Here is a 144,179-nt window from a genome sequence, read left to right as displayed (position 1 = left end):
AGGAAAGGGAAAGAAGTAGAGACAATTGATGTAGAAGGAGAAACTTTGGCGCAGCCTCAAGCAACGCAGGTTTCTCCTGTAGCCAATAGGCGTAAGCCGAAGGGAAATTCTCCTATAGCAACGCCTCTAGTAGAAACCATTCCTGCAACTACTCCAAAAGTATATGCAAGAAGGACTCGGCGGAGTACATAGAAAGTTCGACCAACAGGGGATGCAATGGAGGTCATTTCGGTAGAAACATCAGAAGAAGAACATGGGAGTCCAATAGAGGTTAAATTCCAAGAAGAACATGGCGCTGACAGACTTTCAATTCTGGCATATGTGGTAGAATAATTTAAAGAACCCATTGAAGAAATTTCATGCCCTAAGGTAACAACAAATACACCTCCATCATCTCTCACTAGTTTGTCTATTGCAATAGAGAGGGCTAGGTTACATGGAATTATTGATAAGAAACAAAGGGAAATTGAAAAGAGGGATAATCAGATTGCAGAATTGGAAGCTAAAGTTGACACAATTACCAGTATGGTCCCTGAATTAATACAATGTAGGGCTCCTCCAAGGGTTTATGCTTTGCATCTAAAAGAACGGTATTTAAGTTTTAAGCTAAACCACATTATTGGAGACCTTAGTGCTTCTTTAGACACCCAAAAGAATTTTATGATGCTTATCAGACCTCTCCAACAATTGTTAAACATTTATTGTGTGAATTCTATTTGCATAACTATGTTGTGACTTGTGATAGTGAGTGGAGTCCCTTGTTATACATTGATGATATCCACAAAAGCATTAATGTCATGGGTACAAAATGAAATTAGCATGGGAACTTAGGCCAAAGCATATAGAAATCTTGAATTTGATTGTCCATTGCCACTTAGGACTAAAGCCAAGGACCCACGACTTCTTTATTATGATTGGAAGAAATTATTAGCAAGGCCTGATGTAAGGAATCAAGTGTTACTAATGAGGGAAAAAAATATTCCAAGCATATGAACACTTGATTGAAAATTAAAGTGCAACTACAGTTGACTATCTGATTCAGCATTGGAACATTGCCACTTAGGACTGAAGCCAAGGACCCACGACTTCTTTATTATGATTGGAAGAAATTATTAGCAAGGCCTGATGTAAGGAATCAAGTGTTACTAATGAGGGAAAAAAATACTCCAAGCATATGAACACTTGATTGAAAATTAAAGTGCAACTATAGTTGACTATCTGATTCAGCATTGGAATAATCTACCAGAGGACTTAAAATAGGGTGAACCTCATTCACTATCAAATTTTCATGCAACTATACAGAGAGTCCCTAAATACATCCATTTGGGTAGGATGAAAAGCAATGACTGGTTAACTTTGATCTTCCAACCCCTACCCGCATGTGGCCATTGTTGGGATGTAGGATTATAGACAAACCCTATGAGGCAGCTACAGAAGAAGCCAGATGGGCCAGACTAGAAAAGATGAAGGGATTTTATTAGAATTTGGCTGCAGAAGGGACAGGTTAGGGAACTATTGGTGACTTGCGAATTAGTTCCCGAATCATAAACTTTCCTCTTGTTGGAGGATCAACAAGACACTAAGTTGGGGGGCATGATGAGCTGAGATATTAGCTCCTTTTATTCATAGAACTCATAAGTTTTTGTCACATTTTAATTTGTATAACGGGATGGTAATGATGTATTAAAGTTTGACTATATGCATTTTGAATGTTAACTAAACCCATTAAATCATGTTTTGTCTTTGCTAGTTATTCCTGTTACCATGCCAGTTATTCTTGTAGCCATGTGATTTGTTCCTATTGCCATACAGATTGTGATAGGTGATATCATGTGTGAAACAAATAAGTGTTATGATTAATTAAAATAGATATGTATATTCTTGTATGTTCTCTCTTTTCAATTGCAAGAATAAATGAGATGTTGCGGAGGAGGTTGTCCTGTCACGTCGAGAAGGAAGTTTGAGATATTCAAAGGGCAACTAAAAGTTCAAATCAACGAAGAGGATAATGAGCATGAGGAATGACAAAGGAGTAGAAGGCATGCAAGACTCATTTATGTCTGACTTTAGTGAGAATCAATCTTGTAATATCACCACACTATATTCTTGGTTGTGGTTTGGTGTAGATCGACGTTTTTAGTGGCTTAACTCTGACTATTTTCCTTCGTGAATGTTATCTACCTCTTCTCATCGGCGTGATCTTAATTGTAGGAAGTTGTAATTTTCTTTTAAATAAGTGTCTCTGCCTCTTCTGTGAGGTTAGAAAGAAAGAGAGGGACAAAGAGCAGAAGGTTTAGAAATAAAGTTGCAGAGTGTTTTAGTTTTCTTTCATTTTGAATGATGTATCAACTTCTGAAAAACAATGAATAAAGCTATGTTATTCTGAGCACTTAGAGTTATTTTGGAAGCGTGGATACACTCATCTAAGGGGGGCCACTTGGTGAGTGATCCTATGCCTTTGTTAAGTTTAGTTTTCTTTTTTTGCCGCAGTAGACGTCCTGGCATTGAGTGTTCCTGTAGCCACTAGAAACAGATCCATTGAGTGTTCCTACAGCCAAAGCAAACATAGTAATTCTTGTTTGACAACTTTGGTCTTAGTTAGCATTTCTTTAAGTGAGTTTTATGTTAATGTAGAGTTTTCCTATAGCCTTCAGTTGTTTTAATTCTTGCTTATCCCAAATAGATTTTAGTTGTTGCAGTAATACAGGATAGCTATCATAGGAACTTAGTGCATATATAGTGCAGACCCATTTCAAGTAATACGTCCCTGGGTTGACAATCAAATGAACTTTAGTTATGGAGATAGTAACTTCATAGAGTGAATGTCCAAACTATGGGTTAAGACTTTAACTATAGTTATTATTCCTATTGATGGAGCAAACATAGCCCATCTTAGGTGAACCACGTTAAATCTCTATGTTATTTGTGTTATGTATTTTTCTTCATCTTTTGTGTTTGCAACTACATATAATTGTTAATTCATATTTGCTCTGGATCTGCCTAAACCCTAACACACTTTTTGGAGTTGGACTATATCTATTCTAATCAATATTGGTGCAACTAAAAACTTTATAGCACCTAAACTAGTTAGTAAATTCCCTAGAAGAGTTGGTTATATGGTGAATCAAAGGCCAAGGTAGACTAATGTCTATATGAAGCCCAAGGTAGGCCCAAGGTAGACTATTTCCTATATGAAGCCCAAGTTAATCTACCAATATTTTTGACTAAAGTTAATATCTATGTAGCCCGCTTAGGTTTGTATGATGTGGTCCTAGGATTGAATTGGTTATGGAGGTATAAACGAGGTGGATTGCTTCACTAAAGAAGTTGAATGTCTAGATTATTTAGGAATTTTTTTTTCTTAAAGGCATTCAAAGATAAGTTAGGTTGGGGCAAATCTTTGCCATGCAGCTGAAAAGAGCCAAGCATAGAGGGTGTCAACTCTTTGTAGTTAAAATGGAGAAGGTAGAGGAATTCCATTAGATGCATGTCCTAGATGATTTAGTCTTTAGCAACTCTCCCCTACTCTAGGGAATGGGTGAGGAGCATCTTGAAGAGCAAAAGAAACCAAGATTGGAGGATTACCCCCTTCTTTCAAGAATTCCAAGATGTTTTTCTAGAAGAATTTCTTGGAATACACCAAAGAGGATTTTTTATTTCTCCATAGATCTAGTGCCCGAAATAGAACCAATTTCCAGAACTCCATACAAAATGACTACTACGGAGTTGATGGAATTGAAGGCTCGGTTGCAAGAATTGTTAAGTAAGGGTTTGATTAGGCCTATTGTGTCGCCTTGGGGAGCCCTCACTATCTTTGTTAAGAAAAAATATGAAACTTTGAAATTGTGCATAGATTATTGTATGCTAAACAAGGAAATGATAAAGAACAAGTACCCATTGCCACGTATAGATGATATTTTTGACCAAATATGTGGGACAAATTTATTCTCCAAGATTGATCTTAGGTCAGGGTACCATCAGTTGTGGCTCAAGGATGGGGAAATTCATAAAACAACCTTTAGAACCAGATATTTGGACACTACAAGTTCACAGTCTTACCATTTGGACTGACTAATTCCCCGTAGCATTTATGAACTTAATGAATAGTGTAATTAGAGAGTATCTTAACAAGTTTGTCCTAGTGTTTTTGGACGACATTCTCATTTATTCCAAGAACGAAGAAGAACATGTTTGGCATCTTCGATTCATTCTTCAACATCTTAGAGAGCACAAATTGTATGCCAAGCTCTCTAAATATATCTTCTTACAAAAAGGAGTTCAATATTTGGATCATATAATTTCTGCCGGGGGGATTGCAATGGACCCAACAAATATTACAACAATTGTATCCAAGACTAGAGGGGTTCTATTCAAGGGGGTTGATCTAATCCTCTTCAATTATTTCCTTCAAATGGGACCTCACAAGGCTTAAATCATTATATTTTCTAAAAATATGTGATTTTGGATAAAAATCGTTATATACCAAGATTGTAACCCATTATTGTGGGTTTAAAGATGTCCACCTTCTTATTTCTTGATTTTAGTCTCAAAATGCACTATTTTCCTTTGGCTATAGAAAACCCAAAAATGCTCTAAAATCCCTAAAAACCACATCTCTATAATATATACTTTTATGAATAAGTAGATTTCAAAGTTTATAACCTTTTACATTATCATCCTATTAAAACCATATATATTTTTGTATTTTTTGATCTACTTTAGATCGGGATTAAAACATATGAATGAAATCGTCACAACTAAGTGCCATTCAATGTTAAATAAAAGGTTTGTTACCTATCCACACTTCATAAATAGTTTTTCAACAAGAGTCAAACAAGGATATCAATTAAACAAGTAATAATAAGTATACACAACTTCTTCCACAAAACACCCATCTAATTGTGTATCATTTAGTGTAATTTTGACTCTTTCTATTAGTAGTTGGTTCACTCTTCACAACCTCATTTTGATCTTATATTAAGAGGTCAGTATTCTTTGAATGTATTATGCATGTTTTAAATATCTTTAAATTACCTAGAATAATGTTCACCACCATTGTCAAATTTCAACACCTTTATTTTCTTTTATTTTTTTGCTTCTCTATAGTGTCTTAATTTCTTTAATCCTAGAGAAAAAATCATATTTAGAACAAATCAAATAAATGTAGGTGTGTCGAGAACAATCATCAATAAATGTTACATGTAATGTTGATATTTATAGATAATCCACATCTAGTAGACCAAGCACATTTGAAAAACCAATTAGTAATAATATCTTAGCTTTAAAAGTTTTAGAGGAAAAAGATTTTTTATTTACTTTTTCAATGTAAGGTAATAACTTGCACAAATGAGGAAGGTACTATGGAATATGCTACAAATTCTTTATAAGATTTGAAAGTAACGAGCCAATTTGAGGGGACAAACCTCCAAATATATCCAATAAGAACACATTGAACATAATATGATGATAAAATAACTCGCTGCCTCCTATATACACCCTACTTATGCCTAACGTATCACCCAAGTTGACCTAAATATAGTTATATAGGCCCAAAATTGACCTATCTATCTAAATAGTAATGTAATAATGATAATATAACTTAATTAGGTGTTAAGGTAGCTACAAGCTAATTACTCATAATCATCGAGGAATAGCATGCCCCACTTTGTAGAGAAGCACTATCCACAATGATAACCAATTCAAGATTATTTTGAATTAACTCTTCATCTTCCCATGTGGCATCATCAACAGGTATATTCTTCTAATAAATGGGATATTCGTTGAGGGTTCTAGTCCTCAACTTCCTTGTACATGTTTCCACAATGAAATTTGGTTCCAATATGATTCCCTCTTCTTCATCAAGCTCTAGTAATATTATTTGTGTAGGGATGTTAATCCCTGTTACTTTCTATATTGGTGTAAACTTTGGGTTATGGTTAAATTAAGATAATAAAACCACTAAGTTCCCTAATTTACCAATAACATTAAGGAGGAGAAGAATCTAATAAATCTAGCTTTGATAGACCAAGATTTTGATTAGATTCCAAGCTCCTTTGATAGGGCTCTATCCTCCTTAAATTGAATTGAATTGAATTTTTGAGGATTAGGGCAAGATAATGAATTATTGAAGCAATTTGATAGAAACAATGAGCTATAGATGTCGTACAGAACCACCAACTTGGATCTGAGTAGAAGAAGATGATTTGGATCTATTCCCAGAAGTTCGGCCTAATTTTTCAAGATCAAGTAGTATCAATTTGCCACATACTTCGAATTTCTCAAGGTTGAAAGTTGAGCCTATTTGTCTATGTGAATTATTTTGATCCTCCCGAACACAACTCTGTTGGATAATGTTGGAAATTTCTACTGCTAGGATATGTTGTTGTTATTTATGTCAACATATTCCTATGATTTTCTCTGGTGATTGCAGATTGGGAAGATCTTATGATCTGATTTGCAGTTTTGTTTTTCCTATATAGGTGCTTTGCAGAGTTCGGTATGTCCTCTAGTATATTTTGGTGTGAACAAATCTGGTGCTAAGTTTCTAGGATATTGATTGGGATGGTCTTGTGTATCTTCATTTAAGATGGATCATGATTTGGTGCTCCACAAGTTATCTTTCTTCATGACAGTTGCTTATTGGTTGTGTTCTTGAGTTCTCAGATGTTTATCGATGAAGATTTGATAAGTGGTGTTGGTGCATCTATTACTGATGATTTATAACGTGTTTGCTGGCATTTCCTAATTGTTTCCTATTTTTTTTGATGATCTACATTGATTGTTGTGCGAGTTTCTGGTGGTTTTCATGAACCAGCGATGTTCTTCTTGTTATGCGGTTTCTTTGTTGGTGTAGCGTGTTGCAGTTGATCTTGGCATGATTTCCGGTGGAGTTGAACGTTTGGGAATTTGAATTAGGTCCATGTTATGTCATTTAAATCATTATATTGGTCTGGTGGTCGATCTTTGTATCGTTTGATGTAATTTTATAATTATGAATTGAGGGTTTAGCCGACCTTGTTGTCAAGGTTGATGATTTGTATATATAGGTGATATTGTCATATAATTTAGGTTTTAAGGTTGTGTCTACATTATCAGAGAGTGGTGTATGTGTGATCAAGTGATTCATCTTTCAGTGTTGTGATTGAGGAGAGATTGGTGTTTCCGAGTAGACAATTTTGCTTAAACAAAATTGTAATCGGGCATTTGGAGATGCTATTCCTTCAGTTCATTTCTTCCAGATTATAGTTTGAATCTTGTTGTAAGTTAGTGAGACTTCCCTGAGGGTTTTAGCCTTCCAGGTCATTGTATTTGAGTAGTGAGATCTAGGCAGTCTGCTTGAATGCATGTGCATTCCCCATTGTAACATTTGTACATACTACTGCAGAGTATCATCTTACTGTGGGTAGGTTTCCATTGTGGTTTTTCCCTTAACCGGGTTTTCAACATCAAAAATATTGGTGTTATGTGTTGTGCCTTCAATTTTCTTATATTTACTATTGTTGTAGTTTATTATATCTGTTTTGTGGTTAGGTTAGTGGATTCGGTGAAGACTGATTCACCCCCCCCCCCTCTCAGTCTTCCTTCTTTGTTGTTGCCAACAAACTCTGTACCTATTCCCGCACACAGTAAAAAGGGAAAATATGTTGGGAATAGGGGCTTGTCTTAGGTCAAACCGCGGTTTTGGAATTAACCATGAAATTAAATTGAAAATGTAAATGAAAGACTGTAGTAAAATACTTTCCTTTTTAGGGAAATGATGAAAATGAATGAAACACTAATGATATATACCTTTAATGAAGTTTTGTTTGTGTCCACAAAGGAATTAAGTTTTCATGTATATTGTCTTCATAAAATATATAACATGAATGTCATCTCCAATGCTTGAATCTTGACTTCACTTCTACTCCAATGCTTAATAGAAGATTGATTGCTTGCTCACTTCAATTCAGCTAAAGTGTAATTGAGATGTTTAATTTTTGGATTAGGTTTAAAATGAGAGGATTAGACCTCCTTTTATACTTGCTTGTTGAAAATCCAATTAAATTTCTAGAACAAGCTGACATGGGGCTAGATTTATCCCTCATCAAAGGTGACCATTAAGAGGGGCCAATTTGAGGCTTGATTAGGAGGCCTAGGGTGCATACGCCTTGGTCCTAATTTAGGACCAAGGCATGGTATGTCTTGGTCCTGATTTGGGATCAGCGCATACCACGCCCTGGACTTACAAATCAAGACTCCAAACAAGGGGTTAAGCTAGAAAATTGGTGAGAATGTGAGGTGAATGGGTGGTGTGAGCAGAATCAGTGCTACAATCAGCCCTTGGAGGATAGAACACCAAATTGAGGCCTAAGTGAGGACAAAATTGTAGGTGACTATAATTTAGGATGATACACTTTCTTCAAATAGGAAAAATTTAGGATGCTACACTTTCTTCAAATAGGAAACATGAAAATTGGATGTATCTTGGTTGTTTGTGGCAACTCCATCTTGTTGGTAACACTACCTATCTTAAACATGATCTAGTATGGGCCATAATATTTTGGTGACAACTTATTACTCTTTATTTGTTGCTTCAATGATATTTACTTATAAGGTTATAATCTCAAGAACGTCCAATCCCCCACTTCAAATCTTCTTTCACTATGATGTTGATCTTCTTGCTACTTCATTCAATTTTGTGTCATGGCCAAATTTTTCTCGAGTCTTAAAAGTACTAATTGTTGATGAATCATGTGGTCCTCCACATCTCAAACCCTTCGTGACACCCTTAATGATGATGTGATGGAAGAAGCCTGATATCCATATAGTGCCATAAAAAGGAGAATTTTTTTATGAACTATGGAAGGGAGTGTTATACCGCTATTTTGTGAGTGGTAACTAGTCTATCCATTGTGATTGCTTATTTGAAGTGAAGCAATGTAGATATACCCTTCCAAAAACTTATTAAAAATATTAATTTACCCATTAGAATGAGGATGGTGTGAATAAATACGAGCCAATTGAGTTCCCAAACATGAGAATAAATATGTCCAAAATTTACTAGTAAAGATAGGATCACAATCACTACTTATAACATTATGTGTACCATGTAGATTTTATATATTCTTAAAAAAGGATTTTTACACTATACTTGTTGTACAAGGATGTGACAATATAATAACATGGGCATATTTAGTGATGTAATCCATCACTACCATGATGACATTCTTACCTTTAAATCTTGGGAGACCTGTGACGAAACCCATGGAAACCTCTTCCCAATGTTGGCTAGGAAGAACCAAGGGCTACAAGAGACTTGATGGCTACTATACTTATTTTAGGAAAGGACCAAAAGGGGTGTTAATACAATCTTGACCATCCATTGCCCTCAGGTCTAGCTATCATCAGATTAGGATATGTAATGTACCTATATCTGGACTCAATGATATGTATTAAATAATCCGGAATAACCACCTGTTAGGGACTCATGAAGTTCGGTGAGAATATTTTGTTTGAGAGTGGAATTCTTGCATAGGTATAATTGCTCTTTATACCACAAAGCTTAACCCTTCCAAAATAATTTATATGAACTAATTGTTGAATGAGCTTACTTGTAAGAACGTCATCTTTCGCTCTTCATTACCATTTTCTACAAAATTTACTTGTAATATTTAAGTGGCACGGAATAGAGCTCCATCATTTTCATCCTTCTTGGATAATGCATTTGCCATAATATTTTCCTTACCTTTCTTATATACAATCTCAAAAGTCATACCCCAACATCTTAATGAGCCTTTTTTTTGTTTCTCTTCAAAAGATAATCTTTGTTCCAAAAAATATTTAGGCTATTATGATGTCTTAACTTTGAAGTGTCTTCAAATTAGATATGGCCTCCATTATTTGACTGCACAAAGAATATCTAATGTATCCTTGTAAATAGGCTTGAGTTGATTCTTACCCTTTAATTAATGACTCTCAAAGGCAATGAGTCAATCCTACTGCACTAGATATCCTCCAATACCATTGCTAGATGTATCACATCACACAATGAAATCCTTAGTAAAGTCAGGAGTAGCAGGAACTAGAGTAGTACACATAGCCTCCTTCAATCTCTCAAATGTTGTATTATCTAACCCATTCCATTGAAAATAATCATTCTCTAATAGAGTTGTGAGTTGTGTTGCAAATGACCATAGTTCTACACAAATATACTATAGTACACAACCATGGACCCAAAAAACCCCTTAATTTCTTAATGGTTTTCACAATAGACCATTTTGCAATAGCCCTAATTTTCTTAGGATCCACCTTTACTTCTTCATGTGAAACCATGTGTCCCAATCACTCCACCTCCTTTAGACCAAAAGCACACTTAGAAGGCTTAGGATATAATGAGTGACCTTGAGGAGCTTGCAGTGCTATATTACCATGACATAAATTTTCCTCCCATGTCTTGTTATAAATTAATATATCATAAAAGAATACTAATTCAAAATTGTTCAAAAAATTCTTAATTACGAAGTTCATCAAACTTTAAAATGTAGATGGTGCATTGGTAAGACCAAAATGCATCTCCAAAAATTCATAATGACCCTCATGAGTCTGAAATGCTATCTTTAAAATATCCTCTTCCTTAATTTAAATTTGGTGCTAACCTGATCTAAGATCTAACTTTGTAAAAAATATGCCTCCTTTCATTCCATCTAATATATCATCATTGATTGGAATAGGAAACTTATATATGATTTCGTACATGTTGAGCACTCTATAGTCTGGGCACATGTAACATTTGTCATCCTTCTTATACACCATTAAAACTAGTGAGGAGTAAGCACTTTGGCTATTCTTGATGATTCCTTCTTCTTACATCTCTTGAATAATCTTTTCAATCTCACTTTTTTCTATATATGGGTACTTATAAGGCCTGATGTTGGGTGGTTAGCTTCTTAGTACTAGTTGCATGGCATGATTATGATCCCTCTTAGAAGGATGTCCTTTAGGCATATTTGAAAAAAAAATTGAGTGACAACCTATAGTTTCTTGTAAATATTGATGGATAATGTCATTTGATTGATAGGTTCCAACAAACATAATTGGGCCACAAATCCATCAACTCTTTTCTTAAGCAACTTTTTCATTTGATGAGAACTTACCATTTGTGGGTATTTTTCACGCAACCCTCTTAGCTTCATTGCCTTTCCTTCTAATTGAAATTTGTAGCATCATAAATTGAATCCTTATACAAGTTTCATCCTCACGTAGGCCTCACTTTGATGTTTTGGACTTCCATGCTTTGACCATGTTTGATTATGCTCAAACTGGCTTCAATTATTGAACTTCACCTAGCATCTAGTTTATGGACCTTTGTTCAATCCTGATAGGCTAGATAAAGGAGCCCCATGTGCCATTGTCTTAGGAGAAGGGCACTCCGAGAACCCTTTCCCTAACAAAAGGGGCCCAATTTTGGTCCTGAAAATGGTCATAAAATGAAGGCGAGAATCCCCTTCTCATGTCATCCTATTTCAAAATTCAAACACATTTCATGTAGTGGGGTATAAAAACAATCCTTCCTCCCTCATTTGAACATCCATATTACAGATATCATCAAAGAAAATTATCTCTGTAATTTGATTCAAGTGAGCAAGAAATCAAGCATTTTCAAGAAATTGAAGGAGAAGTCAAGCATTCAAGATGACATCCATGATCAAAATTTTATGAATAAATCCTACATCCTACATGAGAACATCAATCCTTGCATGAATACTTCAAACCAAGACTCATCAAGGTATAACATTTTAATTATAAAAAATTTAATTTAGATCTAATCTCTACCCTCAAAAGACACACTTTACACTTACATTACATTTCAATTTCAATTTAATTATAGGGTTAATTTCATACTTGAGGTTTGACTTAGGCAAAACCCTATCCATAACACCTTTTCTCTTCTTTATGTGTGCATGTGATAGGTTCGAGAGCTATAAATTTTCAATTAGGTAGAGAAGATAGAGATAATTAGATCCAACTTTTGTAGGTGCAAAAATCAAAGGACAGGGTCACTTTGCACTCCTTTTTTTGATGAAGTTTTGATGAAACTTGGGGGTAGATTCTGAGTAGCATTTTGGTCATCCGCATTTGACATTTTGGGGACAAGGTCATCTGGAGCTCCATTGTACTTCTTTTTTAGGCTTAAATTGTATTCAAAGTTTCCATTCATCTTCCTCATCTCAGATTTGTGTCTACAACTTCATGTCAAATCTGCAACTACCTACTCATGTTCATTTATGTCAATTTATATCTTTATCCCTTGATCTAGCATTTAATTTTCATCTTTACATATCCATTTCCCAAAAAAACAAAAGAGGAGTGACATTTAATCAACATTCAACCCTTTTCACACAAATGAGGTTGAATCTATTGATGTCACTCCTCTCTAATGTAATATTTGAGACATAGGTCTAGTTTACATTCCTAGACTAATAAAACCCCATTCCTCTACATCACATTTTGGTGAACCCAATATAGTGCTTGCATTAGTTATGATTTTCATTTTCAAATCTGATTTGTATGCACCTAATTCAATTACATTTGCAATCATTATTGAATTACATCAACTCTACACTTAAATTACATACATTTTAAGGTCTAATTTAGAAAAACCCTAATTTTTTTTAAAAATAAATTAAATTACGCCCGTTGCATGATTTCTAATTTATATGCTTAGATCTGATTATTATTACATGTTATTTTTATATTAAGAAGCACTTATTTATCACATTTATTATGTCTTTAGTGTATTTCATTGGTTAATCAATAATTCTATTGGGAAATTGCATTGCTAAATCATACATTTTATTTGCATTTTCAATTACATAAGAGGCATTGTGAGTACAAATCCATTCCATTAACTTTGTCCTCTTCGTGTATGAATTTCATTGCCATTTCACCTACATCAAATATCTTGGTGAAAAAAAGTTATGTAATTATGGCTTCCCAAAGTTTAATCACTAAGGGATGTAAGCCTGGGTTGAATAACTTATTCCTTGGGAACTCAGGTGAATCTTCTATCCCTAAACAAATCATAACTAAAATTATGGAGAACCATTCCCCTCACACTTCTCATGATAAAGATGACTCCTTAACTTGAGTAGCTATTGAACAATTGGGGATTCTTGACCATGAGTTGGATAGGCTTCAACAATGGATGGGTCGAGAACACTTGAATAGTGAGGAAATCCCCTTGATTGAAGGCTTGAGGAGAATGTTTCGAAATGATGAAATTGGTGTGGAAGTGGTGTGTGGCATTACTCATATTTTTTACTCTAATTTTATATTCAAATATTTTTCATTAATAATTTAAAAAAGGATATGTAAGGTGAAAATTGGATTTGGCAATTTGCAATGTAGAAGGGAGAAATCACCAAATCAATTTTACTTGAAATCCCTTTACATTCAAAATAGGGAAGGGAATTCACTAGATTCAATCACAAATCAGATAAGGACTAAATACTAAGTGGATTGATTGATTATCATGTGGTTGATGCAGGAGCATCCCCTATTCATAGCAATCTTGCATCAACCAAAAATATTTTCCTTTCTGTTTTGTTTTCTATTTGCAGTTTCAATTTTCCTTTTTGTGTGTCCCAATTTTGGCTCATCGGATCCTGTGGAGTTGGATTCTACTTGAAGACTTGATCATCTTTCTTGCTTCCAGACCGCATCGCATTTGGATCATTTTCTGACAAGATATCGCTACCGGTTTCCATGACAATTTCTTGTTACCGATTGCTTGGACCTATTCTGGTGATCTACTAGAACCCCTTTCGAAGCTTGTGAAGCCTTGGGCATTGATTCTGATGTTCCTTGGCATGTGGCCGACCTTTTTCCCACGATCTACATTTCATCCTTTGGATTTTTGAGAGGAATCTCTTGGCAAAGGCCGACCTTGTTATTTCACATGTTAGGTCTTGTTCTTCAGGTTTTTATCCCTTTTGGATCGACTGGATCCTTTGGATATATATATATTTGTAATTATGCATTAGAATGTAACCAATCAGAGAATCAACTAGCTAGACTGTGCGTAGAAGATAGATCTTAAGATTCAAGGTCCCGATTGTGACCTATTCTACCAAGCCTATGAGCTGGTATGTTGTAACCCGGTTGTTACCGGTTGGATGTAATCAAGTTTCATGCAATAAAACAATATGTTTTGCATTGCCTCAATCACATCTTTGTGTTTCCATTGTCTTTACTCTTGTTGATCGGTCCAGATCGATCTCTTTGAGGTCCCTCCACACTGATGATTGCTTCAAGTGGTATCAGAGCAAAGTTTTGTTCCAAAGGTTGTGTGTCTTGAAGTTTTGTTGTAGGGGGGTAGATTGTGGATCCGACCTGCAGCTGTAGAGGACTAGTGTGAACGATGGTGTGAAGAGGAGCTAGGAATGGTGGAGCACATGGGAATGCAGACCCTACTATGATGGAGATGTTGCAAGGTATAACAACCTAGTTAGAAGTCATGGAAACATCCTAAAGAAGAGGCCGACATATTGAAGATGTAAGTGAAGATGAAGGAGAAGACGTCCCGATAGAACAAGCAAACCTATCAGCAGTTGATCCAGATGAGGAAAGGTTTTTAAGGGTTTTGAGTAGGGAAAATACTAAACCTCATTTTACCCCACCAAAATATGATGGGAAGTTAAATTCTGATGAATTGATGGATGGGATCTCGGAGATGTAGAAGTATTTTGTCTTGAAAACATAGCAGAAGAGAGGAAGGTGAAATATGCCTATACCCGGTTGAAAGGTCATGCATCTCTTTGGTGGGAACATTTGCAAGTGGACAAAAAAAGGAGAGGTAAAGAGAAGATTAAGACATGGGATCAGATGATTGCTAAGTTGAAATCAAAGTTTGTGCCGACAAATTATCAAGTAGATCTGTTTCGAAAGTTGCAGAATTTGAGACAGGAGGAATCTAGTGTGAAGGAGTATACCGAAGCATTTTACAAGTTGAACATCGGATCCAGACATGTTGATGATGAAGTTGAACAAGTTTCAAGATATTTGAATGGATTGCAGATATCTATACAAGATGAACTCAATATGATCAAATTGGAGAGGGTTGAAGAGGCTTACTAGTATGCCCTAAAGGCAGAAGACAAGTTGAACAAAAGACATGAGTAGAGGCAGAGAGACAGAGGTGGAAGGTTTACCAAAGGAAGATTTCAAGGAGGAAGAGGAACAATTATAGATCAGAAAAAGGACAAGGAAGTGAGCAAAGAAGGTAATTCATACCAAAAGGATGATATAAATTTCTATTGGAGGAGAGAACCAGATGGTTACCAGAATGAGAATTTTGGAAGAAAAAATAAGAGGACATTCAAAGGAACCTGCTTTAAGTGTAGAGGAGAAGGACATCACACATTCTAATGTAAGAAGACAAAAACTACCGGAAGACCAGCAATGGTGGAAGAGAACCCCACCACATCAGACAATAAACTGAAAGATGGAGAATCGTTGATGATGAGGAGACCTTTGTGTCATGCCAGAGGAGATGAAGAGCCCTTGCAAAGGAAGAATTTGTTCAAGACCAGATGTAAGGTATCCGGTAAGTGTTGTAAAGTTGTTATTGGTAGTAGTAGTTTAGATAATCTCATTTTAGAAGAGATGGTAAACAAGTTGAAATTGGAGAGATTGAAACACCCTAAGCCTTATTAGATAGCATGGATTCAGGATGAACATAAGTTGTTAGCAAGTGAACAATGTTTGGTGAAATTGAAAATTAGGAATTATTATGATGAAGTCTTGTGTGATATTATGCCTATGGATATTTGTCGTCTTTTGTTGGGTAGACCTTGGAAGTTTGATAAACAGATAGTACATGATGGGAGGAAGAATACATACACTATTGTGGCCAATGGGATGAAGAAAACCTTGTTACCTTTGGAGCAACCTTTGAAGAATGAAGTCTGTATAGATTCTATAATTTTTTTAGTAGATGGAAGGAAATTTATGGATGGACTAAGACATGAGAATGTGTGTTTTTCCTTAATTCCTAAGAAGACTGAGAGACCAGAACTAGAAGGATAACACCCAGAAGAGATAAGAGATTTGCTAACAGAATATGAGGACATCATTTCAGATAATGTACATGATGGATTTCCACCTGTGAGAAGTATTAGTCATTGTATGGACTTGGTTCCGGGAGCTAGTTTGCCTAACAAAGTTGCACACTGGTTGAAACCGACAGAGAATGAAGAACTGAGTAGACAAGTTGAAGAGCTGTTGAAGAAAGATTTGATTAGGGAGAGTCTAATCCCTTGTGCAGTACCAACAGTATTAGCACCTAAGAAGAATGGAGAGTGGAGAATGTGTACCAATTCAAGAGCAATAAACAAGATCATAGTGAAATGTTGATTTCCTTTGCCTAGGATGGATGACATAATGGACTGTTTGAGTGGAGCCAAGTACTTTGCAAAGATAGATTTGAAGAGTGTATATCATCATATTAGGATCAGAGAAGGTGATGAGTGGAAGACAACATTTAAGACAAATGAAGGACTGTATGAATGGTTGGTGATGCCTTTTGGATTGACTAATACACCAAGTACTTTCATGAGGCTGATGAATGAGGTATTGAAGAAATTCTTGGGTAAGTTTGTTGTTGTGTATTTGGATGACATTCTAATTTCAGTAGGACAAAAGAGGAGCCTTTGTTGCAGTTAAGACACGTTTTGCAGAGGTTGAGAGAAGAGAAGTTGTTGATAAATATCAAGAAGTGTACTTTCATGAAGGATGAATTAGTCTATTTGGGATTTGTGATATCTGAGGATGGTTTGAAGATGGACCCCGAGAAAGTGAAATCATTGTTGAATGACCTACACTAGAAAGCATTGAAGAGGTAAGATCATTTCATGGATTGGCTAGGTTTTACCAGAAGTTTGTTAGAAATTTCAGTTCAGTTTGTAACCCTATGACTGAGACCATGAGAGGAGATTGAAAGGAATTCAAGTGGACCACCAAAGCAAAGAAAAGTTTTGAACTATTGAAGCAAAAAGTGACTGATTAGCTTGTGTTAGCTTTACAAGATTTCAATAAAATATTTCAAGTAGATTGTGATGCAAGTGGAACAACAATAGGAGCAATATTGAGTCAAGAAGGAAGAGCAGTAGCCTATTCCAGTGAGAAATTGAATGATGCCCGAAGGAGATATTCAATGTATGATCAGGAGTATTATGCCATAGTTCAAGCCTTGAAGAAGTGGAGACATTACTTGTTGCCTAAGGAGTTTGTATTGTATACAAATGATCAAGCTTTTCAGTATTTGAACAGTCAGAGTAAGTTGAATCAAAGACATATGAGAAGGGTAGAATTATTGTAGAGTTAAACCTTTTGTGTTGAAGCATAGAGGTGGGAAATCTAACAAAGTTGCTCATGAATTGAGTAGGAGAAGAAATTTGCTAACAGAGATGAGAGTGACAGTATTAGGATTTGAAGATTTGAAGACCTTGTATGATGATGACCCGGATTTTGCAGAACCTTGGAAATCATGTAGAGAACCGGTTATGGTAGACAAAAGAAAATGGTTGGATTATTTCATTCAAGAAGGGATGTTATTTAGAGGAGTTCAGTTGTGCATACCTAAGAGTTATATGAGGGAGAATCTGATAAAGGAGAAACATATTGGAGGATTAGCTGGACATTTTATCATTAACAAGATAGTAGCATTGGTGAGTGAGAAATACTTTTGGCCCCATATTCATAAGGATGTTAAGAGATATGTGCAGAGTTGTAGAGTTTGTCAAGTTGTAAAAGGTAGTAGTAAGAATGTGGGATTGTATAAATCATTGACAATACTGATAAGACCTTGGGAGGATATAAGCATGGATTTTGTACTTTGATTGCCTAAGACACCAAGAGGGAATGATTCTATATTTGTGGTAGTGGATATATTCTTGAAGATGGCTCATTTCATACCTTGTAAGAAGACATAAGATGCATTGCATGTAGCAGACCTATTTTTCAAGGAAGTGGGGAGATTGCATGGATTACCTAAGAGCATAGTTTCAAACACAAACACTAAGTTTGTTGGCTATTTTTGGAGAACACTTTGGAAGAAGATGAAGACAAATTTGAAGTTCAGTTCTAATTTTCATCCACAGACTAATGGATAGACAGAAGTTGTTAACCTGAGTTTGGAAAATTTGTTGATATGTTTAGTGGGAGATAAAACCAGAAGTTGGGATTTGATCCTTGCACAAGCAGATTTTGCCTACAATAATTTAGTGAATAGAAGTACCTAAAAAACACCTTTTGAGATTGTTACCAAAGTGCATCCTAGAGGTATATCAGAGTTGAGAGACATTAGCAGTGAAGACCAGAGAAGTTAAGAAAAAGAAGACTTTGTAGATCGCATGGCAGCATTGCATATTCAGGTTAAGAAACATTTGGAAGACATGAACAAAAAGTATAAGGAGAAGGCATACAAGAAGAGGAGACATAAGGAATTTGAAGTTGGTGATGAAGTGATGGTATATCTGAGAAAAGAGAGATTCTCGGTTGGAACTTATAACAAGTTGTAGATGAAGAAATTTGGACCTTGCAAGATTTTGAGGAAGTTCAGTTCTGGAAATGCATATGAAGTGGAGTTACTGGGTAGTATGAGTATTTCACCTATATTCAACATTGTATATCTTCATGAGTATCATAAAATAGAATTTAGTAAGGACAATGTTGCAAACTTGGAGAAATAGTTACCCCAGAAGGAACCATACTAGATTGAAGAGATTTTGGATAGTAGGATTGGGCGTAGTACCCAGAACAGTGAGTATAAGGAATATCTTGTGAAATAGAAGGACATACCAGTTGAAGATTCATCTTAGATTTCTCAGAAAAAGGTAGGTTGCCTTGGTTTCCCTCTGACACCAGTAAAGTGAGAGGCTCACTTTTTCATTAACCCTAGATGTCTGATGCAGGAGCATCCTCGGTTCATAGCAATCTTGCATCAACCAAAAACATTTTCCTTTCTGTTTTGTTTTATGTTTGTAGTTTCAGTTTTCCTTTTTGTGTGTCTCAGTTTTGGCTCACCAGATCCTGTGGAGTTGGATTATACTTGAAGACTTGATCATCTTTCTTTCTTCCAGATTGCATCGCATTTGGATCATTTTTTTGACAAGATATCGCTATTGTTTTCCATGATAGTTTCTTGTTACCGGTTGTTCCTTTGTTACTGGTTGCCTGGACCTATTTTGGTGATCTACCGGAACCCCTTTCGGAGCTTGCATAGCCTTGGGCATTGATTCTAATGTTCCTTGGTGTGTGGTAGACCTTTTTCCCTCGATCTACGTTTCATCCTTTGGATTTTTCGGAGGAATATCTTGGCGGAGGCCGACCTTCTTATTTCACATGTTAGGTATTGTTCTTCGGGTTTAATCCCTTTTGGACTGACTGGATCCTTTGGATCGATATATATTTGTAATTACACATTATAATATAATTAATCAGAGAATCATGTAGCTAGATTGTGTGTAGAAGATAGATCTTAATATTCAAGGTCCCAGTTGTGACCTATTCTACCAGGCCTATGAGTTGGTATGTTGTAACCCAATTGTCACCGGTTGGATGTAATCAAATTTCATGCAATAAAACAATCTATTATACATTGCCTCCATCATATCTTTGTGTTTTCATTATGTTTACTCTTGTTGATCACTCCAAATCGATCTCTTTGAGGTCCCTCCTCATCGATGACTTCTTCAATGACTTTCCTCTCTTTTGTAAGTTGAAATTCTGATTTAGGGTAAAGTGTCAAAAAATGAAGGTAAATCTAAGAAAAAAGTGAGCTACAGATGTGGGATCTAGCCGGGGACCTGGAATTGAGCAATAAGTTGAGTTGGATCCAACCCTCGAAAAAGATCCTAAAAGGTTAGGACCAGGACACAAAACCATAGTCCTCTGAACTTTTCGCATGTCAAAAAGGGTTGATTTGTCTCTATGAATGAAGCTTGTTTTGAAGAGTACAACTCTATACCTATTTCTTGCACACATAAAGAAAGGGAAATAGGTTGAATAGGGGCATGCCTTAGGTCAAACCCCGGTTTCAGAATTAACCATTAAATTGAAATAAAGATAATTGAAATGAGTCTAAGGAAAGGATCTCCTTTTGAGGGAGATGTTGAATTATGACTGAAAATTGAATGATTATACGTCACTGTGAAGTTTTGCTTGCCTTCACATGGAATTAGGGTTTCATGAAATAGGATGTAGATCTCCACTTCAATGCTTGATCATTGACTTTATTGTTGCTCCAAGGCTTGAAGGAAGATTGAAAATGCTCGATTTCTCTTGAATGCTTGATTGCTTGATCTCATGTGTGTGTTCGATACTTCTTGATTTTGTGGATGCTTGTTATGATCAAATGAGAGGGGAAATCCTTTTTTATATACTTGCTCATTGAGAAAATTCATTAATTTTCTGACATGAGCCGACACAGAGAGGAAATTCCCACTCAAATTTGAAATGTGAAAATGGGTTGAAATGGGCCTAAAAATGAGGGGGACCATGGCGTGGTGCCATGGTCCTATTAAGGATCAGGGCGCCATGCCCTAGTCTTGCCCTATTCGGGGGCAAGGATCAAATGACAAATGTATAAGAAATGTCAAAAAATGATGCAATATAGAAGGGGAATGAGTATAATTAGGTCCCAAGTAGGCCAAGGGGCACAAATGCTAAGGTACGGACCCAATGTGGTCAAAATTACAAAGGGGTGCATTTTTAGGACGCTACATTTAGCCCCCACTTTAGCGGGAGTATGAAGTCAATCATACTCTTGGTAAAGTACAAAGGGTTCACCTTGAAAAAATTTCACCAAGTCATCAAGGAGGCAAGATACACCAAGCCCCCAGTGGTCCTTAGGATCTTACAACTTCAATGATAAGGTAAAAGGGAAGAACACGAGAGATAGAGAGAGAACCATGACTACCAACTAGTAAGGTTCTCTTACTATGAGTCATGAAAAGAAAAAATATGAAAAATTACATATCAAAAAACAAAGTTCACTAATTAACTTTAAGTATCAAAATATGAAAGAGAGAGAAGCATTGAGTAGAGTGTGTTCCCCCACATTAAAGCGATTGTGTATGCATCATCGAGAGCAATTGCTTTAAGGTAGGATGCACTCAAAAAGACAAGCATGTTATCACAATAATTTAGCCCCCAAGAGAGGAAAAATCAAAGGATAGTGATCACAAAACACAAAACATGAGGTGGTTTCACCTAACTCTAGAGTCAGTATGATTTTTTATGATAACCAATGTATATCATGTGTATATATGTATGTATAGAATTGTCCTCATCCTCCAAAGAAAGGTAACCACCATGGAAGAAGAGAACACATGTCTTTTGAGTTAACATGGGAGAGACCAAAAGAGATCTCAACGCTTTGCATCATCCTCAAGTAGACAATATTGTTAGAGTGTTAAAATAACCAGAAGACAATTGAGAGGGGGGGGGGGTGAATCAGTTGTCACAGATTACCAGAACCATTATCGATTTAAACTTTAATATCGGAACCCAAAACATTAATACTGGAATGCTTAAACTAAATACTAGAATAGCAGTTAAACCAATTAAGCATAAACAGTAATCACATACTAAATACCATCCACATAACACCAAGATTTGTGCATGGAAAACCCGGTAAAGGGAAAAACTACGGTGGGAAGCCTACCCATAGTCAGATAATACTTTTGTAGTAAGTATGTGAATTAAAATTGAGGGGCCTACACTTGCAGGAAGGTCAACAACCTAGAGCGCACTGCTCATCACAAAAGGAGCCTAACTAAATACATAGAAATCCAAACTACAATCCCGAGAAGTGTTGAACTGCAAAAGATAGCAGCCTGTGCCTGAGTACAGTTCCAGTTAAGCTCAATACCGGAGGACTAAATCCCCTTACATAAACCCAATTCGATCTCCACTGATCAACCAACTCCTCTTCCTGAATGATATTACATTATTCGCACATTACATTCCTTGACCATGACCTCTAACCATAACCATGATGATCTACAATGAGATCTTACATCTATATATACAAACCATCAACCATAAATAATTAGGTCAACCACCAAATAATAAATCAATTACATAATTACAAACCATGTCGGCCTAAGACCAAACAAATAATATCCAACACATAAGACATTCTGGAAATATATCGAGAGGCCCAATCCACACGTTACATTAAAGTCAGCCCATAACCTAGATCAACCAAGACCCAATATAGGTCCATATGCTACAACAATGATCTCCATCCACCAAGTCTCGAACATGATCACCAACAACATCCAGAAAAATCCACTAGAGGCTGCACCAACACCACTTATGCAATTCCTCAAAGATCTTCATCAAAAGCTCTGTCGGTGAAACCCTTGTCGGAACCAAAAACTAAGCTTCTAAGCAAACAGGATAGCATCTGATCACCAGACCAAAACCAACTAAACAAATATGAGCATGAGTATCGTGAACAAGCCAATTCCATCACCAAACTATACCGGAGCCTACTGGATCATGCTAGATCCAAATCAACCTACCAGGACCAGAAGGGTGTCGGTAAAGCATCCAAACAATTAGTGTTGGCATCAATGACAAAACATCAATGCAACACATAATAAATTCCACAAAATGACCAACAAATACCAGGGACAACAAATAGAAGAATGGGGAGACAAATAGAAGAAGCTCACAAACAAGCAAGAGAGTAGAGAGGGAGAGAATCTATGCTACTAATGAGGCTAATCAAGCACATCATCTGCCCTTGATCTTGCTCATCATTGTTTCAGGAAGGTGGAAAACACACAAGAGGAGTGACGTTGAGCATAGTAGATGGAGCTATCAAAAGTTCTAAACAAGGACCATACTCTAATGATGAGTCACTTTGTCTGTTACAAGGACATAAGATTAATGCTTTTGAAAATTATTTAAATAAATCATAGTCAACATCAACGTATTCATATTCATTATCATAAATATTAGGATCAACATTTTCATCATTAACAACATTCTCACCTATTTCTTTATCAAGAATAACAACAATAGGAGCTCTAATGGGAAAATAAATTGAACCATTATTTGTCTTAAACATTTTGTGTCTTGGATATTTAGGTTGAACCTCTTCATTATGATAAGGTTGAACAAATGAAATTATGTCAACACGTGGTGTCTTGGGAGAAGAATTAGTTTGAGAGGCGAGTTCATGAGCTCTCACATGACGTCTTTGTTGGCGTTCTCTCACAAAATGGTTTCATTTAGTATTGGCTGAAGGTTGTGAAGGTTTAGGTTCATCAGGTATAGGCTTCTTTTCATTTTTTAAGGAAGGATGCATAGGAGAAGGTCTTTTAGGTTGAACAATAGGAGAGGCCGGTCACTTCCCTTTGTAAGATGTAGGAGGTGGAAGCACGCCATATAGAGGAGGAATGGAAGGTGTAGGAAGAAGAATAGGTCCATCATGAGGAGGAGGAATAGGTTTATCCTTAGGAGGAATGATATGTTTATTCTTAGGTTGATGCTTAGGAGGAAGAGCTTTTCTACCTTTGGGAGGAAGAATAGACTCACCCTTAGGAGAAGGAATAGATTCTTCCTTAGGAAAAAGAATATCACTTTCCTTAGGAGGAAGGATGGTCTTATCTTTAGGAGAAGAAATAGATTTCTCTTTAGGAAGAAGATTATTTCATTCCTTAGGAGGAAGAATAATATTGTCCTAAAGAAGAGGTATATGATCATCAAGAGGAAGGTTAAGTGTTGGATTTCTAGGTTTACTCAAGGATAAAATAATCTCGTTTTTCCATTTTTGATATGATTTAAAGAGAGAATCACTTATAGGTTGAAGAGGTTGGAATTGTTCAGACCAAAAATGATCGAGACAAACATCTCCATGCCTCACCATAGGTTGATATATGCTATGATTAATAATTATGAATATACCATCATGAGGAAATATCAAACACTTACTAACAATAGAAGCAATCGCTTTCATGAAAGAGAGCCAATGATATCCCAACTTCACATGAAATTGAACAAATGTAGGAATGGTAGAAAAGACAACATATAAGCACTCAGTGCCAACATCAATAGGAAGTGTGATAGAAGAAATAGTAGGACAAGAGAAACCATCAAAAACTCTAACTATCACATAAATCTCATCATATGTCACTTGATGCAATCATAAAGTATAAATAAATTCATCAGTTATTACATTAATCATGCAAGATGGATCAATGAGTGCCCCTTGAGAAGGTATGCCTTTGATTTTCGCAGTGATGTATAATGGGCCATCAAGTGCTTCAAAAGTCTCACTAGGATAAAATGTAATGCATAAGTCCTTAGGAGGTTCATTTTTATCTACAAGGGTCACCACACTATTAGATTCAAGGCCAACATCATCGAGAAAGAAGGACAGATGATCAATCTCAATCACATTAGTGGAATGGTAAGGTAAAGGATCAATGCAAATTTGAAGGTTTTGATTAGGAGGAGCTACTAATTTGTTTCCTTTATCATTCACACTAGCCACATATATGGTATTGTTATCAATCAAGTCTTGAATCTTACTCCTTAAGGAATAACACTTTTTAGTGTCATGAATAGGTTGACGATGGTATTGGCAAAAGGCTTTGGAATCAAAGGCAAGTGGTAAAGACAGATGTATAAATTGGTTTAATAGGGGGAAGTTTCAACACATTTTTTTTGTAACAATTGAGATATAATACTATGCAAAGATTCATTAATAGGAATGAATTCTTTTCTAAAGTATTTGGACAAAGGAGGCATACCCGTTGTTGTGGCTGCTAATTGAGTGTTGTTATTGTCATTGAATTTGATGAATCCATTATTCGATTTGAACTTCACAAAAGGTTGTTGAGCACTTTCACTTTTATCACTTGGAGCCATTGAAGAGGATTGTTCCAATTGACTCATTGTAAGCTAATAATTGTGAAGTATTGAGCACAACTACGTAAAGGAAGTAAATTCTGAAAAAAAAGAAGTTTATCCCTAATGTCTTTTTGTAAATTAGAAATGAAAATTATTCGGATATCTTTATCGGGCACAAGAAAAGAAATTTGAGAATACAAATGCTTATATCTACCAATAAAATCAGTCACTTTTTCTTTAACACCTTGTTTGCAATGCATCAAATCAATCAAAGCAATCTTAGAACTAATATTATTGTGAAATTGTTGAATAAAAGCATTAGCCAATTGTTGAAAAAAAGTAATAGAATAAGGAGAGGCAAAGAAAAATACCATTGCAAATCTTTATCCCTTAGTGTTCTAGTAAATAATTTAGCCAACAATATTTGATCATGAACAAAGTCGCTATACAAAGTTTGAAACATTTTAATACAAGTCAAGGGATCACCCTTTCCATTATAAAGTTCCAATTGAGGGACTTCCACATGTTTAAGAGGGACATCTTGGACAATTTCATTGGATAATGAGCCCGCTACATCAAATGTGGGTACATTATACTTCGATTGATTCATGGAAGCTATTTGTTGTTGCAAGGAAGGCACTTTTGGGCTAGACTATTGATGGTAGCTTATGTAGAAGGATTAAAATTGGAAATGTTGGATTGAGGAGGAGGAGTAACATTGTTGAATGAAGGAGGGGGTTGAGAATAAGAAGGGATGTTGTTATAGGAAGGCAGGGGAACACTATGATAGGTGGGTATGGGAGATGATTGGGTAACAAATGGAATACTCACTTGAGGAGGAACGAAGGAATTATGATTAGAGGAGTTGCTCCCTTGACTAACACTTGTAGGTATGATATTTTTAATGGAAGTAGCCATGATGTTTTATGTAAATTTAGGAACACTAGCCATAGGGGTAGTTAAGGGAATGGGGTGATTAACTTGACTAGGAGGTTGTGTGTAACCAAGGACTTTAGCACAACTCTTCATAGGCATAATATTAGAATCAACAATATGAGCAATACCACGCAACATATCAACACCAAGTTTATCACTTTGAACTATTCTAGTTAATCCTTCAATCAATGGGAGAGCTTCACTTTCTGGGTGTTATTGACTCATCCATTTTTGAAGATTTTCAAATTGATTTTCAATCTTCTCTAATTGGTCAGTGGAAACCCTAGTTAGTAATTCGTTCACATCATGAGAATTATCTAAAGAATGAGGATAAATGGGGACATTTGTAGGATTTCTAGAACCACCAACAACCTCATGGAATAAGTTATCTAAATTAGGCTCCATCTCCTATGTAATTAAACCTTGGGAAGCCTTAATTATACAACTTCTTCTCACGGGGATATTATAGTTGGACTAATAGTAGTAAAACTCATGCACTAAGGGAGGGAAATTGGAAATTTGAAGTTTGAAATTTGCAAAGTAATTGAATAATGCAAAATTTTAGAAAAATGATTATTCAATGAAAAGGAAAATTGATTGAAATGATAGAGAATAATTGGGAAAAATTATGCAATCCCCTAGGAAATTGAAATTTAAAATTAGGGCTTTGCTAAAACAACCTCTTAATTTAAAATTTAAATTACCCATTAGGAGATAGAAATTCAAATTTAAAATTAGGGCTTAAAATAACCTCTTAATATTAAAAATTTAAATTGAAAATGATCTAAAGGAAATTTAAATTTAAAGTTAGGCCATTGTAAAAAGAACCTCTTAATTTTGAAATTTAAATTTATAAAGTGATGCTGGAATTTGGAAATCAATTTAAATCTAAAAATTAGGGCTCTTTTAATTAACCACTAAATTAAAATTAAAATTTGAAATTGAATACAAGATTGCAAATTTGAATTTGAAGCCACTCTAAAATGATAAATTCAAAATTTGAACGACCCACGAGCTCAATTTTAATTTTTTTGAAAAATTAAGGTTTTTGCAATTAACCACTTAATTTAAATGTGAAATTTTACTCGCAAGTGAAAATTTGAATTTTGAAATTGAATAACACTAAGATTTGAAACAATTAACCCAAATTATGCAATTCACAAGCTCAATTTTGAAAATAAAAATCAGGGTTTTAATGAAGTTCTCTAAATTATAAAAAATTGCAAGGAAATCAAACTTGTAAATGAAAATTTGAATTTTAAATTGTGTACAGACTTAGATCTGAAAACAAAAAAATGAGAAGTAAGAATAGGACATGTCGGGTTCACCAAAATGTAAAGGTGAAAATTGGATTTGGCAATTTGCAACGTAGAAGGGAGAAATCACCAGATCAATTTTGCTTGAAAGCCCTTTACATTCAAAAAAGGGAAGGGAATCCACTAGATTCGGTCACAAATCATATAAGGACTGAATACTAAGTGGATTGGGTGGTTTTCTTCTCTTTTGTAAGTTGAAATGTTGATTTAGGGTAGAGTGTTGAAAAAAAAAGGTAAAATTGAGAAAATAGTGAGCTACAAATGCAAGATCGAGCTAGGCACTTGGAATGGAGTAGTATAAGCTGAGTTGGATCTAACCCTCGAAAAAAGCTCTGAAAAAGATGGGGCCAAGACACCGCACCATGGAACTTCAAATTTTCTGCATGTTGAAAAGGGTTGATTCATCTCTATGAATGAAGCTTATTCTAAAGAGTACAACTCTATACCTGTTTCCTGCACACAAAAAGAAAGGGAAATACATTGGGAATAAGAGCTTGCCTTAGGTCAAACCCCAGTTTTGGAATTAACCATGAAATTGAAATAAAGATAATTGAAATGACTGTAAGGAAATGATCTTATTTTGAGGGAGATGCTGAATTATGATTGAAAATTGAATGATTATACCTCCTCGTGAAGTTTTGCAAGTGCCTCCACATGGAATTAGGGTTTCATGAAATAGGATATAGATATCCACTTTAATGCTTGATCCTTGACTTTATTTCTACTCCAAGGCTTGAAGGAAGACTAAAAATGCTCAATTTCTCTTGAATGCTTGATTGCTTGATCTCATGTGCATGTTCAATATTTCTTGATTCGTGTGGATGCTTGTGATAATCAAACGAGAGGGGAAATCCTCTTTATATACTTGCCTATTGAGAAAATTGATTAATTTTTTGACATGAGCCGACACGAAGAGGTAATTCCCACTCAAATTTCAAATGTGAAAATGGGTTGAAAGGGGCCCAAAAATGAGGGGGGCCATGGCATGGCGCCATGGTCCTATTAAGGACCAAGGCACCACACCTTGGTCCTGGCCTATTTTGGGGCAAGGATCAAATGCCAAATGCATAGGAAATGTCAAAAAATGATGCAATATGGAAGGGGCATGAGCATAATTAGGTCCCAAGTAGGCCAAGGGGTACAAACGCTAAGGTAACGACCCAATGCAGTTGAAACTGCAAAGAGGTGAAATTTTAAGACGCTATAGGATATTAGAGATAAGCTTCTATTTTTTATTTCAATATTTCACACACTTATGCATAGTGCTTCATAATTATTAGCTTCAAGTGAGTCAATTTGAATCCTCTCCATTAATGGCTCTAGTTGATAAGGATGAGGGTACTTAGCATCAACCATTTCAAAAATTTCAAAAACAAACCAAGAACTTCATCAAGATCAACAACAATTCTTCCAACCACATTGATACACAAGAGGCAACCACAACTTTAGGTGTGACCCCTTTATCATCAATCTTTAGACATTGTAATTATACTCCTCTTTCTGAATCATTACATAGTATCATGCTTATATTAATTAATGCTAATGTGATGAAGCTTCCTCCCATCAAACCTATATAAACCTCTAAGCCTTTTCCAACATCCTTTGATCCTAAAGCTTTTTACCAATACCATCATCAACCTGGCCACAATATTGAGAAGTTTTATAGGTTGAAGAATGTGATTCAAGACCTTATTTATTCCTATGATAATTGTGGAAGGTGTGAATGATAAAGGAAATAAATTATGGGCACCTCCTAATCAAAATTTACAAATCTTCACTAATCCTTTGCCTTCTCATTCTACCAATCTCGTAGAGCCTAAACCTCCTACTAATATAGCTCCTGATGAGATGTTTATAGAGGCTACTAATGTTGTGAACCTTATTAAGAAATTCAAATCTAAACCTGAATCTGACATTATATTTGACTCAAGAGAAACTATTGATGCACTTGATGGACCATTATACATTATTGTGAAAATTAAAAGAAAGCTCTCATGAGGAGTGCTCGTTGATCTAGTATGTATGGTGAATTTTATTACTGAAGGACATAATTATACTCAACAATTTTATCAAGACACTTTCAACAAATCTGATATTATTATTTAGGTGCATGATGGCTTTATTTTTCCCGCCATAGGTTCCATCACTCTTCTCGTTGAGGTTGGCACTAAGTGTTCAAATGTTACCTTTGTTATTATCCCTTCCTCTAAGCAATTTCATGTGAAATTGGGGCATCCTTGGATCCATTCCATGAATGCTATCCCTTCTACCATCCATAAGTGTTTGAAGTTCCCTCATGAAGGGTATATTATGATGATTAATCATAGTCTTTATAATCCCTTAGCAAGATGTGGAAACTTCACCCTAGATTGCTTTTAGTCTCATAAAACTGAATCTTTAAAACCTCGACAAGATCTCTATCTTATAAAAAATTGAAACATGAAAGTATATCAGACTTGAGTAATGTGTCGGTGAAAAGTTAGGGCTTCCACCACTAGAAGGATGAAAACGACTAATTTTTACTTGGGGACCAATACATTAGGGAAAGATAGGACTTAGATAGATCTAAACCTAAGAGGTTTGAATGTTGATCTAATTCCAAGGGGTTTGGAATGTGCCTCTTCTTTCCCTTGAGTTGAATTGAATTGTTGAATTTTCTAAAATTAGGGTAAATATGTTGGAATTGATGTAAAAATGCATAAATAGTAAGCTATGATCATTGGATCGAGACGTGAACCTAGATCTAAGGATTGTAAGAGGATTTAGACATATTCCCAAAAGAATCTCTTGATTTATTGGGACCGGTGTGACAACCACTCTAGTCCTCTGCACTTCACACTCCAATGGGGGATCAATTCGTCTCTATAAATAAAGCTTATCTTGAAGATCGCAACTTCGTACTTGCTTCCTACACACAAAAAGAATGGAAAATAGGTTGGGAATATGGGTTTTCCTAAGTCAAACCCCAATTTAGGAATTAACCTTGAATGAAATATAGCAAATATTAAAATAAATAACAGAAAGGTATACCTTAGATCTGCAATGATTGATAATGATGTTTTACTTCTTGAATGTAATCACATATGTTGTATGAAATGGCATGATCATGACAAAAACCTAATCACACACACATGCTTGCATATGACTGTTGTAACTTGATCCATAATGATTGAATGAAGAATATGCATCCTTGAATATTTCTGGAAATGCTTGATGATGAACACTTCGATACTTGAATGTTGGAGTGCTTGATAATGCTTGTCATTGGGATTAAAATGAATTGATTAATGTATTTATATATGAGGATCTAGGTCAATTTTCAGATTGGGCCGACCTCCGACAGTCATATTGAGCTACCAATTTATTTTCCTACTGAACAAGTAGGTCTCACCCCCTCGAAAATTGGGCCCTAAAGAGAGGGACTAGGGTGCTTTGGTGCAAGACTAGGGTGCTAGCACCTTGGTCCTCCTCGATTGGGGACCAGATTCTGGGCCAAGGGAGGAGGATACCTCTCTGGGGAATCACTTGGTAGGTAAATTAAGCATAATAACTAGATTCAAGGCACTGGACAAACCAAGATAGGAGATGAGGGGGAGACACGCTAAAGTAGAGGCACAAACATGAGCTGTAAATTGGTCGGGTGACAATTTATGCTACATTTAGCCCCCACTTTAACAGGAGTATGAGCCTATGCAAATATTCATGGTAAAGTAGATGAAAGAAAGATGAAAGAGAGGGGCAAAGGAGCACAATCACAAGTAATATAAGACATCACTAATTTTGAGGAATTAAGCCCCCAATGTTAGGATCTTAACTCACTCAAACACATGCAAAGGCACACAAAAAAAGACAAAACAAAAAGGCAACTGTAGACTTCTAAAATTAATTAAATTAATATTTGATTAATTTAAGCCTTTCTACATAATTAATTCATTTAATTGTGTCTATCTCATTCTTCTTAAAATTAATTAAATTATATTTGATTAATTTTATCACCACAGTCCCTATAATTAATTTATCAAAAAATAATTACTTCACATTCTTCTAAAGTCGCCTCATCATTTATTTCTTCTAAGCTTCTATTAGTTAATTAATTTTAATTAACTAAGTTAACTATGTGATTCCTACAAATCACTTTCTCTAATCCTCATCCAACCTAATTAATCATTCCCTAACCATTCTTATCATTTCCCCCAATTTTATATTCCCCCACTCATTCTCTCTCCTCATGTTACATCCTTCTAACTTTTCCACTTGCACTCTAACCCCTCGTTAACCACATAATCACTCTTCATAATCATTTGCACATCCCTAATCACCTTGATTAGGTATGGGTCAACTCTTTGTCATAAATGGATTTCCCATCTCATCCTCCAAACCTTAAATGCCCAAAATTTGGTCATGTCAAAGGATTTCAAATCCCTTGCATATCCCCATGCCTCCTCTTCTCAAGGAATTTTTGATTCCTTTACCCCTTTATTCTTCCCACAAAATCTCTTATTTAGGAATTTTTTAATTCCTTTGTCCTCCCCAAAGAATTTTTTTTTTTTATTCTCCCAATGTACTTGGGAAACTCTTCCCCATGTACTTGAGGAGTTTTGAGACAAGAAATGCCTTTATGGAAAATCTCTTGAATCTCACACCTTGTCCTCTCAATCCTCTCCCACTTTCTTTCGATCTCAACCCTTCATTCCAAATCAATCTTGGCCCTCTATTTTGGCCTCCTGCAATCTATAAATTGGAGTCTCCTCCCTTCAAAATTCATCCACCATTCAAGTAAGTTTATGCTATTAGTGTGAGAGCCTAAAATCATCCATTGCACCCTTATAATGCCCAAATCCTACCACACATAGCCAAATTCATCCATCCCTATCATCCCTTTAATCAATCCCTTGTTGTGTAGTGGAGAGAAATCCACAATCCACCATTCAAAGGATAAAATCAAGTGGAGAAAGGGCACATCCACTTCATCACTTAGCTCAATCGGAGGAGGAAGGAAAAGGTATAAAAGGTTGTTTGTGTGTTTTACATGATTTATTTGTGTCTTATGATTATTGTATTCAATTGACCCTTTGTCCATTTTCTTGTCTTCAACAACAAAGACAAAAAAAAAGGCAAACAAATACAAACAAAGGCAAAAGACACACAACAACTAAAGACCAAAGATAGGACCTCAAGTCAACTAGCCAAAGATACCTTGATTTCAAAATGTCTCAACCAGTAATATCATTATGGAAAAATGCCATCTCAAGAAAGCAAGAGATCACATAAAAGAGCAAAGGACACATCATCCATGAAATACCAATGGTAAACATATGAGCTCATGAGAAGAAGGAGAGAAAGGGCACAAATACACGCTATATGTGTTTTTCTATGTGATCCATGAGAAGAATGAAAGAGGACATGGATACACACTCTAGATGTGTTTTTCTAGGTGATCCATGTTGGGGAGGAGAGTAGGAATAGTCTAACTATGTTTTGCTAGTTCCATTCATCTTCATGCATGTGTGCAAGTGATGTCTAGTTTCAAGTATATAACACCCCATATAAGAGTTATTTTCCTTGAGTTTCAAGCGTGCATCAACCTATTTAAGACATATAATGCAAATGCAAATGCCAAGGGGTGAATGTCAAGTTTCAAGAAAATCTTGTATAAGAGTTTGTTTGCTCGGGTTTTGAAAATGTGTAACCCCTTTTAAGACAGATACATGCTTGGTTTTGAGGACATCCCATGCAAGAGTTTGTTTCCTCTGGTTTCGGTAGTGTGTACCCTCGTATAAGACATATCAAATGCCACATGTGGTTTCAGGCATGAACCATCTCGTATAAGAGTTTGTTTTCTCTAGTTCCGAGTTTGAACACCCCATTTAAGTTGATGTCTTAAGGAAGTTGGAAACAAGGATACCTAACCTTCAACACCAAGGAGATATAATTTAGGGAACAATGTCATAAATCCAAGCTAAAGAGGGAATACTCTTCAAGCAAGGATAAGATAGTTGAAAAAGAGATATATTGCAACAAGTGTAAAGGGGTTCCTTGGAGGAGAAGATATATTTTCTCAAAAGACATCTACCTCCAAGAGGAGTTATTTGAACAAATATAGCATCTTCTACCAAAATAAGGGAATAAAAAAAGAATGCATACCTTCCCCCTATTGCTAGGCAAAAGAGATTCTTGATGAAGTATGACACACTTTTGACCAAATGTGACAGGTAAGTTTATAATGGATACACATTACCAAGTGAAAAAGAAGTAGTAGCCAAGGACATACACCTCTTGCATAAGAGAGAATCCTTGAGCAAGCAATAACTTCACACAAGGAATTACATCAAATCATAAACACACATCAATCAACGAAGTGAAAGTGGATCCTTAGAAAGGAAAAGAGAAAGAAAGAGAGATCATTTCCCCCCGAGCGTAGGGACAATGAGAAGAATTACACAACCTCTAAGGAGAGATTATACATAAGGAAATACACATTGTACTCACAAGAAAGAATATTCCGTGCAAGAAAAGATATTAATATGTGTTAATGCAAGTCTAAAGAAGAGGTAATCTTCAAAGAGAGAGAGAGAGAGAGAGAGAGAGAGAGAGAGAGAGAGAGAGAGAGAGAGAGAAGGGTCACATATTCTGCTAAAGGGAAAGATTAACCATAAAAGACATACCACAAGAAAAGATATGAAAATATAAAAAATGCAATCCTTAAAGGGAATAGTGACACTTTAGATAAAGATAAGATATAGGATGAGAGGTAGGAATGAACCATGTTGCTAACCCAAGATGTTTGATATTGAAAAATAATCACCTATTATAACAATAGACTTTAGTGGATCCTTACAAAAGATAAGAGACAAAGAAAGAGAAGGAAATCATTACTCCCCAAGAGTAAGGACAATGAAAATAATTACACAACCTTTAAGGAGAGATTAGACATAAGAAAATGCACAATATACTCACATGAAGGAATATTCCATGCAAGAAAAGACATTAATATATGTAAAATGCAACTCTATAGAAGAGGTAATCTTCAAAGAGAGAGATAAAGAGAGATAGGAAGAAGGGTCACATACTTCAATAAAGAGAAAGATTAATCATAGAAGACATACCACATGAAAGGATATGAAAACCTGAAAAATGCAACCCCTAAAAGGAATAGTGACACATTGGAGAGAAAATAAATAAGATGGAGGTAAGACCGAATTGTGTTTCTGCCCCAAAGTGTTTGAAATTAAAAAAAATTCATCACCTCTCATGACAAGAGCCCAAAATTAAGTAACTACATGTGTCATAGGGTGAGGAGCAACATGGAGGGTGAGAAGAGTGCGAAGGCACTACTTTCTCACTGAGAAAGAGAGAAATATTAGTTGAAAGATTTATTTGAGCCTTATCAATTTGTTCTTGAACAAATTCCTTAAATTCTTTACACTTTCCAAGAGAATGAAAATAGATACAATGAAAAAGACAATGCTCATCACCTTCTTTATGCTTTTTGCTAAACTTTACAAAAGGAAAAACAACATTCTTATCATACTTTAACTTCCAAAAGTTTCTAGTTGCTAACCTTTATTGATCATTAATAGGATTAGGCTTTGTCTCTTGTGATGTAGGACAATTATAAGAAGAAGGTTTGACATCTAATATTTTAAGTATGCCTCCATCAATGAGTCCTTGCATCCCATTTTGAAACCATGACAATCATTGGTAGTGTGATCATTAGTTTGGTGATATGAGCAAAAATTATCTTTTGAAGAAGATGCACTTTTAGCTTAATGATAGGTTTGTTGTCTTGCAAGATGATATTTGAAGTCTTGAATCTTAAGGAGATCATCCATATGAGAATTATGATAATGTCATAGGTCTTGTATACTAGCTTGTGTAGGAGGGTTTATAGGGACTCTATTTCCTTGTTAAAATTTTTCAAGTCCTCATCCTCTAAAACCTTGTTTTGATATTATGTTAAAGTCAATCCTATAATAATATTTTAATTGACAAGGAAGAGGAACATTATAATTAATTTCTTTAAAATTTGTAGTGTAAGTGTGTTTAGAAGGAACAAAGGGACAAGTAGATGAAGAAGGAATATCTTGTGGAGGAGGATTTTCCTTTCTATCATCATGCATATACTCTTTGGTAGATTGGGAAGTAAGATCCTTATCATATAAGGCCTCGTCTTTACTTAATGTTATTTTGGGATAGATCATGAATAAAATGCATAACATCATCTTCTCTACAAATTCTTTGATTACTAAGATAAGCTCTAGGAGAATAAGGAGGATTTAGAGAAATAGAAACACCAATATTTTGATCTTGCCCCCCTTGCGCTAGGGTATGTGCATGAGAAGAAGATGGTACCATGTAGCTCTTCAATGATTTATCTCCATTAGAGAGATCATTGATAAAAGTATTATCTTGTTCTTCATTCACATTAAATACCCTAGGAGAGGTACATGTATTAGGTTTTTCATTAGGATCTCTAGGATTGTGATCTACAAAATCTTTAATGTGATCTATATTGTAATGCATTTTCCTAAAGATATCACAAAAAAAAACATGCACTATAAATGAAAGTTTTGAGATCTAGTTGATTGAAAGAAAGAAATTTGAAAATTCTAAAAATGCAATATGCGAAAGTGCTATGAATGAAAAAAAGCAATGTGAAGTGAAAGAAGCCATTGTCCAACACATGATTATGATAAATATAAGTGAAAGGGAAAGTAATCATATGTGAAATAGAAAATAAATCAGATATATTAAGCGCCATTATTAATTTTTAAAATCAGATCTGAAAAATCGAAGTGATGAATTATGCAACCTGCAAATATAGTTAACCAAAATAAATTAGGTTTTTAATAAATTATACCTCTAAATTTATGTAACTATATTAAAATGAGATCTATGAATTTGAATTTGAATTTTGAAATGTTTCTAAATCAGATTGAAAACAATTAATCCAAATTAAACAATCCACAAGGTGAATTTTAGAATTAAAAATTAGGGTTTTTGTGAAATTAACCTCTAAATTTTTTATATTCAATTGGAAATTAAACTTGTAAATATAAATTTTAATTTTAAATTGCATAAACACTCAAATCTAAGAACATAAATCAGATTTAAAGGTGTAAGGAGTTGGGTTCACCAAAATGTGTTGGCGAAAAATTAGGGCTTCCACCACTAGAAGGATGAAAATCGCTAATTTTTACTTGGGGACTAATACATTAGGGAAATATAGGAATTAGATAGATATAAACCGAAGGGGTCTAAATGTTGATCTAATTCCAGGGGTTTTGGAATGTGCCTCTTCTTTCCCTTGAGTTGAATTGAATTGTTGAATTTGCTGAAATTAGGGTAAATATGCTAGAATTGATGTAAAAACGCATAAACAATAAGCTACAGTTGTTGGATCAAGCCACAAACCTGGATTTGAGGATTGTAAGAGGATTTAGACCTATTCCCAAAAGGAGTTCTTGATTTGTTGGGACTGGTGTGACAGTCACTCTAGTCCTCCGCACTTTTCGCACTCCAATGGAGGATTGATTCATCTCCATAAATAAAGCTTATCTCGAAGATCACAACTTTGTACTTGTTTCCTACACATAGAAAGAAGGGAAAATAGGTCAAGAATAGGGGTTTGCCTAAGTAAAACCCTGGTTTAGGAATTAACCTTGAATGACATATTGCAAATACTGAAATAAATAATGGAAAGGTATACCTCAAATCTAAAATGACTGATAATGATGCTTTGCTTCTTGAATGTAATAATATATGTTGTATGAAATGGCATGATCATGACAAAACCCCAATTACACACACATTCTTGCATATTAATGTTGCAACTTGCTCCACAATGATTGAATGAAGTATATGCAGCCTTGAAGAAATCTGAAAATGCTTGATGATGAACACTTCAATGTTTGAATGTTGAATCACTTGATAATGCTTGTCATTAGGATTGAAATGAATTGATTAATGTCTTTATATATGAGTATCTAGGTCAATTTATCGATTAGGCTAACCTCCAATGGTCATATTGAGCCACCAATTTATTTTCCTGTCGAAGAAGTAGGTCTCACCCCCTCCTTGAAAATTGGGCCCCAAAGAGGTTGACCGGGGCACTAGCACCCTGGTCCTCCTCAATTAGGTACTAGATTTTGGGCCAAGGGAGGAGGACACCTCCCCATGAAATCACTAGATAGGTGTATTGAGCATAAAAACTAGATTCAATACACTGAACAGATCTAGATAGGAGGTGAGTGGGAGACACGCTAAAGTAGGGGCACAAACACGATGTGTAAATTGGCCTGGTGACAATTTACGATGATACGAGTAAATATAAGAATACTTCACCCATGGATATATTGGCAATATGCTGGATTTGGTTAAGTGTTGTCATTTATGTCAACACTGTATCATGGTTGGATATGGTTCTGCTACCCCAGTTAGACTTGGTGTTTGTCTTGTTTTTTGCTGTGATTCAGATCCGGTATGATCAAATCCTTGAATTCGGTTTTGGATGGTTATTCAGGTTGGCTATGTGCATGTCATATTCTATTGGTTCATGATTTGGTGCTCTAGAAGTTATCACTTATGTTCCCGATTGATATTTATTGGTACTGGTTAGCTTTACCGGTTGGCGATATTTGATGATATGGTTCAATGATTTTGGTCCGCCTTGTGGAAATGATTTCTAACATGCTGAAGGTGCTTCTTGATCGTGTCCCAATTGTTTGGTGGCTTTACATTGGCTGGCGTGCTAATTTGGTGGTCCTATTTGGATCCGGTTATATATTTTGTGTTATTATATTAAGGGTTTCTACCAGTTGATGAAACGTGGTGGATATTGGTCTTAGCGTGATTTCCGGTGGATGTAATTGTTTGGGAATTTGAATTAGGTCCATGCTATGTAATGTAAATCATAATATTGGTCTGGTGATATAGCGTGATGTAATTTTTATAATTATAGGTTTATAGGTTGAGGGTTTAGCCGACCTTATCATTAAGGTTGATGAATTGTATTTATATGTGACTTATTCATGTAATTTGGGTATCAATGGTTATGCCTACATTATCAGAGAAAAGTTATGTGTGAACAATGATATATCATTCAACAAAAGGTTGTGAAGGATTTGGTGTTGCAGGGCAGACATCTATGCTTAACCAGAACTGTATCAAGCATTAGGAGATGCTACTTCCACAGTTCATTCTTTCTGGATTGTAGTCCAATGTGTTTGTAAGTCAATGAGACTTCCCTTTTGTGATGAGCAGTGCGCTCTAGGTGGTTGGCATGATTTCAAGTGAAATCCCCATTGTAATTATTTCACATACTGCTACAGAAGTATTATTTGATTGTGGGTAGGGTTTCCCACCGTGGTTTTTCTCTTTACCGGGTTTTCCATGTCAAAAATATTGGTGTTGTGTGTATTGTTCTTTCATGCTTTATCTTTCATTGTGTTGGTTTCTTTGTGCTCCAGTATAAAGTTTATAATCTGCATTAAGTGTTATACTTGTGTGAAAAATGATTCACCCCCCCCCCCCCCTCTCAGTTTTCTCCTGATATTAGAACTGTCTAATAGGATACTCCTCCTCCTCTTTCTAGACATGGACTCCTTCTATTCTTCCCATATATGTTGGCATCCCACCTCCTATATCCTATAAAGGGAATCACCCAACATCCTGTATCTCTCAACCTAGTGAGGCTTATTCTGTCCTCTCCCCACTTCAAGGCAAGAAAAGAAGCTTATGTTGATTGATCACCAAGCTTCGTAAGTTTCAAGTCAAACCAAGAGAAATTGTAATGCAAGAGAAAGCCAATGAATTCGTCATGCCAAGGCTCGTGAGATTGCTTCCCAAACCATTTCTTCGCTTGAGATACCAAATGTTGACTTGATCCCATTTGTCCAACCTTTTCCTAGCCCAAGGGAGGAAGTTCATCTTAATCGACCACTTCAAACGTTAAAATTGTCTAAATAAAATGATGATTCATTTCATGTGCGCATTAAAGATCCTATTATGATTAATTTGGATGATGATGATGATATTGATGCTAATACTATTGTTGATGCTAACAACGTGGATACTAATATTTCTAATGATATGTATGATCTTATTGAGATTAATCGTGATCTATCTTTGAGATTTTTGAAAACATTAATCATAGCTCGTAGTGACAAACAAAGTGACTCATCATTGGAGAAAGGTCCATCTAACTTGCCATAGCTCCATCTACCTTGCTTATTGTGGATCCTCTTGAATCTTGTCTACCATCCCTAAATGGTGTTGAGAAAGATTGGGATGCAGATGACTTGCTAGACTAGCCTCACTTGTGTAGTGTATTCTCTTTTATGTGTTTGCCTGCATGTAATGTGCTTCCCTCATGATGTGCTGCTTGATTTTGTCTTTGTGTCATTTTAGAGTCTATTTGGATGACCCTTGTCGCTCTATTGGTGCAAGGCAATAGAGAGGCCGAAAATGTTGTGGCATTCCTCTATTTATATCTAAATTCTTCTATATGTCGTATTCATGTTATGTCGTACATGTTCTATTGCCGTAAATGTGCCCTTGTGTTGTTTACGTGGGGACAATATAAAGTGTTGAGATCTCTCTTTTTGGTCTCTACCATGTTGACCCAAAAAGACTTTTTTTGTTCATCTTATGTCCTCTTCTTCCACTGTGCTCGTAGTTCCACCACTTTTTGGGGATGAGGCCAATTTAATGCAAATTATACTTAATATACATGTTCTTATCAAATTACCATACTAACCTTTATCATGTGCTTTATTTTGCTTGATTTGTCCTTTCTTAGAGGCATATCATTGTGGTAATGTTCTTGTCTTTTGGATGCATGTATGCTACTATAAAGCAATTTCTCCTGGTAAGGTAGACAAAATCGCTTTAATGTGAGGGCATACACTAGGCTCTTTGTTAAACTTTGTGCACATATTGTGAAGTTTGGTTTGTACACTTTGATCACACACCATGACATGCCAACTAAATATTTAGATTACATTGCAAACTAATCCTTTTGTTTTGTAATCTTATGCATTATTTTTTCAATTCAAAAATTTCTCTCAACATGACTCATAGTAAGCATAAGTCTATTAGGCCAAATTAGTCATGCTCTCTCTTTTCTTCAAGTGTTTCTCCTATTGTCTTGATATTAGATTGATAATATCCTAAGTCCTCGGGGGCTTGGTGTGTCTTGACTCTTTAGTATCTTGATGAAAGTTTTTCAATGCTATTTTGTACTTTACCAAGAGTATGAGTTTAGGCTCATGCTCCTGCTAAAGTAGGAGCTAAATGTAGAATTGTAAATAGTATCCCTATACAATTTTAATCCTCATTTAGGCTTTGCCTTGGCATTCTAGCCTTCTGTACTTTGACAATATTTGAATATACTCACACTGACTTTAATTCTCAAATTGCACTTAGCATCTAGTTTGTGGGTCTTTGCTAAACTCTTATTGGCTAGACAAAGGTACCTCAAGTGCCATTATCTTAGAACAAGGGCACTCTAGGCCCCCTTGTATTGACAGAAGGGGCCCAATTTTAGTCTCGAAAATGGTCATAAAATGTGGGTGGGAATTACATTCCCATGTTTTCCTTTTTATTCAAACATGTTTGATGTAGTGGTTTATAAAATCAAGCCTTACCCCCTCATTTGAACATCCATCTAATATATCTAATCAAATCAAATTCACTCTACAATTCAATTCAAGTGAGCAAACAATCAAGCATTTTCAAGACATTGAAGAAGTGGTCAAGCATTTTAGTTTCAAGCATTCAAGATGGCATCCATGATCAAGATTCTATGAATACATCCTACATCCTGCATGACAACATCAATCCTTGCACGAAGAGTTAAAGGCAAGATTCATCAAGGTATAGCATTTCGATTACAAGCATTTCAATTTAGATCTAGCCTCTACCCTCAAAAGGTATGCTTTACACTTTCATTACATTTCAATTATAGGGTTAATTCCAAACCCGAGGTGTGACTTAGGCAAACCCCTATCTACATCATATTTTCTCTTCTTTTTGTTTGTAAGTGATAGTTTCTGGAGTTGTAACTATGGAATTAGGCAAAGTAGATACAGACAATCAGATCCAGCTTTTGCAAGCACAAAAAGTGGAGGAAAAAGTCACTCCACACTCCTTTGTCCCATGAATTTTTGATGAAACTTTTGGGGTAGATTTCGAGTAGCATATTTGTTTCAAAAAGATAAAATTTATCCGCATACAACATTCTAGGAATAGGGTCGTTCAAAGCTCCACTGTCTCGCTTTTTTAGGCTTAGATTCCATTGACAAGTTTCATTCATCTTCTTCATCTTAGATCCATGTTTATAGATTCATATCAAATCTAGAAAGTTACCCGTTCATGTCCATTTATGTCAATTTTCCATCTTTAGCCCTATATCTAACATTCAATTTTCATCTTTTACGGTATGAATTCCACCAAAAACAAAAGAAAAGGAGTTAAAATTAATCAACATTCAACCCTTTTCACACAAAGGAGGTTGAATCTATTGATCTTACTCCTCTCCAATGTAATATTTGAGAAATGGGTCTAATTTGGAGGCCTAAACTTACAAAACCCTATTTCCCTACATCAAAAAACCTTATGAATAATTATTGAAAGTTGATCTCAATTATTCCCAAGGTAGTAAGCTATTATACTCCCAAAACAATGTTTGTTGTGCCCATGGAGATAGCCTACATTGGGTAATTAAGATGATAAATCTCCCATGAATAATTTAATGTTGTGAAATTTTTCAGATAACTAACTGTACCACCATCTACAATACAAATATGAAGTTCTGGAGCTGGATATATAATTTTTTTTAGATGTGTAGCCAAATTTTTGTTGAAGAAGTTATGAGTACCACCCGAGTCTATCAACACTGTTAAGTTCTCTTCTTTAAGAAACCCACTACTTTGAGTGTTTGTGAAGCAATAAAACCAACAAGTGTATGATCGGTTGAGAATCATGTAATTCCTCTTCTTATGCCTTATCACTTTCTAATATTGGTTCTGCATCTTCTTCCTCACACAAACCTTCAAATAGAACAATTTCTTTTCATTGCATTTATGTCCTCAATTATGTTTTCCATAACAATTGAACACAAACCTTTTACTCTCTTGTACTCAATCTATTGTGGTGTCAATCTAGTGGGTTGAGGATGAGAAGGTGTTGAGATTTATTTCCCTTATCCCAGTAACCCCTTGCTTTCTTGAAATTTAATATTTCTCCTCTATCTTGTGTGCTAAGATAAAGACTCATTTGTAGAGTTAGGATTAAACATGTGTACCCCATGTTGAATGTGGTCTTTGAAACCTCCCGAAACAAGTCATTTAATTTATTCTCTATAATTGTATCCACTCTCATAGATAGATTTTGAAATTATTGAATACAATCCTCTACATATCCTATTTTCTAAAGTTTAGCTAGTTGGATGAATAAGTTGTTAGTCACACTATTGCTATATTGTGATTGTATCTCCTCTATAAAATATGACCACGAGATCCCTTTTCTGTAGTTGAGTACATAGCCATTGAGACAAAATTAATTGCTCAAGCTCTAGATAGAAGGATGTAATAATTAACTTTTGTCCACTTGGTATTTGATGAACATAAAAAAAATCCTCTATTTGATTTATCCATATTAGTGGATCATTTCCATCAAACTTTCACATGTCCACTTTTGGTATCCAATTCCTATCCCAAATGAATATTAAAAATTGAATCAAGATTCTCTAACCTGAATGATTCACCTTGGTTGCTTGAGACGTCCTATCTTGATCCATTCATATAAATAGTTAACATGATCCTTATGTCAGATAAACAGACTCCTAGATTTTGTATGTCACCTTGTAGTCGAAATATATATCCCCCTTCTATAATGAGATTTCTTCCTTAACCTTTTGATTTATTCATTGGGAATAATATCCTTAAGTGTTCCATCATCCTTATCAAGGGTTTTTCTTGGTGTGGAAAAATTCCTTTTGCCTCTTATAGAAGGCCCTATCATGATGAAAAATATAATTTTGCAATAAATCACTCAAATGAAATCTAAATAGTGTGAAACTTTTGTTGCAACTTTTTAGGGCCAAAATAACACCTACCTAGAAAAATCTCGACGAAATTGGCAGATTTGCAACCTTGAGAGTGAAATTATTGGAAACTCTAATTTCACAATAAGTCACCTTTTTTGTTCGATTTTCTCTAAAAAATGTACTATAGTCTCTTGAATTATTACCTCAAAATCCCTTTAAAATTTATGAATAAATTCACTTAGATCTGTGAGATACGTGCTTCACAAAATGTTTGGGTAGGAACCCTAATTCCACAATAACTCAATTATATTTCAATTACTCTAAAAATTGGATTGAAGATGCTTCAATATGTTCTTAAAAACCTCTTTAAAAATAAAATAAAAAATCCACTCGTTTGAAAGATATATGATTTCCTAAATGATCTCCAAAATTGAAGAAAATGCCTTTGTTGGCAACAATGCAACAAACTAAGAGGGGGGGGGTGGGGGGCGGGGCGGTGAATCAGTTTGCTCTCAAACTCTACACAACTCAAACTTAAATTCAAATATGATAATAAATAGTAAAAGCATAACTCAACACCACATCAATAACACACATAACACCAAGATTTTTGACGTGGAAAACCCGGTTAAGGGAAAAACCACAATGGGAACCTACCCACAATGAGATAGTACCCTATTAGGAGTAAATACATAAATATTACAATTGGAAATGCACATGCATTTAGGCACACTGCCTAGAGCTCATTGCTCAAATCATAAAACAAGAAGGGCTACAACCCTGAGGAAGGCTCACGACCTTACAAAAAGATTTAGATTACATCCGGAGAATCATGAACTGATGAAATAGCATCCCCTCATGCCTGTTTACACTTCCAGTTAAGCACATATACCCAAACTCTGCTCTTTCACAGTTCTGCACACTCTTTCACACTTCTTCGTTGCTACTTAAAGATTAGATCAATGTTCGCACACATAGATACATCTCTCAAATGAATTTTACATATATTTTTTACAAATCATCAACCTATATTTCAAGATTGGCTAAACCCTCAACACAAGTTACAAAACAATAACCTCACACGCTACAACAATACATGCGGACCAAAACAATGTCGGCTAAGGCATGGTCTGGACCTAAACCAATACCGCAAGTATGCAACACCTCCAACAATTACACCTCAAACATCTGTAACATGTTACAATCATCATGAATATCACATAACACGAAGAATACCACTGGATCAATAAAATGATCAATAAAACACAGAACGATCAATGCAGACCAACAACACATATATAACATGATCTAGAAACATCCACAAGCAATGTGAATCACCACAACAACAACCACAACATCACCACTTACTAGAATCTTCATCATCATTATACTGAACCTCAAGAACATACATTGAATTGACTGTCAAATTGAAAGATTCACTTGCAGACCTCCAAATCACGAACCATTTGAATTGAGGACACATATGAACGTCCCAAACACTCTGCTAAATCTGCAAACCAAGATATAACAATTCTAGAGCAATGCGAAGCACAAACTAGAATACCGAACAACACAAACAACTGAATATCAACCATAATACTGGATCTCAAAACTTAATCAAAATATCATGCAGACCTTTGAAACTCCTGCTGAATCAACTAGAGATAAGTATCTCCAAACCCATTAAATGACAACAAATCATCTGCAACACATTCACCAAACCAACTCATTTAATCTGATTGCAACATTGGAATACACATAAGAATATGTTGACATCAATGACAAAACATCATTCCAATAACCTTCTCAACAATATCCAATAGCCTTGCCTTTACATTTTTAAAATCTCTTGAAATCTATTTACTTATGTTATATAGACTTGATAGTGCTTAGAGATACAATTAGACCTTATTATGCTATGTAGGGAAGACAATTTGCTCTCATCATTTTGCCTCAGTGAAATCCTTGGATTGATTTAATAAGTTTGAATAAAGTGGAAGACACACTAAGCAAAATTGTAGATGCCTATGTTTTCATAATGATCTTAGATGATGTAAACATTCCCTAAATAATGCTCTAATAAAAAATATGAATGCTTTCTACTAGATAATAGATCTATTTGATGGATATAGGATAACGTGTGTGTCCTAAATGAATTGAGTTTTGTCTTTTTATACAACACCCTATCATCACAATTTGAATGTTTGGTAATTGAGTTGAAGGACACAGACTAGTTGGAAGTAGGTTGGCTTTGGGCCTATCATTAAATTTGAAATTAGAATTTTGAGGTTCAAAGTTGTAATTGAACTTCTAAATCTGATTTAATACAATATTGTAGCTTTGATTCAAGACAATAGACAACAAATCCAAATGATGGGTTCATACCACTAGGGAATGCGAACTTAGAATAAGGTAAGATAGAAGTTGTATACCATCTCTTATACATAAGTATCATTTAAATTTCCACATTTGAAACAAACAATCAAAATAAGTTCAAAACAAATGATGAAAGGTAATAAGAATGTACTTTTCAACCTCCCAACTCGTAAATTTTATTCTTGTTTGTCAAAATTTTTAATTTTTTTTATTTAATTGTATTTTTTTTAAACATCACATTTTGAATCACATTCTACAATCTATTACCAAAATGAAGAATTAAACTTTAAATATATAATACCTCGAAATAAAAATGTTGTTCCTCAATATATAAAATTTTGAAATTCAAGAGCGTGGGAAAAGATTTGAAAAGGGCACTTATTGATCCTTGGGCCTATGTTTATTGAATTGCTAAACAAAACCATTCCATCTAGAGTTTTCCACAATTGTCTTTAGAAGCCTTCAAATTGTTTTTAAAATGTCTTAAAATTGTCACCAGAAAGTTTTTTAAAATTTCATTTTGTGAGATTCTTCTGTACTCTTTCTCCGGAGATCACAACACTATTTTCATAAGAAACTCAGTTAAGCTTGCAAATCCAACGAAAACACAACAAAATTACCTTGCAAATCCAACGCAAACACAACAAAATTATCAACTTCAACTATGTCTTGTTCAATCCGTACAGTCATTATGCAGTACTTTTCGAAAATATTTCTACAGCTAGCCGCTCTGAGGAACGTTATGTTAGAGCGACCCGGAAAACGTACAACAGGAGGTACAAGGTCCGACTCTTCGCATGCTACATTTGCAATTGAATTTGCAGCCACTCAGCGGAGTCTCCAGTTGAAGCTGCTCTGAGAATTTCACAATGGAATCTAAGCTTGCATTCACAAAAGACACAATTTTTACCATAGCATTAGTAATATTCTGGTATTCTTCCAACATAGGGGTTTTACTCCTAAATAAATATCTTCTGAGCAACTATGGCTTCAAATACCCTATATTTTTGACTATGTGTCACATGACGGCCTGTGCGTTGCTGAGTTATATTGGAATTGCGTGGTTAAAGATGGCGCCGATGCAGAGAATTCAATCGCGGCATCAGTTTCTGAAAGTTTTTGCGCTGAGTGTGATTTTTTCGGTCTCCGTGGTGGGCGGGAACATTTCGCTCAGGTTTTTGCCGGTTTCGTTTAATCAGGCAGTTGGAGCAACCACACCGTTTTTTACGGCGCTTTTTGCTTATTTTATATCGTTTAAACGAGAGGCGTGGGTTACCTATGCCACGCTTGTGCCTGTTGTGGCTGGAGTCATTATTGCCAGCGGGGTAAGTTTCTTTCTATGGATTTTTAAATTTGAGTGTCTTACTGAATCATAGTTGACGAGTGCTGATTTTTGACTTGGTCCGGGTTCAAAACTCCGGAAAAAATTCGGAATTTATAAAAATATATATCTATGAATTGTATTTTAATAGCATTTTCAACATATTTAGGCTTAACGCAATGAATGCAGATACTTACCCCGATCTATCTGGGCTAATGCAAATCTTTTTCCAGATAAATTTCTTGAAGTAAGACTGTAAGATAAAATTCAAAATAAAGAAAAATCAAAATCTGCTTCAGACCAGTCCATTGATTCAACATGGAAAGCTTCAAATCTATGCGTTTTCATAGTTTCAAATTATTCAATAGTTTTTGGAAAGAAGAGGGTGTTAATTAATGATATCAGATTTTCAGAATTCATAATTGTAATAAATGTTAAGTTTCTAGATTAGATTACGTGTTAATTTTTGTATCAAGGTTTTGAATCACACTCTGTGATCCATCATTCTCATAATAATACAGAAATAAGAAACATAAAGTGACAAGTTGTAGATCAGACCTGAACTAAAAAGAAGAGGGGAGGAGAGGTGACACAAGGTCCAAAGCAGGGATACCAAATAAAAAAAAGAAAGACAAAAAAAATCCGTTGTCTTTCAAAAGAGAAAAAGAAAAGAAATATTAATACTAAAAGAAAATTACTTAATATTAAAAAATACTAATAAATAACATATAATAATGAAACTTGAAAATAATAGATGAGCACAACCAATAAAGAACAAGATAATAAAATAAGCGAAAAAATAGATATTATATAAAAAACTTGAAACGGTATATAAAATAAGAATTAAAAAGTTCTTAAATAAATATGCTACATATCAAACAGATCTAAAAATGTTATATATGAAAATATAAAAAGGAAATATATAAGTAGATATATAGTAAGAAATAAACAAGAAAACAATTAAAATTACATGGTGTTGTCGGCATTCATCAGAATTGCTTGGACACCAGTTACATGGCTTACTTCCAACATACATAAAAAATGTGGTTTAAAGTTTAAACTGTTCTCGATCTACCATAGTTTGGAATATATAACTAATAGAGATGCGTTAATGGTGGCCCATTGAAAAAGCTTTGGATTTTTAATGGCCCTATGATTGGGTGACAATTTTGTAAACCTTTATAATCTGCATACAGAGCACTTCTAAAAACTAAAAGAAAATGCTGATATCATTTGGAATTACAGGGGAACCAAGTTGGGAGAAAGATAATCTCAAACAGTGAGGTTGCTGTTGGAAAATTCATTGCATATTTTTCTTTTATACAAATTTTACGAAGGAACAAACATAATAGCATTTCCTATCATATTCTCCAACCTTCCTAACAAATTATATTTGTCTTTTTTCTACCTACTACCGCTCCTAAGCTTCCTTATTCATTCATTGACACAAAAACCTATGAACACCCCCATATACTTTCTTATCATATCATCTACAGTCATTATTTGGACACTAATAAAGACAAATCAGATTTGGGAACTGTTGTCACATAAAATTGTACCCCGGCTGGAGCCTGGTTCAGCATTCCTATGACACAATGGAAACAACCTCAAAGTGTGGGACCTTTACAAGTGAGGTTGTATTTCTGGAGAAGGTTGGCTTCCTTTCTAATCTAGATGCAGAGTATTAGTCCAACCCAACACTTAGAAACCCTACTCTCATCCTATTCTATGCACTTGCAAGGGAAAAGAGAAAGAGAGAGAATGCAAAAAATGAAAGGGGAGGTGATGCATCAAGATTAGGTGTTTAGCTTCATGCTTAAAACATCACAATGCATCAATGAAACAATCTGAAATCACACGGTCCTCTATTCCACTAACTTCTAGGGGTATATATGGAGGTTAGGGCTTGGTAGGGCTTTGGCAGGAAAGATGATATTCATAGCCAACACTTGCAGATGTAATTAACACAACATATAGACATAGAAAATAGCAAATGTAGAATCAGACACGAAGGTTAGAATAATTTACATAGCATATTTAAAGGAGAGAAGAGGTCAAATGATCATTTTATTTATACAGAGGCACAAGCTTGTTTAGAGTTGCAGAATGTATAAGAATACATTGTCTGCCAGAGAAACTAAGAAGAACCAATCCTTTACAATGAGGCTTAACAGCCTATTTATCATCTACTGGAAGTAGGAAGAGCAAAGGCATGCCGAGAACCAAAAACCTTAGTTCCATGTGCCCTCTGGCAAATCTGGCAGGAGCCCCATTGAATCTAATCTTGGATGATTGAAGAGGCTAGATAGGACATGTCTCTCAAAGGAAAAATGCTTTGGCATTGAAGATATTTGAATTAGAGTGTAGGGCAGAGGAGGATCACCCACAAAATCACGATCTTGGAGGGTTCGAGGCAACAAAGATGTTTGCAAGCTTTGAACGAGCATGGACCTCATCTCTTTTTTCAAATCCACATTAGGGGCATTCAAGATGTCTGCAACTCCAAGGGTTCCGGGAAATGGTGGTTGGAATGGTTGTTAGATCTTAATGGTGATCACTGCGCTTCATAGTCACATTATCAGGCTTATTCCTATGAACAAAGGCTTAGAGGTAGCCATTCTTCAAATTTGAATGTGAAATGTCAATTTGAATTTGGTGTCAAAGATCAATGGTGGGCACAATGTTTATCTAAATTTGAATAACACATTGAAAGCTATTGACCAATTTGTACCTACCACGAAGAAGTAAAACTTTACACTTCATCGGTCAAGGCCCATAGAGCAGACAATCTCCTTTGAGCAAGATGGACATGTGTCGGCCTATTGTGCTATTGTGAAAGTTGTTGGGCTTGGCCTCTTGCCTTCTGCAATCATGCAAAATGGCACCACATGGGCCACACTATCAGAAGCCTCGCTTGAATAAGCTTGGACACGTTGGTGGGCTCACGCCACGTGTTGTGGTTGCGCACCATTGCAGCCCAAAGTGGGCTAGTCATTTAGAGTCTTGTGAACGTGCGATAAGGAGCCATGTGGATAAGTGGGGACCACCTCCTCTGGCCAAAGAAAAAAGGAATGTTGGGGGGGGGGCTCGCCTTTGACAAAGAGACACGCATCACAAAAACGCACCATCATGGTCGCAATCGGGCCAACTCTTTGGAGTGTTGCGAATGTACGATAAGGTGCCATGAGGACAAATGGGGACCACCTCTAGGGTGCCTAATGGGATGACTTAGGAATATTAGGGCATGTGATCAATTGTTGATAGGTGGTTGCGCTAGGAAAAGGGGCTTGCCACTTCGATAGTATAAAAAACTTAAGTGATTGGGAATGAGCATTGACAAGTCAATGATGGATTAGAACTTAAAGCAATTAGAGCCAAAGGGTTTAGAGTTTTGGCCAGGGTAGAAGAATAGATCTCTCCTGATGTGCATGATAAATCCCAGCTCTACGAGAATTTCACTAGGTGACATGAGATGTCAATATGAAACTTGGTCAAAGGTTTGCCTTAAATTTCTATCTACCCTTCTATTCAAATTGACCCTGAAATTAAAAAATTCTCCTTAGGCCCTTTAATTATTTTCTAAATTTATTATCCAAGGTCCTACACCATACCATCATCCTTCTTGGGTTGGAAAAGTTGTGTGTGATTGTTTAGGTTAATAATTTTTTGATATTCATGTACTTGCTTCTTTAGATGTTCTTTTCCAATAAATAAATATTGTTTGAGAAAATGTTTTTTAAGGTGAAACATTTTATGTTGAAGATCTTCACAATTTCCATGGGTGTGCTCTTTTTGCTGCTGCCATTTGATTGCTTCATCTTCTTGTTTGTATACCTTGTCATTTTCATAATAGGAATAAATCACAAATATTAAAGTTTGGTGAAATGTCTAGTCCATCTGGTAATTCAATTTCATATGGATACATTGATTTTTTTTGAAAAATCCCTCAAGGTCCTATCTTTTTATATCTCAGCTTTTATATTACCCTTAGGAAATTGTACTTTCCTTAAATGCACCATAACCCAATCCTCTTCTTTGAAGGTCTTGAACCTCCTTGTAGTTTGTGTATCCAATTTATATTTTGGCTAGTCCTTTTAAATTGTTCTTCAATTGTCCAATGAAGTTGTTGTCTCTGTTCAACAAAGGCCTCCTCATCATCACTCTTTCTTTCTTTAGATAGCAAATAACAAGATCTATAACTCGCTTAGGCTCTTTCTATACACAATATGAAATGGAGCATAATCTGCCCCTTTTGTTCACAAAATTATTGTAGATAGTTCATCTTGAGGCAACTCTAGATTCAACTGTTTTCGTTTATCTCCTACTACGCACCTTAGTAAATTTCCTAATAAGCTGCTCATAATTTCATTTTGCCCATCTGTTTCCAGGATGAGGATGACATGGGCCGAGGGGACATGTTTTTGGTGTAGTTTACCTTAGTAAATTTCCTAACAAGCTGCTCATGATTTCATTTTGCCCATCTGTTTCCAGGATGAGGATGACATGGGACGAGGGGACATGTTTTCGGTGTAGTGTTTTTTTGTTTTGCCATTTTTTAGGGGGTGATTAAAAAATAAGGAAATTTTAAAAGTATAAGGAATTTCAAATATTCATATGATAACATTGATAAAGCATTCATCATAGGCATTATAGAACCTTAATGCTTAACATTAGACTTGAATTGAGATTTCACATTAGAATTGACAAACAAATTAACAAACTTTAATAGTTTTATTGTCAATGTGCATATATATTATATAGAATTACAACAAAATACCTGAAGGTTGCAAGTTTTATCCACAAGTTGACAAAAACATAGAAAATATTTAGCTGTCCCTAATCAACATCTGCCTCTATAGGTTTGCATCAAAATTGAAGTCCCAAGTCTATCATGGTGCAAATTGTAAGAGAGGTTTGTTGGGGTTAAATGGGGCCTTTTACATAGTTTTTAGGAGTTCAGAAGGGCATTCTGTGTTTCCCTGTCCTTCTGTACTAAATAACACAGTTTACTTGGTTTAGCATTTCGTCAAACAATTGGCAGGCTGTCAATGGAGGTCTGATTTTTTTTCCCTTTTACTGCAGATTTCCTGTGGTTTAGTTGTCCTTGTTGCGTTTAAACTGTTCTTTGTGCATCCATTTATTCACAAGCTCATTGGCAATAATTTTACAATCAACAACTAACTGATGAACATTGTTTACATCCCATTTCAATTGATAATAATTCATATCAGAACTAACAGTAAGCAAATGCTATTGTTTCAAATTTCCAGCATTTACCCAAACACTATTACAGTTCTTTCTCCCTAGAGCACAATATTGATCATAAATTCAAAATTCAATAATAGTTATAGTGGCAAGTGTAGTAGCTAGGAACCTGGAATAAAGTAGTTTGCTGAGAATCTCCTTGAGACCTTACGTCCTGTTGTGACCATTTCACACATCACCCCATTGCTAACGGGACCCCCTCTTTTCCTGCTTCCTGCGTTGTTAGGTTAGGGTTTTGGCTAATTAGTGGGCAATTTTGTGTTTCCCGTTCCCGGGTCTCGGAGTTTTGATCATGCCTAGTGCCGTTTAGGGTTTTTGAGATTATAGGATCAAGTGCGTAAATTGAGATTTTAATGATCCTAGTTTTGTCTAAATGTTGACCCTTTTGGAGCGTTAACTTGTTTTTAAATGTCCTCGTTGGTGATTTTAAGTTCTAAGGTGTTTTCAAACCTTTTGGAGCTCTTTTCTTGCTCCTAGAGAATTATTCAAGTTGATTTCGCACCTTGTCCCGATAGATTCCCTTGTGTTACATTCCAATTTCTGATGAATTTGCCTAAGTCCAGTTGAGTCTTATTAAGTTTTGAAGTTTCTGAATGATTTTGAGTGGAAAAATCATCATTTTCCGAAGTAAAATCCATATTCTAAGGGTTAAAAGGTCAAAATTTCATGATAGAGGTGCTTTTCCCCTCATATTCTTGACTACCCATGGTTTTCCCCACTCAAAATCTGGACTGGACATGGATTTCCCCTGAAATCCATACTTGCCTCATTTTTCCACCACTGTGAATCCATACTAAGGTCGTTTTTCCCCTGGAAGCATTAAAATTTGACTAAGTGTCAAGATTTATCCTGACTACCCACGATTTTCCACCAGGGAGGTATGGATAGGTTGTGGATGACGTTTGCATTCATTCCACACCTGGGTCGATTTTCCACCAGGTCTTTGTGACAAGTTTTTGAGGATTTTTGTGTGGATTTTCATCTAGACTCATAGCGATTTTCCACTGAGAATGCATTTCATGATTTTGAGTTTGGATTTTCATCCAGACTGAGGTCGTTTTTCCACTAGTGGGGTATTTCTGGGTGATGACTTAATTTTAAGTGGAGTTTTTCACTCCACACTCATCTCGATTTTCCCCTAGCCCCATTTTGTGCACATTTGATAATTTTTGAGTCCGGAATTTCATCCAGACTGGGATCGATTTTTCCCTAAGGGGATATTTGACGATTTTTAAAGTGATTTTGTGAGGATTTTTTAATCCTTACTAGGATCGATTTTCCCCAATTGGCCCATTTTGGATTTAAATTGAAATATATTAATAAATGAGCCTCATTTTAATTGTCTTTAATAAAAGGCAATGATTATTTAAAAGATCAAAGCAATTAATAAATGATTTGCAATGAGCATTTAATGTTTTCAACCTTCTAGAAGCAAATTAGTTTCACCCAAGCAAGTATAAGAACACGTGTTTTATCCCACATTGCTTGTGTGGTGAAAATTGGTGATGAAAGTAAGTTTAAAGGGAGGAGTCCAGCATTATTTTATTATTAAGTTTGCCAGGTGGATTCCATGCAAGGGCGATTTTCTCCATAGTTGGCGATTTTGGAGCAAGTGTTCAAGTGAAGTGTTAGATTGAAGACTTATTTCTTCCTCCATTCCAGCCAGCTGGACAATCCACTCCATTGCTGCCATTGAAGCTTGTTGACTCCATTGACTTCAGATTTTCGATTTTTTGGGGAGTTAGCGATTTTTTCCATTTGGCAACTTTGATCATTTTAGAGGGCTCCTACCTCTAAGTTGACGATTTTCCTTGGGGCTGCTATTTTTACTGCTGTTATCAGATTGGTTTGATGCCATTGAACTCCCCCCCCACCACCCCCGCCACGATTTTTGTGTTTGGGGTTTCATCCCCAAACAAAGGTGATTTTCCTTGATATCGCTTGGTTGGTTGCTGTTCTCAGACCATTTTCAGATCATTGTTGGCAGATTGGTGTGCATTGAAGATCATTTTCAGATTTGTGGAGGATGGCGCCATAGTTGGGAAAGTTTGATTTTTATTTGGCAAGTGTTTGGAACTTTGGAGCATATTTTGGTGGATTCCATGCATGTTTGATGCCACCATTGTTCCCTACTTGCTTTCATTGCCTCAGATCTGAGTTTTAACACCATTGCTTTAGCTGGTTTGACCTCCATTGTTGGCTGTACATTCATTTTTCAGACTTAACTTTTATTGCCCAGCCAGCTGCAACTTTAGCGATTTGTATTTGGAGACATTTTGGAGGCATTTTGGGATCATTTTCAAACCATTGGAGGGCTGTCTCAGGTCTGCAACTGTGTTATTGGCTGCTTGTCCTCAGATATTTATCTTTTACTAGCCATACGTATGCCCCCAAGATTGGTTATTTTCATCATCAAGACTGATTTTTATCAAGTTGGTGCATAGTTTTGGATGATTGCAACATGTTTTGAGAGGCTAATTCATATAGTTGCAGGTTGTCTTCAGATTTTTGACCTCCATTGTTGACTGCGGAATGTGTTTTCAGACATAAATTTGTGAAAACACAACCTTTCGCACCTTTCCCTAGTCACTCTTAATCCGGTATACTCCTTTGCACTATGATTTGTACAAAATTTCTAAGTATAAGGAGGTGTTGATTTCATGAGGGTTTCATACCCTATTCTTGTCACATTTTGTGTTTAAATTGTTAAGATCTACCTAGAGTGTGGACTATTTTCCTGACTTCATGCTCTAATTAGCCTAAATCATTAGGAAGTCAGGAATTCTATTAAGAATATTATATTTTTCCTAAGTTTTAACTTCAAGCTTCGTACAGGTGCGATGTCGAAGTTCGGATTTAAGGAAAGAAGAGAACAACAAAAGATATTGGAGACTGGAATCTATCCAAAATCCAAGATGTCATCCAGATGGAAGGAGATTATGGATACAAACATGCTTTTTCTGATATTGAACCTGATGCGACAGCGGATGTTCGGAGTTGGAAATCGGATTCCTTCCCCAACGTATGTAAACATTATGAAGAGTGGTATTTTTCAAGCCGTTGGATTTCCATAGTCCATACAATGCAGTGAGCTTATCCTGGAGTGATCCTCGCTCGCGAATGATCAAGGTTCCTAAGGGCGTTGTCATTGCCTACCTTGCTAAGGATGCGATTGCTGAGGTGTTTGGAATTCCACGCGGAGCAGATATGAAGAATGCAACTAAGGATGAATATGAAGAGCGGTAGATGAAGAAGATGGATGCGTGTAAGAGTATAATAAACAAAGAGTGGATGATTGAGCCTCGACTTCATCATTCCAAGGCTCCTAAGACACTCGTGTGCACAGACTTCAAAGAGGAATATAGTGATTTAGTATTCGTGCTCAACAGAGTGATGGGGACGCCACAGGGTGCAATATTCGATGGATGGATGTTCTACTTCATCCAGAATTGTCTTAGAGGGACATTGATAAATTGGTATAGAATCATAAGTGACAATCTGGACTTTCAGCGGAGGAATGTAGAGAAGTCCAAGTCTTTCGCCATGACTTCCTACTTGGTATACTTGCTTGCACGGTTTGTTTCATACAAAGGATTTATATGCAAAGGTGAAGTCGGGAATGGGCAAGGACAATTCAGGAGTCATGCGTGTTATCCCTAGCTGAACATGTATAGAATTGAAGACTATAAGAGAGTGAATGACGCATTCACCATGTACATCACGCGGATGCTACAAGGCGGAATCCACAGAAGATTGTCCAAGGAGGCAACAGAGCTAATAGAGAAATATGGATCGTGGTATATTCAGTTTCCCACTTCCACGTACCTTAGGATTCATGGGTTTCAATCTGAACCCTACAAGCTTCCTATGTATCCGTTCGACAGAATGATCTTGTTGGAAGTGGTGAGACAGCTTCTAGAGTTTGATTCCATTCAAAGAGAGAAGCATAGGACAGGCATGACATTCCCTATTTCAGTTGGGAAGACGTTGGAGGTTTACCAGTCTGTCTTAGCCGCTAGCACTACGAGTGAGGAGCTTGCATTCTATCGATTTGCAACCTTCAAGAAAAGAGAAAGATTTGATCCAGATAAGAAATTCGGAAGGATCAGGGGAGAGAAGTTCATCCACAAGGTAGACATAGAAGATTATTGGGCCAACCTGATGGACAAGCAGGCAGTGAAGAGACGAATGTGGTCCAGAATGTCAGTGGATTTCATGAGGAAGTGTGGATTTTTCCTCATTCTTGATCAGGTGTTAGATGACAGGGATCATACGCATCCACAGTATGAAATGAAATGAAGAAGACAATCTAATTGCCTAATTGGTCAGAATCAGAAGACATTGATGTGAATGTATTGATGAGAGAGGTCTTGAGTTTCTCCTATACGTGGGTAGATATTAAGATGAATAAGTTAGTTGATATGTGTGTTTCCTTCACTTATGAAAAGATCAAGCCAAAAGAATCTACTTTCGAAGATGATCAAAGGACTATCAGTGATGTCAAGATTTAGGCAGATGAAGAGAGTCAAGCTCCCAAGAGAAGGAAAAACACAGCACGAGGAGTCAAGGCAAGAGGGAAGAAGATTGAGGAGGTCAAGAAGAAGAATCAAAAGACTATCATTCCTTCACCACCTCTCAGTGTCTCATCAATTAAGGAAATTGAAATAACAGAACAGGATAAGGAAACCCAGGAATGTTCCAAAATAGTGATACTGCTAGAGAATATTCAGGAGTTACATGCCATAGCGACATCTGCTCCACCAAATGAGAATGATGATCAACCGGGATCCCCTACTGTCCTTTTGGAGGTTAGTTTGGGAAACGAGATATATGATTTGACCAAGAGTAATCCTGATGATGATGACAATGTTATCTCGCCATTGAGAGGACTTGATCGAGATATGTGTCTCGATGATGGTATGGAGATGGCCGCTATTCTTGATTGGCTGATGAGAAGTATGGAAAAGAGTAAGAAAATGATATAGGTATAGCCTATTGATAACATTGATGACTACTTAGCTAGGAGCAATAAGGAGAAAGAACCCAAAAGAGTTGAGATTCTGTCGCACATAGCTAGAGATGAGATAGGAATGCGGATTGCGCAGGTGGCTGTTCCTATTTGAGGTGTGACAACGGACATTACTAGTCCTATGGATTTCCAGATTACTTCAGTTGCCCTTGGTGATAACCTAAAGGGGATCAGCGCAAGGTTAGATAGAGAAATTGAAGAGAAGGAGAAGTACAAAGAAGAGAATATCAGACTTAGAGAGTATATTGCGGGGATAAGGCGTGAGAATCCCACCCTTATTTCCCCTATTGCAGTTGATCATGGACTGCATTCACACTATGAGGCAGCAAGAGATACACTCTCGGAGGTGGAAAAGTGGATTGAGAGTGCAAGAAAACAACAGATGATTTCCTTACTCAGTTTGTTCAGGCATATGATAGGACAACAGGGCTCATGTTTAGAATCCAGTATTTGGAGGGAGTTTGGGAAGAATTCCGGCATATTTAGGAGAAGACTATTCCACGCCTCAGAGCTTTGAAGAAGATTCCTAAGTCCACGTTGATCAGCGAGAACATTGTGCACAGTGGAGACATGTATGATTTTCATGGCTGGTATTGTTCATTGGCTGTGAAGAAATCAACTTATGAGAACGCCCGGTTGAGTTGTACGAAGATGGAAGGATTGATTTAGGACATTCAGACGAAGATCCTTGCCTCAATTGAGGAGTTATTGGGTGTTGATGTTAGTGATGCTAGTGGTTTACATTTAGCCGAATTAAGAGACAAGATGAAACTTATGTATTTTTGTTAGTTGGACTCTTTGAAGAAGAGTCAGATGGATGATTTGGTCTCTTTGTTGATTCATGTTCATAGTTCGCAGAAGTTCATGCCAAATTGGGAGGACACTTTGGACGTTTGCTCGAATTCACTGGACGTGATTGATTTTCAGCAAGATACCTTGCTTAGCATTTCCATGGAGGAGTTAGATTCTATATTGGCTAGATTCTTGGAGTATGCTAGGAGAGAGAGAGATGCAAGGAGGAATCTTCTAGAAGATTCCCTATTTGATAACTAGGTATCTTTTTATTGGGCCATATGTTGGTGGCGCCATTTTGATGTAAACCCTAATTAGGGCAATTCTAGGGTTTTGTTGGCATGATCTTGGCCATTGATCTTGTATCAATCTTGACCATCCATTTTTGTAAGAGACTCTATATATACCTCCTTGTCTCTCATTTGTAAGAGAGTTTTTGTAGAATTGTTGGTATATGCTGCAGCTATTTGAATCTAAATCATTGTTCAATTGTTGGCGATTTTGCTCTTCAAATGTTGTCTTTTCATTCATGGTTCTCAATTCCTCCAAGTTAGATTAGAATTTATTTTCATGTTTGTTAGATTGAATGAAAGATTTGTTGAATATATTTGTGTGGAATCCTTAATCCATACCACTAGCCTCTTGCTGCTGGTAAGTGCGCTTTGTGTGGTCGACTGGAAATTTGAGTAAGCTTAACTTCAACTATTACGCGTCCCTTGACAAACATCAACTTGGATGGTGTCAACGTTTGATGGTAATAGCCTGAAAATCCTTGAGTATACCTTAGACGATTGCACTAAGCCTGTGTCAATACTTGTTAGTGAGACCTTGCCTAGTTTGATTCCACTAAATTTGTTCATCATTTCCTACATTCTTAGGCCTAGAATAGACTCCCTGAACCCTATTCCTTTTGCCCATTTTTTTAAAGTAAGAATTAAGTCCAGAGCTACATTGCTAAATCCTAAGTTGTCAGCACACCTATTTAGCATATTTCATGATCGAAGAAGATAATCCTAACATTTGCGTAAGTCCCCAGGTGAGCACAACAATTCACATCGACCATTGAGTTACCCACTCGTCAAGACCTAACATGTAGAAACCTTGGAATCATTTTAGTTGATCTTACCCTTAGTGTCTGAGGTGATTTTGTTCAAGAGAGGGAAAATTACTTTGGTATTTTATTCTGAAATGTTATGTGCATAAAACACACATCAACACGTCCCAACAACAATCTCCATTCACACCACAACAGCTGTAGGCACTTGAATTCCACGCCACTAATTGAAGAGACTCCAAATAGACCCGCTACCTCCTATTCCCTTCACATGCCTAGCACATATACAATGTATTCGAAGGCCACGCACAAGAGTTTATATTCGACCAGCAGGTAAATGTATTATGGCTGTCTATGTTTGAGAGAACACACCCAATCAAAGGTGTCAATCATGTCAGTCCTGATGCATTATACATGCACAACAAATATTACAGTTCATGCCCAACAAAAGAAGACTATGAGCGCCCAACAACTATGAAATACGCCCAACTCCTAACACCTCTGCCTAGTTCCCACTTCTCACGCCCAACACCTATCAATTCGACCAACTCTAACTAACGACTAGCAATCTTCAGGAATTTTAATCGATATATATAAATCTTAGCACAGACAGTGTTGTGGGAGATGGAAAAAATGCTGTTTCCCTTCTGCTACACCCAGCCAAGTTTCCAGACCTAGTGCCTCTGCATTCCAAGAATTTGTTCCTCCCAACCCTGCGACTTTCTTCTTGCTGAATATAATATGAAATTTGACTGTAAATGCAAACCTTAAGCTGTTAAGAAATAAACTCTTACCAAGATACAATCACTGTGATTCCTTCATGTTTGAGGTGTCCGTCGACCATTGCCATCTCCTTTTTTAAAACAGATCTGCAATTTAAATTGAAAGATTTCCTAGATTTGGTCTTCCACAAATGTGGGAAATGTTTCCAGTGAGGGTGTACGTCCCCAAAAGCCAAGAAGATTTCCAGATTTCTCTAGAAACTCAGTTTCACAAATTGCAAGAACACAATTTTCAAGATGTCTTTTCTAGCATTAAATGCCCTTATTTAAGACTTCATTTGGGCTCCAATCCTAATGCACCAATAATGTGGGATAAATAACTTCCTTTGAAAATATCACTTCTCACTTAAGTGAATAAAATGAACCTTTTAAAAATAAAGTGACTTTATAAATAAATGTACTTTAATTTAATAGTCACTTTATTAATTTAAACTCCCTTTTTTCCTCTGAAAATGCCTCTTTCAATAATATAACAATATTTTGACACTTAAGGTCATTGTTTTATGCGCCCAAGGTTTAAAACCTTTCACCTTGGTTCCAACGAGCTATAACACTAAGGTTGGAATTAAATATTTTAATTAAATTTAAGCAACCTTAGTAAAATAATGAAAATAACTCATTAATGCACCAAATTTGCGAAAACTTGACATAACACATCAAAATCAAGTTCTGATGGCACTAGAGTGATCCTGATGACGAATAATAGCAAACGAGGCCGGTCGGGTGACTTAATAAAAATAGACGGCTTCTCCAAGATTCTTGGAGACCAATCCAGAGGCGAGAAATCACTTCGGAAAGTGGCGTATAACTCCAGTAAACCAACTGAGCTCATTGGAAACATCAAATTACTCATCTGAACAAGCTGACGTGAACCCAGAATGTCAGCTACTAAAGCTTGCTAGAGAAAATGAAAAATTGGGGACATTACACATTCAAATGGATTACTTAAACTTGCGCTACCACTCCCAGTAGAACCCCTAGTGCAGCCATTCTTCTACAAATTCTACTTTTTTAATCCATTTGAACTTCAATCTCTTCATTCTCACTAGTCCCACCATTGCTCATTGTTTCTTTTTCTTAAATATTTAAAACACAACTGTAAGTGCAAATATATACAAAAAATAAACAAAAAAATCCTTTCCAAGTGTTTTGGAATTTAAAAACAAAATGCAAAGGAATTTGAACAATTGAATAATACATGGTTAAATTATCTGAAATGACGTAGATTTGATGCTCAATTGCCTTCTTTTCATTGTTGTTTTCTCTTTCTCACCGTTGCTTCTATTTCTCTTCTTCTTCACAAATTAGAAAATGTCAAAATGAGTTCTCTTTTTGTTTTTAGTTGTTTTGGGGATGTTTTTGTTGATGTTTGTGTTGAAAATGTAGCTAGGTCGTATCCCTTGATTAGGCCGACCTAGCTTGGTAAATTTTGATGTGGCCTTCGGCCTTAAAATTTATTGTGTATGGGCCTATTTGGGATATTATGTAACTTGAATTACGGCAGGCCCTATTTGGGCGAATTACATATGTGTAACTTGTAAACACAAAATAGGTCAAGACCTATTCATGTAACTTGTAATATCATATGAAAGGCATTTGAATTTAATTGTAACTTGGCGCCAAAATTAAATAAGGCCGACCAAGGTTTAGTGTAGACTTGAATTCATATATATGCGAGATGACTTGAGGATCACAAGTCATCAATCTATCAAGCGAATATTTCTATCTCTGCTATGTGCGAACTACGTAACAACGATCGTCATCTGCAAGTTACTTCTGCATTGTTCTAAGGCAGCAAATTAGACCTCTCAGTCAACGAACTGTTCTCCTAACTGGGCGAATATCATTCTAGGTCTTCCGAAGTTGTTCCAAGGCTGCCGAACCTGCTCATGCTGCCAAATCTGCTACAGGGTATCGAATTCTTGTGCTAGGGGCGATTCCATCAAATCTGATCGGAATTGTAAATCAGATAAGTTACTTTGTGTTATGCCCTAGAAGGGTAAAATTGTAATCTGGTTCTGCACCTATTATTAATCGGACATGAGATATTCTTGCTGGTTTTTTCACCTCCAAGAGGGAGGTTTTCACAGGGTACTTCTGTGTTCTTGTGTGTTATGCTGTTATGTGTTTACTTTACCTTGCATTCTTATTTTCTGTTAATTACTGCTAATCTGATTGCCAAAAACTAACAGTTTGTAGCTAGGTCGGATTCCTTCTAGGGCCGAGCTAGCACATGAATGACTAATTGGCCTATCGGCCTTGGTCATAATAAAGATGCAATAATTAAAATGAAACTTGTATATAGGGCCGACCCTACATGTTCGCCACCTTGTGCATTATATTATTATTATAATTATTCCCTTGAAGGTGTTAAGATATAGCCCTCATGAATCTAACTAATGGTAAATCGGTTATTATCTGAAGAGTGATATATTAACAGAGCATACAGTTTGTATTTATTTCGCTTGATAGGGCTAAGAAGAAAAGTGAGTTTTCTCCTTTGACTTCGGCTAGAGTAGCTTGTGTTTTCTTCCTTTCTGGACAATTCCTGTGAGTGTGCCCATATTTGTCGCATTTGTAACACTGAATTTTAGACATATCTCTTTTCTGATGGTTTTTATTTCCTCTCTTCCGTTTGGAGAACTTTTTCTTTTTGTTGAAGGTATTTGTATTAAGTGCTTGGATTTCTCCTTCTTTATTTGTCCCTAATCCTCTTGAGATTAGTCGAGATTCCTCTTGAATGCACTCATTCTTAAGTTGTTCAAATTTGGGTAAGGGGGGTGTTCTGCTAATACATTGAATGTAGGATTCACATGAAATTGGTAATCCTCTTAGGGCTATGAGAGAGATTTCTTGATCATCTACCTCATTTCCAATAGTTTGTAATTGGTCTTTTACTTCAGATATCCTTGAAAAGTATGTAGATATTGTATCATCTTTATTCATCTTTATGTTTAAAAGTTGTTGTTTCAAGGTTAACATTCTGCTCGCATTGTTAACTTCATATGTATTTTTAATGGTTTCAAATACTTCATATGCTTTAGGCAGTCTGGCTATAGATGGAAGAATATGATCTTTGACTGAGTCAATAATTATTTTCTTTGCTTTATTATTACGCCTTTTCCAGGTAGATTTCTCTGGTTCATCATTTGGCATGTCTAGATTTTCTTCTATGTAAGATTCTAATTCTAGTTCTTCAAGAATGGCAATGATTCGTATCTTCCAGGAAACAAAGTTGGAGGCTCCTTCGAGTCTATCTTCCACTCTCATATTACTTGACATTTTGAATATTTTCTTAGTCGGATATATCCTCTGCGTATATAGCCTCTGCATTGATTTGTTATTTACTTCCGATAAATGCTTATGAGTAATATGGCTGTCTAATTTATTCTCTTAATATGCTGGCTCTGATACCATGTTGTGAAATATGGATCGTAGACAGTGGAGCATCAAGGCATATAACTGGATTCAGAAATCAGTTTGAAACACTTAACGGGCACTCAAGTGAAGAGGTTACTATTGGAGATAACTCCATGTATCCTGTGAAAGGAATTGGGACCTGTACTATCAAACTAAGAAATGGAGTATCTCTACAATTAAAGGATGTTTTGTTTGTACCTGGAATAAAAAGAAATCTAGTCTCAATCTCAAGCCTAGCTGATCAAGGATATCGGGTTACCTTCAATGAAGATAAAGTTCTACTCTGGCCTAAAAATACAAATATAAAAAATGCCATAACAGTAGGTTCAAGAGATGGTAGCCTATACAAACTATGTAGTGATCAAAAGGAAGCACTAAATCTTGAAGTTTCAAATAATAATGAATTATGGCACAAAAGATTAGGACACCTAAGATATAGTGCTCTATCCAACATAAAGAAGATTACTTTAGGACTGCCCCAACTAAAATCTGAACACACAGGCATTTGCAAAGGATGTGCCTTGGGAAAGAATGTGAAAGTTTCTTTTCCCTCAAGCGAGCACAAATCAAAAGTTATTTTAGAACTAATTCACTCAGACCTATGCGGTCCCATGTCAACACCATCCCTAACTGGATCCTTATACTACATAATCTTTGTTGACGACTACTCTCGAAAAACATGGATATATTTTCTAAAGTGCAAAGACTCAAATGAAGTACTATCTAAGTTCAAAGAATTCAAGGCACTAGTAGAAAACCAGTCAGGGAAGAAAATTAAGGTGTTAAGATCCGACAATGGGGGAGAATATACATCTGACAACTTCAAAGGCTTTTTTAATTCTGTTGGGATTAAGAGGGAGTATACTGTACCATATAATCCACAACAGAATGGAGTAGCAGAAAGAAAGAACAGAACCATAATTGAAGCAGCAAAAGCCATGATGCATGACCAAAACTTACACACTTCATTCTGGGCAGAAGCTTCAAATACAGCAGTCTACATTCAAAACAGATGTCCGCACTCAGTTCTAGAAAACATAACTCCTGAAGAAGCTTTTACAGGGAACAAACCAGACTTAAGTCATTTAAGGATATTTGGCTGTCCCGTATATATACATGTTCCTAAAGAAAAGAGGACAAAACTAGAACCATCCGGAAAAAGAGGTATCTTCATTGGCTATAGTGAAAATACTAAAGGATATCGCATTTACATTCTAGGAAAAAAATCTGTTGAGATAAGTAGAGATGTAAAGTTTGAAGAAAACACTACACTCAAAGAACCTGAGGATGATAACATTACTAAAGAAGAAGAAGATCACATAACTGAGATTGAGAGGGAGAATATCATAGAAAATTCCAAACCTTCAGACACTGAGAGGGAGGACATCATAAGAGCTTCTGAACCTCTTGTTGATGAAAATATTGAAACACTCAATAACAAGAAAAGACCTCTATGGGCAAGGAAAATTGATTGAAGAGAATAATGTAGAACCAAATGAAATTTCCAAAGAAAATAAGAGAACAAGAACTCTAAAATGTTATGCTGCACTTCTAACCGAACTCACAAATTCTGAACCAACAAATGTCAGAGAAGCCTTATCAAAACAGGCTTGGAAAGATGCTATGGTTGAAGAATATCAATCTATACTAAAGAATGATGTTTGGGATATCGTGCCTAGACCAAAAGACAAATCAGTTGTCTCATCCAAGTGGTTATTCAAGATCAAATATGCATTTGATGGCAGCATTGAAAAACATAAAGCTCGCTTTGTGGCCAGGGGATTCTCTCAGAAAATAGGAATTGATTATGAAGAGACATTTGCCCCAGTTGCCCGGTATACGTCAGTAAGAACAATCATTGCAATTGCAGCATCCAAAGGATGGAAAATTCACCAAATGGACGTAAAGACTGCCTTCCTAAATGGTTCAATTGAAGAAGAAGTATATATAGAACAACCAGAAGGATTCACCATACGTGGTAAAAATTGCTATGTTTGTAAACTAAAGAAAGCTCTCTATGGGTTAAAACAAGCACCTAGGGCCTGGTATGCAAGGATAGACAACTATCTCTCCAAACTAGGGTACTCCAAGAACCTAGCAGATCCCAACATCTACTTCAAGGCTTCAAATGGCAATATGATTATATTGGTCCTTTACATGGATGATCTTTTGATAACAGGAGAGGATAATCTCATTGAGAAATGTAAGCAAGATTTGGCAGCAGAATTCGATATGAAGAATCTAGGGCTTCTACATTATTTTCTGAGATTAGAAGTATGGCAGAAGAAAAACTACATCTTCCTAAATCAAGGAAAGTACACCACAGATATTCTAACTAGATTTGGGATGATGGAGTGTAAGCCATTAGCTACACCAATGGAAACTAATTTGCACAAGCTGAAAATTGAGGCAGAAGATTCAAAACCTACAGATCCCACACTCTACAAACAAATCGTCGGTTCACTCATGTATTTGGTAAATACTCGTCCTGATATCTGCTATGCTACAAATGTATTAAGTCACTTCATGTGTGAACCTAAGAAGATACATCTAATGGCTGCTAAACACATTCTAAGATATTTACGAGGCACAATCGGACTTGGCTTAAAGTATGAAAATGTTGAGATTCAACTTGAAGGATATTCTGATTCTGATTGGGCCGGAAGTACCACTGACCATAAAAGTACTACAAGGTGTTGCTTCAGTCTTGGTTCTGCTATGATATCTTGGTTCAGCAGAAAACAGTCAGTAGTTGCACAAAGCTCCACCGAAGCAGAATATATGGCAGCCTCCATGGGAGCTTGTGAAGCAGTATGGCTAAGAAAGTTATTATTTGGAAAAACTCTGAATTCAACAATAATTCACTGTGATAATCAGAGCTGTATCAAGCTCTCAGTAAATCCAGTTTTTCACAATCGATCCAAACATATTGAGATCCCTTATCACTACATAAGAGATATGGTAATCGAAACGTCATAAAACTAGTGTACATCAGTACTGAAGAACAAAATGCTGATATCTTCACCAAGCCACTTGCAAGATTGAAGAATGAATACTTCAGAAGTAAACTTGGTATGACTAGATTATAATTGAGATTATTAGGATGAAATTCCTACCATGTGTAATTTGTTCATGAATAAATAAATAAAATGCATATTGCAATATTCTAACTGTGTTAAAGAAGATGACGATCTTCTTATGTTTAAGGTTACTATTTCAAGGTGACGATCTTGACAATAGTTGACCAAGTGTCAAGATTGACTACATTAAGTTGTTGTCCCGGATTGTGTTGGATATCTTGATCCTAAAGTATGTGATCATCTCATGATTGACTTCTTAAGTGATTGTCCCGGACTGAGCCGGATATCATGATATTGAGTTTATTGTCATGACAAGACTATATTAAATGTTGTCCCGAATTGTGTCGGAAGTCATGACAGAATATGCTCCCAAGAAAATTACTTAGATCCACTCCTGCTAAGAGGGAGTGTTAAGATATAGCCCTCATGAATCTAACTAATGGTAAATCGGTTATTATCTGGAGAGTGATATATTAACAGAGCATACAGTTTGGAAATTAAACATAAACAAACTAATTGTTATGAACGGTTGCCTCCGTAGGGACATGTCCATACGTGGCAACTGCCACGTATGGACATGTCCCTACGTAGGCAACCTTTCCTCTTGTATTTAAACCGGATTCAATGATGGAGACGATCAATAACTCACGGCAATTAGTCTTCCAGAATCGCTGTCATTATTCTTCGATCCATATTTCACAACAGAAGGCCAACCTATTGTGATTGGGTGCCTTCCTCATATATAAAGGAGATTCAGTTGTCACTTACAATACACATTCAGTGAATTCCATCTATCATCAGCAGAGCAGACATTCACTCAGCAAGCAATCACCTCCAGTAGTGTAGCAACGAATCATATCCCTAGGGCAGCGAATTATATCTCTAAGGCAGCAAACTTATCCTTCAAGAACAGCAAACCAATTCAGGAGCAGCGAATTCATTCATGGACAGTGATCTGACTTCTTGATCAGCAAATGGTCCTATCATCAGCAGTGAATCATCTTCAGTCAAGGATATTGCAGATAAGTCTGTCATACTGCTGTGTATGCCCTAGTTCGGATTTGTTATACTATTGTGTATATGCTTCTATTCACATTGCTTCAAGGGTTGAAGAAAATATTGTAAAGACACATATTGATTATTGCCTAATTTAACTGAATTTAGTTGTTGGGTTTTTCACCTCCAAGAGGGAGGTTTTCCCAGGGTATTCTTGTACTCTCTATGTTCATTGTGTTAATTTTGTTAATTGCTATCAGTGTGATCTAAAATCTAACAGTTTTAGTTTTAGATTTAGTGTAAATGGGTTTTTTCCCCTCCAAATTATGCTTTTTTAATAAAAAAGTTCTCAAAATGTGTGTGGGTTCTAGGGGACAGCTATTATACCCAAGTGTCCCCTAAAATAACTTTGTTTTCTTGGGGATGTGTTGATGTGTCTTTCATGCACATGTGAACACAAAATAAAATACCAAGGTATCTTATCCTCTCTTGAATAAAGTTTCCCCGAATGCTGAAGATTTCGCCGAAGGATCAATCGAGGCAACTCCAAGGTTCTTGTATGTAGGGTCTCTATGTGTGGATAAGCTCTTGCGGTATGATGTGATTTTGCTGGAATCACAAGGGGACTTACATTCGATGACTAGAGCATCTGATTTGATTTGGATATCACTGGAACGTGGGTCTTTACTGATCCTTGATTTTTAAAAAAGGGAAAAGGATAAGGGTTGGAGAAGGATCTAATTCTAACACTAAGAATGTAGGAGCAATGGATGACCTTTGATGAAACTTTAACTAAGTCTTGCTTTGACATGCTAGGATCATCTCCACAAGGTTAGTGCGATCTTCTAAGGAAAACTTTATGATGTTTAGATCACTGCTACAAGCATAGACACCGTCAGGTTGATGCATATCAATGAAGAAGCGATAATTGAAGTTAAGCTTAAGCTGAATGATTCCAGTTGACTACGCAAGACAAGTTTGCAATCAACAAACCGCTAGTAGTATGGATATACAAATTTCACCATTGATCATACAAATTTCTTCCATTCATCTAATAACATGAAATTAAATTTGAGAAGTATAGAGACCATGCAAATTGTAGAATCGACACATAGAATTCACCATTCCTTCAATGAAGTTTACATGTCTTTTGCAACAATGTCTTGGCAACAATCTTTGCCTTCTCTTTCTACTCTACTCTAAAATGTTATCTCTATCTCTTTTTGCTAACTCCTAACTATTCTCTGACTATTAATGTTTACAAATGAAGAGCTAGAGCTTTATATAGAGAGCTCTTTACAATTCAATGGCTCTGATTGACTTAGAATCAATGGCTAGGATTACAAGATATAAACCCTAATTAGGGTTTGTTATAACAAGCTTCCTTAGCCAATGAGAAAATTACATTCAATGAGTGTGGACCAATAGGAAGTAGGGGTAGGTACACTGAAGTTTGTGCCATCCCTGATAAATTAGGTACATTGAATCTGGACATGCTGAGGTGGACCAATCCAATTGGAGGAAAAGTGACTGGGATGCCACTTTGTCTGACGTTTGTATCGTGGTTGATCCTCCTCTGTTCTTGATGCGATGAATGAAGCACTCCTTGATTCTCTATGTGCTTGATGAGGCTTCCTTACTGTCAAGTTCTTCTTCCTTTGGTAGCATGTCTCGCCTTGAAGTGTTGGTAAGGTCATTCTTCTCTGTCATCATGTGGGTCTTTTGTGTGGTAGAATGGAGTCTTTTGAGGATAGCCTGGAACTCCTCGAACACTTGTAGCCTTCCAATGCTTTAGAAGCATCTCGAGTCCCCCTCTATGCATTTGGAATGTCCTTGATGATGATGGGACTGGAATAGGTCGTCCTTGTCCTAGCTTGATCCTCTTCCATTTGCAAAACAAACCAAAAGATCATTAAGTCCACATGATAAATTTATCCAATATAGCATTCCTTACCTCAAATCATTAACAAGAAGGCCTCAAAATGGAATTCGCTTTAGGATCCTTCCCAGGGACATGCCCTATAAGAATTTCGCTTTGGACCCTTTGGAAGGGTCAGGAGCAAAATTTTTGCATTTTAGGCTTAATTCACATTCTTTTAGCCTTGAACTTCTCTTGACCTTTGAATCATTTTCTCCTGAAGACATCATTGATTTGACCCCCAAAAAGACCAAAAAAAAAAGGATTTTGCTTTGGACCTAGGCTAAGGACAGGACCTATAGAGAATTTCACTTTGGACCCTTTGGAAGGGTCAGGAGCGAAATTCATGATTTGCTTGATTTCTCTCACTTAGCTCTATCCTTCTCACTTTCTTTTACCTGAACTCTCATCTTTGGATCTCTCTCTCATGAAAGCAACATTTGTTTGATCCCAAAAGGGCCTAAAAGGAGAAATTCGCTCCGAATCATGGCTAGGGACAGGACCTATTTAGGATTTCGCTTTGGACCCTTTGGAAGGGTCAGGAGCGAAATCCATTTTCTAGCTCAAAATCTTCATCATTGTTGGCCACAAGCCATTCAAAGGCATGCCTAGGGGTATCTCCAAGCTCATTTCACTTTGATCAAGGTTTGTCTTGACACAAAATTGGAAGAAAGAATAGATTTTGGGAATTTCGCTCTGGACCCTTTGGAAGGGTTAGGAGTGAAATCCATTTTCTTGAGCTCATTTCTTCACTTTTTCAACTCCAATCCACCTCAAAAGGCAAGGAAACATCACTACACTCCCATCCACGCCATAAAAACCAAGGATTTGACCTCCTCCAAGGGGAAAATAGGTGTTTTCAAGAATTTCGCTCTGGACCCTTTGGAAGGGTCAGGAGCGAAATTCAAGTTTTAGGACAAAATCCTTCACTCCTTCACATCCGATTACTTGAAAAGGCAAAGACATGTTAATCCACTTCCAAATGTGGCCAAGGATCTAAAATGTTGGTCTAAACAAGGAAGAAAATGAGGTTTATGGAGAATTTCGCTTTGGACCCTTTGGAAGGGTCAGGAGCGAAATTCCCAATCTTGGAGAAAATCCTCACTTTTCAATGCTTTCATTCTCTTCCTAAGGCAAGAACATGTCCATTTACCCCCACTATGCCCAAGGAACAAGGCTTTTAGTCTAAACAAGGAAGAAAATTCCATTCTAGGTTGATTTCTCACTTCTTCCATTCAATTTACCTTCAAATTTGATCAAACTCACCTCTCCTCACCACAATCAAGTCCATTTGCCATCCACTTAGCTCAAAATATTCACTTTTCAATGCCTTAGGCAAAATAGAGGGTCAAATGAGGATTTCGCTCTGGACCCTTTGGAAGGGTCAGGAGCGAAATTCTCATTCTAGGTTGATTTTCACTATTCCATCGCCTCAATTCACCTTTCAAAGGTAAGAACGCATCAAAGTTCTTCCAACCATGGCTTAGAAATCCAAAACTTGGCCATAACAAGGAAGAAAATAAAGGTTATGTGAATTTCACTCTGGACCCTTTGGAAGGGTTAGGAGCGAAATTCACATTTAGGCTCAAATCTTGACTTCATTTCCCACATTTCCTTATCCAAACAAGTGCTTTTCTCTCAAAAATGCATGGGACAAGGATTAGTTCATAGGTTTGGGCAAGGTAGAATGCCTTATGAAGGAATTTGCTCTGGACCCTTTGGAAGGGTCAGGAGCGAAATTTGCAATTATGCTCAAATTCCTTACTTTTCATCACTTCACTTTGTATCACACCTCAATACTCTCTCAACTACGCCATAAGGACAAGGTTTATGAGGCAAATTAAGACCAGGAAGGGAGATATTAGGAAATTCGCTTTGGACCCTTTGGAAAGGTCAAGAGCGAAATTTGTCTTTAGTCTCTCTGTCAGGATCCATATATGGAATATAACATTTAAGTATAACTTATACTTTAAGATATATTCCATATATAATGTCAGGATGTTTGAGAGTGGTTTCGGACCTCTAGGAGTTAATATCTAGTTTTTGGAGGATTCTTCAATTTTCCAGACTTAGTCAAATTTCAGGATCAGGATGACATTCTAGACAGCCAAATTTCAGGACATTTGGGGATCAGGATGACATTCTAGACTCCTTAATGAGAATTCGCTCTGTCCTTGATGTAAGGGATGGGACCTAGGAGGACATTGTGCATTCAACCAAGGTTTGATTTAGCAACTTGAAGTGCGACCAGATAGTACAGAAAAACACCCTAGGAATGATCTAAATAACCCCTAATCATTGAATTGACCTGACCTCTTGAGGAGATCCACCTAACTCAATCCCTTTTACTTAAGCAGAGCCTGCTATCTTAGTGATCCCTCTGGCAATACTCAAAATGCAAAGGCTAATAGACAAGAACCTAAAAGGCCTAGAAAAACAAACCCCAGAAAGCAAAAAGTAGGGGTCCCCATTTACAATGTGGCGATGTGTGAATATGTCACAATAGGATGTTTCCTAAAATTTGCAGAAAAAAGTTGAGCATCCCCAAAATATCCCCTCTAGAGGTTGAGATCATTTTGGGTAAGGGATGCTTCCCTTGGGAGCATAGAAATATAATTCAAAAGTTTAGTATTTTTTTTCTATTAATTCTCAAGGGTAATCCATGCAGCCTCACTATCTTTTTGAAAAATATTTCAACCAACTTACTTGTATTGTTGAATTTTTTACAGGGCATAGAATGGGCCTTCTTAGAAAAGTGATCAACAATGATAAAACTAGGACCTAAAACTCTTTGAATTTGAGGCAGTCTCAATATAAGATTCATTGTTATGTCTTCTCGTGGCTTACTTGTAGTAGGCAAAAGAGTATACAATCTATTATTTAGGCTACAACTCTTAGCCACTTTGAGAAAGCCTACACCTTTTTACAAAGTCACAAACATTCTTCTTTGATAACGTCAATAATACCTTTCATCCACTATGTCTTGAGTTATATCTTGACCAAAATAACTGCCTAAACCGTCTCAATGCATCTAAATAATCAGTTGTCCCTTTGCAATATTTCAGAAATTCAAAGTTGCCTACCTTTGAATAAATAATGATGTTGCAAGAAGTAATCAAGATACATAGTTCTATCATAAATTGGGTGGGGTTAGTGGCAGTGGTTTTCGCAACCTTGAAATGCTGCTGCAAAATCTTTCTTCTTCACAGAACTCTTTGATCCCTTTGAACTCAATCACTTGATTCGGCATAATTTCACCTCCTACTCAAGGCGTCAATTGCTTGATTTGTTTTTCCAAATTTGTGTTTGAGCACAAATGTATATACATGAAGATACTCTCCCCACTTGGCATGCTTTGGATTCAGCTTTGGTTGTGAATTTATGAACTTCAAAGCCTGTTGGTTTGTGTACATTGCAAATTCCTTGGGAAGTAGGTAATGTCTCCAATACTTCAAAGCTTGAGTAATAAGCATAGATTACCTGATCATAAACTGAATACTTCTTCCATCCACTTCAAAGCTTGAGTAATAAGCATAGAGTACCTGATCATAAACTGAATACTTCTTCCATACATCTCTGGGCTCTCTTTGAAATATTATTGGTATACCTTTATGGTCCAAGATGGCTCCATTAGTGATTATACGGGCATCAGACTCCTCTTAAACTTTGCTGAAATCTAGCAACACTAGTACAGGTGCTGTTGTAACTCTTTTCTTTATCTACTCAAAGCTTCTTTAGACTACAGTTGTCCATTTTAACTCATTTTCCTCAAAACAATCTGTCATGCCTGCATTTTCATTAAACTTTTTGATGAATTTTCTGTAGAAATTCACCAATTCATAGTGATAGGAACGTCTTACCTTGGTGACATTCTTTGGCATGGACTATTTAAAGATGGTTCTGATAAGTGTTATGAGGATGAAATAACTTGCATCAAGGATATTAATCATTCAAGGTATGTTTTTTAAAATTTTTTGTAAGTTTTTAAAATTTATTTCCATCCTTAGTTTTTTTCTAAATTTTTATTATTGTTTTCAAAATTGTTATCCATTTTTTAATGTATTGTATGGTTATATTCTATGTCACCAGGTTCGGCCGAATTTCATCCTTGAAGTTCGAAATTCGCTGAACTTCAAAAAAAAAAAAAAAATCGTTGAAATTCGCCGAACTTAAAAATATATATATATATATATATTTTTTTTTTTTAAAATAAATTTTTGGCCTTCTTTTTGTGTTAATATTTTTTAAACACGTCTTCTTTTCTTTGATTAAAACCCATTAACCCGTTCTTTCTTCAGGATATTTATGTCTGTTAAAACCCTCAATTAGGATGAGAAAAAAAATGCTGAAGATGATAATTGATTACCCAATCAGTGAGGTATTCCAGTATTTGGTGATTCTGTTATTCTCATAAGATGAGATAAAGATGTTACTTACAATAAACCTTATTAGCAATTCATATGGAACCATCCCCCATATGAAAGATTGGTTGTTTTATAGAATATATCTGGCATATTTATACATATGGCGAACTTAATTCGAATTTTATACATTTCGAATTTTTCCCTAATCGAACTTCATTCGAATTTCAAAGTTGTCGAACTTCGAATTCGAATTCGAACCTGGTGACTTAGGTTATATTGTTGGTTTTCCATTATTATTATTAATTTATTTTATGTTAATGTAGCCTAGTGTTTACATTTTTATTTTCTTTGATTTTATTGATATTTGTTAATCTTAAAACATATAGGTATTCGTATCAATGCAGTTTATAGTGGTTGTTACTTCTTGTTCAATGGGCATCTAGGCCTTTCAAATTTGACTATCACCTCTTTGATGACATGTTTCAATGATTGAGCAGCTTGTTGGAGGTGGGTTTATCTTTGGCACTATAACTAGTGCCATAATGAGTATAAGGGCTTGTATAGTCGAGCAAAAGCTCACTTGTGTGCAATGGGCAACTAAGAAATAAAAATTTCTAGGGCCTAACAAACATGGGTTGTCAAAGGAGCAAGTTCTCTCTTATATTAAAGAGAAAGAAGCAGGTATTGGAGCCAAGAGATTAAAATCAAGATCCGATCTTTTATCTAAGAAAAGATTATGCAATCCACTCTCAAGGCCATCTTTTTCTTCTCCAATATTGGTTCTGACACACCCTTTCTTTTTGACATCACCTTTCCAAGAAAATTATAGCCCCTATCTTTCTCACAAATGAAGAGCTTAGGATGTGTTGTGACGGTTTCACACATCGCCCCATTGCAAATGGGGACCCCCACTTTTCGCTTTTTAGGGTAGATGTTTTGCCTAGTTTTCTAGTTTTAGCCTTTGCTTATGAGAGGATGTCGTTCAAAATGTTGAAGGGATGTTTAAATTGTTAAAATGATCCTAATTGTCAAGTTGCCTTAGAGTTTTGATTTATTCTTGCTAAGTGTTGAATTTTAATTTTGCCTTGAAATTTGAGTGTGAATATGCCTAAGTGTGTCTAAGTTGGTGATATTTTTGTGCCTAATTATCAAGAGGTCCTTCAAGAGTTGTTTTTCCACTCCTAAGAGGTTAACTAAGTCAAAATTGCACATTATCTTGATGGAATCCCTATTTTATTGCTCAAATTTAGATAAATTTGACTAAGTCCCGATGCATTATGATGAAATTTGACATGTCTAGATTTTTTGAGTGTGAAAATCATCAAATTCTCGATGAAAAACCTTTAATTGAGGTCTAGAGGTCAATTATCTTGATGGAGGACGTTTTTCCCCCAAGTTTTTGAGCAAATTTCCGATGGACCTTGATTTTCCCCATTCAAATTCCTGATGAGGGGCATTTTTCCCTAGGTATCCTGATATTTATCCTAATGGACCATGTTTTTCCACTAGGGGGCCCAAAATTTTGTCTAAGTGTTGGAAATTTTCCTGATGAAGGTCGAATTTCCTCAGGAATGATTTATGAAGTTTTATGCGGATGAAATTGATTATCTTGATGGGGGTCCTTTTTCCTCAAGTCAACTTGTGAGCAAATTTAATGGAAATAAGTGCAGATATTTGTCTTGATGGGGGATCGAATTCCCCCAAAAGGGAATTTAATGACAAAAATGTGTGGATTGGGCATCTAGATGGCCCACGTTTTTCCCCGGGATGGATTTTCAAGATTTGATGAATGAAATGAAGTGAATTTATGCATCTTGATGGGGGTTGATTTTCCCCAAACGGCAATTGTGATGAGTTATTGAGAATTTTAATGTGGATTTTTATCCAGAATGGGATGATTTTCCCCAATTGGCCAAAATTGATGAAGTTGAACGATTTTAAGTGCAAATGTAATTGGAATTCAATTGTTTAATGCTGGGAACAATCATTTAATGATTAAAATTATTTTTCCCAAGGCAAATCAATTTTCCCAGGAAAGTATAAAAGGCAAAATTTTACCCCACATTGCTTGTGTGGTGAAGTTGCAAAGTAAAAACAAGTTTAAAGGAGGCCTGCCAACATTATAATAATATTATAAGTGGTTGATGTGACAGTTAAAGTGGCAGATTGGAGAGTTTCCAGCTAGGCAATTTTGCCTAAGTGTCCGTTGGACACCATTGAAGTGAGCTGAAGTTGCAGATTGGAGGGCAGTTTTGCCCAATTCTACCTTGGTGCCCCATTAAAGGAGGAAGATACAGTGATTTGAGTGGCTGGTTAAGCCACCATTCTTGGCGATTTGAGGGATTTCCATGTTTGCGCCATTATTGGAGACCACGACTTTGTGTGTTGCTGGGACTTTGCATTTGGAAGATCCTCTTGAGACATTTGTGCCACCATTGCTGGAAAATTTGAGTTGGAAACCATGACTGGGTGCCACTGTGGGTGATTCTAATCGCCATTGTTGCCGATCCTTGACCGAAATGTGCATCTTCAGAGCTGATTTTTGCATCTCCAGCCTTAGGCAATTTCATTGGGGGCCCTTTTGGAGTGTTTTCTAAACATTTTTCTGAGTACACCATTGCTGGTGTAAGTCTGAAGCTTCATTTGCAGGTTGTCTTCTAACTGATTTTCATTTCCAGCTATCTCCAAACTTGGGTGATTTCACTTGTGTACCAATTTTTAGTCAGTTTAAAGGGTATTTGGTGAAGCTTCCATTGTTGGTGCGGGTCTGAAACTCCATTTTCAGAGGTGTCTTCAGACTTTTTTATAATTACCAGCCACATAGTTATGCCTAGACGTGGCCATTTTTGAGTTTGGAAAGGTGAAACAAGTCAAGTGCAAGCACGTGACAGGGCTGTGATCATTTCCAGCCATTAATATTCATCATTTTCAGTGTGTCTTCAGACTTTTGGAGGACATTTTCAGACTTTTGGAGGTATGTTTTTAGACTTTGGGGGCCACTTTCGGACCTCAAAGAGGTGTATTCAAACTTTAAGACCAAAAAATCAGACTTCAATACACCATTTTCTGAGTGTTTTCAGATATTGGAGGGCGAATTCAGACTCAGTCCTCAGAAAATCACACTTTATTATAACTTTTATATAAAAAATCAGTCACTTTCTGGGTGTATTCAGACTTCCAAGTGACATTTTCAGACCTGGGTATACGTTTTTGAGCTTTAAATCAGTCATTTTCTGAGCATACCAGGGTGTCTTCAGGCTTGGTACTCAGAAAATCAATTCAGAGACAACTTTGCAGCACCAAAATCAACTATTTCCAGGGGTATCTTCAGACTTTAAACTCAGAAATCAGACCTGAAATTGCATCAAACATGCCATTTTTAGAGTTTACAGGGGTGTCTTCAGACTTATTTATTGCAATTAGACTTATCCTAAGTCTGAAAATCAGATTTTCTTGAGGAGGATTTTCCAGATTTCAATCCAGACCTTCACATTTTCCAGAATTGGTGTTACAATTTTCTAATCGGAATCTAAGTTAAATTGATTGTTTAGATTACCTATCACAAGTTGGGACAAATGTTGGGAACAAAGTCCCTACGAGGTTTGGATTTCCACTCCTTTGAATGGTGTTCGAATCAATCAAAAATTTCGAGGACAATGAGTCCGAATGAGGATCAGATTTCCACTTGAGGGTAGAATTACAAAGGAAGGGACAAATCAATTCAAATGAAGATCAATAACAAAGTTGTCCAGATAGGCATCAAATTTCCACCAAGTGAAGGAATGGGCAAAGATAAGGCGGATGTTGTGAGACCTGATCTGTCCGTATGAGGATGGATTTCCCATCAAGGTTGAAATAAAGTTTATCCCATAGGTGTTTGATTCAATGCTTGTTTGTTTTGCAGGTCTACTACGAGGAAGGGAAGCATGATGATCAAGGCTTGAAGAGGATGCATATTGCAAGGACAACACAACAAATGCGGATGAGGAAGATCAACACTTCAAGGATTGGAAGAGGATTTTAGGATAAGGATTTCCGAAGGCAAGGATGTGGACTAGATCAAACATGAAGAAGACTTCGCCATGATGGTGAACAAGTGAGGCAAAGGCAAATCCAAGACATGTGCACAAAGGATTTCATATCAAGGAATCAGGAACTACATCAAAGAATTTCAAAGTCATAAAACGCTAAGGAGAAAATAGTCCAAGGAATTCTTTAACATAAGGCTGGAATGCAAAGTATCAGAAGGAATTCCAAATTTCATGAAGAATGTTCAAGGATAAGTTAATCAAATCTATAAGGCAAGCTGAGGTGGCATTCCAATCACCATTCGTTCAATCAAAGGGTACCAAGTTAACATTCACTTAAGGAGGGAACAAGTGACACGTGGCACTATATCAAATATTATTTATCTTACTGTTGTGACGTTTTCACACATCGCCCCATTGCAAATGGGGACCCATGTTTTTTTCTCGTTTTGTTCGTTTTCGCTTTGCTTTTTTTAGGGTTTTGTTAGTTTGTTAGTTGTCTGGATTTAGGGTCAAGCCTTAGGGTTTTAATTACCGTCTTTTCAGGCCAGAATCCAGTCGGTTTTGAGAGCTTTTTGAGCTTCCTTTCGTAGGATGCAAATTTTGAATGCAATGAATTCGCCAGAATGGTCTAATTTTCAATTGGAATGTCGATGCAAAGCTTAAATTTGTCTAAGTGTTGAAGATGAAATGCGAATTTTTGTCCAATTGAATATTTTGACCAAATTTTGACATTTTTGATTTTTGATCCTAGGCATCTCAAATGATTTGTTTTCGCCTTGTGAAGTGTTAAAATGTCTAAAATCATGTTATTTTGGCCTGTAGGAGCAAAATCGCTCCTGTCCCTCAGTGAAGGACGGGAGCTCGTTTTCAAATATTTCACTATTCCTGCAGAGTCCAGACGAATTTCAAGTTGGAAGTGATGGAGAAAGGCGAGATCTTTCCATTGAATATAAATTGAAGATTTTCATGAGCACAGAAATGCCTCCAGGGGAAAAATCGCTCCTGTCCCTCGGTGAAGGACCGGAGCTACAAATCCAATTTTGCTTTGTCCTTGCAAGATTTTAACGTCTTGACGATGTGAAAAGGTCCAAAGAGGTGCATTTTATCAAATGAATATAATTTGAAGCGCTGTCGGGGAGATCAACAGGGTGGCAAGTCCGGCTTGAGTGAGGTCCTGATCCTGAAATTTGGCTAAGTCTGGAATGTCCTGATCCTGAATTTGACTAAGTCTGGAAACTGAAAAAACCTCCAAAAACTAGATTTTGCAATATAACTCCTGGAGGTCTGAAACCACTCTCAAACATCCTGAAAGTATATATGGAATATAACTTAAAGTATAAGAAAGAAGAAACATAGAAGGAAATGTCACTTATACTTAAATGTTATATTCCATTAAAATTATCCTGATAAAGAGTGCGAAAAGTCAAATTTCGCTCGTGTCCTTCTCCAAGGGTCCAGAGCGAAAAGCGCTCCTGTCCCTCTCCAAGGGACCAAGGCGAATCGCTCGTGTCCCTCACCAAAGGTCCAGAGCGAAAATGCTTAGTTGAGCCATTCCTGACCTTGTTTGGACGAATCGAGACATCAAAGGCATGGTGAAGGACGAAATGAGCATGATAGAACATCCAGACTTGATCAAAAACAATGAAATGATGAAGTTTTTGCCTAGAGGGTCAAATTCGCTCCTGTCCCTCACTGAAGGACCAGAGCGAAATTCTTCATAAGGTACGATCTGGGCAAAGATCAAGCAAATTTTATGTTCGAAGGCAAGAAAGGAGGCGAGATGGACGCGTTGAAGACAAATTGAAGATTATCAAACATCAACAAAGGACCAAAATGCTTAAGTTCGCTCCTGTCCCTCAGGAAGGGACCAGAGCGATTTTTGTTGTAGATGATTTTCTCGCCAAATTTCAACCGATCTCAAGGCATGAATGAATGAAAGGAGGCATTGCGAATCCGTTGAATATAATTTTCGAAGGTGATGAAGTGAAATGAGGCCCACAAGAGCAAAATCGCTCCTGTCCCTCTCCAAGGGACCAGGGCGAGGTACCTTGTAGCTCTCGTCCCTCTCCCAGGGACCAGAGCGATTTCCTTCATTAGACAGAATCCAGGCAAATGTCAAGACAAGTGTACGTTCAAAAGCAAGGAAGAACATGAGATGGACGCATTGAATACAAAATGAAGATTTTTTGGACGTCCACAAAGGTCCTAAATGTCTAGTTCGCTCCTGTCCCTCAGGAAGGGACCAGAGCGATTTTTGATATAATTGATTTTCTTGCAAAGTTACAAACAATGTCAAGGCATGAACGAATGGAGTGAAGAAAGACGAATCCGTTGAATATAGACTTGGAACCTGACAAAGTGAGATAAAGGCTACAAAAGGAGGATCGCTCCTGTCCCTCTCCAAGGGACCAGGGCGATACAATGGTGATGTTACTTCCTGTGCAAGTTCAAGGTCGATCCAAGTCAAGACAAGGTGGCGAGGGACATTTCAAGGCGTCTTTAGCAAGCACAAACATTAAAAGGTCATCACAATGATGAAATTCGCATCCTAGGACATAGATCGCTCCTGTCCCTCTCCAAGGGACCAGGGCGATGTTAGATGCATTGGTCATTTTGTGCAAGATTTACGTAAGAACAAGATTTCATAAGGTAATGCAAGGTCTAAGGCATCGTTTGAAGATAACATACAAGAGTTTTGAACGTCCAAACATTGCTAATCAAGGTAAAAAGCTCACATCGCTCCTGTCCTTTGGACAAGGACCAGGGCGATCCTATCAAGAGCACTCATATTCCTTCAAGATCGAAGCAAGGTGAGGTTAAGCGAGGCAAGGGACGACGTTTGGAGGACATCACAATGAAGATCGAAGATAAAAGGATGCATGTTGAACATAGAGACCATATCGCTCCTGTCCCTCTCCAAGGGACAAGGGCGATGATCCCTTTAAACGTCCAAACACCTCATGCAAACAAATGGAACAAGCGCAAAAGGAACGAACAAGGATGTTACTCACTTTACAATGAAAGAATGAGGTCGAAGATGTATAGTGAACGTGAAAATATGAAGATCGCTCCTGTCCCTCAGGAAGGGACCAGGGCGATATTACATCCAAAGGCACTCATTCACACATGCAAGTCAATCTAACTCAAAGGACCCAGCTAAAATGGCGATTTGGACGTAAAAATTGCAAGAATCATGACTAAATTGATGGATCGCTCCTGTCCCTCAGTCAGGGACCAAGGCGATGAGGTACGTATCTTCTCACTTTTTCATTTTGGCGCTTAAAACACATTTTTTAAATTTATTTAAATGCTTGAAAAAAAATCGATATTTAATTAAAAGCATTTAAATAGCGCATGGTATGTATTTATTAATTATTTTTGCCTTTGTAAAAAAATCAAAATTTATTAATTAAAAATAAAGGCATTTAATAATTAATTATTAATTTAATAAAAATCAAAAGGGGAGCGCTTGGTATTTTAGAGGTCGGCCTTGTTATTTAATTTAAAAATCATTTAAAAAATTGTTTTATATCCTCAAGTCGGCCTAAGGGATAGATGCAATCCAAGCGCTATATATGGGGAGTGGAAGATTTCATTTTCACATCATCATTTTATCCTTCTACATGCGAATTAAGGAAGACAAGGGAGAAGTGCGATTTGGAGTTTACTAATAAAGGTGGTGCGATATCTTGGAGACTTCGTTGGAGCGAATTTGTCAAGGATTGAAGACCACGTCAAAGGTGCGGGACTAGGAGGATTTGTTAAGGCGAACTTGAAGATCCATTTGAGCGAATTGTCAAAGAGGCAAGACTTGAAGATCACGTTGAAATCCAAAGGTGGCGAAATTGATCTTTTGAGGAGATAACATTGAAGACTATTTATACCTCAATTTTGCCTAGGCGAATTCCTTTATTTTGCATTTTAGAGTTAAGCTCTCAAAGAGGTATGACGATATGGATTTATTGTTTTGATTTTGAACGTTGATCGTCATTTCCTTAATTTTGAATTTTGGAATTTTGTTTTGCCTTAGCTCAGTCTTTTTTAGGAAATGATTAATAAAGGACTTATCATTAAGTTTCCTAAAATTTGCTCTCTAATTTATGTTATGTATTGCAAAATCGTGTTACTAATTTTGAAATGTTGTGTAGGCATCAAATGGAGATCTCTTCAAGGAAAATCAAGCCGGATCCAGGACGGTCTTCGCCAGGACGGTCTTCGTCGGGACGGTCTTAGCCAGGACATGGACGACCTTCTTTGGACTAACATCATCAAGGGCAATCCAGCGTTCCGAGGCGAGGTACATCATCTTCCTGCACATCAAGGACGCAAGGAGTTAGAACAAGGGCTCGTTGAAGAAGCAAAATAGATCCAGAGGAATTAATTAAAGCAAGTTTCTCAACAATATCAAGATGAATATCTACCAAGTTACAAGTGTCAAATGAGGTGGCGTCCTAGTCATCATTTCTCCAATCAGTGAAGTCCATCTCAGCATGTCCAGATTCAATGTACTTAACTCATGGAAGGTGGCACATACTCCGATGTACCTACCCTGGCTATCCATTGGTCGATTTTTCTAGAAGGGACATGTGTCCAAGCAATACAATTTTATCATTGGTCAAGCATTAAATATTATGTAATGGTTGTAACAAACCCTAATTAGGGTTTTCATTGTTGAATCTTGGCCATTGATCTTGAATTGATCTAAGCCATCAAATTGTATTGTGGGCACTATATAAGCCCAAACATTTCATTTGTAAAAGAAGATTAGAGAGAGTTGTAAATAGTTGGAAGAGTTAGAATATAGTTGATAGAATAGCAATTAGAATAGAATAGGAGGACAAGGCAAGAAATTGTTGCCATTGATTGTAAACAAACTCCATTTTCATTGAAGTAATGGTGAAATATGTCGTTTTTCTTGCAATTTGCATGGTTTCTTGTTGAGTCTTCAATCTTAGATGGTAGATGATTAAATGAATGGAGGGAATGTGATTGATTGATGGTGGAATTCGTACATCCATACTACTAGCAATTTGTTGATTGCAGACTTGCCTTGCGTAGTCAACTGGATCATTCAGCCTAAGCTCAATTTCAATTTGTCGCCTCTTCATTGATATGCATCAACTTGGATGGTATCTATGCCTGCGGTGATAATTTGAACATCATAAAGCTCCCCTTAGAAGATCGCACTAGTCTTGTGTAGATGTTCCATTGATGTCAAAACAAGACCTAGTTAGAGTTTCATCAAAAATCAAGTCATTGCTCCTACATTCTTAGTATTAGGATTAGATCCTCTCTTCGACCTTATCCTTTCTCCATTTTTTAATCTAAGTTAGTAAGAGCCTGTGTCCAGCAAAGCAGATCGGAAGTTCAATGTAAGTCCCCTTGTGATTCCAGCAAATCACATCATACCACGGCGAGCTTATCCACATGTAGAGACCCTACCAAAAGGAACCTTGGAGTCATCCTAACTGATCCTTCATGCGAATCTTCAGCAGTTAGAGGCTTTATTCAAGAGAGGATAAGATACCCTTAGGTATTTTATTCTGTGTATGATGGTGTACAAAATACACGTCAACACTTACCTACCCTCATCTCTCATTGGTCAATGTAATGGTGGTTGTAACAAACCCTAATTAGGGTTTCTATCTTTCAATCTTGGCCATTGATCTTGAATTGATCTGAGCCATTCATTATAATGAGCTATCTATGTAAGGCTTAGTGCTCTCATTTGTAAAGGTTAATAGAATAGAAGAATAGTTAGTAGTAGAAGAGTAGAAGATAGTAGTTAGATCATTAGAAGTTAGGAGTAGAGTAGCAGGAGAAAAGGCATAAATTGTTGCCAAGGCTTGTAAATGGATACACTACTTTCATTGAAGTTATGGTGAATTGTGGCATTCTTTTTTACATGTTGCATGGTTTCTTGTTCTTTAAACTCATAGTTTAGATGAAGTTCATTGATCATGATGGAGAAGTGCAATGGTATTTGATGAATTTCTTAAGTGTTCATACTTTTGGTAGTTTGTTGATTGTATTCTATTGTGCAAAGTCAGCCTAAACCTTATGATTATGGTTGCTAAGTTCAATTGTGGATGTTTGCTCAAGTTGCGCCAGTATTGGGTATTTGAATGAATGATCCTCAATATGAAAATCTTTCGACTCCTTAGAAGATCGCACTTACTTGGTGTAGTTGTTGCTTGTCTTGGTGAAGCCAAGTTATGTTTGGGGAAATTTGTCTATCAAAGAACCATCTATTATCTTCATTGCCCTTAGGAGTAGATTGGTCTTCCTTAACTCTTTCCCTTTTGTCCTTTTTTCCAATTCAAGCTTGTTTAGGAGAAAGCATCACAAGATTGCAATATTAGATGAGTTAGTTTCCAAGTTCCAACAACATTCATGTACAACGTAAGTCCCCTTGTGATTCCAACAATATCACATCAACCATTGGGCTTATCCACGAGTCAAGACGTGACATTTCCTAACCTTGGAGTTGTCTCATTTGATCGCAAAGCATAGCATTTGAGAGACTTTGTTCAAGAGAGGATAAGATACCTTGGTATTTTATTCTGTGTTCATACGTGCATAAAAAACACATCAAGAAGATGCAATCTCATTAGAAAGGGCATTTCAAAATGAGGTGATAAATATTGTAGATGAGTACATCGTATGTTGCATTTATGCCAATGAGCTTCCTTTCACCATATTGGCAGGAAATGGTGATCAGTCTGACACTCACATGTGATACAAGTCCTCGGTATGAATAGGTGTGCACTACCTTATTGCAAAGGAAAAAGATTTTGGAGAGACATCATTGTAGCCAATGAGAGATTCATTGCCTCAAATGGGAGAGTCCATCATTTCAGATGGATGGAAAAATTGCTGAATAGATCCATAGCTAATGTCATTGCAGTTTGCCCTAAAGAGGCAATGTTTTTGAAGGTAGATGATTGTGAGGGGCAGGTGAAGGATGCAAACTTCATTGCTAACATCCTTATAGAGTCAATTGAGATGGTGCATGCTAAATATGTTGTCGAAGTCATAATGTACAACATTAAAAATTGCAAGGCAACATGTTTATTATGGATGCAAGATATAGTCACATTTTTGAATACCATGTGCCATCTCACTCAACTTGGCGATGTAGAATATTGGCATGCAAATTGAGTGGATCAAAGAAATATACATTGAGGTTGAGGAGATTCGGATGTATGTCACAAAGCAAAGGAGTTAGTCTACGTTCAGTCCAACTTGACCCTCCTATCGCATAAGCAAGATGAGTACAAGGAGGGTTGATGAGAAATTGGCATGTAACCCTCAAGTGTGCTGACTTTATGCTTTTGTTGTATGGATTGCCACAATCTCTTTAGAGGATGAAGAGGCTCCTACACAAGATTTGCATAGTGCAGCTTGTGGGAGTGGTATTGTGGCTTCTTATTGTTCAACTTCAAAGAAACCAAATGATTGCATTAATGCTCTCAGTAAAGAGTAATATGAAGACTATTGATTGTAATTTTGTATTCATTTGATAATTGACTTTGAATTATCAGATATCTTTATCACTATCAGATGTGTTTTCAATTTTATATATATATGTTTTGCCAAATATGAATATATTATATATTTTTATTATTGTATGACTGAACCTAGCTGTAACTAACCTGGGGAAAAAAATGTTGCCATACCAGCAAATCCTAACTGAACCCAAACCTGAACTTGTACCCAAACTGGCAACTTAGATAAAGGTCAAATGAAGACATTATATTTAACGAGAACATCAATAAAACTCCTCATTTAATAGCTATCTTTCCCAAAAGAATGCAGGTTCTAAATACTGTCTACAGAGAAAACCCTCATTTGTGGTAGGATTCAGAGTAAAGAATAGAAAGAATACCTCTCTAGCCTCCAAAATAACACTAGCAAGAGAGATGAAGCAGTTACCAAACTGACTTTTCCTTAAAGATCAGCAGCTGGCTCCAAACACAAACCCTCATTGCAAATTTCTAAAAATAAATGAAGGGATACAAACACAATAAGGCCTGGCAGAGCAAAGAGTACTGTTTCTTCTGATTAAATAAAGCTGTCCCTCTAAAATTTCCAAAAATACACAATCTTCAAATTTCTTACCTTGAAAACCAGTTACCTATTAGGGACAACCCAGCCTCTGATAACCTTTACAATCACAGCGAAAGCCAAAGGAGGTCAACGCCTACTTGTAAGAGTGCCCGAAGGTGCAATCCTTGTGAACATCATGCCTAGTAGGAGCTCCCTTTCTGTCAAAGTGTGGAAATAGGAGGAGAAAGGAAGGAAGAGAGAGGAGATACAAATTAGTGAAGGTCCCATGGCAGCAAAAGAGAGGTGGCAAAGATATAAAGATTGGTTATGAAGGTCAATCCCAATAATCATTGCGAGGGTTAAGGAATTTAAACTCTTTAAGACAGCAATGAGATTATCTTTTCAAGTAAGATATCCAGATGGGAATCCCTGAGGACAGTTAGACCAGTAAACTTTTTTCTTTAGATGTGAGAACATCAAACCTAAGGTTAGTGAAATAGTCAGTGCTTGATTGTCTCCCTGCCTTATGTGGACATAAGAATTGACTTTGTTTGATTGGTCCAGAAGGTCACAATCATGTATTATTTTATTGATTTATGAGTTATGACTATGTTCTTTAATAGTTTCCTTAATTACAATTTGGGAGCCTCCTACTACAATCACCTATGTCCACCTTTTTTCTCTAGCAACCTTTATATCCCTCCATAAAGCCCTGGCCTCTATCTTATTGTTAGAGATACAACTAAGGACATCATTATAGATAAAGATTGCTTTTCTTGAATAATTTCTGCACCACTCCATACCTGCCAGGTCCAAAGTATGATCCAAATTTAGTTTTAGTGATCAACTATAGGGGCCTTGCAGATTGGTCATTTTTTCTTTTTATCTTCTACTTATTCCATCTTTGGAATATGCTATTTCTTTTAGAACAGTTTTGATTGTTTGAGTGGTTGATATTGGCCATTTGGATTTTTTTTCCCAATAATGTTTTTGTTTTGCAATTAAAAATGAAGATTTTATGGCAACTTCTATCAAACTAGCACTTTCCTTTGAAAATTTACCAGAAATTTGTTTAAAATGTTAATAAGTTGCCAGCAGATAAGTTCCTTTTTTTAAACCTTTGCGGTAAGCTACTCTCTGAAAACATGCCAATGAAATAAAATTCTGCCAGTGAACCTTCCACTAAGAATCTCTGCTTCCCATGAATACCATAAACAATGTTGCTTACCATGGGCCTTCTGAAATTATGGGCTGTGTACAACCAATGAGTTAGCCTTAAGCCAGCAGAAGTATGTGGGGCAACCATTATTTTACAAGAGTCAATTCCTTATATTAATGGCCAGTAAAATTCTGTTGGTTATCACTATATTTATTTTTCAAATAAAATCAATTCAGTTATGGTGAATTGACGAGAGTTATGGATCTATATATTCCATTAAGGGTTGTTCTGTAGCAATTGATGATTCTATATATTCTGTTGGTAACCATTCCTTGGCATTCTTGTTGTATTTTTAATCCAATACTACAATTTTTTTTTTTTGATCGGTAAAATGTAATTTTTATTATATTAAGGTATCAAGATTTAAACCTGGCCTGAACCAGGTGGGATTACAACTAGGGAAGTATCCCCCCGAAAAACAAGGCACTAAAGTGCAGATACCCATAAACAGGTTAACAATTCAATTTTGCGATTTAACTATGCCCGTATCATGTGAAAGAAGAAGCATATTGAAAGTTCTTTTTTCCTTAACTCTTCTGTCCCTCTTCCTCGTCACCACTTGCCAACCTTTCTCCTGGCTATCTACACCCTGCATCTCTTCCTTAGATTCTCCCTCACAAGACCTCTCCCCCACATCAATGCTTTGTATACAAAATTGTTTATCATTTTTCTCCCCCACAGTGCTAAAACCAGTAGTAACACTATCATTACTCCTTGTCTCTACCCCTCCCCAAGCCTTTGTCCTTTTGGGATCCATACCCTGCTGTACCTCAAAAGCATCCTTTCCCTTAATGACTGTTGGTGTTTCACCTTCTTTCTCCTTTCCTTTTGCATCCTTTGGTGTATCTACTTCTTTCTCCACAAAGTAATGATGGGGGGAAACCTCCCTCCACCAAGTTGCCTGTTTGGGTTGCATCCTCTTGGCACACTTTGTCGCCACATGCCTTGTTCGAAAACATCTTCTAGATCTGAAAGGAATTCCCATGTTATCCATAGGTTGCAACCAACAACCATTAGCAGATTTCAGAGATAATTTTGTTGGAGGACCTTTTTCATGTCCATCTCGACCAAAATGCGAGTGTAGGTAGAATGAAAGAAGCTAAGGAACCCTCATCCACCCCCAAAAATTTGCCTAGAGTATCCCCAATAGCTTCAAAACAAGATACCGATTAGTACTGTAACGGAAGATTTGGAAGTCTTACCCATAATGGAATCTTCTCGAAGGATTCGGTAGTAGGGTTGAAAGCTAGATACCATGGTTTCAATAGCAGCATATGGTTATCTTCCTAGCTCCACTGATGCTCACACAAGATTTTCTTCCTATCTTGTTCATTATCAAAAACTACCACAAAAAAACCTCAGGCCCCCGGATAATTTGCACATCTCACTCTAGAATGGGGCTCCATTTATTCAGTTCAGCAAGGTTTGGCCAAAAACCCTTAAATCTCCCTATTAGGCCATTCTTAGTGAAATACCTCCCATTACCTCCCTTCCAATCTCTTCGTCCAAACATATTGTTGGTCTATTCGCCAATGGCTCCACCCATTTTTACCCATATCCTTGCTACCACGACCACCTCTCCCAATATTTTCATTCATCACTCCATATCGTGTAGGATCCGTGCCATCCCCACCATCTCGAAAGCCAACCCTACCACCAAACGGAGAGGGAGCAACTGGCTGCCCAAGTCCATCAGAAGCCTGTCGTCCTTGTCTCCAGTCATCCCTGCTCCACATCGCCTCCTTAGGAACCCTAGACTTATGGACCCCAACCACCCATCCTTCTCTAGCACCCCTCCCCAAACTTTGCTTCTCTCCCGCCACCATAATTCTTGCAAAACACCCAACCTTCCCACCCACTCTGCCTCTGTTTGAGTTACCATTACTTGCTCCTCCACAACTTACACCTCTAAAACTTTCCTTTTCAACTCGTACTGCACAAGCATAGCTAGAATGTCAACTAAATTTACAAGAAACTCTGCTTGAAGGCCTCATCCTTCCTGACTGGAGTTGCTAGGTATGAGAGAATCTGACTCTTAGAGCATTCGCAAAATCCCTAGCAGTAGGGCACAACAGTAGCAACATCTCTATCACCATATAATAGTCCCAATACTGCAAATTTTAAATGCTGTAGTTCGGAGGTTATTTGGTAGTAGCTTAGAAAGCGTCAGTTTACTAAAATATGCTTTTATATTTATATTCCTTTAAGGGCAAAGTAGCCAGATACTCCTTTGTCCCTGCCTGGAAGCATGTAACCTTGTATCCGATACGATCTAGATACACGTCTGATACTATACCCATGTGTGCCCAAAAAACCTTGATTTTCCAACCATGTCAGATACTTTGTGATTTGATTTTTTTATAAATTTGATGTAAATCTTTCTAAATTTAATTTAAAAAAATTTCAATCATGCAATTTTTTATATTTTTTTTGGGTATAAACAAAACCTACACCAAATGAGAAAGACAAATGACTTTTTTCTCTATTTCAGTGACCCGTTTTTTGGGGTTATCTTCCAATGCAACTTTACCATTTTTGCATATTGGAAATTTTAAAATCAACTTATAATTATTTATGTAGCAATTATGTGTCCATATTGCTTTTGTAGTTATGAAAATCTCCTGCAATAACCTAGAAAATTGTGTTAATATATGTGTATGTGTATGTGTTAATATATGTGTATGTGTTTTTATGAATGTCGTATTCAGACGTATCCATATTGGGGGTCTCACAAAATGGCTGTATCCGTATCTAATACCGTATCTGTATTTGTATCCGTATCCATGTCGATGCAACTTTGTTTAGGGGTAGTTGTGGTAATGTCTTGAGCTTCATGAAGATTCTGATCACTACTCACACAGTACAGAAATCTTGTTTTGAAACAGCTATGAAATGGTGATACTCAACTATTAGGAGCATGGTATAATGTCCAAAACAGTGTGTGCCTGTGTGTTCTGGTAATTACTTAATGCAGTTTTGAAGCCAAATATTACTTTTTTTTTCAATTTATTTTACATTTGTGTTCTTGGTGGTATGCATGGGGATGTGCTTAATAAGTATGCTTAATATATGAAGCCCAATAATGTTATTATGCAGAATTAATAGTAATGCTAATATGGACTGCAATATGTATGACAGTCATACTTAATTTCATATATATATTCATAATACATAAGAAATATATATACTTATAGTCTAAATCATGTTATTACTTTCCGTATTTAAGAAGATGGGATTGAGATGTTCCAAAGAGGGGCAGTCTAAATCCAAGCAATAGGTTAAGTCCCAAGATAGGGTGGGGATCAGCGACCCATAAGCCTTGAGGGTATCGACCCAAGATAGGTAAGGGCTTGGATCTGTAAACTTTGAGGGAACCTATTGTAGTTGGTCTCTAAGCACTTTGGTAACATATGTAAACCCTTCTCCCTTAAAACTGAAGTAGTAGCAAGGTTTGATATCTATATTAAGAACTATGAATAATGAAATTAATCAGCTAATGAGGAAAATAGACAAGCACTTGTTAATAACTTATTGAAGAAAATCTATCAATTTTAGTATATTTAAATAGATCAAGTAGTAGAAGGGTTTTTGGGGCCCGATTACAAGTGTATCTTCCAAAGGCAAAGCAAGACCTTTAATGCACTTGCGTCGGGCTTCTTAAAACCCGATTCATCTCTTCTTGCGTTTTCATTATCCCGTGATAAGGAGGGATTTCGTTTTGTTTTCATTAATGATTCAGTGATTGCATTGTAAGAGGAGTGTCTTTCTTTCAACATTATCTATATGATTCTTTGGGTAGATTGTTATTGCCTCATTTTGCTCTTAGAGGTCGTGTTTGGGAGTTGAGCAATTTCCTTCTTTCCAGGTATGTTCTTTTTGTGTTTTCATTTTCTTTTCTTGATCATCTTTACCCATTGTGAATGCACCTTGTCATGTTTTGTTGCCTCTATGTGTTTTTAAGTGCTTTGTGCGATGGGGTTTTCATAGTCCGACCGACCATGTGTTCGCCCTTTCCTCTTGTCATCTTCTAGTTTCATTTGCGTTTGAGATCTATGTTGTTCTATCACCAAGTGTGATTGAGGGGATCGCTTTTCTTGTAAGTTCACTTACTTGCAATCGGGTCTCTAGAACCCGATTACGAGTCCCATTGCATAGTACTTGCAATCGGGTTGTAGAGATCCGATTGCAAGCACACTCTTTTCCTATCATTTTTCTCTCATAAGTTCGTAAGCCACCATCTTTGCATTCCATTATGTGTTTACTTGCAATTGAGGGTTTGGCACCCAATTGCAATCTCATCTCTGTCATACGTTTGCATTTCCCTATGCATTTATCTTGCAGTTGTGTCTCAAACCCCCGATTGCAAGTTTGTGTATTCCTTGTTGTCCTTGCGCTTGCAATCAAGGATGACAGTGGTAAACTCGATTATACTTAAACGCCTTTGCTTTTTGCATTCGGGTCTTTAAGATTCGGCTGCAAGCTTCCATCTTTATTCAAAAATAACTTTCACTTGTAGTTGAGTCTTGGAGACCCGATTGTAAGTTTATACCTATTATGCAAGCTCTTTTACTTGCATTCGGATCTCCAAGACCTGATTGCAAATGAAAGTTTTAACATATTTTCCCCAACTTGTGCTTTTGCATTTGCACATTCCAAGCTTGCTGCACTTGCGTTCTACCCCTTGAGATCTGAAACTCTGCCCTTGTCACTATCAAAGTCTTGTCCATAATGCATTGACCAAGCTTGCCCACTCTTTTTCACTTTCTCCATGATAAATATCATGATAGGTCAAAAGTTGGGCATTGTTTTTCAAGCTCTTTCATTTGAAGAAGATATCATGGCTTCTCCAATAGTCTGTGATGATGTCTTAACTCTTTGGAGCTTTCATCGCAACGTTATAGATTCTTGCTTGATGACAGAGGAACCAACATCTCCTTCCAAAAAGAAGATGAAGTATAAATATGACAAGTACCAAAATGAGATTTCCCCTTCTCAAGTGAGCTCTCTTGTTGATGAAATCAAGGACATGGAGATTGGGCATGTTGATATGACCGAGTTCCTTGAGAGAGCAGAAGGGTCACCAAGTCATGCATGCAGTTGCTTTTGAATAGTCATATTCACTTGGTTTCTACTTTCCCAGTGGTTGCTTTGGAACTGGAGTTTGTCCTTGCTTGTGTTGCTCATTTTGACAAGGGATCTAGGACGATCAAGGATGACGATGGTAATATTATTATTAGATTGGATGCTGAAACCATTGATAAAATCTTCAAGCTTCCAGCTGCCCCAGTATATGTAGACATTACAATGAAGGGTGCTCTTGATCACTACAACCATAAAAAGGTCAGATTGCATAAGGCATATCAATTCCAAGTGGCTTTTGGCTTAAGAATCCCAAGATCTGTTTCTCTCGGTGGCACAAATTGTACTGTTCTAATTTCACTGAAGAAATCAGTGACATGATCACACTCCTGAGCAGGATAATGGGGTAGAAACAATCTAATGTATTTGAGATTTATATGTATAAATACATTGTGGTCATGAGAAAATCTCAGTCTCATATCTTTTGGGGTGAAGTGATTAGTGACAACCTATGTGAATAGCTCTCACAAGTTCCAACCACTCTCACTTTCTACATGAATTCCCACCTGGTGTACATTGTAGCATCACTAAGACAATGTCTAGGTCTTTCTACCAAAGGTGACACGTCGCTAGTACCAGTATAGAAATACTATGATCAACTCACCTTGAGACTTAGGAAGATTCCCTATAGGAGGGTCAGGATGCCTTCTTTGGCCATTTCATGTGTTTGTATGATAAGATACTTAAAAACAAGAGTGTCCAAGGCAGCGTGGAAGAAAGTGAATGAGTACGGTTGCTTGTTCCTTCAATTCCCAACTTTCACTTACATGAGAGTTGGATGTTTTGAAGGTCCTCCATATATGCTTTTGAGATACTCTACTAACAAGTTCATCCCGATGATAGAGTTGGCTAGACAACTGATGACAGTTCATGTAGTCCAGTTAGCTCAACATATCCTCACATAATCCACTGTAGATTGGCCGATATTCCTTGACAACTTCAGCAAGAGCCAAGGCAATGGAGACAAAATTTTAAGAAATCAAGTTGAAGAAGTTTAAGGCGAGAATTTTTTTGACTATCGAGGGATGAAAGATAAAATCAAGAGAGCCTTCACTCATGTTCATCGCCTTGAGGATATCTGGGTTGATCTTCGTACAAAGGAAGACATCAGGAAGATGGACTACAATAGGCTTACCTTGGAGCAAATTGTAGATCTGGATCTAACCAAGATTCCAGAAGGCATGGTAGATGATAGGAAAACTCTTGATCCAAAGTATACAGAACAAAGGGTCATTGAGTCTCCTCTTCCATCGGTCCAATGGTTGTAGAAGGAATGCACTTCAATCTTTGATAGATTTCAGCCAATCCTTGCCAACACCAACGCTTGGCTGAAAAGCAATAATGTTAAAAGTTAAAACCATAAAGATTAAGGTTGGGGCAGAAGATGATTCAACAGGACTAGTTGGGTGTAAGTTTGAGGTGAGAGTCAAATCCAAAGAGGGTGCTTCTTCCTCCTATACTAGAATCAAGCTAAGAGTCAGTAGGGATTTGGTTATTCCTCCAGAAGAGGTATCCCCGAAAGGAAAAGAAAAGCCTCAAGTGCAAATTCAGGTCATTGACCCTGAGGATGAACCACAAGAGGAGAATGCTCCAAAATCTCCTATTACTTTGAACTCAAATTCTTCTTATATGGCCATTCCCCAATTGTCTTTGGATGTCCCTATGTCTCCAATAGACACAGATGTGGATTCTTTTTCTACAATTCACATTGATCCTATTGTGCCAAGTGCATCTATTTGTACCATTGTAACATCATCAACAACTATTATATCTATGAATGCTCCACATGACAACTTGGAGAATGTTTTTGATGCAAATCCTTCATATACCATTCTATCAAGTATGTAACTTCTTGAGATTGATACCTTTGTTGTAAACTTTGATAGGTTTATGTATGAAGCCGGCCATGATGTGTCATCCAAGCAAACATTGGTTGCTGTTCAGACTGAGGCTTCCCCTAGAATGACAATTGTAGTATAGGCAGAGCTTGTTTCTACACAAACTGCAGTTGCTGTTACAAATGCAAGCTCATTAGATTACCCCCATGGTTGAGTTCAATCACTCCAAAGAGGAAAAAGTTGGAGATTTCTCTTGATGTGTTTGACTTTCAGTGGCTTAGGAAATCCAAGCCAAAGGCTGCCAAGAAAGCCAAAACAGTTTGGCGAGTGGTTGTAGACAGTAGCAAGATGAAATATGCAGAGGTGGCATAACCTCTTACTGATAAACCACAAGGAGAAATGCAGCTATTTGATTATAGGTTCATGAGGGTGGAACTAGGAAAACAAACACATGCTGAAATGATGCATGATGCTCAAGACTCAGTAGCTTCGTTAATTCAAGGTTATGATGAGCTCCTAGCAAAGAAAGATAAGTTCAAGGAGGAAAATGTACAACTCATCTCAATGATCCAAAAGATCACTAATTCTTCAGAAAAGGTTGATCCCTTGACTTCCTCCACTTTCGAAGATTCCATCAAACAAGTTGAAAAAGCTGCTCAAAAGGTCAAAGCTATTGATTCTTGGGTAGATTAACTAGCAGATCGGAGTACTCAAGTGGTGAAGAAAGCCTTACTGGTGCTAGGCAATGTAAGGACAACAAAGATGAAATTGAACCATGCTTTAGAAACTTTTAAGCAAAGTCTGGAATCTATAGAAAGAGATTTGAAAATTTGGCATGAAATGGATCAAGTAAAGTTGGAAATCCTGTGCAATAACACTGTGATACCAAACAAAGAAAGGCATATTGAGTTTGAGGAGCTTATGATCAATAGGTCATTAGTTGTCAAGGACTTGATTAAAGATATTGAAGTTGCTCTTAAAATGAGTACTGAAGTGGAGTAGGATATAATCTCCAATTTTGAGAAAATGTCTTGCAAGGTGGTAAGTCAAGATGAAGAGTTGCTTCTTGAGAATATGATATTTTCTGAGTTGGTGTCAAGGCTTCATTAGGAGCTTGAATCCGAGCAATTTACAATGACTTAGATCAATAGATTTGTGAATTACCAAGTTTTCCTTGATAAGATGTAGACTATTCTTGAAGAGCATAGAGTAGCAACAGTGAGATACTTCGATGTCATAATCAAAACTGTTGTTGTTGCAAGGAATACAACAGGTCCAAATCCTAATGAATTGCAAGAATCAATCAACAAGTTTCAAGCTTTAATGGCTAGGAATAGAGAAGAACAAGAAGTGTCTCCTGACACTTAAATCATGTTTTTGTTTTATGCATTTTCCTTTTGACAAATTACAGGTAGTCTCATCACTTGTAAACTTGTAACTTGTAATTACATGTAAACAAATTACAAGTTGAAATACAATAGGACTGTAATTTGGAATAAGTCATAGTTAGTTATAATTAGTTGTGGAATAAGTCTTAGTTAGTTGGACTTATCCCACTTTTTGCTCTTAGCCCCTCTTCGATATATATTGAAGGGTGCTTTATGTAATTTTTATCTTTTGGGCAAGCAAGAAAACTCTGCAGAAATTTACAGCGATAAAGACTTTGCGTTTTATACTTGTAAATTGGGTTCTCAAGCAATACAAAGAAGGCATTTGAGTTTCAGACTTTGTGTTGAGGCCTTGTTCATATATCCGTTGTGTTCTTATGTGACAGTGATATACTTGTTTGCATGTACTTGAGATTCTAGTGAAGTTGTTGAAAATAACTTTAATCTAATTTTTTCTTTTGTAGACTTTGTGCTGGAAATATTGAGGATTAAATAATTGTAGCTAAATGTTCATAATAGAGAGAAATTATAAGATTTCGTGCTTGTAGTTGTTCTTATTTATAGTAGTCTAGATGTGCACCATATCAATAGACTTTGAGCTGTTGTAAGTTGTACATTGTTATCCTACTAATCATTCTAGAAGGTAGATAGGATAATAGACAAGTGAAGACTTTGAGCTTTGCTTCTATATTCTTGTCCAGTAGAAGTGATGGAAGATTTTGTGCTTTTATGGAAACTTTGCTTCCTTTCATATAATCATCTTTGTAGTTCTTGAAATTTCTTAAATTTTTGTATTTGTTACTCTATTTGTAGTTTCTTTTCTGAAGAGAGAAAATAATATCATCTTTTCTGAAAAAAGAGAAAAGGATGTTGTCCCACCAAAGTTAGATTAGTGTTTATAGATTATAGTTAAATTAGGAAAGGGGGAGCCTTCCCTTAGAATTAGGAGAGTTTTTAACTCATACGTTGTGTCTGAAACCATAATTTTGCATGCCTTTCTAGGTGTACAAAATTTTCAACCAACGCCTGACAATTGTCCCTCAAATTTGTTATGTTAATGCTCGTCACATCATGAAAATATAGGTTTATGGAAATTGGGTATGAACAAAATGTGATGTCATTCTATTAAAGTATGCCTTGTTTTTGCACCTATATGAATAAATTTGGTGTGTCCTTAGATGAATTTGTGCTCAAGCAGAAACACACATGACCTTAGATTTGAAAAACATCTTGTTTAAACTAATAAATGACGTCGCACTACTTAGTCATGCATGCCTAAACATAGATCTAAAAGGTGTCCAATAAAAAATTCTTCCTTGTGTATGGTTGTGCGCCCAGAACAAGAGAAATAGTGATTTAGAACATAGAAAATTGCAAAGAATGAAAAATATGTCTAGAGCGTGTGCTTGAAGATAATAAAATGAATTTGCAAAAGCCAATCCATGCCTAGTATGCACTTGTGTGTGCTAGAGAAAGGTTTTAGAAATTTTTGAAAAGAAAAAAATTGCATGTAAATGCTAGGATGTGCACCTTTAGTCGAAAAATCAATTTCAGAGTAATGCTGAGCTTGTATAGATGGAGATAATCGAATTCCTTTGCAAAGTCTAAAATCACATTGTGAGGTGCATGCTGGTAGGAGGCAAAAAACGTTTGAAATTTCAAATACCAAAATAATATCTAGGGGCACACTAAAATAAAGGAGAACAATGCTTTTTGCAAATTCTAAAATCACATTGTGAGGGAACATTGTTGTGAAAGACATGGCATTTCCAAGATCAAGTTCAAAATTGCATTCATAGGTATGCAGCTATGTGAAGATAATGGATGTTCAAAATTAAGGATCAAATTCAGATTGTTAGGGGCACACCTCGATGAGGAACTTATTTTGAAGGTCTAGGTCAAATTGCATTGTTAGGTGAGCACTTGACAAAGTAGAATGGTCTTAAATATTTTCAAGTTCAAATTGCATATATAGGTGCACACCTAAATAAGGTAGAATGAATTATATATTTTAAAGTAGTTTTCAACAATGAAGTGTGCACCTATATATGCAATGAAGTGTGCACCTAGAATCGAACTTCGGACTTCGGACTTCGATTCTTGAATAGCTGCATGCACTTGATGTAGGCCAACCAAGATTTGCTAGGTTCTGCCAAAGAAAGGTTTCAAATTCAAGAATCGAAGTCCGTAGTTCCAGACATCTTTAAAGGGTTTGCAAAAGAAAGATTTACAAATTCAAGCATCAAAGTGGATTTCCATGTTTTAGACATCTTTAGAGGGTTTTCCATGATCATAATGAAAAGCTTCATTAGAATCATCATTTAGAGCCGCTCATCCAATAGTCTATTTTTAGTTAGCACTCTTCTTAGTTGTCTTCGTTTTCAAGGAAAAGAGCATATTTTGAGATTTGCTATTTTTAGGTGAGCTATTTATAAATCACACTATTTTTAGCTCTCTCTAATTTTAGCCCAAGGTGCTATTTTTAGATCATCTATTTTTAAATCTATTATCATGCAAGAGATGTGAGTTATTGTGTTAGTTTGTATATATTTGTACTAGTAGTATAGTCGAAGATTGCTGGAGTTTAGATTTAGTTTTAGTGGATAGAATTTTGTAATAATAATTACATTGCAAACAATTAAATTTTTCCTACAATAGAAGTTGTAGCTAGGCTTTTATTATTTTCTCACATAGAGTTTTGTAAATGCTTATAAATAAATGCAATTTTGCACTTATATTTGGAATAGTAATTTTCATGCTTGATTGGTGCTAAAATTGTTGTTGAAGTATGCTATGTCATACAATATTATGGGCCAAACATCGCTTGATAATTATTGAGGGCTTTGTATGGTAGTGATGATTAAGTTGTGTATTGTGGATTTGTATTTATTTTCCATGTTAACTCATTATACCTTGTTTGTCATGTCCCCTCTTTTCTAGTCACCATCCAAGAAGGGTAGATTTGCCTGTTAGACGTCTCCGCAGGCAAATAATGTGGTTAGGAGATGTTTGGTTCACCAGGAGGAGCTATACTTGGTCAATTTTGGAGCTTGGTGAAGAATTATTCAATTAAGTTTATAATAAAAGCTTATAAGAGCTTATTAGTTATTTTATTCTATAAATAGCAATTTTATTAAAATGTAACTTAATAAAGTTAAAACTTAAATTGTACCCCATGGCTCGATTTCCTAGGCCAAGTTGATTTTAGAAGGTGGTGGTTTTTACCATGATGAGCCCACCCTCAAGGCTGGACGCCATATTGGAGGGAAAAAGATTCCTTGGAATCTTTATTTGATGCCTTGTTGAGGTTCGATGAGGGTTGAGGAGCATAAGTAAGGAGTCGATTCATTTTGAAGGCATCTTGATTTCATTTTTTATGACTATTTTCTGTTTTGCACGGTCTGCAGCAGAGTGTTCCAGATCTGTGAACCATAGGAGGACGGAAACTCTCCAATTTTTGAAGGTGTGGATGAAACCCCACACTTCCAGCATCACCATGGCAGCATCAAATGTTTAGTATTTGGCCAATAAGGGTCGTAGACAGCAGAAATCCATCTTTGTGAGCATTGGCAGGTCTGATTCATCAATGCTGGGCGGTTTGCAGTCAGTTTTCAGCAGTTACAGTAGTATATGTTGCAGATTGTACCTTCCCCAGGCTGGCCGTACCTCTATATCTTGCTTGGGTTCTCAATAAAATAAATACAAGGGTTTTAATTAGGCTTTTTGGTACAAAAAATATTGTTAGCAGCAAATAAGAAGAATTCCAGAAATTATTTGGTGAAATTGGTTCATACTGGAGCTATACGAGCAAATTAGTGGGTAGAAAACAAACCAAATTGGTGTCTCTCTTGGGGAAAGTTCAGGAATTGCATTGGAATCAGGATTTCTTCACAAATTTGTTTTAGATAATTATTCAGTAGGTGAATAAAGCTCATTGGAGTCATTAGTTGCAGTTGGAGGTGCTTCATTCAATCTCTCCACTTGTTCAGGTCAATAAATCACCTTTAATTCCTAGCACTGGACTCTTGGTAGACCACTATTGGCTTGGGTTGTTAAAAATAATCATTTATTTCCATTTGTTCTTTGCTGATAAATAAAATCAGAAGTCTGAAATTCATTTTCAGTCAATTATTTTATGTATTGCATTTGTTATTCATTTTGCATTGTCAAATTCCAAAAGTCAATAACACGCAAGTTATCCTAAAAACCTCAAGCTGCATGAAAAAACCAAAATTCCAACCGCTGGTCAAAGAAATCAAACTCAGAAAAACATATCAGATTGTTCCAATCAGCATTCAACATCTTTCATTGTTTGTATAGATGAGATAAATTGAATTTACAAATATTGTAGGCTTTGCATTGCAAAGTTTAGAAAGTATAATTATCTTAGCTTTGTATGCATTGATTCCATTTGATTTGAATTTTTTCTGTTATGTAAACAAAATCTAGCCTGTTTACTTGCACTACCCAATGTTTATCTCTTTAGCAATTATAGGCTTTTCATGAAGTCAAAAAGCATAAAAATCTCTTGCCTTGAGTTAAGGAGCATGTTAGCCTTTTGACCTAGAAGAATCCAAAATAACACCTTAATTTTATTTAGCATTAGTGTGTGCCATCTAGAAAACATTGTATAAATTGTAAATAACAACTACATATTGTTCAAATTAGGTTAGTTTTACTTACAAGGAGCTTCTCCTTTTAATTTGAAGAGCAATTTTATTGTATATTTGTTCCATTTTGTGTTGCACTTGATGCTGTGAATTAAACTGTTTATATTTTTTGATGACTTTGCTAGTGAATGATGATTGATGCCTAGTTATAGTGCAATTAGCACTTGATTATTATCCTCCAAAAGAAAATTCTTCTACAAATGTACCAAGTCTTTCACCTTTATTAGAACTACTTCAAACAATGGTTGATAAGGTGGGAAACAACAACAATAAAAATTGTTCACCTCCATTATTGACATGGGGAAATCAGATTGGTTTTTTGGCATTGATAGAGCATCATGGTCTTCCTTGTGGACCACGGAAGAATTTTTGAAAACTATATTGTGGTGGCAAGCAGCATTTAGGTGTACATATTTCAGCCTTCACCATTGTGTGTGAAATTTGAGTGTAGTACATAAATATATGATTCTTATTAGTTTTTAAAAACATTGAAAGCTGCAATAACTGATTGGTTCCATTATCTTCTTTCCAATTCAATCACTAGTTAGGAGTTAATGAGTGACAAGTTTCTTGTGTGCTTCAAGTTAGCTTAAGATAATCATATCTTGTTTGCACAACTTTCAAATGCCAAGAAAGACGATAGTAGCCTATGAGGGAGTTTGTTGTGAGATCCAATTATCAAGATTGTTGACACTCTAAATCCTTCTTTCAAGATTCCATTGAGCTACTCATAAACACTTTATCTTCAGAAATTGCTTTCTTTCACAAGGTAGGTCTCATTAGTGAAGTAAATGATGCTCAAAAACATGCAATTGACTTAGAGGATCATATGATTGCTTAAAGGATAATTCAAAGAGATTCAATTAGATTGTTAGTACAAACATTGACTGATTGTTTATTGCAAAGGGTGGTAAATGATGTGGCCAATATGATGAAATAACTTCCCTTGAATGCTCAACCATTTAGTAGCATTCACCTCCTTCAAGTAGGAATAATTCTTTCATCAATTATGGCAGCCACAATTTCCCTGTTTTGGCAAGGCTAGTAGTATATGAATCTTCTTCATCTCCCATATATTGCAGAATTCATTCAATAGATCAGCATGATGGCCTTTGTCTTGAAATGAAAAGGCTCTCATAGATTTTGGCAGTTTAAATTGAAAATCAAGGGTGTTTGGGTGATCCTCAACTTTTTCTAGATAACTGGATGGTGGATTTGTGATGGTATATGCCCAATATGGACTTGATAAAGTTAGAGATAATTTGCATAATCATACTTTGAATGATTTCATGTGTTCACATGAATACGTTCTACAAACAAAACAATAGTTACCACTAGAAGTGAAAATTTTGCCTTCTATCCTCAAATTGGTTGAGGTTTGATTAACAAAGATCCTAATCTCACTCAAGTATGCCTTATGTTCTCTAAGGAAGGTGAGATAAAGTCAGCATCCAAGGAGCGAAGTTGTGATACATAGCTTTCCACCAAATACAATGAATCAAGTTGTTTCTTTTCTTCATTCAAAGGTTTATTTAAAGAATTTGCAGCAAAGGTAATTGAAGAATGTTAGATCATTCAAACTATTCAAGTGATATCTACTGAAGAGTTGGAAATAGAAAATTTGATTATAGAAGTAGTTGACGATTTTCCTCAATATTTAACACCATTACTAGAAGAGCAAGGCATTTTTCTCTTTCAAGAGTTTTCAACATCAAGTTCAATAGTCTCCATAAGAACCAATGATAACAAATCTCAATTGACAACTTTGCCAAAATTAAAAACTTTGGTGTTGGAGGTTGGTGATACTAGTGAAGGTTTGTGGTTTGACGAAGAAGAAGATTTTTTCTTGAAGATAATTTAGCTATAGAGGCACTCGTCAAACTAGAAGATTACGTGGAAAATTTTTCGCCAAGTCTTGACAATTTTTTGTAGCACCTTGAGGGTGGGTCTTTAGTGGAGGACATAGTGGATTTACCCTTAAGGTTTTATTCATCACAGATCTTTTGTGTATTAATGAGAAAGTAGGTGTTGAACATTCAACAATTATCAATGAACCTATGCTAGAAATGGTTATTATAGAAGATGAAGAACATTGAGAAAATGGTAAGGAAATAGAGCTTGAGGAGGTTGCAGCTTCAAGTCTTAAAGATTCTAAGAGTAGTAATGACAGTGAATTTTAGTTCTGAGGGAGATGTTTTGAAGAGAGAAAATTTGATGACAGAAATGGATGTTTTTCTTCAAGACACCAAGAGGAAACAAAAACATTAGAAGGTCATGTTTCTACTCTTGCATTTATGTTAGTAGATGATGGTAAAATTTGTTACTAGAAATGGATATTTTTATTTATGTTTTCTTTGATGATACTTCAGTGTTGGAAGATTCAAATCTTCATGGTTTGTCAGATAGATATTCAATTAATAAAAATGCTGAAAAATTACCATTAACACAAGGTTTGTTGTCAATACACATTATAGACTTGGAGATTCAGGTGTAGGTAATGAAGATCTTTCTTCAACAACTCCAGCATTTTCCAAGAAATAATGTTTCATCTAAGTTTATGGTTGAGTATGCTGAAGTGACGTGAAGATTGGATAAACTATGAAGTGATTATCATTCTTGAGGTTGTTGCATTGCATTATGATTTTGTAAGATGTATTAAAAAAGAAATGAAGTATCTTAAAAAATTGTTGAATCTTAATGAGTTGGAAGATTATGCTAGATGCTACCTTGATTGAATCTCATCTTACAAGGAGAGGTGGCTATTTTTCCTAGCCTATAAATGATTTTATTTAATCCATTTTGTTAACAATTGTTCTTGCTTGTAAAAGAGATTTTGTTTTCCGTGTTATGCGGTTTTGTGTTTCTCCTTTTGTGATGTAATGTCATGTATTCATGTTAGTTTAGGTGTCTTAGGGTAATCTTTGATTAGATTATTTAAAAATAGTTTGACTCTATACCCAGCCGCTAAAGCATTGGCCTATTGTTTAAACCAAAGATTTTGAAGTTATCCTACATTGCAAGAATGCCTTGTGGTCCCTAGATAGAGCCAATTCTTGTACCCACAATTTTTTTTTGTACCAAGTCCAAGTTCAAGTAGAATCTTTTTCTTTCTTCAATCAATAATCATGTTTCAAACTTGGTCTTTTTTATCTATGTGGTTCTTTTGGTTTTTTCCATTGTTATCTTTGTAGGATCAATAGATTGGCCTTTCAAGTTCATCTATCACAACAAAGGGATTTATGAAGGTTTGTCAAGGCATGACAATTTTCCCTCAAATATGTTGTTTGCTTGTCATATCATGAAAGTTTAGGTTTTTAGAAACTGGTTATGAACAAATTATGATGTAAATTTGTCAAAATAACAGATAACATTATAATACCTAGTCATGCATGCTTGAACTCAGGTGTAAAAGGTCTCAAAAAAAAAAAAAAAATGCATCCATGCACATGATCATGAACTTATAATATGAGTAATGGTGCTTCAAAACATAGAAAAGGCACCTAGTGACTTGCATGCATAGTGAATGGCATGTAAAACTTTTCAAAGAATTGCAAAACATGTAGGCATGAGGTGCATGCTTGAAGATAGTAAAAAAATATTTCAAAAGCAAAAATCATGCCTAGTATGCACTCATGCATGCCAAAGAAGGGTTTTAGAAAATTATGAAAAGTACTCTTTAAAAAGCAGTATGTTTATGTGCTAGGGTACACACCTTAATACAAAAAAATGAGTTTCGGAGTACTGATGCATGCCTATATATGAAGATAGCAAGTTTCTTTGCAATGCCTAAAATCACATTGTGAGGTCTGTTGGTATAAAGGCAGAAAAAGACTTTTCAAATATCAGAATAGTATACCTAGGGACATGCTTGTATAAAAGAGATTTTTTTTTGTAAAGTCCAAAATCGCATTGTGAGGGGCTCACCTTTGTCAAGGAAATGTCATTTCCAAGATCAAGTTCAAAATTGCATTTGTTGGTGTGCCACTATATGAAGAAAATGGACATTTAAAATCATGGATCAAATTCACATTGTTATGGGGCACACCTTTGTGAGGGAAGATAAGTTCAAAGTTCTCGGTCAAAATTGCCTTGTTATGTGCACACTTGACAAAGTAGAATTGGTGTTAACATTTTCAAGTACAAATGCATATATAGGTGCACACTTGTATAAGGCGGAACAAGTTCTGCATTTCAAAGCAGTTTTCCACTGTGAATTGCACACCTATATAAGGAAGAGTGAGTTTGAAGTTTTGAAAATTAAAATTACATTAATAGATAGCACCCTTGATGTAGGCCACGACAAAGTTGCTAGGGCTTTTTGAAGAAGTGTTTTCAAATTCAGGCATCAAAGTGGATTTCTAGAGTTTGACACCTTTAGATGCTTTCCCATGATTGTAACAAAAAGCTTCATAAGAATCATCATTTAGAGTCCCCTATCCAACAATCTAAATTTAGTTGGCACTAAGCCATTTCTGTTTTCAAGGAAGCCATTTTTGTTTCCAAGGAGCAGATATTTTGAGATTCGCTATTTTTAGATCGAGCTATTTGCAATGTGTACTATATTTAGTAGTTTCTAATTTTAGCTTGAGGTGCTATTTATAGATCATCAAATTTTGGATCTCTTATCATGCAAGAGATGTAAGTTCTAGTGTTAGTTTGTAGTAGTTTGTATTGTCAGTCTAATTGAAAATTGCTAGAGTTCAGATTTATTTATAGGGGGTAGAATTTGTAACATAGATTGCACTACATGCAGTAAAGTTATTCCTAGAGTAGAATATGTAGTTATTTTTTACTTATTTTCTCATGCAAAGTTTGGTAAATGCTTATAAAAAATTGCAGATTTGCATTTAGATTCCAAATAGTAATTCTCATGCCTACTTGTTGCTAAAATTACTGTTGAAGTATGTTATGTTTTATGTGATTTTATGGGTTAAAAATTGCTTAACGATCATTGAGGTTTTGTAGCACAATGATGATTAAGTTGCATCTTGTGGCTTTGTATTAAATTTGTTTGCTAACTCGTAATATCTCGTTTGTTTGTACAAATGAGGTAATTGAATTGTTTTTCAAACATTGCAGGCCTTGTATTGCAATGTTTAGAGAAGTGTAATCATCATAGCTTTGCATAAATTGTTTTCCTTTTGATTTGCCAAGTTTTTATGTTGTGTAAACAGATTCAAGCCTTATGTACTTGCATTGCTTATTAGTGTTAAATAATCATAGGGTTTTCATTCAGTTAAAAAGCATACAAATCCTTTTCTTTGAGTTGAATGTGTTATCCTTTGGCCTATGTTAATCCAAAAAGACACGACTTAATTTAGTTTAGCACGAGCTTGAACCATCCAAAAAACATTGTATAAACTATAGATGGTAAGTACATATTGTTTAGATTAAGTTAGTTTTTATTTACAAGGAGCTTCTTCTTCTAAGTCAATGAGTGGTTACATTTTGTGTCAGACTAAAAGGTGTAAATTAAAATGCTAGCAAACAATTGAAAATAAGGTGAAATCATAGTAAAGAATTAGAATAGAAAATTTGATAACTAGATCATGCTTACAATGACTTTTTAAAATTTTAATGGTTTATTTTTCTTTTATTTTTAATGGAGTTTAATATTTGAGTTTGTGTTAAGATTCAAGAAACAAAAAGACATTGACAATACTAAAGTTGACAATCAGGTCACTCTTAAAGTAATTATTATGATGGCTATGTTAGTAGCGAATATTTCTACTCATGTGGAGAACTTTTATTCCCAAAGATAGTATCCCTTCATCATAGCTGAAACATCATAAAAAAAATAGGGGCAATGAAAATTATCATGTGAATTTGATATTTATGGTCATGTTTTGAATAAAATCTTCAGGAATTGGAATATTCGTGAACATACCATTTTCTTTCAAAGCACATGTAATATCCCTCAACTAAAATAATTATAATGAGTAAGAATCCTTTAAGTGTAAACGATAATTGTGGTCAAGCTTGCAAAGAGATCAAGATTCTGAGTTGTGCTTTCAATGCATCTTCAGTTAGAAAGGCTGTTAGTTCAAGTATTAACATCGATTAGACTCTACTATCTTTTGGAGATGGTGCTTTTGCTGAATTACAGGTGTAACATCATCAGAAGAATTTTAATTAATTGGTGAATGAGTTCTTGCAACTATTTAACCATCTCTATTGTGGGGGCAGGGAGAACCAAGTTTCCATTTATATGGATTTCTTATGTGTATTTGTGCGACTGCTGCGCGGGCTCTAAAATCTGTCCTTCAAGGATTACTGCTTTCTTCTGATGGGTTAGTGAAATATGTATTTTGGCAGATTTTACAACTATTCACATCATGAATCACAATATTTATGAATTACTGCATCAAATTTTAGTTACAAGTAATTTCTACCGATTAACACAAATAATTTCTAATTGTTATCTTTACCTGACATGATCTATATGAGTAAATTCAACATGATGTAGCATTAGGAGGTCATAATGCAAGCCTCTTAGCTCTTATTAATATTTTTTTTCCCAGGCTATTTTCTTTCATTCAAATATACTTAAAGCTTTGATCCATGTCTCAACGTATATTACAGGGAAAAACTGGACTCCATGAATCTGCTGCTGTACATGGCCCCAATAGCAGTTCTGGTTTTGCTGCCTGCTGTACTAACAATTGAACCTAAAGTGATGGAAGTATGTGTAGCTCTTGCAAGACAGGATAAGGTCATAGTATTTTTGCTGGTGGTTAACTCTTCAATGGCTTACCTTGTAAACTTGACCAACTTTCTGGTCACCAAACATACAAGTGCACTAACCCTTCAGGTTTGTTGTCATTTTCTTTTTGGTTGTGCTAAGCTAGTCATGATAGCTTTTATTGTTTCCCCGATTCATTATTATTCTTTTTTAAAATTTCACTTAAGATGTTGAAAGCTGTGTTACCGGATCCATTGGACAAGATGCCAGATCCAGGTCTGGTTCGAATTGGAGTTGGGGTCCAGTTCGGTGTGGCATGGATCTATTAGGAAGACATCTTTTTTCTTCAGAAATTCTGAAGGGTTAGTTGTGTTCATGGAATCTGTTTCCCCCTTTTGTTTCATCAAGAGAAGAAGTTGGCCATGATTGGATCATCAATGCCCCACCCTTAGACGATGATACTAATATTTATATTTCTAATTTATATTTTGTGGTGCATAAAGTGCATAGAGTTAGAAGTAGAACAAAGGCATATGCACCCTATCGAGTTTAGTTATCAAAACACATTATTAATATTTATATTAATATAGTATTATTATATGTAAATATAATATTATTAATTTATTATTATATTTTATTAAATAAGTATTGATTATTTATATTTATAATATTATAATTCTATAAAATTATAACAGTTATTATTAATATTTATATACTATAAATGTTATATTATTTATATGTATATATTATTATATAAATATTTATTGTATGGGTGAACCTAAAATGAATTCAACGCCTCGATTTTTAGCCGGATCCATGAACTGAATCTGTGAACCCAAACTAGGTGATAGAAAATATGGTAAATACTTGATTGATTCGATTGATGAATAGAAACAACATTTATACAAGAGAAGAAAGTGCGCATAACAGAAATGCAATTAACAATTGAATAACTGTCTCTCTCTAACATTCCCCCCCTTATTACATTGTTCCTATAGATGTATCATTCAAATCTCAAGAGTCACCTAGCCAAGGGACCCCCCCTTAAGGCTTACACAAAAAAATTTGCTGATAACATAATACATATATTTGGGAAGATATTTTCTTTGAAGAACAAATCTCGATCAAGCTGTCTCATGACCCAAAAGGTCGATCCTCATAAAGGTGTAGCTCCGAGCTGAATCCTTGAGTTCTCACCCAAACTTTCGAATCACAGACACCGAATTATTCTTGACTAGAATCCATATTGAGCTCCACACACGGCTACATTGTGTAGTCTCTAACCCTTATAAGGGTGATAATTCTCGATCACAGTCTCGTGAACCCTTGGGCAACCATCCATGTTGTGTTCTTCGCCAAGCCCCAAACCTATCTCCAAAAATCAAACTCTGCAATACTCTTCAAAAAAGGTCAGCAGCAAAAAGGAAAACTGAAAGGAAAGCAAGAAAGACTAAGCCAAAAACACTTCTCATGCAAAGCATCATCTCAAAGCAAGAAGCTTGTTGATGATAATATAGCTATGGTCGGATTCCTTCTGGCCGACATAGCAAACCCAAATGTCTAATTGGCCTATCGGCCTTAGACATTTGTAAATTCGACTTAATTAATGCTCTTATTAATTTTGTATTCAATCTACGGATTAGTTAGTGTGCAATCAACTATATTGAATCGGTATATGTGTTAACCGATTTGCTAATAAACAAATCATATTATTATCGGTTCAGATATAACCGATTGTGTTTAAATTATTATGAATCGGTTCATAACCGATTGTGTTATTGGAAGCCGACTTATGAAGATTCACGACTTCCATTGGAAATCCATTGGGTTTGGTGTATATGTATGATGCGTCTTCCTCTTGGAGGGTTATATAGATATAATAAAAAGATTTCGGATAATAGAGATCTATGGGAAGTCCAAAAGGCAGATCGATATCACACTCAGATAATATACCCGGGGATCATACGAATGGTTTACGGATAGTATAGACAAGCATATAATATATCGTGCAAAACTATTTGGTGTCAGACCGAATCAAAAGTACAGAGAGACAAATTGCAGACCGTGGCAATAAGATTAGAGATAGTGCATACTGCAATCGGTGATAGACGATTGCAGTCAAGTATACATATCGTGCCAACCTTCGAATACATAGCAAATCAGACTGAATACGACAGCCAAGGAATGGATAACATACAGTGAATAACTTCAGTTCGATAACATATCGAAGGAACTGCATATTGTTTGATACATAACAAGATGACTGTAATTGATCAATAAGAGGCATACTTTTGTATACCGTAGATCAGCAGATCGAATATAGGAATCACTTCAGATTGACTGTGCTTTCTATTATTCAGTCAATCCAAATATTATATTGCAGACTTGGTGATTGTATTGAATCTGTTTAAACTATCATATGTACAGTTCGTATATCCATTGGCAAATCGGATTGCATTCACGGTCATAGAAAGTTAATAAAATTTAAAATTACCTACCTATTATAATTTGATCAAAACTCAACATGGTATCAGAGCAAGCTTAAGGAAAGATCAGATCAGATTCATAGAAGCAGGGATGTCCTCCATTATTGCCTTCAAGTTTGATTATATCTATCAACATCAAGATGTTGAACGGACTTAGAGTTGAAGACAGACTTGATGGTGCATCAAACTTCGTCTCTTGGAAGTTTAGAGTTATGCTTGCCTTGGGGGAAAACAAATTAGACGAACTTGTGAAGGAAGCGGTACCGGAACCAAAAGAAGAGGATGAGAAGCTTCAATGGAAGAGAAAGAACAACAAAGCAATGAAAATGTTGGTTGATTTTGTGAAAGATCACCTTGTGCCAATTATCTCCAAGTTGGCGAAGGTATGTGACATGTTCAAGACATTAGAGGAGATGTATGAGATCAACAACACGAGTTGAGCTCTCGCACTGAAACAACAACTTAACCACATCAAGATGACAAAAGGAGAATCCATCATGTCTTACTTCATGAGGATTACCCAATGGAGAGATCAACTCTCTACCATTGGACACACTATCGATAGCAAAGAATTAACCATGTTGGCTCTTAATGGTTTCCCTTCATCATGGGAGTCATTTATTCAAGGGATAAGTGCAAGATCAAAACTCCCTAAGTTTGATCGATTGAAGACAGACTGTATTCAAGAAGAGTCAAGATTAGTTACAAGAGACATTGGCCAAAGCTCCACAAATGAAGATATTCATGTTCTTGCCTCGCACTCCTCAAAGAAGAAAGGTAAGAAAGGACATTTCAAAAGGAAGAAAGATAAGGAATCCAATGGTGCTCCTACATTTAAAAGAAGAAAGGATATTTCAGAAATCCAATGCTTTAGATGTGACAAATATGGTCACTATGCAATGAAATGCCCAACCAGGACTATGCCTCAAGCTTCGATTGCGGATGTTGGTGAGACTCTTCCACAAAAGGATTTAGATGGATTCATATTCTATTCAGCCCTTTCAAGCAATGTGCCTACCAACCACAATACTTGGATAATTTATAGCGGTGCATCTCACCATATTACCGGATTTAGAGGACACCTAAATGATTTGGTGGAGAGAAATTAAAATGAAGAAGTGATCATTGGAGATGACACTAGTTACTCCGTAAAAGGAGTTGGGACCTGTTGACGTGTTTTTTATGACTACGTCGAACACAAAATAAAGTTGCCTAATGGTCACTTCACTCTCTCTTGATCAAAGTACGATTGCATGCTAAGATTGCAGAAATTTCAAACAATCGATTCCAAGGTTCCTTTATGCTACGGATGTGACTCAGTTGGCTGATGTGATTGCTGGTAATCCAAGGGGCCTTACGTTTGCATCGTTCTTTCACTTCTTTGCTGTGGCTGGAACTCCATCATCGGATATAGCGAATCTGTGATGCTTCTGCTTTAAATGAACTAAAATGAACTGAAAGTAAAGGGGAAAGGGTTCAGAAGGATCTCAATCCACTCCTAAGGGCAGTGATAACAATGAATAGTGCTTTGGTGGAGAAATTCCAAATAAACCAAGCTTTGCTTCGCCAAGGTCAACTACAACTCCGCAAGAACCGGTGCAATCTTCTGGGGATGCTAGAGGATTTTCAAATCAAGAAAGTACATTTGAATACCCAAAAACGACGCAATCCAAACGACCATCCACAATCAAACTTAGCACAAATTTAGGGGGTTCAGGCTAACTTTACATTGCAACTTACAATCAGCAAGATGCAAAAAGTATGAACCATGGAAATTCATCAAACACCATTACATTCTCCATTGAAATCAAAACACTATAGTACTTCTACTCTAAGTGAGGAAGGTGAAACCATGCAAGTCTTGAAACAATAACTTAAGTGGACACCATTAGAGAACAATGTTTCACTGTTATTATCTCAAAACCTATCACAACAATTTCATACAAATCTCCCTTCCTTTACAAATGAGGGGGTTACCCCTTTATATAGGCCTCAGGCCATGATAACATGCAAACCCTAATTAGGGTTTTCCCTAAAAGATTCTCCACTCAAGATGTAACAAGGTGGGAGTCTCCAATTAATAACCCATCATGCCCATATACAATTAATTCAAAAGTACCCAAAATAACATCCATTGCGCGTTAAATGACCACCTCCTTCAAATTCGCCCAACATGTGTTGAATATTCATCCATGCAAAAATCACCCCATTATGTCATAAATGCTCCATCATTTCCACATGCGGCGGCTGCATGCAAAAGGAATCTGCCATAAATTCAACATGCAATGACCGAGTCGCCATTTGGTCAAATATTCTGGTAATGAAAGCACCACTCTACTGCCACGTGTTCAATAGATCCTTGCCATGCAAGTGGACCCCGCCATCGTATATCTGCTCCTGCATATCTGGAATTGTTGGAGAGGGAAAATTCAATTCAGGAAGAATTTTCTTGAAGTCTCCTCAACTTTCCTTGCTTGAAGAAGGTTTTCCATCAATTTTCACCATCTCCTATTTTTTAGGAACTTTCCTAAAATTTAGGACTCGGGTCCAGGAGAGAGAGAATTCTCTCATGATTCCAAATCTATAAAACTTTTGAAATTTGGATGTGATTTGGTGTCTAAAAATAGGATTTTTCAAAATTATTCCTGAGGGGATTTCCTGCATTTCCATTCCTCCTTGACCCTTGAAATTCTCCTTTGCCTTGGAAATTTCCATCCCGGACTTTCAAACTTAGGCATGGAACGTGGAATTTAGCTTGGTGAAGGAATTTCATTATTTCCATGCCTTAGAAAATTTTCAACTTCCTAATTGGGCCTGGAATTTTGAATTTGATAGAGGAAATTCATCCTTCCCATGTCCTTCCTTGATACCTGGATTTTCGTGTGCCTCAGACAAATTTTCAGTTTTCCAACTTAGGCGTGGAATTCACTCTTCATGGTGGAATTCATCATTTCATCCTTGATTTTTTTTTTTTGACTTAGCCATTTCAACATCTTTTCCTTGGCCAAGGCGTTGATTCCTCCATTCCCTGGAATCTTGAATTTTCTCCATCTTCCACGCCTTGTGTGTTTTGGCGCCTTAATGATTCCTTGGGCGCAAATTCTCCATGGAGGAGGAATTCATGAGTTTTAGCATTCTTCCATGCCTTAATGGATTTGGTGCCCCATCTTGTGCTTGGGCGCTAATTTGCTGGGGTCATGGAATTTCATTGTTCTTTCATTTTCCTTCATCTCTCTTGTTTGGCGCCTTGATCATGGCTTGGGCGCTATTTCACTTGAGGAAGGAATTCACAACTCTTCCTTCCCTCCTTGACCTCTTTACTTCAGCGCCCTGCCTAAGTGCTAGGCGGAATTTTGCACTGGAGGAGGAATTTTGTCAATTTGTGAATCCTCCATGAGACATCCATTTTGGCGCCTATCCTTGGCCTGGGGCGGAATTTTGCTGTGGAGGAGGAATTCATCAATTTGTGAATCCTCCATGAGACCTCTATTTTGGTGCCCTGCTGAGTGCTTGGGCGGATTTTGGCCATGAAGGAGGAATTCGATGTTTTCTACCAATTCAGGACACGTATATATATGAAATATAACATATAAGTATAAGTGGAAGACACTTATACTTTAAGTTATATTTCATATATATTGTCAGGATGTTTGAGAGTGGTTTCAGGTCCCTAGGAATCATAATGCAAATTTTGGATTTTGGAAGATATCTCAAATTTTCAGGCAGTCAAATTTCAGTCCATTTTCGGATCAGGATGACATTGGTGGATTGATGTGAATTTCCAGACTTGGATGATTTTGCATGCTTTCCTCTTCTAGAATAGGAGTTCCAAACTTAACCATTTTTTTGATCCAACTTGTTTGCCTTCTGACTCTTCCGGATTTAGAAATGGTCTTCAGGAACGTTCAATCTTCAACATCTTTAGAGATATTCAGCTTTCAGTGTTTTCCTGTGAAGATCTTGCCAAAAATAGATTTTCCCAAATAGTAAGTGTTTCAAAATGTCAAGGTTTGGGCAAAATAGGTCAGAAAAACACTTACTAAAAATAGAAATTACTAAAAATAGTAAATTTGATTTTTGGCAAAATGACGACATTCCGGGACTCAGAAAAATCCCTAAAAATAGGAACTTTCTAAATATAGAAAGTTGCTCCGTTTTGGCTCAAATTTTATTGGGAGGTCCCTTGAAGGGTCCTGATTCCATTTGTATGTTCATTTTTTCCAAAACCCTAATAGAAACCCCTAAAATCTAGGACAGAAGACAAAAACCCTAAAAAGGGACAAAACAGGCCCTAGACTTCATAGAACTCGCTCGACAGAGAAGTAGATTAACTCCAAATGACCCCCGAACATTCGCGAAGCGGAGAGACTGATGAGATTGCCACCAAAACACACAAAAAACCAAGACCAAACGACCGAAAGGGGCCAAAAGTTAAGGGGGTCCCTATCTGAGATGGGGTGATGTGTGATTAGGTCACAATAGGACCTCCTCTCTTCACTTAAAATCAGGCATTTCCTTGCAATTGAATGATGTACTATTCGTTCCGGGAATTAAGCGAATCTTGTCTCCATATAAGCCTTGGAAGACAAAGGACATCGAATTGCATTCATAGATGGCAAAGTCCTTGCATGGCCCAAGGAATCAAACATCAAGACAACTCAAGTCATTGGAGTTCGTCATGGATGTCTTTATAGACTTTGCACTCTTCCTCCTCAAGCCTTACTCCATGACTCATCAAAGCACTCCAAGAGATTTTGATTTGAAAGAGGACATCTTTAGAATCACAGCTTGTTGCTCTTCAGGCTATAGAGTTTTGGAGTTCTATTTGTGATGAAGAGATTGAAATTCAAGAGGAATATGCAGGGGAATTTAGTGGAGATTCTGAGATTTTGCATTTCCATTTTTATAAAACAAATATTTACCTGCAAAAGTGCAACTGTCCACTTGGGAAAACTATCAAGGCATTTGTGCAGGTGATGATAGCATCTAGGGTTACAAAGCAAAGTTGAGACAAGAGGGCTCTCCTTGTGAGAGGGAGCATACTGCAAGGGGATTTTGTTCTAAATTTCAGGATGGTCTAGGGCTCGATCTTATGACAGTAGGTCCAAGGTGGTCTTGGATCTAGCACTTTCAGCCATATGTAGATCATACCAAATGATGAGAGTCTTCTAGAACAAGATATCTTCCATGATTGGGACCATGTGAGTAGGGTATGCTTCCGTGACAGAGCGAGCAGCTAAGAAGATGTGCTTCGATTGATATCCGAGGATCTTGGTCATATTGGTTTAGAGGAAGTGGACCATGTCGAGATGGTTTCTCTAGTGATCGGTCAGAGGACTATGATTCATGGGATGGAGTCCCATGTATGTAGGTTGGAAGGCCTTTATGCTGACTTCTAGGTCATGATATTCCTGGATAGATGGATACTTGGTAAGCTTGGAACACACCAACAGTGATGCAGACTCCAACCTTGTATTTCATGATAGGTCAAAGCATGTGGAGATCAAGTATCACTATGTTAGAGACATGATGGAAAGGAATGCTATTCAGTTAAGATACATTAGTATTGATGAGCAAACGACAAACACTCTCACCAAACCTCTCTTCAAAATAAAGTTGTGTATTTCGAGGTAAGCTTGGTATGGTGGAGAATTAAGCCCTAGCTGAGATTGAGTCTCATCATCATTGATTTGTTTATATTTTTATACTAATGTATTCTTCTCTTGATAAGATGTTTAAAGTGTTAACTCTTGTTAATGCATTTCTCTTTGAGAGAGACTTAAGGTGAAAGCCCTTATCTCCACCCTCTGATATGGTTCATGGTGGAAGTCGTGTGTGACGCCATGACAACATCACGTGAGAGAGTCCGTGATGATCTTCTTGTACTTGTTTGTTTACCCTCTGGATGAGCCATGGTGAATATCATTGTCAGGTGACAATCTCACAATGATGAACACTTGTACATCTCACCATCATTGTGAGGTGACGATCTCACAATAATGGTTGATATCACGTGAGGTGATATCTATGGATATGCCATAATGGTTGATATCACATGAGGTGATATCTATGGATGAGGTGATATGCTATCACAATGAGGTGATAAGCTTCTTTCATACACATGAGTGTGGTCATTGTGTTAGTCATCACAATGAGGTGATGTGACTTGTAGAGAATAAGAAGGATTCCTCCCTAGCTAAGAGGGAGTGTTGATGATAATATAGCTATAATCGGATTCCTTCTGGCCGACATAGCAAACCCAAATGTCTAATTGGCCTATCGGCCTTGGACATTTGTAAATTCGACTTAATTAATGCTCTTATTAATTTTGTATTCAATCTACAAATTAGTTAGTGTGCAATCAACTATATTGAATCGGTATGTGTGTTAACTGATTTGCTAATAAACAAATCATATTATTGTCGGTTCAGATATAACCGATTGTGTTTAAATTATTATGAATCGGTTCATAACCGAAGCCGACTTATGAAAAGTAACGACTTCCATTGGAAAGCCATCGAGTTTGGTATACATGTATGATGCGTCTTCCTCTTGGAGGGTTATATAGATATAATAAAAAGATTTCAGATAATATAGATCTACAGGAAGACCAAAAGGCAGATCGATATCGCACTCAGATAATATACACGGGGATCATACAAATGGTTTGCGGATAGTATAAACAAGCATACAATATATCGTGCAAAACTATTTGGTGTCAGACTGAATCAAAAGTACAGAGAGACAAATTGCAGACCATGGCAATAAGATTAGAGATAGAGCATACTGCAATCGGTGATAGACAATTGAAGGCAAGTATAAATATCGTGCCAACCTTCGAATACATAGCAAATCAGACTGAATACGACAGACAAGGAACGGATAACATGCAGTGAATAACTTCATTTCGATAACATATCGAATGAACTGCATATTGTTTGATACATAACAAGATGACTGTAATTGATCGATAAGAGGCATACTTCTGTATACCATAGATCAGCAGATCGAATATATGAATCACTTCAGATTGACCGTACTTTCTATTATTCAGTCAATCCAAATATTATATTGCAGATTTGGTGATTGTATTGGATCTGTTTAAACTATCATATATACAGTTCGTATAGCCATTGTCAAATCGGATTGCATTCACGGTCATAGAAAGTTAATAAAATTCAAAATTACCTGCCTATTATAATCTGATCAAAACTCAACAAAGCTAACTTGAGATGATAAAAGTTCCTCCATCCTCCGATGCCGCCAGCCTTTAAGTTGACCCTGTTACAATTTATACAGTTGATGTATTTGATGAGTCTCTGAAGGCATTGTCAAGTGTAGTAGAGATAGCCCCGGATGTCCAAGCATAACTGTTTGAAGATACATTGGCTACATTGATAAACCCATCTGCAAGATACTTGACAACTTTTATAATGTTTTGAACTGCACTTTCCCAAGCACCGGTAGTAAGAAGATAGATTACTTGATTGACATATCTGAGGAAAGTTATATCAACTACTTGGCATCTTACAAAACTCATAAACCTGATTTGAATTGCATCTTCTCTCACAAAGCAACTTACCTCCAAGTTATTACTAATAGGGGATGCATGCAAATGACTATGCAACAATTTATGAGTCCTCATATGTTGAAAATGAATGATTGTCGCACTTTTGATTACAACATCTGATCCAACAGACTTATTCTTATCCCAATAGAGGAGCAAGTCCAATTTCCTACACTTCTTTCTCAAAATGGCTTCATCAATAAATTGATTAACATGAAGTATTCCACACCAATCCATGTCCTCATGGACTGCAATAACGTGGACCTTTAAATAAGCCATCATGTGGGCCAACCCATCCAACTCAAGAAACAAACGGTGTGCCTTGAGAGTGGACTTTTGAGCACCCATATGATCTTTTCAGGCAAAATCATTCTCTATGATCTGTTTAGTGCTTTTCACTTGGTTTTGATACATGAATTTAAATTTTCTTTTGAAACATGCTTAAGAGAGAAACAACACTTAGGATATATATCCTTAATCTTCAACATATAACAAAATCTACTCTCTTATTCACCTTATATCTCCAAAACAAAAGATTATTATCATTATGCTCTTCTTAAGCCTTATAAATGTTTGAATCCATCACAATATGAAAGATGTATATCGTCTTACCTCTTATTTATCACTTGAAATGTTTATCAACGTCCAACTATAAACTTGTGTTCTCTTTTTTCTGAACTAAATCTAGATGGTTGTTATTACCATTCGTGAGTCCTCTTGCACTTTGCAAGTATCTATTAATTTGAGAAATGGTGGCAACTGCACATAGGGTGTCTCTATTGATCCCATAAAACTGCATATAATTCTTTGCTTTCTTGACTTGCCATGAATACTTTTGTTTTCATGCCTTCTACAAATCTATCTCAGGCACTATGCCTACAGCCATTACATGCACAGGAGCAGCACTTTCTTTTATTAAAGATCTGAATGCTCTTCACAAAATGCAAGACAATAAATTGTGAAACACTAATAGCAGCACACAATCACCTTTATATTCAGCGCAGCAGTCAAGCGGCTTCAAAACCTTTGATGTTTCATCCTCTACACGCCTGCAAGGCCCATGAACATCTAACACGGACACTGCAAATGCCTCTACATCATTTGTGCAGCCTTCACATTCTTCTCTCCCATGCCTTCTCTCCAGTAGTATCTTTCCTTTCTGCTACCCAACTATAGCAGGTGTAGCTTCTGAGCGAAACATCAGAAGCATCCAAGCAAGGACAATATTAAAATTCTACATTAGTTTCCTCTGTCCAAGACTTGCTACACTTTGCTGGGCGCGCTACACAGGCACAGATTTCATATTGCTCTGATACCATATGATAGAAAATATGATAAATACTTGATTGATTTGATTGATGAATAGAAACAACATTTATACAACAGAAGAAAGTGCACATAACAGAAATGCAGTTAACAATTGCATAACTGTCTCTCTAACAATGCATGCCACTAATGATGTAATATTTACGCTAACACTAGGATCCGAACCAGAACCGGTAACATAGTTGAAAAGTGAAACCTTGTTGGGTTTCTTAGATCTCATCTTCATAGTGATAGCATCAGTAGCCTTACTTTCTTTGAACCTTTCTCACAGACATACATGCACATGTCTCTCCTCAAGTGTTTCTGTTTTTTGTGCATCTTCCCACACTTTTTTTGAAGCTTGAAAGCTTTTGCATTTGAAATTGTTGACTAAACAAGATAATGGCTTCAGGTTTTAAGTAGAACAGCGAAGACAAATTGTATTGTCATAATATTTCTGAAATTAGGTAGGCTGGAAAAATCATCAAACAAGCATTTAGCAGACAGGCTGCGAAATAGAAAACCATAAGAAAATTATATACGTTTCTCAAAATGCATGCAAAACCAAAATAAGTATATTGTAGATTTTAATCCTGAAATCTTGAACAACACTAGATTGTTCATAAATATTCAGAAATACCTACATCATTAGTCTATCAATCCATTCTAATTTGGTTGTATGAGAAGACGACAGAAAGGAAGGGAATCCTAAACATGATAGCACCATTAAGATCATGCCATATGTATTGCAGACAAAATGATTAAAAACAATCATTCATCTAAATTCCTTGACAAGATAAGGTTTTTTCTCTACTGAACACCATTTATAAGGCCAATGTCTATGTGAATTAAATTAATAAATTACTTTAAAAGCCTTTAATGCATTTAATAATTAAAATAAGTAGATGTCAAGAAAATAACATAATTTGGACTCATCACTTTTTCCCCAACTCAAAGGTTCGTGAGTTTCATCCAAAGCATACTACTGCACATCCTCACTGGCATTGATTTATTTGCTAAGGCAAAGCTTGCTCATGTCAGTGCCTGCCTCAGGTGGCTTTACATTCATATTGTAAAATCCTGATGCAACATGAATTGTATCCAATATTTGATCTTCTGCCATTCCGGCAGCATAATCAGAACCTTTGAAGAAAGGCTGGTGATCATGCCTGATCCAATCCATCTTGTTACGTTTCATTGCTTCCATATAAGTCTTAACCCTGTGCCTGGCTGGTTTGTTATTTGCAGGGTAATACTAATAAAGTTCAAACATTTTCTAGATTGAATTCTGCATACATCTTTTCGATTGAAGTCCAGTTTCGTCCTCATTTTGTTTGTAATTTGGATGCAATTCAATAACTTTGGCCCTAAGTTGCCAGTCCTGGTTTGGATTCGGATTTTGGTTTGAGATTTTGGTTTGCAAATTCGTTCAATTTTTTTTGGGGGTGGGTTCGGGTTCACTTTCGGTTCGTCCATACAAAAACATATAAAAATAAAAGAATAGAAAATAGAAAATAAAAAATATATACAGATATGCAGCAGCAAATAAATTCATAATACACCATTGTCAAGTGTCAACTCTGCTAATAGACTAATAGTAAAGTAACATAGCAAAATACACCACCATATATATTAATGTTTTAGTCCAAACGGCAAATAACATAGCAAAATGCCAAAAAACACCACCATATCAATGTTTCAGTTAAAAAATGATAACGTCAACATTAACAATCAACCATCACTGATCAAATATCATCAAAAGTCATCAAACATATCATTAAAATAGGCAATAAAAAAACTTTAAAAAATAGAAAAAATGTGTTTAGCACGCAAATTCGGCTAGGGTTCTGCCGCTGAATTTGAAATTCGCTTCAAATTCCCCAAAATTCTCCCTGGGTCCTTCTTAGCAAACCCACAAGGCAAATTTGGGACTTGGGAAGAATTTGCAGCGAATTTATAAAGGGCCAGAATTTCTGTAGAACCACACCAGGACCCTGAGAAATTTTGGAAGAATTTGGCAACTTAGCTTTGGCCCTCTTAGCCCTTATTGCCTCACTCACTTATTCATCCCTTGTCCACTTGCAATGGTCTTCCAAGACCTGTTGTGACGTTTTCACACATCGCCCCATTGCAAATGGGGACGCCCACTTTTTGCTCGTAGGTAGGTTGTCTTAGTTTAGTCGTCTAGCTTCGCAGTAGTTTCTTTAGCTATTAATCTCTTGCTTGAGAGGGGATGTAGTGCAATTTCTAGGTCAAGTCAAGGTATGGGTCTTAGGGGTAATAGGTAGTCAAGTGAATAAGTGGACTTCCTCAAGTCAGAGCATGGAGGCGAGGAACAATCAACTAAGGTGAAATGTTTGAGGATGAAAATTCAAGGTCTGGGTGACGATGAAAGAGGGGAAGCACCAAGTCAACCTTATAAGGAGATTACTTTACACTTGGTGAATTCGGTTAAGAAGTATTACTTCCCTCATTGCCTCATATCCGTGGCCTAGAGGGCGGATGATGATTTTTTCCGTGACTTGCTAGAATCCACACCTTGTGAAGGTCAAAGTGCTTGAAGTGTTTTAAAGGCAATGGTGAGTGAAGGCGATGCTATCTAAATGCCTTAATGAATGATGATAAGGTTGCTTTTGAAGTGAATTGAGAGGAAACCTTAGTGTCGAGGCTGAGCAACAAGAAGGAATGCATGATTTGAAACCTTCCTTCACTTCCACTTGCTGGTCAAAACCCTAGCCTACCTTAGCATACTTCCACTTCACACCAAAACCCTGACCACCCCTAGCCTACTTCCACTTGCTATCTAAAACTCCAGCCATCATGAGCGATTTCCACTTCACATCAAAATCCCTGGCCAGATTCAAAGCATTACCACTTGGTCATCAAAAGCCCGGCTCATTATGAGCCATTTCCACGTCATGCCTAAAATTCCGGCCATCTCACTATCACTTCCAATGCACCCTTAAATCCCTGACCATCCTAGGTTTACTTCCACTTAGCATCAAAAAACTCGGCCATACTTAGTGCACTTCCAGTTGCCCTCCAAAACCCCGGCCTATCTTTGAGCACTTCCAATTGCCCCTCAAAATCCTGGCCAACATGAAGAAGTCTTCTTGGCACATCAAAATCCACAACCAGATAGAATAGGGTAAATTAAAAAACACAAATCAGATCAGACCTAATCAGATATGTAAAATCATTAGGAATGCAAGGCATATCAGATTAAAAAAGTTTGAAAATTAGGGAAAATCAGTATATATGTCATGTTTGATGATATCCTCGTTTGTTTTGCAGGCAGCTAAGGAAAAAGAATGAAGGAACTAGTTGCAAGCAGCATCAAGGTCTGATGTAGGAAGCAAGCACATGGAATGCAGGAGAGACAACTTAAGCATTGTAGAGATCAACACATGGAAGCAACTCAAAGGAGAAGATTTCACAGGACTACACAAGGTGGATAGATAATTCATCAATATTGCAAGAGAAGGATAAATACTCATCATCATAATGTAGAGATCAATATCATGAAAGAGCAAGCATAAGAGACGAAGGTGCTAAAAGAAGGAATTTTACGAATCATTGCCAGTACAACATGAGGTAATCCAAGATGAAATCTTCAAGTGAAGAAATCCAGGATCATTGCAAGTGTGAAGAGTGAATGCATTACACTAAGAAGGAATTCCCAAATTAGGAGGTGAAATTGTGTAAGGGGATCAAGGAGATAGTTCCAAAAGAGTTAATCAAGGAGATAGTTTCAAAAGAGTTAATCAAAGTTAGAATGCTTGATCCCCAAGGATGATGCAATTTGGGAATATCTCCCACCATCATCACTGCAGGCGCTTGGAAATGTTGAATATCAAGAGATATTGCTTGAATCACAAACTCTTCCTTGTGATGATCTATAGGATGAGCAAGCTGAGGTGGCGCCTAGTCATCACCAACCCAATCACATCATTCCAAGTCAAGGCGTCCAGATTCAATGCACTCGATTCATCCAACAAGGAGGATAACTACCACAAGTGGGCACAAAGTTCGATGTACCTAACCTCATCATTCATTGGTCAAACTTCAAGGAAGGACATGTGTCCTATTTATTGTAATTTTATCACTGGTCAAACATTAAATGTTATGTAATGGGTGTAACAAACCCTAATTAAGGTTTCTATCTTTCAATCTTGGCCATTCAATTGTATTGAGAGCACTATAAAAGATTTGCTCTCCTCATTGTAAAGGTTAATAGTTAATAGTTGATCAATAGTTGATAGCAGATAGCTAGAGTAGAGTAGGAGAAAATGAGATTGTTGCCAAGACTTTGTTGCAAGAAGCATATTATTTTAATTGAAGATGTGGTGAATTTCATGTGTTGATTCAACATTTGCATGGTTGCTTCTTCTCACTTATTTTCATGTTGATTAAATGGATGGAAGCTATTGTGAATGATTAATGGTGAAATTTGCATGTTCATACTACTTTTATTTCGCTGATTGCTAAATACCTTGCATGGTCAAATGAACTCTTTATATAAAAGCTCAACTTCGATTGCTACTTACCCATTGATATGCATCACATTGATGGTGTCTATGTTGTTGGTGGTGATTTGAACATCATAAGATTACCTTAGAAGATTGCACTAGCTTTGTGGAGTTGTTCTTTGCATGGCAAAGCAAAGCCTAGTAGAATTGCACCAAGTCGTTCATAGTCTCTTGCATTCCTAGGATTAGACTAGCTTTCTAAGCCTTCATCCTTTTTATCTATTTTTTCAAATCAAGCAAATTCTCATGTTCCAGCCACATTCAAGCAAGAGTTCAAGTAGCAACGTAAGTCCCCCTTTGTGATTCCAACAATATCACATCAACCATTGAGCTTATCCACGCGTCAATATTTGATAGTAGAAACCTTGGAGTCACCTCAAGTGATCACTTAGTTCAGCGTTTGACAGGATTTTGTTCAAGAGAGGATAAGATACCTTGGTATTTTATTATATGTATGAAGTGCGTAAAAAACACATCAACAAGACCTTGTTGATTTAATTGCAGTTATCTCTTGCCTTAGGATGATTCTTCATCTCTAGCCTTTCATAGGCCTATCTCTGTTTGTGTTTATTTATTTTTCATTATCCATAGTAGAGTTATGAGCTCTAACTATGACAAGCCCCCACACACAAATTAGGGTTAAACCTCAATGAATGCTTCTTGTTCCTTTAGGCATTTCTTTATTGCCCCGGTCTCTACTCAACGAGTTGAGCATCCTTTGTTGCTTCTCTCTCCTTTTTCCCAAATTTGTGTCAATGATGTATTCCTTTGACTCTGGTGGAAAGGAGTTGAGGGCCCTTTCTTATGTTCCATAAAGAGGTCGGCAACCATAGAGGATAGTGGAGAACTTGTTATCATACGTTATACCTTCTGTTTTCTCATAGATGTCACTTTTGAAATAGGAGAAAGTGAATCTCTAACAAAAAGTCATCAAACTCAGAGTCTCCTTGTCTGTACAAGATCTAGCTACCTCAATGACATCCTCAGTTGCTACCTTTGGAAAAGTGATAGCACATAAAAACTAACCAAAATATCACCAGCCTCAACTGTTCTCTCTAACAAATTCTACAAAGTGGACTGAGTTACAAATGAAGAAATAAGTTATTCCCAAAGAAGGCTTCAACTTATTGTCAACTAAACTGCATTATTATAAGTGGGAGTGTCTTTAGTAGTTGAAATTTCCAATTTTTAAGCTGGTAGTTGAAAATTCCAAGCTTAAAAGTAAGATGCATTTACAATTTTTAAGGTTGTTAATTTCCAATTCAGATGTATGCAAACAGAAACAATGGCCAAGGATACTGAAGACTGAACCAATACTTTGTTGAAATGTTTACCTTCAACATTCTTAACTTTGTTATTATGTAACATGATTCAGCAAACTATGAACTTTGGCAATGCCTATGGACATCCTGATGACTGCTTTAGGTAGAAATATACTAGAAATAAAGATTGATAGCGAAGGTGCTATCGGGAAAGGGGCACTTCGTTTGTGGTTGGATGGAGAAGGTTTCACCATTACTGGTGGTAGGTAGTCAGATAGAAGGTACGTACCTTAATTCGTTGGTGATATCTCATTTGATAAGGGTTATATATACCTTGATAATGTTTTGATTTATCTGCATAATGTGTGATGCTTTAGAAGAAGTCAATTACTTTTATGATCTCAAGGCTGTTCAAATTTCTGTTTTACAAAGTGTTCTTGAAGTTGGGTCAAGTAAAATGTAAACCAGTGTTTCCTGCATAGAAATATTAAATGAGGTGGCTTGAAGAGGCAATCTTCATATATTTATTGAATTTTTCCTTACCAAAGTATCCCAAAGATTTGCTTATGATTTGGCATGTGGAATCAGCTTGGAACTTCACAAAAAGGGTTTGAGTCAACAGCAAATTTGAGATCAGGGTAGTGTAGGAAGGGATACATAGCATTTTTAATTTAAAGCAGGATTTAGTGAAAAAATTATTTTGAGTTGTGATGACATTTTGAGATTCTTATGGAATGGGTTATGTGAAGAAATCAGTCATGAAGTGTTGAGTGATAATAAAGAAGAGATCAGTCCAGGTCATGTATGCACCTCAGCCCTTTATATGCAACTACTTGGTGTTTGGGCCATAGAATACCTAGACTTTTGACAAGGATCATGACTGAGCTCCCAATAGCAGGTAAATGCAGCATACTTTGCTTTTTGTTGTCTCAATATCGGACAAATGAGAAACCAGTTTGCTTCTATAATTTTTATTAAAATGTCTCTATTGCATGGGTATACATGGCTTATTTCTGGCTGGAGTATGAGGCTTTTGTTTAAGATTGACATGAGAGCTGCATTTTTTAGTTTTTGGGATGTTAAGGTTGAGAATAGTTGATTTAAGTTTGCTCCAGTTCTCATCATGCATTTCAACTGGAATGAATTGTTTCAAATACCATAACATTAGGATAAGGTTTATGCACTAGAAAATATAGGCATGAGGGTTTATGTGTAATTATTTTAGAAGAATCTGCTTTTATCAGCCAGACATACCATTGTTACCCTGCTAGTCTCATGATGGGTAGTATTTTTTTTAGGTCTTGACATATTTAGCGACACCATTGCAATCTTGATGGAAGACAAGGTTACAACACTGAACACAATGATAGTCATCTTTCTGGAAGTGGCATTACTGGTGTTTTGTACGTATATTTCATGATCTGATGTTTTAGAAGGAATGCTTAAATGCTTTTGGACCACTTCAATGGATAATGCACATAAGCTTGCACTTGTGTTTAGCAACTATTAGATTTTTCACATTGTTAAAATTTAATTCATTCTGAGAAATTGGATGGATAAAATCTCTGGATTAAATTGCAGTGAACATTTATTTGAATTTAAGTTTACATGGTATAGTTTTATGCTGGCTTGCAGGTTCTTGGAAATGCAAAAGGGGCTGTAGCAGTGGTAGTTTCAATAATCTTATTTCGGAATCCCATTTCTTTCATAGGGATGGCAGGATATACCCTTACTGTTATTGGTGTTGTCCTTTATGGTGAATCAAAACGCCGATGGAAGTAAAGTTTTATGGGAGGAATCTCTCAAGATTTAGAATCATAATTCTTGTTTAAAATTCTTTTGGTAGATCAGTTAAATTTATTGCACCCAAAATATCATCTGCACCAGTATGGAGAATTGATTGAAATCGGGCATAGAACCTAGGAAGATTTTTCAAAGTTAACTTCATACTGTCCTAGTTGTCCAACAAGCACAGAGATCAATATTTTTGTTTGGTTCTAAGATAAATTCATAATCAATTCATTTAAGTGCCCTTGTAAAGGATCCAGCTCAAAATTGTGGCATTCAGTGCAGTCTTGTGGTTGCCTGATGTTTTTATGGTCAGTCAGCTGTATTAGTTGCAATGATCTTTGAATGCAAGTCTTTATGAATAACTGGTAAGCTGTAAAGAGCAAGATCACCACGCTTTACAAAGGTACAGGTTGTGGGATGATGGGGAAATCTAACAGCCTGGGACAAGTCAATGATTATTTTTGTTAAGGATCAATATTTCATTAAGGCTACATTAATTTGTTCTGAAAGGGAAAAAGGTGTTATTGATGTGGTTTTACTTGTCTTTGAAATTTAATTAATGAATTATTCATTTTCTATTATATTTATTTGGTCAAAGTCTGTAAGGCATGCTTGATTTCCTTTTCTAATATTTTCTCCCATTTCCTTGTTTTGCAAGGCAGATGAGATTGAAGGCATTGATGATGAACTTCCAGTGTATTTTCTTTTTCAAGTTATATTTTTCCTCTTGCAAACTAATATTTAAAACAAAGAATGTGGGAAAATATTATTCAAATTTATGACATGGTAATGTCTTGGAGGAAGTACTTCCTATGGGTGAAAGTTGTCACGCAACATGGAAACCTATTTAGTTGTCAAAGTGGTTGGAAAATATATGAATGACAGATGTGGAGGGGTTTGGAGTCAAGTTGGGGTGGTCTGGAACATCTTTGCCAAACTTCAACCAAGTTGTAGATGTTAGATTTACTTTGGCAAGTTTGTTGCTTGTACTAGAAGAACGAATCCACAATTTGCCATGGAGAACATGTCAGCAACTTGCAAATGCTTAATGTTGCAGACAGTGGTAAAATATGAAGGATTTGAGGAATTCAGAAGGCATTTAGATTGTACTTTTCTCTTGATTATTGCCAATAAAGGAGGGAGGATGCTTGCAAAATTTGAAACTCAATGTTGAAGGGGTTGAATCTCCTTGGAAATTATTTGGATGCCATTGTTGTATGATCTATCAAACATTATAAGGGTTCCTCATAGTTGCAAAGATGCAGTAGGGATGAAAGAGTTTGTAAAAGCTTTATAAGGTAGCATTAGCCATGATGTTGGTGTAAGCTCTATAATGAATATGTGGATAATGAGGAGGTTATTGGAAGCATATTCTTCTTGGAGTCTCGCACTCATTTTGAGGGGTTTTGCCAGCTAAACTTGATGTTCATGTGCTTTTGCATTGTGTAGGTGCTATGTTTTGATGTTTCATGTCATTGTGATCTTGAGCATGTGTTATTGTTGATAAACTTATAAGGCACTGAGAGGGGGGGTGAATCAGTGCAAGCAAAAACTTAATAAATCTGATAACACCTTTCACCAACTTGAAAGTCAATATGCATGCAAGAAATATATCCACATAAGCAAACATCCAACAAAGCATGCAAACCATAACACAATGATTTTTCACGTGGAAACCCAAATGGGAAAAACTACAGTGGGAATTAGTACCCACACAGATTAACTATCTGCAGTATAGAGATCTGACCGGTTAAGGTCATACAACACCTTGTTAGGGGTACACCCGGTTAAGAGCTATACAATAAGGCCTATTAGGATCTAGCCATGTTAGGAGCTACCCGGTTAAGAGATTTCAAAACACAAGCTAATGTGTCACCTTGTTAGAGGATTTCACCTTCGCACCCGTTAGGATCCTACCGCACCCTGTTAGGAGTGACCTTGTTAGAGGATTTTCTTGCTTAGACTGTTAGGAAGACAAGTTCAACTGATGTGAAGTTAGCACCTCTGTGTTTGATTAGATCCGCTTTTGCTCTGCTTCTATCACTGACTAAACATCAAACCTTAACTTCTCCTTCAACCACACGATCAATCTCACTCTTGATCCATGAAATCACACAACTTAGTTCTCCTTATAAAGAACTCTGTTAAGTCGGCTAAGAACCTTGGAACAATTCCCTAGATTCATTGAATCTAGTCACCTTTTACATTTTCTCGCTCTTTACACTTTTCTCATGTTGGTCAAACAATTCATAACTTAAAAACATAACAATAAGTCTACCGGCTACCGATCAAAGTAACTTTGCTTTACCGGTTCTCTGTTCTTCCTGACTGTAATTGTTCTTCTGATCATAACTTGCTCAATACACTGAATCTGCTGATGCGGTTTGGAACATAGGTGCATGTTCCTGTATCCAACACTCCTGTAAAATTGACAACAACTTAGCAGTTTTGTTGTGTAACAAATTCCACTACCGGTTGGTCTAGATGACTTAGATGACTAACAAAACATAGTTGCCATCAAAGGCAACACAAATAAAGTCATCAATCAACCTATTACAACAATATCATCATCATCAAGCCAACAATCTCCCCCTTTGACATTGATGGCAACACTTAGGAAATTTTTTGTCTAAGTATCACATTACAACAATCATGACATGGCAACAAACATGACGAGTTGAGTTGAGTCATGATTCTACTACAAAACTCCCCCTTAGCAATTATATGCTATTACAAGTTTTTTGACTGACTTATACTACTCCCCCTTTTGACAACAATGGCAAAGGTAAGCAAATACATTTCAAACAAATGAATACAATACATCAAAATTTGCATTACCAAATGTATAAGAGTTAAAAAGTTTACAATTATAACTTGAAAAAACATCAGCAAAATTAGTCTTCAAGATTTTCAAATCATTCTCCCATGTCTCCAAAAGAGTAGATGAAATCTCAATGTGTTCTCGGATCTGGTATGCAAGCTCTTCCATAGTATCAAGTGTACTCATTTCTGGTGTAGTCAAAATTGCCTATCTCTTTGTATCCTCTCTACAAAATTTGTAGTTTAGGGATTAGATGAGTCTGTAACTCTTGCAATGAAGTAGTCCTCTTAACCTATTTTGCCTCATGCCTTAAGCTAATGCTGTACCAAAAAATGTTGTTGAATCATTTAATGGATCAAATGATTCACTCAAAGTCCTTAGCTCCTGCTGAGCTTCCTTCCTCTTCTTGTCAATATCATCAAATAACAATGAAAAATTGCAAATAGTAGACAAAATTTTACCCCCACTCTTCAATGCTTCTTTGATTTGGTCCATATTAACAGTTAGACCTTCTCTATCTTTGTCAATTGTTTTGATTAGTATCTCAATCCTTTTCTTTTCATATTCTTTCTCTACATTAAGTAGAACAGCTTCTCCAAGACTCTTCATTTGCTCCCCTGCCGATGTGACCAAGTGGTCTAGTTTTTCAATGGGAGATGTGAGACTATCAATGTCAGTCTTCGATAATAGACTGGAAAATATACCAACTGCAGTCTGTATGGTTTGAGCTTCTCTCCTCTGAGCTCTAATCATCTTCTTCTTGGCCTTGGATTGCATTGCAGATGCAATCTCCATCAATTTTGTTGGACTCAACATATCCATATTTATTGGTCCTTAGATAGATATTGTATCATCATCTCCATCATCATCAATGATTGCCTTTGAAGTGACCCGTAGGTCACTTTTCGCTCATAGGCTTCTTCTTTCTGCTTCTCTTCTTCCTTCTCCAGTGACTTTTTAGTTTGCTCAACATCTATTTGCACACTCTCTTGAGTATCTTTCTGCATTTCTTCATCTTTCTCCGGTGGCTCAGTGATTTACACATCATTCTCTTGTGCACATGTCTCCTCTTCATTTTTACCGGTTGGAATCACTTCCGGTATCACTGGTTATTCTATTGTGACAATAGGAACTGATGTAGTACCACCTTCTGGTTATATCTCCGTTTGAGTAAATATCTCATCAATTTCCAATACATCTGGTAGTTCACCTTCAATTACCGATGCCTTAGGAATATCTTCTTCATCAGAAGATTCTATCTTCTTCGGTTCCTTTTTTTCAAGTCCTAAAAAACTTTTTCAAAATTTCCTCAGTCTCAGTTTGCACAAGCTAGGACTCGACAACAAGCAATCTTGTTAACCTCTTCTTAGTTCTAAATAATGGTTTTGATTTCAAAAGAATTTCTTGCACTTCCTCCTTGGGGGTCTCTGGTTGTAAATGCATAAGTACATACTCTATTGTTTCTCTGTCCTGCCTAATTGCAGTCTGCCATCTAGCTTCCAATTTGCTATGCAAAGAATAAGATATTTGTCCTTGTAACTCAATCAATGCTTTGCTATAATTATTCATAAGCCAAACAACTGAATCTTCAATTTGTTTATGCTCTTCCTCAGTTAAATGATTATAGTACTTATGTACACCAACCAATACACCATAATTCCTTATATTCATCAATAAGCTCTCAAGAGAAGTAGGTTTAGTTACCTTAACTGATTTGATAGTGGGTGCACCGTCCACTTTGGATTTCTTGCCACTTGCTCTCAATTCTTTCTTTCCTCCTTCTGATTCAGTTTCCTCTGCTTCTTCCTCTACTACAGCCTTGAAATTTTTTTGTGCTTGTTCTTTCTTCCTTTTCCCTGTAGCTTTAGGTGCTTGTGGCTCATCTTGTTTTGCTTTTCTCCTGATTTGTATCTTTGGAGGAGGAGGGGGCTTCTCCTTCTTGACATTAGCACTTCGAGTTTTTTTTTGATTAGATATCAAGAAAACATTACATAGCTTCAGCAAAAAGGACTGACTTCAGCAGTAGACGGGGCACCAGTAGAAGGTGCATATACAAAATATACAATTAACGTGCACCTCCAAGTATTAGGGGATTACAACAGTTATACATATTTATAAACAAAATGGCATCATGGCATATTTATCAGCTGCTAAGGAAATAAGATTTCAGCATCGGGTGAATCATTATTGCCCATGGGAGGAAGCCATGCTACTACCGGTTTGGCCAATTCAACATGTACCTGTAATGATTTCTCCTTAAATGTGCCAAACCTAGGTACATTAGGATCTACCGGTTTAGATAGGAGGTGGTCAGCATAAATAATAAAGATATCTTCTCCTACCTCATACCCCATAGGCATGACCCATGAAGTTCTTGGATCTGCAACCTCCATCTTACAAGTATCAGTATCAACCATAAAACAGATAAAGTCTTCATACCTTTTTACAACATGCTCCGGTATCCTCTCTCTGACATGCATTCTCTTCTGGAAACCCTTGAAGTATCTCCAGATTGTCTTTGTAAATTCATTGCCAAGCATCTTAATGCTGTTCTTAATTTGCAACAAAGTTGTTGTATCCACAGACCATTGAATATCACCTATATCGGGAAAGAAATTTTGGAAATAGAAAAACAATCCAATATTCAACTGACCAAATTTGAACTTCTGTCGCTTGTCCTTCTTGATTGATTCAAGATTCAACAATAGTTGGGCTCTCAAGGCTTCTGCTAGATCATAATCAACATTCTCTTTCAACATTCAGTAAGCTGTGTGGATAGCAGCTCCGGGAATGCTATTCATTCGACTCGAATGGTATACTCTATAGCCGATGACCATGGATGCAAACTTCACTTTTGGATTTTCAATATCATTTATTGTCATGGCACGACCATCCCACTTCGATTTTGTCAATTGGATAACCTCATCCTTCGGAATTGATCTCAAAACATGGAATTCAACAGTTGCCCAAAATCCGGTGACAACATGGATAGCCTCTTTTGTGATCTTGTGTGGTCGATCTAACTACATAAACTGATCATGAATCCTGCTCATAACATATCTCACGTGCTCTTCTTCAAAATCATCTATAAAGTTTAATGCATGGTGAAAACCTTTATCGGTTACCCTTCTGAATTCATCCTTCACCACTCCTTGTTTATCACACAGTAATAGGTATTGATCAAAGATGGCAAATGTGTCCAAATCTTCCAGTTTGCAATGAATGTATGATCTAATGTCTTCAACATGCAAAACTTTGTAGGATACGTTGGATAGGGCTCCGACTGGATATGTTTCTGTCGACTTATGAGGATGTCTCTTAAATTCCGGTCGAGGCCTTTCAAACAATATGTGGTGTATCCATTGTGAAAATTCAAACATAGAATCAAAATCTTAGAGAAATACCTTTCAACTTCTTCGCAACTAGGGTTTCCGGTCTGAATGCTCTTCCACCGATTCACTTTTCCACAAATCTTCAAAATCTGCTATCAACTTCGCCAAAGTAGCAATCAAATGCTCTTCTATGTTTATGTCGCTCTCCAAATGTGCTCTTGAAAATGCTAGGTGAGAAATGAGACTTGTAAAACACCTTTTATTTCCCGTTTACTAATTGCATTTAATGCAAAACCAGATGAACATACCCTAATCACCGTTCAACCCTAAAACTTGCTACCGGTTTACATAACACATTCAATTTACTGGTTTTAACTCAAAATCACTTCATAACATCATATTAAATCAAAACATGCATATTTGACTTACCGCACACCATTTAGGGGGTCCGAAAATGGATTTGACAATATGGATCCTGTCGCCTCAATGGCTCATTAAGGTGGCTAAAATAATTCCTCCAAGCATTAATCTCCTTTTCCAACCTTTTATTCTTTTCTAGTTCTTCTCTTAGTTTATCATTGACTACCCTCATTGAATTAGTCACATCTTCCATGGCTTGCTCGGAGGTAAGTGGACCAAGGTCAAATGTCTCTAAATCATATTCTTCTGCCATGATCTCCTCATCGTACTTGTCCATTGCTAGTGTAGCTATCTGTATCTTCTTGGATCCTGTATCATCTCTGATTACCTTAGACATCTTTGTAGCTTTCTTCCTTTCAATCTCCTCTTGAGAATTGCCTAGAAGGCTTTCCAAATCAAATACTTGCTCTTCATCTTCAACCACAACTACCTTTGTAAGTCTTTCTCTAAGCCAATCTGGAATGGAAGACTTTCCTTCCCTTACTTGCACTTCCTCAGGCAATGACCTCTCGGCTCTAAAAGGAGATGTCGCTTCATTGTCATCTCTTTCTCTTTGTTGCTCATTAACATCAATTTGGAGAGGAAGAGACCGACTTGATGAGTGCTAAGGTGTCCTTCCTTTGTCTTGTTTGTCATTTTGTACTGTGGACTCCATGAACTCATCTATCTCATAAACCTTCTCCCTTTGATCCTCTCCTTGACTTATCTATTTTTCATGTCTAGAAGAAGCACTAGAGGGATGATCAGGATTCACCTTTTGTTTCTTCTTGGACGATTCTCTCTTTTTAGGTCCTCCTTTTCTCATCAACCCCTTAGAATGAAAAGTGTTCTCACTCGCACTCGCCTCTCCTCCTTCTGTTCTTGTTTCTATGCTGAACGTCATAGCGATGTTTTGTTCCTTCAACTTTTGATGCTGGACATCCAACAATCTGCGAGTACAACTCAAGACTGGATCCATCAATGCTCTCAAGTCCACGACCTCTTGCTCATTCCAATCTATCTTCACTTCTTTGTCTTCTTTCTCATAGGAAAATTGAAGATATATGCCATTGTCTTGTGCTTGATCTTCTACTCTATAAACTTTACATTTCCTAATAAGATCTAAGGGCAATTGAGAGTGCATCTTTCGTTTTACCTCTACATCATCCTGAACATTCATCCAGAAGTCCTCTACTTGAAATACATGCTTGTACTTCTTCCCAACCGTTTCTTCCATATGACCATTAGGATCAAAATTTTCTCTCGAGGCAAAAGATGTGAATGAGTAGAGAGATAGCTCCTTTTCTGCATCTTCAGTTGCTTGAGAATTAGGACATACTTCAATTGAATTTCCAAGTGAAATAGGTATGGGGATACCATTCCCATGCTTATGTCTTGATGCCTTAGCACAAGTTGCCAAGTGTCTAGTTACTTCAAGTAGTACTACTTTATCCGTAGGATACCTTGGCAACATGTAAGGTGGTGAAAGACATCCATGGATCCTGATGTAGGTGAATTTAGGAAATTGAATGAACCATGCACCATGTTTCTTCACGAGTTCTTGTGCTTCTGAAGACAATCTTTGGTGAATTCCTCCTTGTAGTGTCTTGGTGATATGCATTGTGAAGGTATCGTTGACTAGCTTGTAGTAGTTGCAGATGATTCAATTGAGCATAAGAATCACATACTCTTATCTCTCCGGGCCCTCTCCCAACAACTCCTTTATGTGGTAGTCCTGCATACTCAAAACATCTGGCTAAAGAATATATAACATATGAACTCATGTGGAATGAATTAGTAGGGACTAGCCTCCTCAACTGCACATCTAGGTTGTTACTGATAATCCTGGCCCGGTTGAACATTCCCTTCCCTTGAACAACCACTTGTATAAAGAAGAACATCCACTAGGCACCCACAATTCAATTAAGCATGGTTATCAAGTCTCTGAATTCTTCTTGGAAATCAATTCTGTGAGGTGTATTGGGTATCTTATTTAGGCGAGGCCTACTCTTGAGTAACCAATTCTTATTGATGAAATTTAGACAGGTATCAGGGTCATCTTCGTAGATAGACTTGGCTCCTTCTAGGCTCTTGTAGATCATATCCCTTTGTTCTGGAAGATGAAAAGCTTCACTTAGCTCCTTCTGAGAGATAGGAGAGGATAGTTCTATCTTTGGCTACAATTGTCCTTGAATGCGAATCATAGTGCTTGACACATTCGATCATTAGCTCATGACATCTGACTGTGGGAGGGAAGCCTGCGGCCTTGATGATCCCACTCTCAATTATCTTCTTGGCTATGGGTGATGGTTTGCCGATGTAGGGTGCTTCTCGAAACTTCTTCACATTGAAGTTTCCTAAGTTGGTGTCTCCAATATTGCTCCATTTGGATACAATCCTCGTCTCCAAGTCATCACTCTTTTGATCTCCTTTAATGAGGGCTTGTCGGGTAGAGGATCCACTTGCCTTGGGGCCCGCCATTTGTTACCTATAAAAAAAGGCTTAAGTTAAGTTTTAAGTATAGTAACAAAGATAGGCGATTCAAGACCTTAAAAAGAACAATTGAATTTCAATTTGAAAATGAAACGATAAACCCTTTAAAATTATGAATTTTCAAATTGATATCACATATGAATTAAGCTCCATCATGAAGACCTAACTTTACAAAATAATCTTTATTGAACTGAATCAGATCCTCATTCAAATTTAGACATTGAACATACCTCAATCTTTATTTTTGAGCTTTGAAAGGAATGAACCTGAAAAGAGGGATAAACAATGCCTTGATATTGAATTTACCTCCTCCTTAAATATGTTCAAAGAAGTTTGTTCTGCTAAAGCTTCAGGTCTACACCTTAAATTCACCTTCGAAGGATTGTTGATCTTCTAATTTGTCCGTGAGAGGATCATGTCTGAGATTAAGAATGTTGAATCTGCCTTTATATGATATGATTTTTGCCTTCTTAAACCTTGGAATTCGCCTTCTATCTGCTAGAATTCGCTTCTCCAAGTCTGCTCTTTAAATTTGCTCCAAGGAAGAATGTTTGATTGAATGACTAATGGCTTTAAGATCTAATTTCCTTTATAGGCACTTTCACCTTTCTTCCAAAAGGGCCAACTTTGCTATATGTAAAAAACTTATTATTTTTTACATCTTGAGTTGGCCGACTTTGCATTAAATTTTTTTAAAATGTTTTTGCGCCAAAGGGTGAATATTTAAAATTTTGAATCTTAGCAAGTCTTTAAATTAGGCGAAATTTCCCTAGTTGCTCAAAATAAGGTTTGATGAGTGATTTGGGTGAGGAATAAAGTGTTTTGAAGAATTTCGCATTTGTACCTTTGAAAGGGACAAGAGCGAACTAGGGGTATTAGGCTTGGACAAGCATTAAAACACTTTATATCACCTTATCCATGTTGTTCCACCCTTGAAGCTAGCTAGGAAGACATTTTGGAGATCTCCTTGCACAAATCTTAATGTTCAAAAGTAACTATGAGCAAACTTGTTTGTGTATCCTTGGAAGGACATGCCCTATTGGGAAATTTCGCTCTGGACCCTTTGAAAGGGTCAGGAGCGAAATAGTTATTTGCACTCAAACCTTCACCATTTCTTTCAAAAAGGCCAACCTTGCTTCTAGGCTTGGCTTTTGGGTCCTCCCTCCATCTCAATCAAGCTCATCTACCCTCAAAGTGATGTATATTGAATGCATTTGGTGGGAAACTAGGCTATCTCAAAGATTTCGCTCTAGACCTTGGCCAAGGACAGTACCTATAATTTTTTTTGCTATGGACCCTTTGGAAGGGTTAGGAGCGAAATTTGCAATTTAGTCTTAATTCCATCATTTCCTTTGCTCCAATCCGCCTTGTAAGGCCAATATGCATCGATCTTCCCTCAACTACACCATAGGGATAAGGTTCTTGGTCTTCAAACAAGATATAAAGAGAGGTTTAAGAAATTTCGCTCTGCACCCTTGGAAGGGTCAGGAGCAAAATTCTTCCTTAGGCTCATTTTACACTTCCTTTTCTCTCAAATCACCTCAAACTTGTCTTATCAAACCTCCTCTTACCATGATCAAGTCCATTTGCTATCAAAACAAGGTTGCCTTAGTGCACTAGGTGAAATTGAGAGTCTAGCTAAGGATTTCGATCTGGACCCCTTGAGAGGGTTAGGAGCTTGGATGAATTTCATTCTGGACCCTTTGGAAGGTTCAGGAGCGAAATTCATGTTTTAGGCTCAAATTTTCACTCAACTTGCCTTGGACTCGTCCCTTTGGCCTTTACCTTATCATACTCAAGCCAACTTGTCCTAAGGTGATATTCATTTCAACGTTCTTGGTGAGGAAACAAGCTATCCTAAGGATTTCGCTCTGGACCCTTCGGAAGGCTCAGGAGCGAAATTGCTCTTCTAAGCTCAATTCATATCCTTATTCGCTTGGCTTTGTCGTAAACTTGACCTTTGAATCTCTTCCTTGCCATGCATGACCACCATTCAATGTTTCTAGTGAGGAATTAGGTCATGTGGACAATTTCGCCTTGGACCCTATGGAAGGGTCAGAAGCTTAAACAAATTTCGCTCTGGACCCTTTGGAAGGGTCAGGAGCGAATTTGGTGTTTTTGCCCAAATTCTCCATTTCTTTAAGCTCCAAGTGTATTTATCCTCTTCAAATATGTCATGGGAGAAAGGTTTGTGATGCAAATTAGGACTGAGAAAGAAGGTATGAGGAAATTCGCGTTGGACCCTTTGGAATGTTCAGGAGTGAAATTGTTCTTTGAGCTCACATCCTTAACTCTCTCTCAAATTTTCAAGTCAATTCTTCATAATTGCATGCCTCCAAACTTGCCCATTCTAGCCTTTGTCGTTTGTGCCCATACTTCGATCATTTGCTTCCTCACACCAAGTCAAACTCCACAGAAGACAAGACTCTGGCCTAACAACTCATAACCTTGACTTATTTGAATCAAAACTCCTCAAAACTTCCTCTACAAAATATACATTCACCAACCTTTTAAGGCAAGATCTTGCTAAAATTACATCAGGGTTTAAGACGGAGAATAAAGACCTCCCCAATTTTAGGTCAGACTTGGCCCAAAAAAGAACCCCAGACAAGCTCTACAAAGGAAACCCTATCTCACCTAACCTAGACCATCACTAACTCACTCAAAACACCAAACAAGCAGAGAAAGCTAAGCAAAGAGAAAGAAAGACTCCAAAAAGAGAGGGGGTCCCCATTTTGATGGGGCGATGTGTGAAATGGTCACAACAGGGGGGTGAATCAGTGCAAGCAAAAACTTAATAAATCTGATAACACCTTTAACCAACTTGAAAATCAATATGCATGCAAGAAATATAACCACATAAGCAAACATCCAATAAAGCATGCAAACCATAACACAATAATTTTTTGAGTGGAAACCCAAATGGGAAAAACCACAGTGGGAATTAGTACCCTCAAAGATCAACTATCTGCAGTATAGAGATCTGACCAGTTAAGGTCATACAACACCCTATTAGGGGTACACCCGATTAAGAGCTATATAATAAGGCCTGTTAGGACCCAACCCTGTTAGGAGCTACCCGGTTAAGGGATTTCAAAACACAAGCTAATGTGTCACCTTGTTAGAGGATTTCACCTTCAGACATGTTAGGATCCTACCGCACCCTGTTAGGAGTGACCTTGTTAGAGGATTTTCTTGCTGCAACTGTTAGGAAGACAACAAGTTCAACTGATCTGAAGTTAGCACCTCTGTGCCCGATTAGATCCGCTTTTGCTTTGCTTCTATCATCGACTAAATATCAAACCCTAAATTCTCCTTCAACCACATGATCAAATTCTCACTCTTGATCCATGAAATCATACAACTTAGATCTCCTTATAAAGAACTATGTTAAGTCGGCTAAGAACCTTGGAACAATTCCCTAGATTCATTGAATCTAGTCGCCTTTTACATTTTCCTGCTCTTTACACTTTTCTCATGTTGGCCAAACAATTCATAAATTTAAAAACATAACAATAAGTCTACCAGTTATCGATCAAAGTAAGTTTGCTTTATCGGTTCTCTGTTCTTCCTGACTGTAACTGTTTTTTCAATCATAACTCGCTCAATACATTGAATCTGCTGATGCGGTTTGGAACATAGGTGCATGTTCCTGTCGCCAACACTCATGTAAAACCGCAACGTCTAATTCTTCTCCAATCGTCTACACCGGTTGCTTGATCATCGCTATGTTCCTACTTACCGGTTAACAACAACTTAACAATTTTGCTGTCTAACAAATTCCACTACCGATTAGGCTATACTGGTTGGTCTAGATGACTTAGATGACTAACGAAACATGGTTGCCATCAATGACAACACAAATAAAGTCATTAATCAACCTATTACAACAATATCATCATCATCAAGCCAACAATTGTAACTTGCATGTGGTTAGGAGTAGTGTATAGTGTATGCGAGTTCCATTTGTTGATACTAACTAGATTTCTAAATCTAGTGATTACAAAGCAAGTAGTATCATAGTAAGTTGTTTGTGTGATCTAAGTGGGGTTTCACAAGTGTTAGGGTAGATAATAGGTCTAGCTGAAGTGGTGAATTGATTTTTTTGAACTTAGAGATAAAACAAGAGTGGACAAGAGGGAGGAGAGGCTAGAGATGTATGGTGAAGCATATTTTAGGAAGCTAGAGGATGATATTCTCTAGCATAGTAGGTAAAATGGACAAGATCAAGAGTTTTTATGTAAGCTCTAGTTAAGGAGGTTGGATTGTCCAAGGTCTATGAAGAATAAAATGAATTGGAAAAAGCTTGAACCAAAGCATGGGGGGATATCAAATCAAAGTTTTGGAATGTTGTTATTCAACCCTATGATAGGAGAGCCATGCTCTTATTTGGTCAAATTAGCGGGCCATACTCATGCAATCCAAAAAAACACCTCCGATTTCAATGTGGAAGCCTTCAAGAGGTTGATGAATAAGTAATTCTACTCTATGTGCTATTAAGATGACTAGGTTATTCAATGGCACTATTTCTAGCAAAGACAAGGGCAAAGTGTGTAAAAGTCCACAAGCAAACTCTATAAGAGGGCAAATCGATTGGGCAAAGATGTCATGGAGAGAGGTGTCAAGAAATATGTAGGAGGGTTGTTTGAGCACATCAAGACATTAGTTTTCATGTTAAATTCTTAACATTGGTGAGGCATGTGCTCAAGCCCATTATGTGGAGTTGGATGAAATGAGGCTTCTTCATTCAAGAGTAAGCACAATAAAAAGAGGCAACAACAAAGAGAGCAAAATAACAAGAATGAACACAAGGGTTAAGCAAATAAAAAAATTAATACTACTATCCTAAAGGACAATATGTGAAAGAGATGGACACACATGAATGTGGCTGAAATTGTACCCAGACTTGACACTGTCTTAAGAGAAAGGAGGATACCAATACTATTTGTAGAAGTTGATGTTACAATCACAGGAGCCAAAATTATCTACAAGCAAAACATCTGTCAAACAAGAGACATCACGTGATAACAATATGCTCACAACTTGAGAATTCTTTGTTGATTGCACAAAAGAATAATTGATTACAATGCATAAAGGCTTGCTTTATAGAAATCAAGAGATGCCCTAATCCTAAAGTTAGGAGAACTAAAGAAAAGAAAAGAGGAGCTAAATAAAGCTCAACTATAGCTAAACTAAAGTATCATTAAGTGGACTTAAGCTTACAAGATCATAACTCTAGATAAAAAAAACACCTAAGTTTAGTTTAAGTGAAAAAGTAATTAAAGGATCTAATTAATAAATAATTAGATAACGTGTCTTAATTACTCCAACCCCCCATCCCTACCCGTCCCTGCCCGCCCCTCTCCCCCCATCCCCGCCTCCCTTAAACTTAACTTAGGGAGTAGCTAAAAAACTAAAGATGAATGCAAAATGAGTTCTGACAACAATTGGTTGATCAAGTACTCATGCACAAACCAATGCGAAGCAATGCAACTCTCACAAATGGAGAAAAGGAGAAAACCTAATGGGAGAAAACTCCTCTCCAAAAGAGAGAAAATAAAATAATTGTACTAGAGAAAGAAGGAAAGGACTCAATGTGACCCCCCAATGACCGCTTTTGTCACAATAGTACAATGAATATCCCCCATAAGAGAGAAAATGAGAATATGAATCCCCCCAATAAAGAAGTAGCTCTTGTGCCAATGATGAAATCCTAAAGACAGAACACGATCCACTACCTACAAACAACATTTCTCCCCTTAGGAAGAAACAAATCCACTAGAGATATGAGCAGCCTCTCCCATAAATAGGAAGATGTAGGAATCCAAATCCAAACTGTGTGCCTTTGGAAATTGCTCATATGTCGCATGTCTATGATAGATGATGATGCCACAAACCAATCATGTACACACTTGATCAATGTAGGAGGTGGCAAATTATGATTCTACAAAAATTGATGAAGAACAAGCTCCACGGGCAATGAAGATGGGTTGATAACACTGATGAGGTTGTCAACAAAGAGGAGATGAATGTCCTCAAAATAATCTTCCAAAAATTTGTAGTATCAGACTCCACAAACAAGGATGATATGTCTGTAATATACAAATCCCAAATAGTTGTGACTAGAAGAACAATGTCCTGTTGCACTGAATCAATGGGGGCCATGCATGTACCTATGCCAAAGTAATCAAGAACAACAAAAGATGAAGATGATTGAGATGAGATCTCAATGTGAGGAATATGAACATGAAGATAGGTCTCTGATATATCGAAACATGCAAAACCTGTGATATACTCAAGCTCCTCTAAAGTATCATTATCCAAGGTATGAAATTTGCATGTGCAAGGGGAAGAAGACAATTTGTTGCAAGATCCTATAGGAATGGAGAGATACGAGGGTCTCCATGCATCTCCCAAACTCTAGTCCAAAATGCTTGGGGATACTCAAGGTTTGATATAACACACAATGTCATGATACACTCTAAAATAAATCACTCCTACTAAATGGTCTATGATATTACCCCAAGTTGATCTACCTCCCGGTGTGATTGGTTCAGGTATGAGTCCATTCAAATAAGACAAAAGATCTAGGCACTTGAGATGTGTTAGGATGCCATTTCGCCAAGACTCATAATTGCCCCATGTCACGCTAATAATAGAAGGATGAATAGAAAAACCCATGATACCTCAAATGAAATAACTAGACCCCAAAAATCTCAACACATGTAAAGCACATTGAATACAACCCTCTCCAATAAACAAATCCATTCTAGGTGCCAAAACATTCAAGTTATTGACCAAATAGTGAAAAAACAAAAAAATGAGTAAAATGTATCTCAGGTAAAATTTGGAAAAAATAGAAGCAGATTTGAATAGAGAACTGAACCACTTTTCCAATGATACATGGTTTTTGAAAATGAAGTTAAGATGTGCAAGATATGGCCTCAGAAGTGTGAAATTGGAGTTCCAACTTTGAAGGCTTGGTACTAAAATTTGGAGCAAAATCTAACAAAATGATTAGCACCACTAGATCGACATCAAAACCAGCTTTTCGACGATATCTCGTTTGCACGATTTCGACTTTGTATGATCAAGTTATGACAAAAAATGTATGCATGTCAATTAAGGCTTGAAAAACTTGAAGGGTTTCCAAATGAGAAATTTTTGAAAATGAAAAAAATGACAAAAAATGAAAAAAAAAAGAAGAAAATTTCCAAAATTTGAGGCGTAGGTGCATGTATGATTGTACGGATTTTTGTGCCTCGCAAAATGTGCCCTCAACCAAATTGACCAAGAACTTCAACTGCTCAAATTTTGATGAAATCGTAGCCGATGTTAAAGTTTTGGGATGTTGCGAACGCAATGAAAACCTTCGTTTGAGCCCAATGCGCACAAAAAAAATCACTTAAGGTTGGATCCCTCAAGAATATGTACAAGAACTTAGTAGATATGCTTTGATACCACGAGGGAGCAAGGATTGAGCTCTAATACCATGTAGAAGTTGATGATACAATCACATGAGCCAAGAATTATCTGCAAGCAAAACACCCGTCACACTAGTGAGATTGAGAGAGAACAATATGCTCAACAACTTGAGAATTTTGTATTGATTGCATTAAAGAATTATTGATTACAATGCATAAAGGCTTGCTTTATAGAAAGCAAAAGATGCCTTAATCCTAAAATTATGAGAACTAAAGAAAAGCAGAGATGAGCTAAATAGAGCTCAGCTATTGCTAAATTAAAGTATCACTAAGTGAATTTAAGCTAGAAAATGACAAGTCTAGATAAAAAAGCACATAAGTTTAGCTTAAGTGAAAACGAGATTAAATGATCTTATTAATAAGTAATTAGATAAAGTGTCATAATTATTCCACCACTATTGTCATAAATGAAGGTACAAAAAATAATAAAGCTTTTGATTAAGATAAAAACTCATGTGTGGTGTGTAAAGAGGTGCATGTGGTGAAAGTTACAAAGCATACAAGGAAGAAGAGATCACAAATATTTTTAAAATCAAGATACACTTAAGGATAAAAAAGGTGAATTCTTTGTATGATACTTGTTTTCAAACAAACTCAATTTCTCAAAAAAATGCAAACGTATTGGGGTTGCAGGTAATGGATCACCCTCAACACTATGTGGATGGCTCAAGGATGGGGTGGAAATAATGTTGAAGAAATAGTGTAAAGTTAGATTTTCTATAGGTGCTGATTATAAGACAAAGTGCTAGTTAATATGGTTTGACTAGATGTTTGTGGAGTGGTATTTCATAGTCAGTACTTGTATATTAGAGATGCAACATATTTTAGAAGGTCCAATCAACAAAGACTAATCTTAAATAGGACTTCATTCATGTTGAATGCCATGGAAGCGAAGGCCAAAGTCACCATAGTAAGTGCTTCCCAAACTAAGAAAATTGATCAATGCTAGTGGTAAATTTGCATTAAGAGGTGAAGGGAATGAGGAGGGGCAAAGACATGAGGTGTACATTGGTTGTATACTTGTTAAGAGTAATGCAAGGTAAGTGATTTGATAAGTTTGCTAGTGGAACCTAAGGGGCTACACCAAAAGAAACCCAAAGAACATGACATACAACTTCTATTCAATTGTCCTTGGTTGATCTTGGGTTGAATATGCAAGAGGTTAAGTAGCAACTTAGGAAAATTTTGAAGCAGGGGGTGATAAGAAATATTAGTTATCCTTGTTGTTCTCCCATTATTGTAGTATTGAAGAAGGATGAGACATAGCCCATGTGCATTGGCTATAGGGGCTTGAACAAGATAATTATCAACAATAGGTATTTTTAACTTCATATAGATGATATGCTAGATTAAATTTGAATATTACCAAGTAAGAAACAAAGAAGAGGATGTGTGGAAAACGACCTTCACGACAAGGCAAGGTTCTTTTTGAGTGGTGGGTTCTTTTGTTTGGATTATTCAATGCTCCAACCACCTTCATGCACCTTATGAATGAGGTATTGCGGACTTTGATTGATTCCTACGTGATACTTGGAAGAGAAATTGCTTTATAGTAGGTCTTATGAGAATTACTTGTCTTATCTAAAAAGAGCATGCATTTGAGATATTGAGGAGAATTGTAAGAACCCTGCGAGTTCTAACTATTCTGTCCTCAAAATTCTGTTTGGTCTCGTAGACATTTCGTCAAACAGTTGGTATTCAAGGTCTGATCAGAGATTTCTTGAGTTCCTGAGCCAAAAACACATTACAAAATACAAATTCCTTTCATAGGGTTTCTATAAACACTAGTGTGCTGATAGAAAACAAACATAATTACTTGTATTGAAAAAGCATAAATCCAAACACTTAGCGTCCAAGTAAGCTTCACCAATTATCAAACCTTACATCAGCATTATAACAAATAAAACTAATTTCAGAACCTTGTCCTTTATTGTGACATTTTGACAAACATATTGCAGACTTCCTTTCAGACTAACAACATATCCTAACAACATATTCAGACTTGCATGTAAGAGCGGACTTATTATCAACCACTAACATATGACAGTCATTTATGTTTCCAGATTTCAATACCACTTCACTGCATAAATG

At 36.5% G+C, this 144,179-nt stretch overlaps 1 protein-coding gene across 3 annotated transcripts; it reads left to right on the top strand.

The window, feature by feature from the left end:
- Window positions 1-46,134: 46,134 nt before the first annotated feature.
- Window positions 46,135-126,076, top strand: LOC131048405 (probable sugar phosphate/phosphate translocator At3g11320). 3 transcript variants are annotated; one of them, XR_009106413.2, is made up of 5 exons: window positions 46,135-46,907; window positions 106,124-106,227; window positions 106,520-106,748; window positions 125,067-125,171; window positions 125,404-125,589. XR_009106413.2 is itself a non-coding variant. In XM_057982361.2 (4 exons), the coding sequence occupies exons 1-4, from the start codon at window positions 46,452-46,454 to the stop codon at window positions 121,290-121,292; spliced, it is 810 nt and encodes a 269-aa protein (XP_057838344.2). In that variant the 5' UTR covers window positions 46,135-46,451; the 3' UTR covers window positions 121,293-122,283. The 3 variants fall into 3 exon arrangements, 2 of the variants coding, with proteins under 2 accessions (XP_057838344.2, XP_057838341.2); XM_057982361.2 differs by lacking the exons at window positions 125,067-125,171; window positions 125,404-125,589 and adding an exon at window positions 121,272-122,283; XM_057982358.2 differs by lacking the exon at window positions 125,067-125,171 and having other exon boundaries at window positions 46,143-46,907; window positions 125,404-126,076.
- The last annotated feature ends 18,103 nt before the right edge of the window (window positions 126,077-144,179 follow it).

Source organism: Cryptomeria japonica, chromosome 8 (genome assembly GCF_030272615.1).
Source record: "Cryptomeria japonica chromosome 8, Sugi_1.0, whole genome shotgun sequence".
Classification (NCBI taxonomy): domain Eukaryota; kingdom Viridiplantae; phylum Streptophyta; class Pinopsida; order Cupressales; family Cupressaceae; genus Cryptomeria; species Cryptomeria japonica.
This window is presented reverse-complemented; position numbering and strand designations above follow the sequence as displayed.

Bases quoted from the DNA above. Each gene is read 5' to 3' on its own strand.
- LOC131048405 (XM_057982358.2), top strand. From the start codon at position 46,452: ATGGAATCTAAGCTTGCATTCACAAAAGACACAATTTTTACCATAGCA. The intron at 106,228-106,519 runs GTTAGTGAAATA...CGTATATTACAG, and splicing joins TTACTGCTTTCTTCTGATGG to GGAAAAACTGGACTCCATGA. The intron at 106,749-125,403 runs GTTTGTTGTCAT...GCTGGCTTGCAG, and splicing joins CAAGTGCACTAACCCTTCAG to GTTCTTGGAAATGCAAAAGG.